The sequence below is a fragment of the Antechinus flavipes genome, chromosome 6 (assembly GCF_016432865.1).
Source record: "Antechinus flavipes isolate AdamAnt ecotype Samford, QLD, Australia chromosome 6, AdamAnt_v2, whole genome shotgun sequence".
Lineage (NCBI taxonomy): Eukaryota > Metazoa > Chordata > Mammalia > Dasyuromorphia > Dasyuridae > Antechinus > Antechinus flavipes.
Window position 1 is genome coordinate 80,518,993 of NC_067403.1, and position 126,384 is coordinate 80,645,376.

General features: G+C 36.3%; 1 protein-coding gene across 6 annotated transcripts; it reads left to right on the forward strand.

Annotated features, from left to right (window-relative positions):
• The first annotated feature begins 11,360 nt into the window (after nt 1-11,360).
• Nucleotides 11,361-120,818, forward strand: TRIM2 (tripartite motif containing 2). 6 transcript variants are annotated; one of them, XM_051967200.1, is made up of 12 exons: nt 11,361-12,077; nt 60,936-61,117; nt 65,764-66,001; nt 81,532-81,683; nt 82,854-83,034; nt 84,778-85,501; nt 96,692-96,795; nt 98,900-99,067; nt 113,840-114,020; nt 115,208-115,278; nt 115,374-115,514; nt 117,028-120,818. In XM_051967200.1, exons 2-12 carry the CDS (start codon nt 60,984-60,986, stop codon nt 117,178-117,180), a joined length of 2,247 nt encoding a protein of 748 aa, XP_051823160.1. In that variant the 5' UTR covers nt 11,361-12,077; nt 60,936-60,983; the 3' UTR covers nt 117,181-120,818. The 6 variants fall into 6 exon arrangements, with proteins under 6 accessions (XP_051823160.1, XP_051823165.1, XP_051823163.1 ...); XM_051967205.1 differs by having other exon boundaries at nt 11,362-12,077; nt 113,840-114,008; XM_051967203.1 differs by lacking the exon at nt 11,361-12,077 and adding an exon at nt 51,626-52,801 and having other exon boundaries at nt 60,933-61,117.
• The last annotated feature ends 5,566 nt before the right edge of the window (nt 120,819-126,384 follow it).

Consider the following 126,384-nt stretch of genomic DNA (forward strand, 5'->3'; position numbering starts at 1 on the left):
AAGCCTATTATTGTTTATTCTTCCTTCTCAAAGAGAACTATGAATTGGATGGAAATGGAGGGGGGCTGTGCAAAGTCACCATCCCCACTTTCTCCTCCAGAGCCATCTGGGCCCAGGGGCAAGATCCAGACCAGGGTTAGAGTTAGTCCTGCACGCAGACAGGGCCCTGGGAAGATCTGATGTGAGCACAGAAGAGTCTGCTCAGCCAGAAGAATGCTATCAGCACGGGACAAGCCACAGGGAGAATATACTCCTGGTCATTGCCCGACTTGGAAGCTCTACCTGCTAAGGACCGGCCTCTCCCTTATCTCTGCCTCAGTCCTTCTCAGTTTTTTATGGGGCCAAGTATTTCCCGATATTGAGGTCTTCAAACTATCAAGTGTATTTGCCAAACAACGGACTGCCTTTTCCGGTACAGTACTAAAGGGAAATTAAGAGAAAATTAAGGGAACAGCAAGCCTGGCATTTGGCTGACCACTGCTGTGTAAATAAACTTCAAATACACCAGAAAACATTAACTCGGGATCTTGCCCTTTCTCCCCACCCCCCAAGGCTACTCATTTTCTGATATCATTCCTTAACTCAACAATCCCTTGGAACCTTTTGGAAAATGATAGCCTAATGAAGAATGTGAAGAAAATAGAATCTTTAATCCAGAGATTTTCTCAAGTCTCTAATCCATCCAAGGTCATAGAGACAGTTTTACATTTTTAAACAAAAAAAAGTGCTTATTCTTAGTTCCTCTAGCAGAAAGAACTCTTTTCTTTTTTTCTTTTTTCCTTTCCCTTTCTTTTCTTTTCTCTTTTTCTCTTTCCTTTCTTTTTTCTTCTTTATATCCTCAGCACTTACCAAAGTGCCTGCACAAAATAAGCACTTGAATTGATTTGAATTATATTTTTGAGAACTAAATCTGGCCTGATGGCATTCCCTCCTATTCAAAATCCAAGTTTCAGCTCCACCTTGTACCTGGAGATATAATCTACCTGCCTCTTTAAGAAGCTTGATTTGATTAGGTTGTTTGTTGTTGTTTTTCCCAGACTCCATTTTATTGGGTGAACCATCTCCCCTTCACTTTAGCTCCTCTCTCAGTCTCCTAAGATTTTTCAAAATGCTTTTGATTGTTGTTTGCTAGATGTCTCTCCAATCAGACTGTAAACTCCAGGGATTGTCTTTTGCCTTTATATGCCCAGCTTTTAGGGAACACTTAATAACTGTTGATTAATTGACATCTGCCAGTTTCTTTAAGATATTTATATACTAATGTAATGGAGGCAATATAGAGTAGAAAGCAGGGACTGGAAGAACTGAGTGCAAGAGTTGCCTTTGATCGATTTTGTACAGGTTACTTCTCACTGCTCTAAGATAGTGGTGTTCAACTTAAACAAAAACAGCCCCAGAGAAGCTAGATGGTGGCGGATAGATTGTCAGGACTGGAGTTAGAAAGACCTGAGTTCAAATATGGCCCTAGACATTTACTAACTGTAGAAGCTTAGACAAGTCCCTTGTCTCCAAAAAAAGAGAAAGCCCCAGATTAATAATAATGGTACCTCTGTTGTATCCTGTTTTAAAATTTATTTTGTTAAATATTTCCCAATTATATTTTAATCTGCTTTGGGAGACAGTGGGAGAAGGTATTGTCACTGAATATGGCCCCTATTTTTGGCACTTATGCTCTAGGCAACTTTCTAACACTCTTGTATAAGTTTCAGAGAAGGTGCCATCCTGCCTTAGCATTGGATGTCTCCTTACCTGGGAGATTATTATAGCAAAGAAATCATAAGTCTAGTCTATTTCTTTATCTCCAATTCATTATTAACTTAGGTTCCTGGCTTTCCTTTTAAAGATTTCTCTCTATCTTTTCCTTCCTTTCTTCCCCTTCTTTATCCTTGACAAATTTTAAGTGTCTTTTTAGAAGTAGGAGCTGTGGATGGGCAGAGAAGGGAGAAAGGAAGGGGAACCCACCATCACACATGGGAGAGAGAGGCAGGAAGAGTATGTAAATTAGGTAGGAGAGAAGGAAAATTGTTCTACATTTTCCCTCTTCACCCTGGTCCTCCAAACTCTTATCCAAACAATCTATTCTGGCTTACTCCTCAAAAACAACTCTTTTCAGTTTCGTCAGTCACTGTGCATAGCATCCCAGCTTAGACTTAAGTCTAATTTTTCTTTTTGTTTTGATAAAATAGGGATTTACTTTTTGTTTCAGATTGACTTTCTTTGCCACTGAGACATGTTTTTTCTCAACCATTAGCCATTGGAGTCTGCCTCCTCTTTATACTTTGCATGCCATAGTGCTAAGCTACAGTGGGGTTGGAGGAAAATAATGACCTCAAACAGGTGTGTCTCCCTTGCTCTTTGAACACAGGAGGCCTCCAGCTTTCTTCCTTTGCATACACTGCTTGCTTTCAAAAACCCCTTTCTTGGGCCACAGCCCATATCATGAGGATACTGTAGCTTGGCTCAGATGCTTTGAAAAAACAAGAATGACTCACTCTTCTTCATGTCTGTCAGGTCTGGAAACGAATATTAAAAAGTTAGCACCATAGGCACAGATTTTTTTTAAAAAAGCTTTTAACGCTCTTTTTAGCTGTTTCAAGGGCAGCCCAAAGTAAAGGTAGTCAAGTGGGAAGAACGCTGAATTTGAAGTCAGAACACGATGATTCAAATTCTGCCTTTGCTTCTTACTAGCTGAGATCTCATTTAGGCAAATAATTTAACCTCATTGGGCCTCAGTTTCCTTATCTGTAAAATGAAGGAATTAATATGATTTCTAAGGTCCTTTCCAGCTCTATCCACTGCACCAAAAGTTTCTTGTTGCTATGTGAGGATCAAGTGAAGAAATTGGGAATATTTAGATAAAGACAATGTGGACATGCTGGCTGTCTTCAAATAGTTTAAAGGGCAGAAATTAGAAAAAGGGATTTGACTTGTTCCACTTGGCTTCCAAGAATCAAAATCACTACTAAAACTATTTGCCATTAAAACAATAATAGTACTGTTATTGTTGTTGTTGTTGATCCATTCAGCCATGTCTGACTCTTCATGATCATACTGTCTGTAAGATTTTCTTGGCAAAGATACTGGAGTGGTTTGCCATTTAGCTAACATAAAAAAATGAACTGCTAAATAGCTAATATTCATAGGGTGGTTTAAGATTTACAACACTCTTTATACATACTACCTCATATTTATCCTTGCAACAATTGTTCAGGGTAGCAGCTCTTAGCCCTATTTTGCCACTGAGGAAACTGAGGTAGACAACAGCTAAGTGACCTTTCCATAGTTACACAGCTAGTAATTGTAGTCTGAGACTACATTTGAACTCAGGTGTTCCTGCCTCTAGATAAAATCCACTGTATTGCTTCACTTCATAAGCTAAATTAATAGAAGGAAAGACTTCCTAACAGAGCTATCTAAAAAAAGAAGGAGCTCTTTTGGGAAGTAGTAGATCCCCCTTCACTGGTGGTATACAGACAGGGACAGGATAAGAGGAGATCTTTATTTATGGGCCTCCACCAAGTTTGAGAATTTGAGGCTCTGTGAAAGCCTGAGGGGAATCAGCTAAAGCAAGGAGAGTTTCTGCTTTAACCGATAATTCAAGAGATTGGAATTCCCACTCCATGTATAGTGGGATCGGCTTTTTTACTCAGATTACTGAGGATAAAGCTTAGAGAGAAATTAGGAATGAGAGCTTGTCTCCACAACAGATAGATGGGCGATAGTAGACAAAAGTATTGGATCTGGGGTAAAGAACACCTGATCTTGAATTCTGCTTCAGGTATTCAATGGCTTTAATTTCTTGCATCTTCAGTTATCTTCTTGGTAAAACTGGTATAATATTAGTGCTTACTTCACTAGGTTATTGTGAAGATTCAATGAGATAATACATGTGATTCATATTTAGCATCTCGTAAAGCTGTAAATGTGTTAGCTATCATCATCTTCTTCATCATCATCATTGGATTTCATCAAGTTAGCCAGAACAGAAATGGGTTTTTCAGATTTTTTTTATGACACCTTTTGAAGAAATCATGCTATGTTAATGCATTATTGGTGAAGCTGAGAGTATCCAGTTATTCTGGAAAACAATTTGGAATCACGAAAGCCACCAATTTGTTCATACCCTTTATCCCAGTAATCTCATGACTGGGCTTAGAGACATATGGCGTTCAATGATAGAAAGGTTCTATATAAAACAAAACCCTCATAGCCTTCTTTATGGTAGCCAACACAGGAAACTGAACAAGTGCTCATCAATTGGGATATGACTAAAAATCAATGATGCACACACACACACACACATATATATATATATAATTTGCAAAAAGAAATGATGAATATGAGCCATTTAGAGAAACGTGGGAAATTTTCTATGAAGTAGTGATAGTGAGGAAAGCAGATAACTCATTAAGTTGTACATACTCTTTGATCCATCAATCCCACTACCAGGTGCATGCCCCTGGGAGATCAAAGACAGAGGGAAAGCTTCCATGTGTACAGAATTATTAATAGCAGGGCTTTTTATGGTAGCAAAAAACTTGGAAAGAAAATAAGTGCCCATCAGTTAGGAAATAACAACTAACTGTGGCATGTGAATGTAATTAAATTGTGTTGTACTATAAGAAATAAGAATGTGAAGAATGCAAAGAAATTTGAAGCTTAGAGTCCTTTCCAGCTCTGTTGTGAGGATGAAATGAGATAGTAATTTAAAGCACTTAAAACAATGCCTGACACTGAGCAAGTGTTACCTAAATGTTGTTATTGTTATTATTATAATTATTATCTTAAGATTTGTATGAAGTTATGAAGAATAAAGTGAGAAATACCAGAAGAACAATTTACACCAGGATCACAAACAAGAAAAACAACCTTGAAAGATTTCAGAACCTTGAGCAATCTTGACAAAACACTGTTGATGAATCTATGACCCTCTTCTCAACAGAGCTGGTGAAAAGTAGATGGAGAAATGAGGTCCACATTGTCAGACATGACCAGGATGTAGATTTGTCTCAATTAATCATATTTATTTGTTCCAAGGAAGAGTTCTCTGGTGTGGGGTATGAAGAAGGTGAGGGGGAGATACCACTGGGACATTTTTTATTTTAAAGCAATTTTTTACAAGTCTCAGGAGAGTTATATACTCGTTTCAGAGCTGTGAAGGCTGCATTCTGTTCTTCAGTGGAAGAGAAACTTGGTAGGAAGAATAGTTAATGTCAGCAAAAAAGGAAATAGGGTGGCCCATGCCTGGAACCCTCCTAAGAAAATAAACTGGGTCTCAGTTTCTTCCTCAACAAAAGTGATAAAGTTAGAGCAGAGAGTAAATAAGGTAGTGAGTTCCCCATCCCTAGAGGACTTCAAGCATGTACTGAGTGACAACTTATAAGAATGTTAGGTATGTTCAGGTCTATGTGGGAGACAGTGATGGTCTCTGAGGTCTTCCTCAGAGGAAAAGGGGATGTCGGGAAGCTGGCTCAGACTAAGAAGCTCAATATAGGATCATTGAGTGATAAACCTGGAAATGGAAGGATCTGTAGGAGCCAAGTATCACAACTGAGGAAACTGAAGAACAGAGGGGATGGCACAGTGAATAGAATGTATAGGTAGAACGACCTGAGTTTAAATACTGCCTCAGACACTGGTTCTGTGATCCCAAGCAAGATATTTAGTCTTTCTCACCTTCAGTTCCCTCATTTGTGAGATGGGGGTACCTGCCCCCCAAAGTTGTTGTAAAGATCAAAGGATATAAAGTGCTTTGGGAATATTAAAGCACGTAGCTATTAATATCTACCTAAAATCCTATGGTTCTTTGATCAATAAGCTGATGGTCATGACACCCGTCCTCCAACACATACAACTTCTAACCTCCCTCTAAACCATAACGGGTCATTTACTTTTCCTGGGGAACTCACCCTGTTGTGTGGCCTCTGGTCCAGACCATGGGAACCACCATGAGTGGTTTGGCTTTGGGGAAACTAGTTTCTGTTTTCACTGCTAAGCAAATGGAATGGGTGGGAAGGAGAGGGAATTCTCTCTTTCAGGGCTAGACTAGGGATAATGTGTTCTGAGCATCCCTAGTCAGACAATGGAAGGCAGTTTTTCCCATAACAATTCGATTATATATGGTGACTGAATTCTGTTGTTTTGGGAAAAGAACACTTGATACATTGATTAGTTTGGCTTTTGTGGGCTGAAGTAGGAATCTAATGACCGTTTACAGTTTTTATTTATGGGAAAGTGCCTTCTGAATGACAGACAACTTACAAATGAGTTTTGGGAGGATAAATAGTTTGTAAATTGGGAAATACCTGTCATGAGGCCCTTATTTAATCATATTAACTGAATAGATGAGACTTTAGCCTTATGATAAACATCCTGACATAATTATTCCTTGCAGATTTAGAACTGGAATGGACTTTAAAGGCTGTCCAATCTGATCCCTTCATTTTATAGCTAAAAAAAAAAAAAAAATGGAGGCCCAGCAAGATAAAGTGGCTTGCCCCAAACATGTGGCAGTTATATGCAGTATCTGAAATAGCTTATTTCCTGGTGCAGGGTACTTTAAATTACATCATACTTGGCACAGTGCCTGTCACAACATAGGTGCTTAATAAATGTTTATTGATTGACTAATCATGCTGCTGAAGATGCAAAAAAACATAGAATTTCAGAGTTTGAGGAATCTCCGAAGTCTCTTGTCTGACTTGTACCTACACAAGAACTCCCTCTATGACATAGTCAAAAAGTGATCACTCCACATCCCCTTATAGAGGGGGGAACCCATAGCCTCTTGGATCAAATCATTCTACTTTTGGTTAAGTCTTAGAAAGTTGTTCCTTACATTGAGCCAGCATCTGCCTCTTATCTCCCCAGAATGGTATTATTTCAGTTGATAGAGAAGGCTGACCTAAGGATTCAAATCCTTATTTTAGACATGTACTAACTGTGAGATTTTGAGCAAATCATTTGACCGTTTTCTGTCAGAGTTTCCCCCATTTTTGGTGTCTAAATCATTCTTGGTAATATGCTCCAAGTTGCATCTTCTATTCACCTATGTGTCTATCACTCACAAATCTTGTTTCTTTCGATGTGATAGGATTCCATGATTCATAGATGCACAATATCATTGGTTGTGTGTTGGTGAAAAGAAAGTACTTTATGTTCAATTTTTATAATTTATTTTTATTTTCCTTTTTTTGTAAAGTTAAATATTTTATCTGAAACTTTAAAAATGCTTCTACTTCAGTGCAAAAAAAAAAAAAAAGATTAATGGAAAAGAAATGTCTCCCATGCAGAGTTTGAAAACTGTAATCAGGAAAAAAAAAAGTTTCCTGACCTTAGGATTTCTTATCTTGGCTTTTGCCCTGGCTTCCTACTTCTTAATGCATTATTGTAAAGGCTGAAGCCTCATGGTGTTATCTCTTAATGCTTGCATAAGCATCCCTAGAGACTCAATACCTTCTCTCTGTATATAATGGACCAGTCTGTGAGGATCAATATATTAGTTATTTTAGGAAATTGTTCTAAGAAAATATACTTTGGAGCTAATTGAATCCTGCAGTTATTTCCTTGTCAGCCTTCCTGTAATTTTGAAATATTGCTTAAATGCTTTTTGCTCCTCCTGAATCCTAATTCAAAATAAAAATCTATCATGGATTCCCTACATTATTACCTTTCATGCATTCACTAGATTACGCTTTTCCACTTGGTGATTTTTTTTTATCAGCTTTCATGATTTCCTTTTAAAGGATTTTAGAGACTTCAAAGTAAATGAAGCAGGACATCTCTATCCACAATGATAAGACAACTAAAAGTCTATTTCTCAATTCCTTTTTTTGCTTGGTGACAAAAGAAATTGTGCTTTGGGATGTCCTGTAGCAAGTACAGACGTTGGATTGGTTGTCCTTTCTTTCCTATTTTCCCCTTTTTCCATCTCTCTCTCTCTTTCTTTATTAAGTGCCTACCTTGTGAAAAACAGTGTGTTGGGCCTTGAAGAGATACAAGGATAAACAAGATATAAACCTACCTTCAAGGAGTTTACAGCCTAGTGGAATAATATGACATGAGCATAAGTAAATATAGTACAAATAATTAGTAGTAATAATGGAAATATATAGACATAGTCTCATATAACATATATGTAATGTGTAGTCTCTTTATCTCTCTCTCTCTCTCTCTCTGTATGTTTATACACAGTCTGCAAAGCATTTTGCTACTTTCAATCTTCACAACAATTGTGAGATAAGTACCATAGATATTCTTAACCTGATTTTACAAATAGGGAAGATAGATTGAAAATGCTGAGTGACTTGCCCATTATCCTATGACTAGTGAGTGTCTAACAAGATATTCCAATCCATTGGTTGCTAGTTCCAAGTCCAATGCTCTACCCATTATGCCTGGATGCCTTTCTGGATTATGGCACAGACATAATTGAACAAAATCTTTTGAAATGAAATAAGGGAAAGATCACTTCTAGTCTGAGGGATTCCTGAATTTATAATAGGAAATGCCATTTGAACTAGATCTTGATGGATGAGAAGGGAGTATTCCAATAGAATGTAAGTTCTCTGAGGGTAGGTACTAGTAGATATTTAATGGTTCTTAGAATGGATGTGGTGATTTAGTTTGCTTAACTATATGTAATAGTTAAAAGGGTTTTCTTTTTCTTTTTATAATCTGAATCAGGGAACAGTGCAAATAAATATGAAGAAATGAGAAAACAGATGATGTACTTCAGTTAATGGTACAACTATTTTCTCCTTGCATTTATTTACTATTTATCCATTCAAAAAATATTTATAAAGCCACAGGCTTTACTAAGCCCAATATTTATTAAGCCACAGTATTAGCAAACTATACATAACGGCACTGTATGCTTGCTATTGTGAAAGTTACAAAGAATAAGATGTATTCCTTGACCTCCTGGAGTATACAGTTAGAAAGGCAGAAATGAGAAAGATACACAAATGACTATAATACTAGCAAGAAGGTGATATGTACCATGAGAAGCACTATAAACATACAAAAGGAGTTCAAAAGAACAGGAGATTACCCAATTTGGGATTACTTCATAGAGAATTTGGCATTTTGACTGAGTCTTAAAAGATGGGTAGGATTTTGATTAGCAGAGAAAGAGCAGGAGGAGTTTAATAGTAGGAAAGGTAAGTCCTAAGGGCAGGAACACAGGATTGCTTAGGGAAAAGTAAAGAGCCCATTTCTGGCTGGAGTATAATGTGCCAAAAGGGGAATATGAACTGAGACTGGAAAGACTGGTAGGAACCAGATTATGGAGGCCTCTCAATGCTGGGTGAAGGAGTTTGACCTTTTCCTATGAAAAGAGTCCAGTTGAAAGTTTTTAATTAAGTGGGTGGGGTGAAGTGACATAATCAGACCTGCCTTTAAGAAGATTAATTTGCCAGAGGTGCTTACAATGGATTAGAAGGGAGGAAGGGAGAAAAAAGTGGATGGCTATAGGGAAATTAGAGATGGGGATCTCTAGAAGGGATTAGGAAGCTTCTGAATCTGTTTAGGCAGGACCTAATTAGGGCCTTCTGGTTAAGGGTAAATTCATTACTAAAGAAGGAGTAGAGAAGATAATTTTTTTTTATTGCATACAATTTAAAGGTCTTAATACCAAAATAAATCACTGCAGATGCAATAAGAAAAAAAATTCAATTGGGAAATATTTTTGTATCAAATTATCTCCTAAAATATTTGCTATTCAATATGCATAAGGAATTGACACAGTTATAAGATCCAGGGCCATTCTCCTAATAAATCAATAGTCAAAGAACGCAGTTTTCAAAAGAGTTACCAAATATCAATGACCTCGTTTGGGATTTTCTTAGCAAAGATACTGGGGTGGTTTGTCATTTTCTTTCTCCAGTTCATTTTACAAATGAAGAAACTGAGACAATTAGGGATGAATGACTTGCAAAGGATCACATGACTACTAAGTACCTGATGCTGGGTTTGAACTGGAGAACTCCAGGTCTAGCATTCTATTCACTGTACTACCTAGCTTCAAAAGAACCAGTGACATAATGTATGTAAATGATTGCAAAACTAAAGTGCTGTATAAATGTCAGTTATTATTATAATGTGGATGCTCTATAAACTGCCTTGGAGCATGGTTATTCATGTACATGTTCTAGCTCCACGTCTAAATATAAGATTCTGAAGGGCAAGGACTATATTATTCTTCTGATTATACCCAAAAGAATATTTTTTTTATTTTTATTAACATTTGTCAACAGTCAGGAAGTCCTGAATTCAAATCCCATCTCACACACTTACTCTGTGTCTCTGGGAAAATCAGTTAACCCCTTGGTTTCAGTTATTTCATTTGTAAAATGAAGAAGCTGGGATTGATGGTCCAATGGAATCACTTCCAGCTCTATATCTATAATCTTATGATTCTAAGAAGTATAAGTAAGGGGGAGGGGGGGACATTCTAAACAAGTGGGAAATAACTTACTTGCTAGGAACTTAGGAGCTGTTGGATGGATGGAAGGTTGGATGGAAGGAGTCAAGAGACAGGATGCCATTGGAGCTGGATCATAAAGTAGATCCCAATGAGAGCCACATGCTGGAAGATTTGAAAGAAATAGGCATGACATGAAGGGCTTTAAATGCCAAGCAGACCACATTATGTTTGATCCTGAATGTAACAGTGAGTCAATGAAATTTATTGAGTAGAGAGGTGACATGGCCAGAGCTATCTTTTAAGAAATGTATTTTGTTGGCTTAGTGGAGAATGGATTTTATGCAGGGATGATGGAGGGAGACCACCCAGAAAAGGCTGTTGCTAGGGGACCTATTGAAGACTTTAGTTTAAAAGGCCAAGGTCTCCCATTGCATCCTGGGCCATCTCCAGTCGTCCTGACCTATATCTGACAGATGGCTCTGGAGGGGAAACTGAGGCAGCCCTCCCTCACTTAAATCCTATTTCCTTGCATGCCTTGGCGTCACCTCCCTGAGGTCATGGTCCTGTGGACAAACAGCGACAGTCCCCTCTGCCATAGTCTAGCCATGGGATGCTGCCCCAGAGCCCAGCGAAGCTGGCACCGGGGTGGGACTGGGGGTGAGAGAGAGAACTGAAGATTGTCTCCATGACAGCAGAGTGTCTCCACTCCTGGTTGAGTCAGTTCTGAGAGACGTGCCATAATCAGGGTACTTCTGATGCCGCCTTAATGCTCAGCTAATTTAGCAGTGAGTCTAGGGGCCAGTCCTCCTCGGCTCTGTTTTAGCCTCCTTCATTTCAGGTTCTTTTCCCTGGAGGGGTAGTGTTTGCTGTGCTTTCATAGTGGGTGGCGTTTTGGGGGGTGGGGGTGGAGCTAAGGACTTGTTTTCTGGGGAAGGAATGAAAATTGAGCCAAATACCTCTTAATAAGCTGGATTGAGATGTGATTGGTCCTTCCTGGAGGCTGGCTATAGGAACACTTAGTCATCGGCGCTCAGGAGATCTCTTTGGGACCGGGCACAAACTTGGCTGTTTATCTCCCAGCTCTTTGTGCCTGGGATTAGCTGGCGTACTTGGGATTTGGGAAGCCCGACGCAGTTTGACAAAACATAATCCCAGATCGGCCGCGGCCTCTCAGTTTATGAAAAACAGATGTTCTCATGTGCTGGAACTTCACTCGGGATGGAAATGACCAACTAGAGAACCTTTTGGACTGAGAACATTGGGTTAAGACAATTCGGAATCCGGCCAGAAGGGGGGTTTTCCCTCCTCTTGTCTATTTTTACTGCGTAACTGATAGCCATCCGAGGACCGACCTTCCTCCCACCTTCAGTCCATCCCTCTGACTCTGAAATGGGAGGGGACAAAGCAGCTTCACCTTGAGATACCATCAGAAGGAGAGATTGCAGCTGCGACCCAAAAGACAGAGGGAGAGAAAGAAGAAAAGAAGACAAGAGGGATGTGTCATGATTGTCTGATTGATTTTTCACAAAATCAGCATACAACACTCCCGTAGCAGACAGAGGGACGAGAAGGAGAGAGAGAGAGAAAGAGAAGAGAGCAACAGCTTTCTCCTGGGGACTTGTGTGTATGTGCTTTCCCCCCCATAAGTGCAGTAAGTCACCATTTCACAATAATTCATTCGTCTGCTTGTGCTATTGAACTCTGAAAAATACTTCCGCGCAAGGTTGAGATGCATCCAGATTGCTGTGGAATTGGAGTGTGTGTGTGTGTGTGTGTGTGTGTGTGTGTGTGTGTGTGTGTGTGTGTGTGGTTTAACTTGTTATTCTGCTCGTGTCAGGCAATGCACAGGGAGCTGCCAATTTCTATTTTAGGTACCTTTTTTTTCGTTCACTCCTGGGTGGATGCTAGCATGTTAAAAAAGTCTGTAAAGTATTCCATTTCCGAAACTGTCACTGCAGTGGTTAGAAGCCAGAGTCGTGCTGGCAGAAGGACAGGAGGAAGGGTTCTTGACAGCCCAGCCCTGCTCGGCTCTAGTGTGCATGTCAGAAACGAGACTGCTGGAAGTGCTAAGACTCCAAAATTAAACAGCTTTGAACGGGAGCCAAGAGGGACGGCAATGAAGGGGAAGCAAGTATACCCTGTGTCTTAAAAAAAAAAATTAACACATGAAAAGGTACATGAAAAGCAAGAAGTAGAGCTCTGAAATGTATTTATTCCAACAGAAAAAAAAAATTACCCTGGAGTCTTAAATAGGCAGATTTTATAACTTTGAAAGTATTTTCCCTCTTTTTTTTTTAACTTCAGTAATTCATCCATTACCAGAAACTGAATTTAATTCCCTCATCATTTACTTCTATTCTTTCTTCACTCCATATCTCCCACTCATTCTGCATCTCTTGTTTGTGAATGGTGGGAAGATGCTTTCTTTGAAGTGTTTAAAACAAAATCCAGCAGAAACACTTATTTTGAAGATAAACACAGAAGTCTAAAACTGTTTGCTGTATAATGAAAAGCCCTGGTCTGAGGAGGGGGTTGAGTGGCGAGAAAAGACTGGGAAAAGGGGGTTGTGAATGTTGGGAAGATGCTTACCTTGAAACATTTGTGGGCTTAAAACAAAACCCAGCAGATACACTTATTTTGAACAAAAACACGGAAGTCTAAAATGATTTGCTGTATAATGAAAAGTCTTGGTCTGAGGAGGGGAGTTGAATGCAGAGAAGAGATTGGGAAAGGGGGGCTGTGGATGTTGGGAAGATGCTTACCTTGAAACGTTTGTGGGCTTAAAACAAAACCCAGCAGATACACTTATTTTGAACAAAAACACAGAAGTCTAAAATGATTTGCTGTATAATGAAAAGTCTTGGTCTGAGGAGGGGAGTTGAATGCAGAGAAGAGATTGGGGAAGGGGGGCTGTGGATGTTGGGAAGATGTTTACCTTGAAATGTTTGTGGGCTTAAAACAAAATCCAGCAGAAACACTTATTTTGAAGATGAACACACAAGTCTAAAATGATTTGCTGTATAATGAAAAGCCTTGGTCTGAGGAGGGTTGAATACAGAGAAGAGATTAGGGAAGGATACTGACTTCTTTAAGTATAGGGCCTACCAGCCTCCAGAGCATTCTCTAACCTTTAAACTCATTCTACCTGTGGCCACTCCATCCTTCCTAAGGCAGTCAACCTTCCTCTTTTCACTCTCCCTTCCAAGAATCCCTACCAGTAGGCAAGGAAATAGAGGCTAATTTAGACTTTCTGATTTTTCCACATTTAACAAAAAAGAGAAAAGCCTGCATTTTCAGAAACCCCAGACAGCCTCATATTTCATTACCATAGAAAGAGTATATGTCCACTTATGTTCTCTCTCTCCCACTCCTCTTCACACACCTATGCAAGCATTATATTTTCCCCCATTAGAAGGAGATTAGGTTGTTGCTAGGTGCTTAATTTTTTAAAAATTGAGAGATAATAGGCTGAAGGTCTACCTCCCTCTCCTTTATGAAACTCTATTTTAATAAGTGATCATAAACAGTCTGACTTGAATTTTCTGTCATTTTATTTCCTGTCATTTACATCAGAGAGTAGGAACAAATCTTCTGCTTTGTTCAGAATCTACTAGAACCTACAAGACAGCTGTGTCATTTTGATTTACATTGGGTTCCATTTAGGGCAAAACTAGACCAAAGGAAAAAAAGGGCTGGAATAATTTTGAAGCCTTTACATCTCTGGGGTCTTTTTTTTTTAAACCTTAGACCATGTTTGATGAATAATTTATAAAGCACAGAGAAAACCTGGATTAAGTATTCTTTTCCTTCTCCACAGTAAATGTGGGATATAAACCAGGTTTATATGTACAAATGCTAAATTTTCATGCTGAAGATGACTGTGAGACTCTAGATGGACAAGAATAAAAGAGGCTAATTATTTATTGAAAGGATATTTTTGTGTATCTTTTTCTTTTAATTTTCTTAATTCTTCCAATTTGGACAAAGCCTTTTTTGTGCTGTCTCAAAATTGCATAGGTAATGGAGTTCAAAAAACAATTATCTCTGACTAAAGTTTTTTCAGATAAAAAAAAACATTCTTTTTTTTTAATTGATATTCTCTGATGTTCTTTTTACTTCCTGTCTTCATTTCTTGGGGGAGTTCTGCCAACAAGATATTTCCTTGCTGCAATGGAAAGGAAATATGGAGCCTCCATCCTGTCTCCCCTGCCCTTCCAGCTCCCACCATTGTCATGCTATGCTCACTTGCTTTTCTGGTTAACCACAAAAGGCAAGTGAGCCATTTTTTCTGTCATATACCAAACTCAAATTGAATGAAAGGCTAATCAATCAAGGAAATCCCAATGGACCATGGCAATCCCATTGAGGAAACTGATTGTTTTTGCCTCAGCCTGTTTCTGGGATCGAAAGTGTGACATAATGGTAAGAATGCTGGACTTGGAAACAGAAAAGATTTCTCTGACACTTATGTGTCCGTGGGTGAATTATAACCTCTCTATGCTAATTTCCTTGTACGTAAACTGAGCATACTAATAGCTTTAGTACTGTTCTGTTCTCATATTGTTATTAGGAGGAGGAAATGAGATAATGAAAAAGAGACTTAGAAGCTTTCATTCATCAGCAAGTATTTATTTATTAAGCACCAACTGTATACCAGGCATGTCATCATTATTATCTATGCTTTTAGTTAATATTAGCACAGACTATATTAGATTACTGAGTATTTGTCTAATTCTTTTGAAGTAATCTTCATTTTTCTAGGATAGGAAGAGAAAGCCACAATGATCAATTTTATCAACTCTGAATAGTATTGTGGCCTATAGAGAATTGATCTGAACTCTTTAATATTCTAGATCTCCCAGAAAATCCAAGCCTGCAATCTTATTGAAACAGGAGAGATTGGAACTCCCTCTTAGTTTCCCAACCCCTTGGTTTACACAGAATATAAATGTTTTTGATTTTTCATTTCTAAAGTAAATCAAGTTAGTTACATGTATGGGGCAAATTAGATTAGACCATAAAACAGTATTCCCAAAAAATAAAAACCATCTATTTTTCTAAAGTATTTATTTTTTTTTTACTAACAATTATTTATTTTTTCTCCCCTCCCACTGAATAAAAGAAAAAGGAAAGACTATTGTAGATATATGTATAATCAAATGAAACAAATTTTCAAGTTGGTCATGGAAAAATGTGTCTTATTCTTTATCTTGTCTGTCAGGAAACAGATCATGTCTTTCATCATTGATCCTTTGAAATTGTGGCCAATTAATTAAATCCATCAGACTTTTGTCAAAGTTGTTTGTCTTTACAATGCTGTTCTTGTATAAATTGTTCTCCGGCTTTCGCCTATTCTACTTTGTATCCATTCATATAAATCTTCCTAAGCTTCTCAGATAACATATTTCCCATATCCACAAATGCTAGACCCTTCCTAAGTTATTTTCTCCATGTCTCCCTCCTTTCCAACTCTTTCTCTGGAAACATTCATAAATTAACACTTTCATCCTAGAAAGGATGCACCAATCAATTGTGTTTTGATGTTACTTCCTATGACATCCTTGGGTTTTTCCAAAACATCCCTCCTTGGCTACCACTTTCCTATATGTGCTTCCTTCCCCTCTTAGAATATAAGCTCCTTGAGGTTGGGAATTGCCTTATCTTTATATCCCAACACTTAACACACAGTGTCCAGCACATAGTAAATGTCTTTTTATTCATTCACTCATTCATTTATTCATTCACCAAATGACATGCCTGAAAAAGGCTCTAGAAAGTACCTCTGATTTGAAATTTTCACAATTGTTCTTGCGCTCGGTGAGAAAAGTAGCAAAGCTTACTTATTGGCTTGAGACAAACCCCATACCTGGGTTGACAGCACTAGCAAGCACCTCTTTAGGATTCAAAGAGGCACAGGGGAAATTAAGGTGGGGGAAAAGGGCAAATTCATAGTGATAGTAAATTCCCTCTAGAGAATGAGAACTTGCTGACTCAGGCCTTCTGTCTTTTCTAAAAGCTCACTTAAAATTCTACGGGAGAACATTTGCTTTCATTTCATTCTTTCATATGCCCAGATCTCAAATGGTAAAAAATGACCATTGTCTCTGCACATCCTGCCTTTGAGTTCCATCTCAATCCTCTCTAAAAGATACATCCTCTCCCTAGGATTTTAAATGTATTTCTGTTTTTCTCAGACATACTCTCTTTTGTCTAGATGGAACTTGTTTATGTGAGAGGTCTGCCCTTGAAGATTAGAATTCGTCCTTGAGACACACACAATCACCACAAAGTCTGTATGTTTGGAAACATAGGATATTTGGGAGTGCATAAATTGAGCCGGAAAGGACAAGATGGCTTCTTTGCTGCACCAAAATGACTCAGCTCAAGCAGGCAGATTTTGGGACCACATCACAGGAAACTGCTGGAGGAAAGTGGAGGTCTAGGAAGTGTTTAAATAATTCTATCTAGGTGGCAATTCCCGTCCCTCGGTTTTATACTACTTGATATTTAGAAGATTATTTCCTTTAATCTAATATGATATCATTTATCTTCATTTGGCATTTTCTTTTCAAATCAAAGTCTTTTGGCCCAGGCAGATCTTTTTGTACCAACTGGGATAAAGTTTTTATTAAGATTTATTTGGAAATATTGAATTTATTTGCTTTATTTTTAATTATTATTTAAATAACTGCTACCAACAATAATGTGTAACGAATAGTATTTATTTAATAATTTTATACTTAAATGTGTTTAATAATATTTATTTATCTTCAAAATTTGCAAAATATTTTGCAAGTCAGTTTGATTGTAGCCATTGTCTCTTCATCAGCCTCACAAAACAGATGTCTCCGTGTACTTTATAGAATTTTCTGGTTTTGTCCACCACTATGAGTAGAGTGCTGTTCTTAGAGTCAGGAGAAATCTGAGCTTGAACCTCTTCTCTAACTGCGACTAGTTGTTGAACTATGGGAAGCCATTTTATGCTTTTTCTTCTATAAAAGGGTAGAAAAAATCATGCTTTTGGTAGTTATCTCATAGATTTACTCTGAAGATCAAATGAGATCATATCTGCAGGCTATTTTTTTAAAACTCTCAAGTACTATATAAATATCAGCTAGGAAGTTTATGTTGATTTCTGATATTAAGCACATGGTGAGCAATATGGATTTGCCTGAGAAGGGAATTCAAAAATATTGTTCTTGAACCCCTGCCTTTTGTATGAAGAAGGGATTTTAACTTTTTTTAGGCAATAGCAGCCCAGAACCTAGCTTTCTACAAAGAGAAGGAGAATTTCTTGAGCAGCCCAGGCTTTGGAAGTTGTCTCATGGATAAAATCAAATTCAAGAGTTTAAAAGTTTCCGAATCAAAGGAATAGGACCAATCAGCTATTTTAGTACTTTATATACTTTTTTTTTTTTTTGCAAATCGTGCAATTCGTGGGCTCCTATGAGGCTTTTGGGTCATTTGCACTTTCAGAAGGGTGAAATAAATTAAAAGCTGTTCTATATTTGATATGCATTTGGAATCCTGAATGCTTATGTAGGAATTAGGGGACCCCTTATTGTAAGGGATCCTAGACATATTTATATATATATATACATATATATATATATGTATATATATATATATATACATATACATATATATGTTAGTCTAGCATAAATTTGTGATATGAAAGATATCAACTAAGAAATTAAAGTAAAAATGGGCTATGGTTTTGTGGTGTGATATTTAGATAATACCTTAATCTTTATTTTGTATATCAAACCCTCTAAGAATAGTAGTTTCTATCTCTCTCTTCATTGCCTTCTGCTTTAGTGGAAATACCCAAGTAGAACAATGACCTTACATTGTAACCCAACTGCCAATACTTCACCAGGGAGTCCAGGTTCAGCTCTACGTTTGGTTCTTCTTTGAAAATGAATATTTGGGGAGCAGTTAGATAGTACAATGGACAGAGCACCAGTCCTGGAGTCAGGAAAATCTGAGTTCAAAGCTGGCCTCAGACACTTAACACTAACTAGATGTCACAACCCCAATTGCCTCTCAGAGAGAAACAGAAAGGGAGGAAGAGAAAGAGAGAATGATCCCTTCCCTATTATCTTTTCCTGGACAAAATGGCATTTGCTTTAGTCTGGGGAAGTATTTATCCATTGTGCTTTTCCTAGCACCTTCTGACTAGGAGGAAGAGTCTCTCCATTTATACTTCTGCTGGTACTCAGTTCAATCATTGCCTTCCTTTTCCTCCCATGTACTAGTATTCCCTTTCCAAACTGCCTTATATTCGTTTTGTTTATTATATATGCATTTAGATATGTTCTGTTGTCTTTTCCATTAGAAACGCAAGCTTCTTGAGGGATGACTGTCCCCTTTTGTCTTTGTACAGTCAGCACCTAATTCAGTGCTTTGTGTATATAGTGAACACTTAAAAGTTGACTGACTTAACAGAGACCCTTCCTACCTTCTCATTGTCTGACAGTGAACCTGAGTGAAACAAGGTGACTTGAAAGACCCCAGGTAAAACATAAGGTCTCTTCTTTCAGGGCAATGATCCAGGAATGGTCAATGAATCTTACTTTCATTTAGGGGCTAAAAATAGATCCTGTTCGGCCATGAACACCTGTTTGTATAAAACAAAGGCAGAATTGTCCTTTGTTGATGACCAGATTGAATTTACTTCAGGCTTACATGTTGAAAAATGAACCAAAGATGAGAGATTACCCAAGAAAGAGATTTTTCTGATCCTAGGGGCCCAGGAACTCCCCATATGCTCTCTATTTTTTTTAATTTTTAAATGCTTTTTATTTACAAGTTCTATGTATGGGTAATTTTACAGCATTGACAATTGCCAAACTATGCTCTCTATTTTTGAGTCTTCTCCCTCTCTTTCCCTCTCTTTCTTTTTCTCTTCCTCTTTCCTTCCCTCTGTCCCTCCTTCTCTCCACGTCTCCTTCCCTCCCTCTCTTTCTCTTTCTCTGTCTCTACCCCACACACACACACGTACACACACCCCTCTTTTCATTGAGAACTAGGAAGAGCTCAGAAACTCCCATCACTATCCTATCCCCTGTACACTTTTTTTTTTTTTTTTCAGATCAGTGTGCAAAACCTAGTTGGAGCTCACTCATCTCTACTTTCTCCAGCATTCTGGACTGAATTGCTTTCATCCTTACACACTCACCGAATTCACTCTCTTCTCACTTTTTCCTGACTCCCTTGATCTCCTCTTGTGCATTCTGTCAAAGTGTCCAAGGATACAGGAGTCACTCAAACCTCTATCACACTTCTTAAATCAAACTAAATGCACTCATACCTAAACACTGTTCACTCCATGCTGCTTCCTTCCTCTACTTCCAGACTAGTCTCTCTCCTTTTTTTTTCTTTTTTTGGCTGACTCCAGTCCCCAAATCACTTCCTGATGCTCTTAAATAAGTACTTCTTACCCCATCATGAGAAAGTAAACCTCTCAAGAACAAAGAAATGCACATTTACCCAGATGGCAGCTGCCTTTTCTTCTTTGCTTCTTGATTCCCCTGGCATTCACAGTATCTGATACTCTGAGCTTCCTTATCTACAGAAGGAGTGCATTAATTAACATCTTAAAGTCCCTTTCTTAGGCAAGTAGGTAGTACAGTGGCCAGGGCACTGGGGCTGGAGTTGAGAAGATGTTGGGTTGCTTTCAGTTATACCCTATGATTCCTGACCCCATTGAGGGTTTTCTAAGCAGAGACATTGGAATGACTCATCATTTCCTTCTCCAACTGATTTTACAAATAAGGAAACTGAGACAAACATATTTGAATTCAAAAGACAAGTCTTCCAGACTCTAGGCCTGGAACTCTATCCACTGGGTCTCCTCACAGATCTAGTCGTTAGAAATCCTGAATTTAAATCCAGCCTGAGACATTCACCAGCTGTGTGGTGTGATGGAGTAAGACACTTAACCTTAGTTTCTTCTACTATAAAATGGGGATAATAACGGCACCTACCTTACAAGGACTGTTGTGAGGATTAAATGAAATAATATCTGCAAAACGCTTAATGCAAAGCCTTCCCTAACTAGGCACTCTAAGTGCTTATCCCGTACCCCTTCTTCCAGCTCTAAATCTTATGTCGTATGAAATGGACAATCTTTTCCCCCTCTCCCTTTTTAGGTGTTTGCAATTGAAGCAAACTCAAGCTTACTTATTAAATAAAAATGGAATATTTCATGGCTAAAGTGATATTATGATATGTAGTGTTTTTCAGGGTGGTTTCCTTTAAAAACCTATTTCTGTGTACCATCAGATAGCTCCTAGAACCCATGGTTTGTTCATCTGGCCACTACAGTGAATCCTCACAAAGCTGGTATTCTCTCTGCTCCTGAAACCTGACTTTAGTGGAGGCTTTTCACATTTCTTTCTTCTATCCTGACAGCTCTTTACTTCCTTTACCAAGGAGCGATTACCCTTTCACTGCTCTTATCTCTTCTAAGATCAAATATCCAAATCAACCAAATAAAACTAAAGACTCAGCAATCCTCCTTCTAATATAAACTACAGCTATGAAAACATGATGCTAAAGGAAATACTCTTACATGGGGTTGTCTAAGAATTGTTAAGACATGTGAAACGGTCTAGAGTGATCAAAAGTCAAACTATAAAAACTTAGATTTTTAAAGCGTTCTGAGACCACAGATAATAATCTTTAGAATGGTTATACTGATTCCCTTCTCTGCATTTATTCCTCTCTACCCTGCTCTAGAGAACTTACCACTTGGTAAATGAGAAGAGCTGTCCCTCTCTAACACATACCCCTTCATGTCTGGGGAAAGTAGAGGGAAGGTTGGTCTGGAGGGTGCCACAGTGCCCAAGAACCAGAAACTAGTGGCTGGCAGCATGGACTTTGGTTCTTCGTTTGGAAAGCAAAGAGGAGAGGTGGGAGGAAAGGAAAGAAGGAAGGAAAGAAGGAAAGAAGGAAGGAAGGAAGGAAGAGAGGTGAGGAAGGAAAAGAAGGGGAAAAGGGGGAGGGAGAGAAGGAAGGAAGGAAAGAAGGAAGGAAGAAAGGGAGGGAGAAAGGAAGAAGAAAGAAACAAAGAGTAAAGTAGATAATCCCTAAGGTCTCTTCTAGTTCTAAATCTGCAACCCTATAATATGGATTTAAATCTCATCTCTATAAATTAGTTAACTTCTGAGCCTAAATTTCATCTTATAAAACTGCCAAAAAATGCATGCAATATCTATCTTGAAGGATTGTTAAGTCCACCTAATGAAAATAATATATATATAAACTGTTATATAAATAGATATATAATGACAAATATTTAATAACCAGCTCTCCAAAAAAAAAAGAACTATGCACATATATACCTTTAAATTTAATTTACATTATTAGCATTTTCTCCATTATCTTTATTAAGTGTAGATATCCACAAAACAGTAAGTCAAATCCTAATCTATAGCATTTACGAATTCTAATTTCCAACTTCTAGATACTTACATGGTAAATGAGCTGATTCAAGCTAGCTCCAGCACACTACTGTATAAAGGTCAGATAACATGATTATCATCTTTATGACTCACTGACTTCTATCAATCAAAGGCTAGAGAGGAGATCTTCTCAGATCTGCAACTTTACAGAGTGTTTGTCTCCGGTATGGTAGGGCTTGGTCATGATATATTAACTACCTTATTTCATAGCAGTATTAGTAAGGCTTATCTGATGAAGGTTTGGTTAATCTATTACAATCAATATACATACATAAAGTGAAATATATTCTCAGTGGTAAAGCCGTCACTGAAACAACATTATACAATAGAAGATCCAGGCAATCAGAGGAGGAAACTGGTAGGAAATGAAGGGAGGAGACAGTGCAGTTGTATGAAAAATGGAGAATTTTGGTTGCACTCTTCATTGTTATTTGTTATTTATATAAGCCTGGGAAAGTTGTTTAAGCCCTCTAGGTCTCCATTTGCTTCCACACCTTTAAAATGAAAACACTGGACTAAATTTCACTCTAGTCTACCTGGACATTGATGATAGATAATGTTGCCTTTTCCTCTCAGTTTTATAAAATGAGAGGACTGGACTCAGTTACTCATTAAGTCCTTGATATCTCTAAGTCAATAATCCTATGCTCCTTTTGTGGTTCTTAGCCCTGCTTTTCACTTGATGGTTTACAATGGAGCAGCCTAGCTATCAGTTCTGCTTCTTCCTAGTTCCTTCATACTGGGTATGTGATTCCTAGTAACATGTTAACAAAAGTCCATTAAGACAAGACAATTATGATCTCCCAGAGAGATTGTTATAAGGGGATTTTCCCTTTAGTTGAAAACTATTTAAACTGTAATTCTTAATAAGGAATGTATATATTTATCCATTGAAGATTATCTCATAATTCCTTCTTAAAATTCTTTTACAATATAAAGAATTGGGCATAATTTTTGAGAATTAACATTTGAATAGTTAAAACAACTTTTCTAATAAAAGAGAGATTGTTGAATTAAATGATTCTAAGCCCCTTCATAAAGCAATAAAGGACATTTGGGCCTTGTTTGGTTTTAGTTATTATGATTAACTTCCTTCTTTTTTTTTAAACTGCTTTAAAATTTATAAATGGGTTTTCCAACATAGTCCAAGTGTTACATTCCCCATTTGACAGACAAAGCAAAATTAGAAAACTTAAATGATTTGCTTACGGTCACATACATTAGAAGTGTCAGAAGTGGGATTCACTTTTTCCATTCTAGAAAGTCTGAACCAATTCACAGCTTTACTAATAATGTATTTGTGTCTATTTTTCTATAACCCTGCCAATGTTGACTAATTTTTGTCATCTTTTCCAATTTAATGGGTGTGAAGTGAAACTTCAGAATTGATTTAATTTGTCTCTCTCTAATTATTCCATATAGTTATTATTATAGCTATTTAGTTATATAATTATGGTTATTTAATTTCTTTTAAATTTAATAATTTCATATAGTTATTTATTATTTGCACTTCACTTTTGAAAACTGTTCACATCTTTTGACCACTTCTTGATTAGGGAATTCTATTTATATCAGATCCTTGTATATGTTGGATATCAGACCTTAATTAGAAATATTTTTACAAGACTTTTTCCTAAAACTTTGTGTCAATTATTACCATCTCATTAAAATTGCCCATTTTTTCCTTTTTTGTTCTATTTCATTTCTTGTTTAGTGTTTGACTCTTCCCCAAACTATAGATCTAAAAGGTACCACTTTTTATTCTTTTCCAGTTTTGTTTTATTTTAATGATATGATTTTTTATATTAAAGTTACTCATCCATTTGGGCTATATTTTATTTTGGGGTGTGTGCTGTTGGTTTAATTTCTGCCAAGAATTATAACAAGATGAAATTATTTTCCTAGATAATTTTTTTTTCCTAAATCATTTCCTCAACAAGCTAGTTGGTTAAGATTCATGTATTTGAAAGTGCTAACTGGTCTTTCTGTGCATTTGTGTGATTAGATTCTGATTTTTCACTCTCCACTTGCCTATCTCATTGTATTATATTTTTCCCTAAATTAATTCTATATATAACCCCTGGCAGAATCCCCTGCCTGACTCAAAGAGCCAGGCAAACTTTAACAACCTCTCTCTTAATCATCTTATTCCCCTTATTCAGAAGCAATTTGAGAGCTTTTATGCCTAGCTCTCAGTCGATAAAGATTTATAAGTGACAATTATATGTCAGGTACTGTACTAAGAGATACAAAGAAAGGGAAAAGACAGTCCCTGCCCTCAAAGAGCTTAGAGTCTAATGGGAGAGAAAACATGCAAACCAAATGTTCAAACAAGCTATGTACAGGACAAATGGGAAATTCTATTTATTCTCAGAGGTAAAATGCTTTCTGCAGAAGATGGGATTTCAACTGGGAATTGAAGGAAGCCAGGGAAGCAGAAGGTAAAGATGAGGAAGGAGAGCATTCCAGGAATGGGGAACAGCCAGAGAAAATGCCTAGAGGGGGGAGATGGAATGTCTTAATCCAGGAAAATCAAGGAGGCCAGTGGTTCTCCCTCCAGGAAAAAACACCAGTTCCATGTATTCCGGCTTTGAAGATTTCAAAACATAGGACTTTTATTCATGCAACAAAAGAGACATAAGGGACTAATGACCAAGGACAAAGAGAGTCAAGAACTCTGTCTCCTTAGTGGCTATTAACCTCATTACAGACCCATACAATTCACAAGACTTTCAGTGCTGTCCCAGATGGGGCCCCAGCAATGAACTGAATTAATATCGGCATTTCACAGCATAGGCAATTATTAACTAACAGGAAGGACAATCCCTTGCTACATGTCCATCTCAGAAACCTAGGTCTATATATCACTTTCATATATTCTCATTATAAAGATTTTTTTTTTTTGCTATAATGCATGCTTTACTATTGTTTATATTTTTCTTTAGCAACTTGAATCAATTTATTGTCAAACTTCCACATTCACATAATATTGTTCACTATAAGGAGATGCCAGAATAAGAAATTGAAACTCCAGGTTGAGTCTTAAAAAAAAAAAAAACAGAAGAAACTTAAACCACTTAAAATAGAAACCAATAAAGGATGTTTTATATATATATATATATATATGTATATGTATATATATACATATATATACATATACATATATATATAATACATTTTAAGAAATTTGATTAAAAAGACTAGTTTAGCAAAAAAAAGTCCAGCTATTAGAATAATTAGGACATACCAAAAGTAAGCATTCTACATCTACTAATGCTCTTCTTCCTGTGAAACTGGCAATAAAGTCCTGCTTCTCTTTCAAGGAATTTGATATAGTAGTAAGGAGATATGCTGAGACTATAAATATACAACAACGTACTTGATTTCTGTGTTAGAGCTACACTTGGTGTTCAATTTTATGGTTTACTTGGGGTTAGCCTTGAAAACCATACACTTTTTAGTATAATTCACAGAAAATAAAACTTTGTACCTGCCCTTTGACTTTTAACATGTAATTTATTGCCTCATGATTTCATTGCAACAGAGATAATAATGTTAGATATTGTGAATCAGGCCTAATGAGTACCTAGGATAACAATATAGACTAGATTTTGATGATGAGGGATTAGCCTTCACATGCAAGATAACCCTCCTGACCCATAAGCCTGTCTTGTGAGTTATTTCTCTGAATTCATCACAAAAGATTTTCATTAATAGAACTCTCTTTTGCTTAGCTGTCCTTATGATTTAGTGACATAAGTTCATAAAGCAGCTGGCTAAAATTAGTCTGGAGACAAGGAATAAGCCCATTGCCATATTAGCATGGCCCTCTAAACCTTAGCTTCTTAAATTTGGGTCCTGCCTCCATATAAGGACTCATAACTGAAAGTGGGGATTGTGAAATTATTATTTATTAACAGTAAATGTTTGGTTTGTATACCTGTTTTACACACCCATATACCTGAGGTCATGTAAAAATTTCTTGGGCACAAAAGGGGTCACAAATGGAAAAAGTTTAAGAAGTCCTGATCTAAACAATTGGGCTAATCACATGCCTTTGGTAAGTATTCAGTAAATACTTTTTGATTGATTTATGACATGTGGAAGGAGCTCTATATGTGGAGGGAAAAAAGCCAGACCTGGATAAGCCAGTTAAGGAGAAATCACTTAACTTCCTCCTCCTCCATAAAATGCCTTGGTTGACTAAGTTTATATCTTAAGATTCTTCCCACCTCTAAATCCTATGAATTTAAAATCATGCATGAAGAATAAGATATTAAAGTTGAAATGAATGTTCTTTCACAAAAATCAGATATTATAGAGACAATTTCTATTTTGGGCAACCTTAGATTATTTCTGATATTCTTTCCTATTCATCAATTATATGATTCCTTGAACTGAAGGCTGAAAAATTAAAGTAATCAAGCTTGACCAAAAGTAGAACCTGCATCTCTCTGTGGAGGAAGGCATTGGTGTGAATACTATATATAACATCAGATTTTTTTTTTTAATATATAGGTTATTTTTGCTGGACTTTCTTCTTTTTTTCCCCCTTGTTTATACAAAAGATAGCTCTCTGGGAAAGGATGGAGAGAATCATAGAGTGTGAAATGTAGGTGATATAAAAATAAAGGATATAAATAACCATTTTTTTAAAAAGATTATATGATTTCATGATTATACAACTGTAATCAATTTATACACATTTATAAATCAGTTGTTTTTAGACAAGGACCAAGCATCCTACAGTCCAATTGGGGAAGTACAGGAATAATACATATGGGAATACAACACAAGGAAGAATACCATCCATTGATGGTGTTCCATTTGAGTTTTAGGTAGCCAAAGAGAAGCTACCTGGTAAAGATCTTAGCTTTAAAAGGTCAAGTTCTCCCACTATATCCAAGACCATCTTTAGTCATCCTGTTTCTGGCCCCTGGATCCAGATGACTCTGGAGGAGAAAGTGAGGCAGGTGAGCTTGCCCAGCCCTCCCTGACTTAAATCCAACTCACTTACATGTCATAACATCATCTCCCTAATGTCATGGTCCTCTTCAAGAACAAAAGACAACAGAAGCATGAGTGGTAAATCATATGATACAGATTGTAAATGACAAAAGGAAGGAAAGAGACCCTTATGCCCTTGAGAAAGATTCATGGGGGAACCCAACCTGGGACAGAGTTAAAAGGATGGATAAGATTTGAATAGATTGGAGGTGGGAAAGAACCATCAAAGCAGAGCAAGCAACATAGGGAAAGGCTTAGAGTTGAAATTTATGTAGCTCAACAAATATAAATCAAGCCCTTACTATTTCTATATATATAGTTCATTCTACCAGGTGCTAGAAGAAACAGAAAGACAAATGAGATATGGTCTGATATATGGAGCATGTTAAATCTACCCTGACCCAAATGACTATTGTTGCTATTTTAAATTTTAGAGAAAAGGCGTTTTGGAGGTTAAAGACAAAAGTAAAAAGGCAATATAAAGTGATAAATTAAAATGACCAGACTTAACATTCATTATTAGAATGAGATTCTGGAAGAAATGGGAAGAAATAGGATCAGGAATATAGGTGGAGGGATTCACACTAGAAAGGGAGAGAAATATGTTTTGTGTGTCTTCATATGTTTAATGGGTTTAATTCTATTTCTATTAATGTTTAATTCTATTTCTTGTCTTTTTAATGGATGAGGGAGTAAGAGGAGGGAAGGAGAGAATTTGGAACTGAAAATTTTCAAAAATAAAATCAGAAAGGAAGAAGAAAGGTTCTTTTTAGTCTGCTTGAAAGGATGGAATATAGTTGTAGGGAAAATGATATATTAAGACAAGTCTATCAAGCAAAATCATATGATCATACAATAAAAGTTATGTGTCTTTAGAGGTCACTTTGAATTGTATAGAATTATAAAGATGAAGGAACTATGACTTAGAGAGAGTCCGAGATATACCCAAAGTCACACAGATAGCTGAGATGGGATATTAACCAGAAGTGTGCTGGTTTTCTGTATTCTGAGAGAAATAAATATATGCAGGTAATCCTTGTTTCCTGCCTTCCTTCTTTCCTTTCTCTTTTCCCTTTTTTTCTTCCTTTCTTCCTTGCTTTCTTTCTCTTTTTTTTTTTTGCAAGACAGTAATAGAATTTATTTTAAAAGGAATTTTATTCATATTCTTTGACAATTTCTCTATAAAGGCTTCAAGAGCCCATATAGGTTTAGTCTTATAGGTATGTATCAATTACATGGTAATACTTTCAAACTTATTTTGTATTATCAACATTTTCTTCATCACTTTCTTAAGTCTAGTCAATCAACAAAATAATAAATCAAGCCTTTATTTGTTATATGTGCCAATTTTTGAATTTGAAATTCACAATTTTGAAGAGCTTGTGAGCTGGCTCCAGCATACGCATTTAACCCAGGCCCTCCACTTCCAACTGCAGAGTTCCTGAGCCATACATGAAGGACCAGGTGCCATAATTTCTTCCCCTGAAGCATTCTTTATTACCTGTTGGCATCATAGTCCATAGGAATTACAGAGAGCAAAGTGCACACCTGGAGATGATATTCTATTAGCTGCTTTATCCAAGTGTTATTGTTACATTACTCCAAATTCTACTTAAGGCAAAGAAAACTGCAATTTGCCTTGTACTATATAGTGGAAAAAACAGATGGAGGAAAATTACTTTAATTCCTATGTGTGCGACATGATAAAATGGTTCAATTTCTGTAGCAACAGTTTTCAGAGGCAGCTTGAGACATAGTAATGCCTCTTCCCCTCCCATAGTGAAAATTGGTTCTGATATAACCAGCCAGATATCTCCCTATCTGTGTAATGGAATAAGGACAGAAATCCAACAGCCTTTGGTGATACCTGAAACCTATTCAGGAGACCCACAAAGTCAAAACTACTTTTATAGTAGTACTAAGATGTTTTAGTTTCTAATAAGGTAACTATTAATAGGTGTGATCTATATAATCAAAAGCTCTTTGAAGGGACCTCAATAATTTTTAAGGATATAAAGGGGTTTTTTCTTTCATTTTTGGAATATTTAAGATAGATTTTTATTTGTTTGGGTACGTTGTCTTGATTTCTCTATCATCCTTCTTTCTTGCCCTTCCCAGAGGTTCTTTTTCAAACCAATAGTATTTTATTTTCCCAAATATATGTGAACATAATTTTCAACATTCATTTTTGCAAAACTTTGGGTTCTAAATTTTCTCCCTCCCTACTTAACCTCCCTCTTCCCCAAGACACCAAGCAATCTAAAGAGGTTTTTTGTTTTTTGTTTTTTTTGGTAAAGATATTAGAATGGTTTGCCATTTCCTCCTCCAACTCATTTTAAAGATGAGGAAACTTGGGAAAATAGGATTAAGTGATTTGCCCAGGATCACACAGCCAGCGCCATCTGTGGCTGGATTTGAACTCAGGAAGATGATTCTTTCTGACTTCAAGCCAGACCATTCTTCCATTGCATTACCTTGCTGCCCTAAAGGAATCCTTAGACCAAAGAGTTTAAAGCAAGTCAATGTATTCTCTGTAATTTTAATCTTAGAGAACTGCCTAGGGCATTGACAGTTTAAAAGAGGTACCCAGTCACCTAAACAGTATGTATCAGAGGCCAGAACTTGAGTTCAGATGGATGACTAGCTATTACCTTAGTCTTTGCAGTTTAAGAGATTACCTTATTACTTTAACATTTGAAAAAAATTGTTTTAATCAGTCAAGATCTATGTTCTCAGTTTCCTCAATTCAAACTGAGAACACAAGAAAAACTAAAATCCATTATAAATATACGTTGTCGATCAAAACAGATTTCCCTATTGGCCATGTCCAAATAAAAATTGTCTCATTCTGTATTCTGAATCCTTTAACTCTCTATCAGGAGGTGAATAGTATATTTCATCATTAGTCCTCTGGAATACTGTCTAAGCATTATACTAATAAAAATTTATGGGGCAGCTAGGTGGCACAGTGGATATCGCACCAGCCCTGAAGTCGGGAAGACCTGAGTTCAAATCTGGCCTCGGACACCTCACACTTCCTAGCTGTGTGACCCTGGGCAAGTCACTTATCCCCAATTGCCTCAGCCAAAAAAAAAAAAATTATCATTAGTCCAACATCACCTAGCTGCCCTTAATCCATTTTTTCTCTAATTCTCTTTCCTCCCCTCTCCTTTTTCTTTCCTATTTTTCCATTGAATAGAATGTATTTCTGTGCTCAGCTGGATAATCTTCCTTCTTTTGATCAGTTCAAATCATAATGAGGTTATTAAGCTCTCCCCACTCCTTATTTGTAAAGATGTGTATTTGTGCACCCTGATAGTGAAAAATATTTTTCCTTTTTCTTTCCTTTTCCCCACCCTGAATATATTCTTCTTTCTCTTTCTTTTTGTTCTTATCTAAGATCATCAAAATAACATAATATTGAGATGTAACTTATAATAAAATATAATAACTACTCCTAGATCTTCTCTAATTGTTCTCCCTCTGTGAAACCTGATGATGGTAGGGTTCAGAAGGAACATATGCCTTATCTCCCCATATTTGAATGTAAACAGCTTATCTTGTTTAGTCCTTCATTATTTTTCATTCATGTTTTCTCTTTTATGCTTCTTTTCATTTGTATTTAAATCTTAACGTTTCTCTCTAGCTCTAATCTTTTTATCTCATTAAAGATCCATTTTTTCTCTTTTAGTATTATATTCGATTTTTCTGGGTAAGTTATTCTTGGCTGTAAGCCATATTCTTTGTCTTCTGGAATATCATATTCCAAACTCTCTATTCCTTTATAGTGATGGCTACTTAATCATGTGTGATCCTGGGTTATGGCTCTTTAATATTTAAATTCTTTCTTTTTGGTTACTTTACAGTATTTTTTCTATGACTTAGAAGCTCTGGATTTTGACTATAATGTTCCAGGGAATTTTTATTTTGGGATTTCTTTCAAGAGGTGACAACTACTTAACTCTTCTGTCTTTTCATTTAATAGCTTGTTCCTTGTATCCTGTAGGAAATGTGGATAAAATGCAGAGACATTAAGTAAATGTGTTGGTTGAATGACTAGTGAAAAGTTCTTTTTTTCTTATTCCTTTTAAGCAAGTGAAAATATTACTTTGTTCTTCAGGGTTTCGAGAAAATAAGCTTTTCTTTAACAATAAAACCTTAATATAAAGGGTATGCTGTGCCCACCTCATAAGGCTCCAGGAGGAACTCACCAATGGAACAAAAGGATCAGACCTTCTTACTGAAGTCAGTAAGACCTGAGTTTGAATTCTGCCTTAGATATTTCCTAGCTGCAGAACTCTGGCAAGGATATACTGAAGTCAGCTTCAACAGAAAGCCAATTGTTAAATTTTCATTTTAAGCATTTATACCTCAGAAATAAATAAATCAGGACTTGATTTATTGTTTCATTGATTGTCTATATTTTTAAAAAGTTATGAAGAAAATATTAATAATGCAGATTAAATCTAAAGTGGTTTGTGAGTCTATTCCTTCGCCCCAGAGAGATGATTGTTACACATTCATCAGCACATCCCTATTTAAAATGCAGATTTCTTATATTGCTAAATTCTTTATACAAGAATAGGCCTGTATAAAGAAATTTCAACACATAGATCAACAAAAGTGTAATAGTAGAATAATTTTTGAAAAATATCATATAAACAAGATATATTTTTAAAAACTGAAATTTGTAAGATCTCCAATTTTGTTTCTTGTCAATATCACTTCTTATGCAAATCACAACTTTTTATGACTAGTTAGATAGTCCTTGAGGCAACTTTGCACTTCTTTTTCAATGCCCGTTATTTCTGTAAAAATAGGATAATAATCATGTTTGCAAACTTCATAGTTTTATTTGAGAGTTAAGTGAGGTTCTAATAAAAGTATAATATAAATGCCATGTATTTGTCTTAATTTACCTGTAGAAAGAAATTTACATCTCATTCCCTTTAAGGAAGAACAGTAAAGGTTGTTATAACTTAGTTATACCTTTCATCCTTCCTATTTCTTGGGATAGAGTGTGATGTTGTGTAGGTGTGTGTGTATGTGTCTATGATACATGTGTGTATACTCAGTAACAAACTAAGGACATGTGTTTTTATTATTCTAAGTTTAGTAATACAACAACAAAAATGAACATTCAAAAACATTAAAATAACCTTGAATAAAATTATAAATTCCAATATTTACATTTTTAAAATTTAATACTATTTTAGAGAAATCTTTAGAATTCATAATTGCTAGAAAACTCCTTTTATGAATTATTTCCTCTGTGGAGAGGAATACTTAGGAGATGTTCTGGTGTACTATATTCCTCCTTTCAGAAGAGATGGACCTCATAAATTTTATTTAAGAGTAGGAGTAGTTTCCATATACTTGCAACATAGCTTTTGGCAGCACAAAGTGCCAGTGCTCACAGGAAGCTTCTATATAATCCCTATCCTCTTTCCTAATCAGTCTGTGTGTGAGAGAGAGTGGCTCTGGTAAAGCAGAGATTCTAGTAAGGAACCCCTCTGTGAGTTCATCCTTCTGTAGTGACTTATGCTGGCTCAAGCTATCACTTTTAAGGAGGACACGACTAGGATAGAATTTAGGATTTTCCCCAAGAGCACTGAAATTTTGATGTGTTAACAATACTTATATAAACAATTGAGTTAAGCATCTGGTTCTCAAGGACAGTTAGCTAAAATCATCTACTCCCACATAGTCTAATTTCCTTTTCTCTGTCTTACCAAAGGTGAGGATTTTCCCAATCCTCAAGGCTCCCCCAAGCCCTTTGTCCTAGGGTATCCATCTTCCCATCTCCAATTCTAATGCAGCTTGCCTTAGCTATAAAAACACTACTTATGTTCTGAGAGATGCGATCTTTATTTATACAATAATTGAAAAAAGAGACTTATGTTGTCATTCCTAATGAAATTCCCATCTGCAGGAATATATTCTAATATCTACTTTATATTTCTCTTAGATATAATGGATTTTCTTTATAACATTATTGGGAGGGAAGGAGACTTCTTTATTTAAAAAAAAGTTTTCTTTCCTCTTCATTTTAATTTTTATACATTTATTTATTCATTCATTTGTTCATTTTATTTATTTAATACTATTCCCTTCTTGTCATCCCAGAAAAAGAAAACCTAGAAAGTATCAGTGACCATCAACAGTAATAGATTTACCAGAAGTATTTCGTTTTGTCTCCCACAGGACTAAACAATGAGTTATAGTACATTATAAGTTCTCAAAAGAAATTTATTGAATGGATAGAGTTTTAAAATCAAAAACAAATAATTTTTTCTTCTGCTTTCCTGTCTTGTCCACGTTCTTCTCTTCATCTCTCCCTCTTTAGCAGACTATAGCACTTTATTTTTTATTAAGCAATCCCATTTGGCTTAGCCACCATCTTCATTGGGGGCCCTGTTTGGAGCTGGACATGTATGACTACAAGCATGATGGTTTGCAGATGTGAAGAATATATCTGAATAACAAGAAAATGAGACCCATAACTCCTGTTCATTGGAAGGCAAATGGCTGTGCCTGCCAAAGCTGTTCATAGGGAGAGCTAAAGTCAATTCTGAAAATATTTTCCTTTAAAGTTGCTATAGATATTTCAAGCCCAGTAACCAAAATGCTATATTGGGATTTTTTTTCTATTTTTAAAATAATATGTCATTTTAGTTTCTAGTTCTTCATTTTGGAGGGATGTTTATGTGTGTCTGTACATGGTTAACTTGAGCATCAAAAAGGTTACCTTATATTGCCTTCAGAATAGGCAACAAGCATGCCTTCCTCAGTTTAAAAAAATTCATTTAAAATATAAATTTAATTTAAATAAACTTAAAATCTAAAAAAAAAGATACTCTCAGTTGTGTTAGTAGATGAAACTTAGGATAAGAGTTTAAAAAAAAAGTTATTTTCTCAGTCCCACCTGTGACTTTGGGAATACCTAGAAGCACAAGAAAGAAAATGCATTTGTTTTCATTTGTATATATATACAGATCAATAAAATTTCACTTATTCAGGTTAATAAAGGTCTATTTCAGGTTCTTATCACCACCTTCGATGGATTCCTGATTGAAGTCTTAGCTTCTGATCTTTTCCATCTCTAATCCATCCTCAAAAATAATCTTCCCAAACAACAAATCTGATAATATTAGTCACTCCCATGCTCAAGAGTAGTCAGTGGCTCCCTATTGCCTCTAGGATAAAATCTAAACTTCTCAGCCTGGCTCTATCCTAGCTTACTGGACATCTTTCATGATATTCTTCTTCACACAGTCTGTGTTCCAACTGAATTGGCTTAACATGTTATTCTCTGAGCTCATCATCTTCTCTCTCCTGATTCCATGTTTTTCTATAGGCTGTCTCTCCATGTTGTGCTCTCTCTTTAGCTCTTAGAATCAGCTTCCTTCGAGGATTATTTAAAGTGGCACCTCCTACTGGGAGCCCTTACAGATCTCCTAGTGCTTTCACAGAATATAGCCTAGGAGCAATGTAAACTCTTTGAAAACAGGGACCATTTGCCATTTTTGCTTTTGTTTCCCCAGCATCTAGCACAGATCTTTAATAAATCTTTGTTCACTGGACTAGAAGGGAATTAACATAGTGATAAAGTTTTCTTTCCTCTTCATTTTAATTTTTATACATTTATTTATTTATTCATTTTATTTATGAATTCATAAAGTCTGAATTATGGAATATTTTTTAAAAATACACTTTCATTTCTCTCTCCCATGAATGGGTAATAATCCCATCTAACTGCTGGCCAAATGTAAGTGGCACTAGGCCTGCTAGGAGTGGATTAGATCGTTTAAGATTATAGTCATGTAAACAGCAAGTTAAAGAGCTTAAAGATATTGTGTTAAGTAGGTTAAACATACCTCCTGTCAGCTTGTTTACATATTAGTTTCTTTAGGAAATTTTCTTGCAAAAAAAAGTAAATTTCATCTCTACTTAAATACTGATGAAGACAGTGGAGTTCAAACTAATTAAGTTTGCTTTTGCAGTGTTCAAAGACAACCCAAGTGAAGGAGATAGATCATATCTCCAGCTCTAATATTCAGTGGCCATGACACAAGGTTTTTCAGAGGTTCCCTTAGTTAATGAGGCTGTGTCCTCAAAGGCAGAACTGCCCAGACTTCAAGTGGTATCCCAAGCAAATGCATTATAGGTGATCCCCTTTAAAACAGAAACCCTTTGCCCCTTCTCCAGTAGAAACTCATTCATTTTGCAATAAATAAAGGCTAAGAGGCCATTTCTCCATTTCTTTCATTCTTTGGTTTGAGTATCAAGATTGTAACCTATGGAAATGGTTCCTTACTTATTGAAAAGTGAGAATAAGCCTGGGATATATGGGAAGAAATGTTGGCAAAGGCCAAGAGACTTTTGGGAGGGTAGTTAAAATCCACCCTAAACACTGCCAGGGAATGACAATAACACTGTCGGATAAGGAGTCTTTATTTTTTTTTTTAAACTATTTTTCAATTAAACTACCTGGTCATGGTTAAATTGGGACTCTATGTCTCCGGTACAGGAGTGGGGTGGGGGTGGGGATGCTGTTGAGAGAGAAAGGGCTATAATATGTCTACATTCAATACACTCCTCAGCTTCTCTTATAACAAATTTTAGAAACTTATCTTAATGTTTAACTGAAGCCTCAGGAAGGGAAACTCCAAATGGAGGACTAGGATAGTTGAACTCTTTGATCCCATATAATTGAGAGAACTTTTGAGGGATCATCTGTTTGTCTTAACTTACCCTATTTCAAAAAAAAACAAAAAACAAAAGCACCTTGCCAACTGGTTGAAGGAATTCGTCTCTTGTTTATTCTCTCCATTTAGGGCACCCCTCGCTTTCTTCCTAATCCTGTGTTTTGTAATGATTCAGGTTCTATTCCTCTGGCTTTTCATGAGGTGATTTTTCCTGGCCAGCTCCTTCTGGGATAAGCTGCCTCTTAACTTCATAAAGTTGGACTCTATTCTCTGTTTTCTCATGAACTGTATCTTCATTCTAATCCCAGAGGGATTGCCTTTGTGGAAAATCCCCTCCTGAAGGATGCAGTAGTTCTTTTTCTCTGCCCTTTGCCATTATAAGTGGTCAGGTTTTCAACCTTTTCATTCAGAAAGCTCTTTTGTCGGGCATTTCCTGTTTCTTTGCTATCTTGGGAACTCCTGCTGTTTGCCTCTGGTGTTTGCTTATTTATAACTGAACTCTTAAGTCACTACTAAGTACAGGAGGTCAGCTATGGAATGAGAGCTCTTTGCTCCCCAACATACTTTTCTGTTTTCACTTGGTCTGACCTTTCGATTCAATTGAATGTTTATTAAGCTCCTATAAAAGTCATGGTAAAGCATAGTGATTAGAGAGGCAGCCTCAGCATTGGGAAAATGTGAGTTCAAATCTCTTTTCTGCTCCAGTCTGGTCTTGTGACACTGAGAGGATCAGGGAAAGAGATGATATCTGAGTTGGGCTATGAAAAGGAAAGGCAAGGTCATCACTGGGTAAAGGTAATGTATTTTTTAGGCATAGAACATTGAGAGAACAAAAGCCCAGAAAGGGAAAGGGAGGAGGAACAAATATTTATTAAGCACTTACTATATACCGAGCATCCTAACCACTTTGCAAATTTATCTCATTTGAACTTCACAATAACCCGGGAAGGTAAGCACTAAACTTGACCAGGGTCACACAGCTAGTGATGTCCGAGGTCACATTTGAACGCAGATCTCCCTTATTCCAAGCCCCATATTCTACCAGGGTTCCTCAAACTTTTTAAATAGGGGGCCAGTTCACTGTCTTTCAGACTGCTGGAGAGCTGGACTATAGTAAAAACAAAAACTTTGTTTTGTGGACCTTTAAATAAAGAAACTTCATAGCCCTGGGTGAGGGGGATAAACGTTCTCAGCTGCCACATCTGGCCCCTCCGTAGTTTGAGGACCCCTGTAACATTATGGCACCACTTAGTTGGGAGACCACTTAGATGGGTGAGAATGAGGAACAGGGGAGCTTTCAGATATGTGAAGGGGATGGAAGGCATGATCATATGCTACAAATCGTTCAGCCATTCCCCAATTGATGGACATCCCTGCATTTCTAATTCTTTGCCACCACAAGAAGAGTAGCTATAAATATCCTTGTACATGTGGGTCCTTTTTCTCTTCCTTTCATCTCTTTGGGATACAGACTCAATGATGATAATCTTGGATCAAAGGTACAGAGAGTTGTATAGCCCTTTGGGCATGGTTCCAAATTGTTCTCCAGAATGCCAATTTAATCATTTTATAGATTAAGAAATCGAGGCCGACAAAGGTAAATGACTTGATTACCCAGGGAGTATAAGGCAGGGCCAGCTAGAATTTGAACCTGAATCCATATCCAGGCTTATCCCACCATTCCAGGCTGCCTCCCAAAACAAATTAGCTCTGATAGCTTGGGAGGAATGTATAAGCTGGCACAAGCAGGAAAAAATTAGAATTTGGAGGTAGGCCAGAGTGTGGACTGCCCCTCAATGCCATCCTGCTGAGTTTCCTAATAGTTATCAAAATGCCCCATTCATTCCTTTTTTTTGTTAAATGACAGAGTTTGAAACACATATTATGGATTGATTTCTGGAAATGAGAGTAAAGTAAAGTTTGGCAGCTTTAGGAGAGTTGTTTTTTTAAGAGATAGTGAATTTAAAAAAAAATCATCATTCATTTATTAATTTCCAGAGCCCCAGTGAAGTAGTTTTATACAGAGAACAGGTTCTGTGGCCTGGCTTATACTTCTTAAAATCCTAGAATGTTAGAACTGAAAAGAGATCACATATTGTACCCACCGCCCTCATTTTACAAGGAGAAAAATAAAGAATCAGAGAAAGGAGATCACTTCCTAAATCACAGGGATTATTTGGTCAATTCCCAGCCAAAGTTGTTTATCCAATTCCCTTTCCCTTTCCTAGGTAGTCTTTGTCCTCAAAAGGCATTTAAAGATAAAGTAGATAAGTATGTAGGGAACCAGTATGTTACCTAGGAACCTACTAGAAAAGCCAGCCTTTTATGCTGTGGGAGAAATCTTACCAAGTGTAATATGATAATTGCCCCAGCTAACACTGAAACCAGCCGATTACTTTTCCTTTCTTCAATGAGCAGAATCTATTTTAGCTATCAGTTTGTGAATAGGTTTTACTGTATTGCTGGGGTGGTTGTTTTTTAAATGATTGCACAGTACTGTGAGTAAGAAGGAACTTTCTAACTGGAACTCTTCAAAAATGGAATGAATTAACAAGGAGGGGAGAGAGAGAGAGAGAGAGAGAGAGAGCATCTCTTTTCTGTAAACAAGAAGTTAAGCGAAAGAACCAAATCCCTCCAAGAAGTATCCATTTATTAACTACCACTTACATAACACTTTAAGGTTTTAAGCAAATTTATCTCATTTGAGACTAGCAATGCTCTCCATTTTGCATTTGAAGAAGCTGAGAGTTGAGGGAGATTAAGTGAATTTCCAGAACCATGCAGTTAGCATCTGAAGAAGTATTCAAACTCAGAATTAGCTGCTATAGTGACAATGGCACAGTACATTGCCCAGAGTAGGGGCCTATGCAAACAGCTTTCATGACAGAGAAAAGAATAGGAAGCTATCTTAGCTTTTGTGCCAGCCCTTTGGGTGGGACATCACACGGGCTATAGCAGGTCTTATGTTTGCTGTTATACTTTTCCAAGCTAACTCTCCTCCCACATTAAGATGTACCTGTGGAGCCCAATCTACCAACTTCCTGCTTTTCTCCCCCTTTCCCCCCATCTCTTACTCACCAACTTCTTCAGGTGGACACTAATTTCCCACCATGATTTACTGACAATTCTTGATCTCAAAACAAAGTAATGACATTTACTGGAAGCTGATAGAGGGAGGATGTACTCATAAGTCTTAAGGCCATTTGTAAGCCATAGAATCACATTATATAGTTTTAAGGGACCACTGGAGCCATCTTGTCCAAGCCATACCTAAATGAGAATATCCTTTCATATATAACATGCAATTTGCTTGAAGATCTCCATGGAGAGAGAATCCACTATCTCCTAAGAGTTTCCATTCTATTTTTGGATTGTTCTAATTAGTAGGACATTTTTTCCTTATATTAAACCTAAAATTATCTCTTAACAATTTTTACTTCTTCCTTCTAATTCTGCTTTTGGGGGCCAAGCAGAACCAGTCTAATTCCTTCAATTTTTTGTTTGTTTAGTCATTTTTTTCAATTATGTCTGACTCTTTGTGACCCCTTTGGGAGTTTTCTTAACAAAGATACAGAAATGGCTTGCTTTCTCCTTCTCTAGCTTATTTTACATGTGAGGAAATTAAGGTAAACATGCATGGTGAAGTGATTTGCCCAGCTAATAAGCATCTGGGTCACTTCTGAACTCAGGGCTGACTCCAGGGCTAGTGTTCTCTATCCCCTGTGCCTCCTAGCTACCCCCATTATGATTATAATAAAAATATTCTGTTTTTGTTCCCCAAGGAGAAAAAAATGAGGCTGTAAGAAGTAATAGATAAAAGCATGTAGCAAATAACAGAATGTTGCCTCTGGAAGAGGCTTCAGAGATCAGCAGGTCCAAACCTCTCATTTGGAGAAGTATCATAAGCAACAAAATAAAATTTCAACTCCCTACATCTACAAAAGTTACAGTAAATGTGAAGTCCTTCCAAGCTACTTATCCAAGCAGAAGGCTAATTCAGAGCTAGGAAATAACCAGGGTTTAATTTATAAACATTAATGTGTTTGCAAGATTCATGTGAATTTTGTTTTGAATTTTTTGCTGATCCTGTGATAATTGTTTTACTTATAAATTGCCTTCACATACATCTTTATGAAAGATATTGTTATTGTTTGTCCTTCCTTCTTGAAGAGGACCCTGACATCAGGGAGGGGATGCCATGACATGCAAGTGAATTGGATTTAAATAAGGAAGGGCTGTGCAAAGTCACCGGCTTTATTTCCCCCTCCAGAGCCATCTGGGTTCAGATATACCTCAGGATGACCGGAGACGACTTTGAATGCATTGGGAAACATTGACCTTTTTAAGCTAAGATCTTTCTCACCCAGGCTGGCCAACCTTTCTTCTGTTTCTGATTCTGATTGTGACTTTCCATGGATTTCAGCATTATATATACCTCTAGGTCGGTACCTTCTTTCTCCACTTTTTTAACTTTTCTGTTCCTTTTTGTATATTGCCTTCCATTATTAGAATGTAAGGTCCTTGAGAGAAAGGGTATTTTTTTGTTCATAAGGTATTTGTATCCCAAGTGCTTAGCACCAAGTAAGTTCCTTGCCTGCCTCTCTCAAAGGATGACCTAAGAAATATCAAAATGATCTCAGTCCTCCAGATTATCTCCCCCTGCCCTGTTCAGTGCCTGACATTCCCACCATTAGACTGAGACCTTTGGATTAAGGTATTGCTTCTCCAGAAAACAAAAGGAAATAATCAAATATGCTCCCTATAGAATTAACATCTTAACTTTTAAATATCCATTATCACAGTTAGACCTTGAAAGAGAAAGGCTCGTAAGATTTTGATCGAGATATTTCTATGAGATAATTGCATGACAATGGAAAGATATGGAGTCTAGTCAAACTTGGGTTGAAACCCAGCCTTATTTGCTTAATAATTATATGACCTTCATCAGGTCAATTCTCTGAGCTCCAGTTTCCCTATCTGTAAATGGGAAACTATAAACCACCATTGGGAAAAAATCCAATGATAGTATATCTTAAAGCATTGTATAAATGTTTTGGAATCTTAGAGACACAAAAATAATAGAACTGGATTCAGAAAATCTAGACTGGAATCTTACCTGATTTCTGACCTGTGTGACTTTGTGCCTTTTTGCCTTTCTCACACAAAGGAGTGACTTTACTCCTTTGAAAAATGGAAGAGAAGAAGTTGGACAGGATGATCTCTAATATTCCTTCTAGGACTCCATCCCATAAGCCCACTCTTTGATCTAACCTTATTTTACAGATAAAGTTGGGCCTGAGTGGAGCTTGACCTTATAGAGGTCCCTAATTAGTCCAGGAAAATTCCTCTAGAATTGAGGAAGGAGATACCAGCCTTCAAAGAGAAATAGTGTGAAGCTTCATGGACATTTACAAGAGACAGCTGACTGGCCATGGCTTTGTTATGTTGGATCTATGTATGAATTAACAGGTGGGAATATTTCCTCTACTAAAGAAAATCACCACTCTTCCTTGTCTCTTTATCCTATGGGATTTTTTTATCCATTTTCCCACAAGTTCTTCAAAAAGATTCTATGCAGGATGGTGAAGATCATTGGTTTTTTGAGGAATACTAGTGTACCATTCAGATGCTCTCCACCATTTTCACTACATCTCCAACCTAACTCCTTTTTACCTTGTATATAGTTTCTGGTTATGCCTTTTTACTCTATTTCTCACATTAGTTAAATCTTTCACTCACCTAATCAAATGAGAAGACTTTCATGGTGATCCAGTTCAAACTATATCTAAACAAGTCCCTCTAATGCTTGAAAGACCTCTACTGAAGTAGTAAATCACTGCCTTCATGACTCTCTCACTTTTGTGGCACAATGGGTCAGTGCTGGACCTGGAATCAGGAATAGCTGAGTTCAAAATATGCCTCAGACACTTAAAAGTCATGCATCCCCAGGTAAATCATTTAACCCCATTCGCCTTGGTTTTCTCATCTGTAAAATAGGCTGGAGAAGGAAATGGCAAACCACTCCAGTATCTTTGCCAAGAAAATCCCAAATGGGATCATTGGATGTGATTGAAAAATGACTGAACAACAATATAGTTTTAATTTAAGAAAACTTCCTACTTGATATCAAGCCTAAATTTGTTTCTTTGCAACTTCTACTCCTCTTTGGGGAAACAAGCAGAATAAGTTTTGAAGGCTTGAAGATAGTTCCCTTGTTTCCCTTTTATTCCCAAGTTTTCTTTTCTCCAGGCTAATCACTGCCAGATCTTTTGAAGCATAATGAAATGGTATGAAATTGAACCATTCATTTCATTCAACATCATAGTTAGCCTTATCTGGATAGTCTCCAATCTTGTGAATGTCCTCTTAAAAATGTGACCCTTCCCCCCTCAAGTGGCCACAATTCTCCAAATGTGACCTGACCAGAGCAGGATACCAAAGGCTATCATCTCACTAATACAGGACACTAAAGCAACCTAAGATTGTATTATCTTTAAAAAAATGTTTTTAATTGCTCTCTAATCCCTCACTGGGATTACAGAGGCAGCTATGTGGTATAGCAGAGAGAACACTGGGCCTAGAATCAGGAAACCCTGAGTTCAAATCTGAACCTGAATAAATCACCTAATCTGTGTCTGCCTGTTTGCTCAGTTGTTAGATGGAAGAAATAATAGCACCTGTATCACAAGGTTGTTGTGAGGAACAAATGAGATAATATATATGTATGTATGTGTGTGTGTATATATATATAATGCACACATATATAGATTGCACAATCTCTCTGTGCCAGCACATAGTAGGTGCCTATAAATGCTTTCTCTTAATCACTCCTACCCCTGATAAGAAAACCTGTATCTTCTAGCTCCAACTTAGCTCTCCAGTTTTATTTCAATTGATTCCCCACCCCCAACTTCAGGAATCATGTTTTAATCAAATAGGACCATTCTCAATCTTATTGTAGTCTTTCTTTACCTTTTCTCATGCCATCCCCCAGGTCTGGACTTTATCTCCCCACCTGCCCCAAATCTCCTGATGAAGTTTTCCCTTTCCTTCCTTAAAGACCCATATCAGGTATGAATGACCTTAATGAAGCTCCCTCTCTTGCTCCTATCTAAAATAGTTCTCTTCCTCCACTTTGCTTGGATCTTCTTTCTACTCCCTCTCAATCTTGCTTGAATCCTAGATATTTGTATTGTAGATATTGTAAGGACTTCCCCCAGTCCTTAAATGTGTTTAGTTTCTTTAAGTACAAAATTAATGTTACTATCATTGTGCTATCAATGACTGATTCAGTACTTTCATTATACCTTGTAAGTACTCTACAAGTATTTGTTGTAATATCCTTTTCTCTTTTTTGGGGTGGATGGGGGAAATATGAGGGAAACTGAACTCTGAATTTATCCATATACACAACTTCCAGAGTGGGCAGTATTTCCACTAATGCAAATTGGCATCTCATCTGTAACTCTGAGTCTCAGAGAACCACCTAGGGGGCACTTTGCAGATCAATGGGTGATGTCTCTTGACCTCTCTCCACAGTGCCTTTTTTCACATTTTCCTTTTTTTAAAAAATCCTTTTCTCTAGTTCCTTAAATGTTCAAATTCAGAAATGGTTGGAAAAATAGCTGGAAAGCCTCATATGGGATAGCTGCCAGGCATTATGTGGTAATCAATGCCAGCTGGTTTATTATATAAGTAGCAAAAGCATTAAGGAACATGGTGGGCAGGAAGAAGAAGGATGGATGATGGTAGTGGAGGAAGAAGAGAGGACAGATGGGATTTTTACATAACAGAAACATCTGTCACCTCTCTGTCCAGCCCAAGATGTACTCCCGAATGCCTTAAGAAGAAGAGGGTTGCCCAGAAATGCTGAGGACCTGCTCTTTGCTGTCCAGTCCTCTCCCAGTAGCAGCTCTCCAGAATCAGCAGGGATTATCCTGTGGGGGCATTCTGGGTCGGCTGCTTTTTATCAAGGGGGATTGGGGTTCACCCACCAATCTGCTTCTTCACTTCTCTTCCCTCCCCCCCTCCCCCGTTTAAATCACTGGTTACATTAACTCTAAGCCTGCTTTCATATTAGTCATGCATACTGGAAAGAGAGCCCTTAGATAAGGAAAAGCACCCCTTAGCCTGAGCTGAGTAGCAGCAGCCCATCCCAAACCATGGTGTAGGGAGACCATAACCAGGCAGATTCCTCCAGTGTGCTGGAGAGCTCCTCTCCCTCCGGAGGCGAGGCTTGTCACCATGGTAACTGCTAACTCTGCTGGGAAAGAGTCACTACAATGGTCCCCATAAAGATCCGGCTGTGACCCTGGGCGGGGATGGTGAGAGGCCAGCTGAAGGATGAGGGAAATGGAAAAGGAGGAAGCCTTTGGGACCAGCCCTGGGCTTCCTGGGAATCATTTCAAAAACCAGAATGACAATGGCCAAGACCTTTAAAGGTCCCTTCAGCTCTAAACCCTGCAAAGTCCAAGAGAAAAAGGTCATTTTCGCTTAGTTTTGATCTTTGCTCACATTATACTCCCAGCCAGACATGCTTGCCCTTCTCCCCTCTGCCTATTCACAGCCTACCCATTCTTCCAGGCCTGGCCGGTCACCCGTTCCCCAGGCCTCTCTAATTTCTCTATCCTCTATGGATTTCTTTTTCTACTAAATTCTTTTAACACTTAAAGTAATTTCCCCTCTCTCCCTCCCTCCTTTTCTCCTCCCTCAGTCCATCCTCTCTCTCTGTTTCTGTCTGTCTGTCTTTCCCACAGACACAAACTGCATGCAGCATTTAATTAGATTCTATTCAGATTATTTGCTGTGCTTCATGATATCATAGAATTAGAAGGATTACTTAAGGGTCTTCTAATCCAAACCACTCATCTTACAGATAAAGAAGCCCCAAAATGTAACCCTAAATTCATTCTGAGATTTGGCTCAGGCCACATAAGTGGTAGAGTCAAAGCAGGGTATTATTTAAACCCCAGCTTCTTAAACTGTGGTTTACGACCCCATATGAAGTCTCATAACAATGTTGAGGTCATGAAATCATGATTTATAATCAATAAATGTTTGATTTATATACTCATTTTCTATACCTATACACCTGGAGTCATTTAAAAATTTCTCAGATGAAAAGAGGTCATGAGTGGAAAAAGTTTAAGAAATCCTAACTTAAACCATTCTTGATTTGCCAAGTGTAACCTATCTTATATCTTTAAAGGATTCCAGGAGAAATGTCACATTGAATAAAATAACATTATAAAGGATAGTTATCTTCTTCATTAGAATGGTTTAAGTGGGAAATCAGTCCTAGGATATTATAGAAAGGTTTCAACAATTTTATGTTTGTGTTTGTTTATTACATATTGATTTTAGGATCATTGATTTGGGTTAGAATAGACGTTAGAGGTGAAAAAACTCTTTCTTTTTTCATAGATGGATCAACTTGCCAAAGTCCATCTAGGTAATAAATTGGACTCCTACAAGTAGAAGCAGCATTTAAAGCTAGATATTCTGATTCCAAATCCAGCCTCAAAGGATGATGGGATGTGATATTTGCTAATAGATTGTAAGTTTTTCAAAGAAAAGTTATAGTTTATACCTCTTCTGTAAAAGATATAGAGTTCAGAACAATACTATGCCCATTGTTACATTCACCATACTTCTTGCTTGAAAAATAATAACAAACATTAGGGAGCAGAGGGGAAATAATATAGAATTGAGTTGGTATGGAGTTTAATTAAACAAATGGCTGTTTGCCCAAAATCTGCTTCTCTTTTCCTGGATTCTCCATCTCAACACTGCCAGGACTTCACATCTGTCCAGATTAGGGAGGTCTGCTGTCGTCAAGACCAGTCACCAGAGGAAACAGGCAATTTAGCACAAGCCACAGAGCCCAGAATCCTTGCTTCCCAGGCTGTAGTCATTTCCACCACACGGATTAATTAAATCAGTGCACAGTTGAGTGGATCAGACATTTAGCATTTCTTGGAAATTAATTTTCAGATCTATTGATATGGTCTTGCACCCCAGTTCTGAGGAAAATAAAATACTTTTTATAAATCTGTGTAGATGAGAGGATATACCTTATACCCTGTATGTTCTAGATAGGTCATGCTTTTAGCAGATATAGTCAGCTCTGAATTATTCAGTCTCAGAGCTACAGATGAAGTTTGTATCATCCAAAGGTTTGGTTTAGCCTTGGACCTTGGCCAACCATCCCAGAATAAATAAATAAAAAGATTTCAAACCTAGGGGGAAAGAATTCAGCAGAGTTCCTGATAACAGGAGATCATGGTAGGGTCTAAGCTTGTTGTATGATACTGAAAGTAAGGAAACTGGCCCCAGGAAAAGGAGAGAGAGAGAGAGAGAGAGAGAGAGAGAGAGAGAGAGAGAGAGAGAGAGACAGACAGACAGAGAGAGAGAGGCAGAAACAGAAAGAGAGAGAGACACAGAGAGAGAAATACCTTTTGATTTGCTGCAGCTATTTCACTGTGGCATATCTAGGTACTTCAGGCAGAAGCAAAGTGGCTCTGTACTTGAATCTTTCTTATCCTTATATTTAAGGAGGGATGCCTCCTCATCACTCCATAAGCTGTTACTTCTTTCTTTGTGAGTTTGATAACTGAAAAACTTGTTTCAACTGAATGAATGGCAACTCAGAATATAAAAGGAAGAACTTGGGGAGAAGCCAAGAAGTGGTTAATAAAAAATGAACTTCCCTGACATCCTTCCTCTATGAAGACTGCCCCACCCTGGGATCAGAATATAAAACCAGAACATTTGGGGATGTTTGCAGTCTGTCTCTCTAGTTATATGACCATGTTCACTTTGACAAATTCATTCTCAGATCATAAAATTACAACAGAATGGCCTGAGCTGAGGCCTTTTTTTCTCATTTCAATAATTAATTAAAAGAAATGGAGTCTATGTTACTTTCTAATGGAATATTAATTTAGGGAAAAGTAAGAATGTGTGTGTGTGTGTGTTGTTGTTGTTGTTGTTAATTAGTTATTTTTCAGTTGTATCCACCTCTTCATGACCCATTTTTTCCTAGCAAAGATCCTGAAGTAGCTTGCCATTTCCTCCTCCAACTCATTTTAAAGATGAGGAAACTGAGGCAAACAAGATTAAATAACTTATCCAGAATTACACAGCTTGTAAATGTCTGAGGCTGGATTTGAATTCATGCAGATGAGTCTTCCACACACCAGGCCTGGTACTCTATCCACTGCACCATCTAGTTGTTCAATATAGTAAAAGATCTAGCTATTGCCATATGTTCAAAAATAATTTTATGATAAATCATTGTTCAAATAACTTTACTTCTCAATAAAAGATGATGATTTTCACACTTTAATTCATCAAGAATCTAAGCACAGGATGGATGACCACTTTGCAGGCTAGTTCTATCAGAGCTTCCTGTTTATGTTTTCGTTGTCCAAGATGGCTGCTGACAAGTCTTCCAACTCTCAAATTCTGTGATTCCATGATCATGTTCCTTTCTCCATGCAGATTGTAACTCTATCTCCATCTTAGCAGGTGGATTTCTAGAGTTCTGGTGGCCTAAAACATTCAATAGCTGGTACTGAGTGTTTCTAAACTTTTTTTCCCCTTTTTTCCAAAACAAAACAAAACAAAACAAAACAAAAAAAAAAAAAAAAAAAAAAAAAAAAAAACAACTAGGCTATCCCTGGCCTGGTGTAGTAGTGGTATAGTATACATATGTCACCAAGCTTGAGTATACTGTTTAATTCATCTAAGCTTGTTTCCTCTCCTATAAAATAGGAATAATAATAGGAGCTAACCAGAGTTATTGTCAAGTATAATGAAGTATTTGTAAAGCATTTTGTAAACCTTAAAGAAAAATGCTATAGAAATATGAGCTATTATTATCATAATAAACAACCTTCTGGAATCCAGGGTCATCTCTACTGAGGGAGGACTTTAGTGGAAGATAAGTTTCAATACCATGCACAAAAAATTGTGACATATAGAGCAATTTCACATGAAAAAAAAATCTGAGCACAACAAAATTTTATATGTGACATGCATATCATTGTTGCTGCTATTGTTGTTCAGTCACTTTTCAGTTCTGGGGTTTTCTTGGCAAAGAGATTAGAGTGGTTTGCCATTTCCTTCTCCAGCTCATTTTACAGATGAGGAAACTGAGGCAAATGGGATTAAGTGACTTGCCAAGAGTCACACAGCTAAGTGTCTGAAACCTAATTGGAACTCAAGAACTTCCTGGCTTCAGATCTGGCATGCTATCTACTTTGCCACGTAGTTACCTTCCTCCATATTATTACTTATACACACATCAACTGATGTTTTTTGTGTTCAGAATTCCTTTTTTTTTTTTCCCCTTTATGAAATTGGAAAAGTTGCAGAGTCAGGCAAGGTTGGGTTATCATAATGCTTGCTCTGGCAGCTACATTCCAGTTCCCATTTCCTCATTTTAAAATGGTCCTTCCCCTCCATCCCAGATGATACTGTGTGTGTGTGTGTGTGTGTGTATATATATATATATATATATATATATAAAAGCTTTCTGGAATTCTCAGAGATAAAGAAAATGAATCACTGGATATATCAGCTGCAGCTTATAGACTTCTACCCTTTGGCTATAAAGTTGTTTCCTCCATCTGTCTTTTTCTTCATTCCCATTTCATCATCATTTCATTGCCTAATCAACTTTCCTGGTTCCATCCAGGAATGCCGGCTTACTCACAGTTTCCTGCCCTTGTAGTAGGGAGGCGGCGTGAGAGAAGGCTGAGGGCAAACACAGAGCTCTCCAGCTGCACCTCAACTTTGCAACATACTGTAATGCAGCAGGATTCAGATTAAAATGTAATTTGGAAATATTTACCAAAATAAAATATAATGGAACAGAAATAAGGTTACTATGTGATTTTTTTTTTAAGTTCTCATGCACAACTACTAGATGGCTCAGGGGATAGAGCACTGAGTCTGGCGTCAGAAATACCTGAGTTCAAATCCAACCTCAGCTAGTTTCTAACTGTGTGACTTTGGGTAAGTTACTTAACTCTGTGTGCCTCAATTTCCTCCTCTGTAAAATAGGCTGAAGAGGAAATTAGAAACATCTTTGTCAAGAAAACCTTGAATGGGGTCCTAAGAGTCAGCTATGACTAAATAATAAAAACGGGGCAGCTAGGTGGCTCAGTGAATAGAGCACCAGCCCTGAAGTCGGAAAGATCTGAGTTCAAATCTGCCCTTAGACACTTAATTGTGTGACCCTGGGCAAGTTACTTAACCCCAACTGCCTCAAGGGAAAAAAAAAGAATGTAAGTTCTTTGAGGGCAGAGACTGGTTTTGCTACTTCTTTTAATCCCCAGAATTTAACACAGTGCATCCTCTATGGCAAATGCCTAATAAATGCTCAATTCATTGACAAGTAGTGTTGTTGCCCTAATGATTATATGTCTATCAGTCAGTACCTTTATGAGAGAGAGAGACAGAGAGACAGAGAGATTCAGACAGTGAGACACAGAGAGAGAGACACACACAGAGATGGAGAGACAGACACACACACACAGAGACAGACAGACAGACAGAGATACACAAAGAGAGACACAGAGACAGTGAGAGACAGAGATAGAGAGAAACACACACAGAGATGGAGAGACAGACAGAGACACACACAGAGAGACAGAGAGACAGACAGACAGAGATACACAGAGATAGTGAGAGACAGAGAAAGACACACAGAGAGAGACAGAGAGACCAAGAGACATACAAGCACACACACACACAGAAAGAAAGAGAGAAACACAGAGACACAGAGAGAGCATGCTTAGAATCTTGTTCTTACTATTTTTTAGGTAGGTAAAAGCTGTTTCAAAATCATCTTCATACAAAGTCCATCATTTTGTGTCATGCTTTGAATACATAAAAAATCTCTATAATTCATATATATCAGAAGTTCCTAGATTTAAAGCTAGAAAGGATATTTGAGATATCTAATCCTAATATCTTTAAAAGCATAAGGAAATTAAACCTCAGAGAGGTTAAATCATTTTTCCAAGGTCACACAGCAATAGCACTTGGAGTCAAGCCCAGGTATCCTGACTTCAAATCTGATGTTCTTTCTAATGCACTATCTTTCCAGAAAGGAAGCAAGGACTTCCCTGTCATCCCTAGTCCTCTTCCTACTCAACCTCATCTTTTCCCCCTGCTTACCTTCTCCCCCCCCCGAAAAAAACTTCCAAAAAGGAAACAGGTACTGCTCTTGGAGAGTCCCACAGCTAAAAGCAAGAATTCTATCAGGCCATAGAAGAACAGAGGCAAACAATCTTGAAAGAGAAAGACAAAGGGACCCGAGTTGAGGGACCAAATAGGGATCCTGGACTTCTTCTAGAAGACAATGAGAATTAGAGACTGTTGTCGCTATAGTGGATGAAGAACAAAAGAGCAGAGCTGGGGTTTTAGAGCATGAAAAACAGTTATTGAAAGTAGCAAGTTTGGATTTTAAGTCAGAAGATCTGGATTTCATTTCCAGCTCTGTGTGATTCTGAGCAAATTACTCAGTTCTCTGGGTCTGTCTCTTTTCATAAAAATGAGAGGCTCAGACCACAAGATTTGCAAGATTTTTTTCTTGCCCTGATCTCTGATTCTATGCTAACAATAGCTGACATGTGCATAGGACTTTAAGATTTGCAAAGAGTTTACATGTGTTAACTCCTTTGATCCTCCCTACAGTCCTATGAGGTGTTATTATCATTTCCACTTCACACTTGCAGAAATGAGGTACAAAATGTTTAAGTGATTTCTCCAGCATCATACAGCTAAGGAGTATCTAAGGGTGGATTGGAACTCAGTTCTTCCTGATGCCAAATCTTTTGTTATTGGGAGAGGGATCATGATGTGATTGGCCCGGGGAAGAGAATGCAAGGAAGAAAAGGACAGTAGGGGAGGGGAGAGAAGAGACAGAAACTCAGATAGGAGAGGGAGCACATAAGGGGGATCCTGGAAACAATCAGAAAATAGTGAGTGAGGGATAAAAAATGTGGACTAGGGAAGGGAATAAGGGGAAAGGGGAAGGGGCACTTGATATAGTTAAAGAGTGGGATGTTCCAAGGTATCCCATGTAAGGGAAGTCACTCTTGGGCATTTATAAGTCAGGAGCTGCCTCTAATTCTGGCACTCAGATTTCCTGTGTCATTTCTCCTTTTTCTAATTCAATATTCATACCTCTATCAAAAATAATTTCATTATAAATGGGAAATGGTCTGATTGTGGCACATCCTCCCTCCCCCCAACCAAAAAAACCTCAAACTCATTAGTGATTTCCTTTTACCTATAGAATAAGTTTGGCATTCAAGGCCATTTGCAATCTGGAGTCAATCTACTTTTCCAATCTTATTTCAGAGTGTTTCAGGTAATTACTGTTACTTTTGTGCTCCCAGCCACACCAGATAGTTCATGGTTCCTGGATCTCATTCTGTCCTCTCCATGCCCTTTTACTTATACCGTTGCTCTTATATTGTTTGGTTTAATACTCTCGTTGGAAATCAGGAAATAGAATTTCTTATTTCTCACCTGTAACTTCATGCTTTTACTTTAATAGGGAAAACAAGCCACAATCCTCTCAAATCTCTTGTCCTGATTATGGTTCTTTGGGTATAGAGGATCTCTAAAAGCAAGGGGTATTTTATTTGGGAAATCTACCTTACGCGACCATCTTGAAGTAATAATATTAAGTGTCATTTTGAAGACCTTCTGACATTACTATGTAGTAATGACTACTTACTTAGGAGAGTCCTACCTGGGTTCAAATTTTGATACACACTGTGTGTAGAAAGTCCCAAATTTCAGTGCAGAAGGCTCCTTTGCAAGTGAGAATTGGAGGCAGAGAACTTAAGCCTTTCTATTTGGTAGAAGTTGTTTGTTTGTTTTTTTTTTTTTTAACCGAGAAACATACCAATAAAATACTATGTCCTGCCTCTCTCACCCCTCCACCTCCCACCTCCAGCAATAAAGCTGACATGGATACTTATGCTTTAGGTTTCAAAGGCATTCTGCATACATCAATCTATTTACTATACAAAGTAATCCTACAAGGTAAATGCTATTATTATCCCTATCTTACCGGTGCAGAAACGGAGACATGGGTAACAGTTAATAAATGTCTGAGGTACCATTTGAACCCAAGCTCTCCTAATTTCAAGGTCTGGGTTGTATCCCTGTGATGCTGCCGAGAAAACAAGATTTAGGGTTTATTCTTTTTTTGGTGGTTGTTGTTGTTGTTTTTTCCTTTCAGATTTTATCAGAAGTTTCAGTAACCGCCTTTTTCCTACTAACTAGTAGTAAGTGCGCCCGCCCGTGTTTTTTACACATGCGCCCTAGCTTCTTTTATATGATAATTCCCAATTTAAATACAGAAGCGAGCTTTGTGTACTTCGCGTCCCACCTAGAATCTGGAGGCTTTCATCTCTTTCCCTTTCCTCTCCCTCTCCCTCAGATCGCTTAAATCCTCCATCCTACTAAGGAGTCACTTAGGCAATGCTTTTCCGAGCTGCGTCACCCCGGGAGAGGAGTACACTAGTTGCTGTCTCCCAATCTTGTATTTTACTAACATTCCAAATTCAGGGGCCCCATCTTCCCGCTCCCCCCACACACACCCAAGCCCCACCCCGCCTTCCCCCCACCCCCTCCGCAGCAAAGCATCGAAACAGCTGATTGCTGACTCAGAAGGGGTGGAGGAGGAGGAGGGAGGGCGAAAAAACCCCCAGCGAATCTCATTGCAGCTCTCTGCTGCATCCCTATCCCACAATGCTTTGCCCTCTTTGCTGCAGTCTTTTCAATACAAGCTGAGTGAGAGAAAGATGTACTCAATAAAGATTGATTGGTCTGAATCCTGAAGGGGGTCTCCCACTTGTTAATGCCCCAGAAAAAAAAAAAATTCATGACGACTTCACTGGGGCTCCTCTTGTTTCCTCCATTTTTCTTTTCATCTGTCCTCTTCATGGATTGGAGCATCACTACATGTAGAGTCCAAGCTAGGCTCTGTCGCTAAGCATGGCTGTGCTGCATGGTAGGGCATTTTAAGCACTGCTTCCAAACTTGAGACATTAGCAGGAATATGCTTTGTTCCTTTGGATTATTGCGGAGCTAACTGCAGCCACAGCCCTTGGGAGGATTTAATACTTTACTTCGTTGATTATTCTATTTATCTACAGCGATGGGTAGGTCTTAAATATTCAGATTTGCTCAATATTATGCCAGGTGGATATCTGATCTCTCCTCCTATTTTATTCTGGCTCTTTTTTTTCCTCTCTCTCTCTCTCATGGTGATGCTGCATGCTCAGTAACTATAGGAAGTAGAGAGAGAGAGGGAGACTTACTCTATGCTTAAACAAAGGCACCAGATTAACAAGAGTGGGGAGAAAAATCGTGCAAGATTGTGCTTATCAAGCCTCTAATGTGAGTTATTAGAATTTTATTATTGTTATTTTTTATTGTGTGTGTGCATTTAATCTTAATTTGTTTTATTCTGCTGGGAGGGATTCTTTTGATTATTTTTTTGTGGGGGGGGCATAAAGAAAGGGATGAAACCTTTCATCTACTGAATTCCACCCTAGCTTTTCAAGGGTGAAAGGGAATATTTAAAGTGCCCATCCCCCACCCCACCTCCTTTCTGGCCTGAGTTCCACTGCTCTCGGTTACCATTAGAAACCCATTCATTCATATAATACTTGACTTGACTCCCTTGGATCCTAAATGTCATTGATAAGTAGCAAAAGAATATGTTGCAGATGGTTTGGGTGTTTGGGTTTTCTTTTTCTTAATGATTCTTTCTGCCATGAAGTAGTGTCTCACATCTGGGTGGAGTTCTGTAGCAGAATTGCATGGAGAAAGAGTCTCTGGGCTGGGCATTGCATCCTGAAACACCAGGCTGAATTTGTTATACTAATGGGATTTCTCGAGTTTTTATTCTTCTTCTTCTTTTTTTTTTTTTTTTTTTTGTGCATTTTAATCATTATTAGTTTGGAAGGAGAAAGGCAGAGACAAATGATTGCAGTTGTTGTTTGAAATGAAGTAAATGCAATAAATGTGATTTAGAACTAAAAGGTAGGAGACAAATTCCCATTTCTCAAAGAGAGAAAGGAAATGGGAAAAAGACTATTTTAGTGTCTAGGATCTAAATGACAGGTGTAGGCTCAAGCCAGGGTATTTTAAAAATTCTTCTTTACCCTTTGGTTTCATTGCATAGATCAGGTTTCTGCAATTCTATTGCTCATGAATAAATTGAAGCCTTTTTCTTAATCCTAAAGAGACTATGTAAGAGCATCCATATAAGCTCCATTAATTTTTTTTTTTTTTTTTACTTTTCCCCATGACATATAGGCTTCTTTTGATTCTGCCCAGTGGATTTAAAAGTTCTCCAAATATGTACCTCTTTTCCCTCATAATTTTTATTAATTTCAGCACAGATTCCTTGAGAGTTCTGTTCCTAACCAACTGTGATGTTAAATAATGCATGCCCCTCCCTAGCACACAATGAGAAGTTTGTGTGTGGTATGAAAGCAGCTTTCTTTCCCAATGAAATGAAAGGCCAAAGGCTTCAGTCCAATTTTCTCCTAGAAAGATACAAATGACTATTTAGTTTGGCGATTTAAAACCCAGTTTAAACCACACTAAAATCTTTCCTCAATCAATGAATTTTTTCCTTCTAACAAAACTGTAAAGAAATGGGATTTTAGTCAGTGCTTGATTTGGCATAGAGCTGAACCTTTTAAGAGTAAAACCAATTCACCTGTTTCCAGTTAAATTTGTAATCCTGTAGTAAAGATTTGACTTATGCAGTGACAGAAACCTGTTGGATTTTGTTATCTAAGAGATAAAACTAAAAAATATTCAATCTTGGTCATTTTGAGAAAAAAAATTACCCTTCACTTTCATTTCTTTTGTTTTTCTTTTTTCCTCAAACAACACCTGACACTTAAAGCTACCATATTCAACCATGAACATATATCATTTTGGTCTGCCCTTCTAAAATTTGTTAAAAATAAATACTTTTGCTTAAAATGATTAATTTCAGGAACTACTTTCTTATAAAAGAAGTGGCAGATTAAATTAATTTTACTATATTTGTGGTAAATTGCAAGCAGATGACCATTAGTTGCTTTATGGTATTAGTTCTGATGTTGAACCCTGTATTCTGATGTAAGTGGCTTTGTACTCACAGAGCATTTTCAATCTGCACTTAGAAAAATAAGATATCTACCATTCAACTATCTGAATTGACTAGATTTGACTTTGAATTTGATTTTTTCTTTTAGAATTTGGATTTTTAGGGTAGGCCAGAAATTGAGTAGCAGGTGGGTCATTGATAATTAGAATGGTCTTGTCATTAAAGGGACTCTCCATGGTTTCTTTCTTTATGCCTAGAAAAAAGATCATCTTTCACCTTATTTTAACATATTCCATTCTATTCTCTCTATTTTCCCCTGTTTCTATGTATTAAACACATTTCTTACTTTCCTCAAAAACATTATTTGGATAGCACAAACCTAATTAACTTCCCAAACAGATTTCAAATGATTAAGACAAAATATTTTCTTCATGACATGGATACCGCAGAGGCTCTGTGCCTTGTGCAATTGCAAATCAAGAATGGTAATCTCCTTTTGCTACAGACAATAAGGGTCCAGTGCTAAGCAATCTGGTTTACTGTGACCCTTTCTGCCTTTTGTAGTCCCATGATGCTTTATTTCTCTGTGTCCTTCCCAATCGTTTTAGGTCAGCAAGGGGAGGAGAAGTAGCAAAGTGATTGATAGAGGGTAGAAGACCCCACTTGTTTTTATTGCTTCATGCTACCAGACTACATTTAAACTGGTCTGCTTTGCTCAAACACTGTCCATCATAGAGAGCCAGACTTAGGAGGGAGATAGAAGCTGAAGGTTAATGTAATAATTTACTTCAGAAATCTGAAGGGTTATTGTGAAACTGACCAGCTGCTCCTCAAATTTCCAGAGGTCAGAGTAGGAAAAAATAGGTATATGTAGCTGAAAGAAAAGTATGGGTTTGGGGTAAGAGAGAAGCTATTAGAGGGAAGTTATGAGATCCCTGGAAACAAGATAGCTCTTCATAGTTTGCAAAGCAATTTCCCAGCACTTAGCACAGTGCCTGGGACATAGTAGGTGCTTAAAAAATATTTATTGTTTGATGACAAGAAAACAGTAAGAGAGTCGAAAATACATCTGTCTCTTCCCCCTCCATTTTATATGAGGAAACAAAAGTTCAGAATGTTAAGTGACTTTATCATAGTCACACAGCTTCACAGAATGAGATGGATCTCTGCCAGATTCTACAGGGTCTCTTCCATCTCTAAGTGCTATAACCGATGTTCCTCTTTCCACTGCACTTCCTCTCCAATGGAACATTTTGGATGGCTTGTGGATCTTCTTTCCTATAGGAGGGAATTGGATTGGACAACCTACTGACCTATTTTCCAGCTTCAGTATTCTATGATTTCCTATATTTTATATAGACATTGTGACACTGCATGGTATGGACAGATGTAGCGTCTGATCTGATCATTTATCAGATAACCCTTCCGAATTAAGTTTTATTTAGCTGAAGTCAGCATAAATGGGCTATTTTATTTTTCTTTTCTATTTGATTTTCCCTTTCTTTCTTACTTTCAGTCCTCATTTATAATCAAAATTAACTGCCTGTGAGTGATAACACACATTCATACATCTCCTCTTTAATGATGACTCGATGTTTTGCAATCATGCTTGTTTAATCCTATGCCATTACTGATTAGACAAATCCTCTTTCCCTTCCCAACCCCATACACCACTAGAATTCCAAAATTCTCGATTCAGCATTTTCTCTGCTTTTTGTCATTAACTCAGTAATAATAGGTCATACATTATTACCATGGAGATATAAATCTTAAATGACAGAAAAAAGAAAAAATTGCAGTCCAGAAATACCAGAAATACGAAATTATAAAAACCAAATCCAATAGCCTAAGGCTTCAGTGTAATCCACAGTATGCTGTCTCAATAACCCGGGAGCCAGATGAAATATGTTGATTTCCCAAAGGAATCCAAACCTTAGAAAACATGTACTTAAGAGTTTGTTCTCATTTTCTCCATTCTTAACAGGGTCTTCTTTATTGCTTCTCCTCAATCCCATACAAGTGTGGGTTATATGTTGGGGCAGCTAAGAGTGGAATGGGTTAGGAAGAATGCCAGAGATGTTATATGATGAAAAAGTGCTGGGGAAGTATTTGTTTTTCCCAAGGTTATGTTTAGTGCATAAATTCTGTTTAGAATTGCAAACACAAGAAAAAAAAAAGAACTTCTGCCTTTTTAATTTGGCACCTTTTCCTAAAGATCTCTCTGATTTTTTTTTTTTTAATCTTACCTCTTTTGGGCATATACTTAAATGTATTTGTCAACATTGGTGTTCAACATCAGGCTAATGTTGAACATTATCTAGTTTTAAGTTCTATGAAGATAAAGACCTTGTCTTAATTATCTCTATATGCCCACAAGTATCTAGTTAATATTTGTACAGTTGATATGAAAACTTTGAATAGTGATGGTAATGAATAAAATGAATGGATGAATGAATGAATAGATGTTATATGAAGAAGCAGGTAAATATTTGTTGCCAAAGAAAAAACAAATTACAAAATTTGGTACAGTATCCTGTTATACAATAGAATTGTAGCAAAGAGCTCTTCTTTCTCTTCCTACTATGACATGTTCCTTTTTCTAGTTCAGCGCTAGAGTGCATTAAGCAGCTCTCTTTATGCATATGACAGTCCTGCAATTAGGGTAAAATACTGTAATAATGCAACATTTGTTTTCCACTGACAATGAACATCAATCTCTCTTCTACATGTGATATATGATCTTAACCTCTTATATTCGGCGTCTTAGACATTAATCTAATATAGTGTCAACATGATATTAAATATTTACCATAGTATTTATCTTTCCTTTTTGGGGAGGGGTGAAGGTGGAAGAGGAAGCATTGTTTCATTGATTCTTCTGTTCTCCAATACTCAATTTCCCTTCCAACTGACCTTATACAGGTCCTACTGATGACAAATTTCCCATGAGACTATAACAAAGACAAAGCTTGTCACACCCATGGTTTTAACTTGCTTCCTCTGACAACTGCAGTCTTGTGTCTCTAGCAGAGCACATTAGTACCATTCCATTTTATTTTCCCAACAATGCCTTATTTTTGCTGACAATGTAAAAGGAAAGAGAATCTAAGATTTCAAAATCCTAGAGAGTAAAGAGACCAGGTGCCCAGTGCCATGTACTTGTTGCCTATTTTAAAAATTCATTGAATCTTGAAAATAGTGGAAGCATCCAATCCTTGACTCAGCAAATGTTAGGACTAAAAAGAAGCTTAGATATCATCTCATCTGACCCTTCTCAGGTTATAACTGCTGCCCAGATAGGTAAACTGATTTGCTCCCGGTCACACAGCTAGTTTCTGGCAGACCTAAGACTATAATCTAGGTTATCTTTCTCCCAGAATCATGAATCTCACTACAACTACATTTTATGGAGACTCCTACACATTCTTTTGCTTAATTTAATGCCAAGTGACATTTCTGTTCAGAAAAGAAGGGGGGATCTTGGAACCAGTGCTTCTTGCTGTGTTACTGTATACTTCTTTGTTGGAAATGAAACTCAGTAATGGAGGAAAGGAAAGGTACCACAAGACTAGAGAGAGGCAAATATCCCATTTATCAAAAAGAAGAAGGTAGATTCTGCAAACTATGAGTCAGTGAACTTGACTTTGATTCCCAGAAGAATTTTAGGAAGCATTAAAAATCATAATTTGTTGGGAATATATATGTGGAATGTTGCAGAATGAAGTAAATAGGGAAGTAACCAAGAAAACAATGAAAGGGGGGAAAGAGGCTGGGGAGAGTCAGAGACACGAGAAGGGAGAGAATGAATACATTGTGAATATTTAATGATCAGATTTGGAGAAAAGAAAAAAGATGAATAATCTCCTTTTGTTGAAGAAGTGAGGTGGGGTCTGCAGTTGTAGAATATTGCACATGCTGTCACTAGTTTTACTGAACGTGGAGAAAATTTACAAGGGGAGGTTCATTTGCTAGGGTGGAGTATATACAGAAATTAAAGTAATTTAAAAATATATTTCATAAGCTTTTGAAAACAAAAGTGATGATCACTAATGAGCTTATTAAAATAAGCCATACACCTTAGAATTATGGAATGTTGAGAACTAAACAGGTCTTCAGGATCAAGTCTTACATGATCTTTTTATAAAGGAGGAAACTGAGATCCAGATTGGTTATTATTTTCTTATGGGCATATACTGTTAATTGGTTGCAGAACCAGGTCTTCCGAGTCCGAATCCCATTCTCTTTTCATTATACAACACATTACACAAACTATTTGTCCTTATTTGATATGAAAACTAGTAAGTCAGGGGAATATCAGGTTTGTTGTGTCCCTGGATTGCACAAAGGCATTTGACAGTCATGATATCCTTTTGGACAAGATACAGAGATGTAAGTTTAATTATAGCACAATTAAGTGGGTTTGGAATTGACCGAAGGATTGAGTAAATCCAAATAGTGATAAATGGATTGGCTATTCACCTGGAAATAGGTCTTCAATAAAGGGCTACATGTCTCTTTTACATTATTAGTGATGACTTGGGCAAAGATATAGATTTAATACTTCTTATATCCATGGCTTACATGAAGTTGGGAGGGATACACTAAAGGACAGAAACCAGATTTCCAAAGGGGAAAAAAAATCTTAATAAGCAGAAACTTTGAACCAAATCTAATGAGATGAAATTTAATACTGAAGTGGATTTTGATCCTCTGTCTTTTGAAGGTCTAAATTGATCTACCCTTCACAATTCTCTGCTCTTACTTTTCTTTGTATCTCCTTTGCACAATGTCTGGCACATAGTAGTGCTTAATAAATGTGTATTGACTGATGATCCCTGTAAGCTCTTGTTTTCCCAGCTTTCTATTTTCTCCAAATTGAGATTAAGTCATTGTGCTTAGGAAATTGATAAGATTTCAATGCCATGGAATGGCCCTCTACATCCACCTGGAGGCCCCCCACCATATACAACTTAATGTACAATGCAATCTGATATCCACTGTAAGCTATGTCCATTCCTATATCTTAAGACTTTGATCATTGTTTAAAGAACTAATTGCAAGCTATCATCTGTCATTTGAATGATGCTATAAATGAATGTCAGAGCCTTTCTTGAAAGCTGATTTGAGAGAGAAAAATGTTTGGAACCAGACATTAAAGAGAGGAAGGAGAATTAGAAAGGTTCCTTCCAGTTTTTAATCCTATTATCAAACTGAATTACTACAGAAGGTACATATGCATCTTCAGGTGCCCCCACAAAATAGTAATTTTGAATTATTTCAAAGATGATGTATGAGCAACATTTTTCCATTCAATTCCACAAACATTTACCAGGCTCTTAATATGAGCCAAACATGAGAGAATGGAAGGTAGGGAAGTATAATGTATTTAAGTGCTTAAGGGAGCTTCGTAAATCAAATTATTTTGAAAACAAATAAAATAACCAGCAATAGAGTGCACCCTCTTTATGCCCTGCAGCAGTAGGCTTCCTGTTTTATGAGGTTTGAATATAGTTTAGCAATTCTGATGTCTCACCAGTCTCCTTAATAAGATTCTACCAGTATCGCTGATATTATGTTCATAATGACTCATTGCCAGGAGCCTGGCAGTGATCAATCTTTTTGGCAGGCAGGTAGTGCAGTGGATAGAGTGCCAGTCCTGCAGTCAGGGAGACCAGAGTTTAAATCCAGCTTCATAGACTCACTGACACTGTGACTACCATCAAGTTATTAACTTCTCTCAGTTTCTCCATCTGTACAATGGTCATAATAATGGCACCTATCTTCTATTGTTGTTGAGAGGATCAAATGAAATGGCATTTGTAAAGCACTTAGCACAGTGCCCGATACATAGTAGATGTTTAATAAATGACTGTTTTCATTCTTTCTTTTGGTAGAGACAGATGAAACAGTAGAGAAAGTAGCAGAATCAAAGATTATGGATTCAAATTCTTGTGATCTTGGACAGATAACTTCTTTGGATTTCAATTCCTGATCTGTATAATAAGGGGGTTGAACTTGAAGACCTTTAGAACTTTAGAATCACAGTTCCAGGTCCATCCTGATCAATTAAAATCAGCGTTGATGAATAGATGTCTAAAATGAGCATGTTAGTGATGGCTCTGCTACTTCCAAGTGGCTAAAAAATGCTTTTCTTTGTCTCTCTTGGTTTTCATCTGTGTTAGCAGCATCGTGCAGGGTAAAAGGAATCAGGACCCTTATGCCAATGGTCTAGGATGGCCAGTGAAGGTTCTAACATCCCCAGTCCTGTGGTGCGGCAGATTGACAAGCAGTTTCTGATTTGCAGTATATGCCTGGAACGTTACAAGAACCCCAAGGTACTTCCCTGTCTGCACACTTTCTGTGAGAGGTAAGTAAGTATTTTGGCTGTGTGACAATGGAAGAGTGTCCATCCTCAACCTACAGCAGCCATGCACTTTCCCAGAATTCTACAGTTACCCAATGAGACAATAAGTCTTTTGTTCTCTTGTTAAGACATCTAGTCACATAATCATAAGTTGCCAATTATTTGCTTTATTCAAACAATTGCAATTAAGAAACACCAACCAAACATCCACTAATTATTCTGACAAGGCAGGGAGGGAGCGGCAAGGAGCTCATCATTTTTACTTTTAACATTTTTATTTCGCTTTTATCTTTGTCCTCTTTGAAACTGCTTTTGCTAACCACCATCACCTTGTGGAGAGTTCTCAGTGAGGATCAATTAAAAACCTGTCACTTCCTCCCACAGGCTGTCAGATTCTATGCAATCTGACAAATCAATGAATTTGTGAAAGACTTAAGGTCAAAAGAACAGACCTTCATTCTTGCAGATACTTCAAAAGATAATTTTTCAGTCGTTAGCATTTATACACTGAGATTTCATTGTCATAGGATCTGTTTCAACACCAAAACCTGTTTGTGAATTCCTCAACTATGCAATTTTCAGGGAAGCTTATTTTATGATACTCACCTCCTTTGTAGGTATTCTACTTAAGTTCTTGCTGCTTGGAGAAGTCCAATTCCAGACGGAAAAATTCCCCTAAATCACTCTATCCATTCTGAAGAATAAGAAAATATGTCTTTCTCTCTTTGGTTAATATCACCATATTGTTAATGCAGGATAAAAATGATAGTAAACATTTACAACTATCAAATAAGGTTTTTGTCTTTTTTTAACATAGATAGTAGCTAGGTATTCATATAATATCGTGGGATTTAAAAAAACATTTATTTAACTATAGTAAAAGTATATTTTCTGTGGTAATTGGATACACATCATTTGAAAATGTCTTACTTCCCCATTATGGAGAAAAAAAAAATTTTTTTTTTTTAAAGTAAATCAGGGGCTGTCAAAGTTTTCCATTCCATCAAAAGATTTAGCTTACTTTGGCCTTTGCCTAAGTGAAATGGTCTAATATTGGTTTATTTTGGAAGGTTTAAAGTACCAAGAGATGATCAGAGAATTTTCTGTTATTGTTATTCTGGTCTGTGGTTTTGCTCTACTCTATTGTGAAACAATTTAATTTTTCAGTCTTTCACAATGAAGTCATGTTAAGAAGAGGCCATCTCTTCCAAACCCCTCACTTTATAGATGTGAAAACTGACTTGCCCAAGCTCACAAAGCATATATAATATTAATATGTTGAGATTTGAAGTCAGGTTTTCTGCTTTCAAAGCCAGTATCCCACATTGTACTACACTGATTCCCCAAATCCACTTATTGCCATTTCCATGTCTACACATGGATCTGGTGGGAAGCTTTGTCCTGAGAGAGTCCTTTCGCCAAGCACACGTGGAAAGCTAGTTTTGTCATTTGTAACTGCTATCTAAATAGACTCACAATGTTTGGGGAGGGAGGTGTCAGAACCCCTCAGAACCCTGTGCTCACATGTGGTTTTCCCATTGACCGTTTGCATTTTGTTATCTTCCAGCTGAATTGTAGGATGTTTCAGGGCATCTTTAGCTTTCTTCTGTTTCCTCTATTTGTAGGTGCCCTGCCTTAGCTTCTGATGCTTGAGGAAGCTCCACTCTAAGTAAACCATTGAACTTTAAGTTTTACTTCCTAGAATACAAGCTTGTTGTAGGCAGGGGCTGTTTTCTCTATTTGTATTTCTCAGTGCCTGGTGCTTAGGAAATATTTGATAAATGTATTGGCTCATTTATTTTTTTCAAAAATTTTACTTATTTAATTTTTAATTTGTGACCTAAAACAAGCATTTCCATAACATAGTATAATAAAAAGATGATTGCATATGAAACTGCAGATCTGCAGATCTATTCCTTTTAAATATATAATAAAGTTATCATTGTTTCCTTTTTTATCCAAATGCAATTTTTTAAAGCATGTTGATTTATTTTAAAATTGATGTCAATTTTATTTATTAAAATAAAAATTATTAAAGTTGTGATTTTACTTGTTTGGAAAGGACATTATGTTCTGTAAAGAATTTGGAGGTGGATGGACAGATTGCTGCCTATGTAGCCATCTCTTCTGTTTCCCACCTCAAGCTCACATTATTCGTTGATCTTGAATTTGGGCTCAAACTTATTCATGTCACTTGAAGAAGGCTGTGTTGGTGAGATATGAGAAGGAGAATCAATTCTCCTCTTAAACCATAAATTATATTGCCCAACCATCAACCAACCCTGTTGCTTTAATTCCTCAGTCATGCTTAATTTATGCAAAGAAGTGTGCTGGACGGTGTGATGGGATATAAAAGAAGTGTAAATCAAATCAACAAGCATTATTAAGTGTCTGCTATATGCCAAGTACAGTCCAATATGTTGGGGATAGAAAATAATAAAATGAAAAGTCTTGGGCATCAAGAGTTTTACATACTACTTAGGGTAGTGTATTTAGCATACTTCTTGCCATTGGGAATTTTAATCTTTCGCCTGCTCAACTGAAATTTGCTGAAAACTTAGGACTTGTGAGGTTCACAATGGGTTAGAGCACTGACCCTGGAGTCAAAAGATTTTGAGTTCAAATCCGGCCTCAAGACACTTGACATTTCCTAGCTGTGTGATCTTGGGCAACTTACCTTCTGATTATTTCTATTTCCTTATTTGTAAAATGGAGACAATAACAGCACCTACTTTCCAAGGTTGTTTTGATGGTCAAATGAAATATTTGTAAAAGCTCTTGGCGAAGTGCCTGGAACACAGCTGTTATTCTTCATTCTTTCACAGAGAGGATCAATGACATCACAAGGGTGATATCTTGACTTGGGCATGAATGAGGCAAAGTTGCGCAAGTCATCAGCCTCACTCTGGTCAGAGGAGCCCAGTGATGAGACAGAAGATAAGACTGGCAATGACCCAGGATGCAGTGGGTGACATTGGCCTGTCTGAATTAAGGTCTTTCCAGCTCTTGGTCTGTTTAAGTCAATGACTATTCAGTGACCAAGGGCAGTTAGAGAAATGCTTATTTGGATTCTTATTATTAATATAGCAAGGTTAATTATTAAAGTATTAAAAGTTAATTATTTAAAGTATCTATAAAGTACTTTTTATATTTTGCTTTATTTTGCTGAGGCAATTGGGGTTAAGTGACTTGCCCAGGGTCACACAGCCAGGAAATATTAAGTGTCTGAGACTAGATTTGAACTCGGATCTTCCTGATTTCAGGGCTGATGCTCTATCCATTGCGCCACCTAGCTGCCCCTACTTTTTTTATCTTTAAAAGCTTTTTGTTTTTTAAATACATGCAAAGATAGTTTTCAAATTTCATTTTTACAAAATCTTGTGTTCTAAATTTTTCTACTTCTCTCCCCCCACAACCCCTTCCCTAGATGGCAAGCAATAGGTTAAACATGTGCAATTCTTCTAAGTATATGTCCACATTCGTCATGCTGCACAAGAAAAAATAGGTCATACTGGATTTATATCCCAAAGAGATCTTAAAGGGGGAGAGGGACCTGTATGTGCAAGAATGTTTGTGGCAGGTCTCTTTGTAGTGGCCAGAAATTGGAAACTGAGTAGATGCTCATCAATTGGAGAATGGCTGAATAAATTGTGGTATATGAACGTTATGGAATATTATTGTTCTGTAAGGAATGACCAGCAGGATGAATACAGAGAAGCCTGGAGAGACTCACATGAACTGATGCTGAGTGAAGTGAGCAGAAGCAGGAGATCATTGTAAACGGCAACAAGATTATATGGGGATCAATTCTAATGGATGTGGCTCTTTCCAACAATGAAATGATTGAGGCTAGTTCCAATGATCTTGTGATGAGAGTCATCTACACCCAGAGAGAGAACTGTGGGAACTGAGTGTGCATCACAACATAGCGTTTTCACTTTTTTTGTTTGCTTGCATTTTGTTTTCCTTTTCATTTTTTTCCTTTTTGATCTGATTTTTCTTCTGCAATAACATAATTATATAAATATATATACATATATTGTAACATGTATAACATATATTGATTGGATTACTTGCTATCTAGGGGAGGGGGTAGGAGGAAGGAGGGGAAAATTTGGAACACAAGATTTTGCAAGGGTCAATGTTGAAAAATTATCCATGCATATGTTTTGAAAATAAAAGGCTTTAATTTTTTTTAAAAAAAGAAAAATTATATCAAAAGGTGAAACAAAAAAAAGTACAAGAAAAAAATCAAGCAAACAACTCAACCACCACAAAAGGTGAAAATACTATGCTTTGATCCACATTCAGTCTCCATAGCTCTCTCTCTGGATGTGGATGGCTCTGTTTATGGGAATTGTTTTGAATCACTTCATTGCTGAAAAGAGCCAAATTCATCATAGTTGATCATTGTATAATCTTGTTGTGACTGTGTACAGAATTCTCCTGATTCTGCTTACTTCACTTAGCAACAGTTCATGTAAGTCTTTCCAGGATTTTCTGAAATCAGCCGGCTATGAAATATTTTTAAAAATTGTTCACATGCAGATATTTATGTATATATGAGTGTGTGTATATTATGTATAATCATGGTTCATTTAGCTCCTTTTGTCACTCTGGCTTTCTCTTGTCATTTTTTTCTTCACTAGGTGTTTGCAGAACTACATCCCAGCACACAGTTTAACCCTGTCGTGCCCCGTGTGCCGCCAGACCTCCATCTTGCCAGAGAAAGGGGTTTCAGCACTCCAGAACAACTTCTTCATCACAAACCTGATGGACGTGCTGCAGCGAACACCAGGCAGCAATACCGAGGAGTCTTCCATCCTGGAGACAGTCACAGCTGTGGCTGCGGGAAAACCTCTTTCTTGTCCCAACCATGATGGAAATGTAAGTGAGATAGAGGACAAGGAAGGGTACTTTCTTTTGGTTGGGATAAAAAAAATGATATAATGCACTTACACATAAAGCAACACACAGTTCAATTCAGCAAATATACATATATATATATATATAAAGGACCTATTATAGACAAAGTTGTTGTCGATGATGTTGTTTGAGACCTGTGTTCTCTTGGGGGTATGGGGCAATATCTATCAGGAGCAGGACTTGATTAGACTTTCTTTACTTTAAGGCAAGTTCTCTATAAATGATACCATGTTGTTTCTCAAAGCACTCTCATATACCAACATAACGATGATGATTATTATTTTAGATAACATTTATATAATGCTTTCAGGTTTCCTTTCCATAAATTATCTCAACTATTTTTTAAAAGGAAACTTTATCAACCTGGCTTGGAAGTTTAGGGTAAAATGGGGAATAAATTGGTCATCCCCTGAAAAATGTTATCAATTCTCCTTTGGAAAGTATTTTATTCAGTAAAATAAAGAAGAATTCACTTAGCACAAATCCAGTTACTCCCTGATGAGGAGACTAGGAATTATTGATAAATTGTATTTTGCCATATCTATGTATTTATAATTTACTTATGTGTATACAAACACATACATATAGAGATACCACTAAGGGGAAGGCAGTATGTGAGAGAGAGACAGAGACAGAGAGAGAGAGAGAGAGGGAGGGAAGGAGGGAGAGACAGAGAGAGAGAGACAGAGACAGAGAGAGGGAGGGAGGGAGGGAGAGACAGAGAGACACAGAGAGAGAGAGAGAAAGAGAAGGAGGGAGGAAGAGGGAGGGAGACAGAGAGAGAGAAATGGAGAGAAGAGTGAGTTGTGGCTAGAGATGAAACAATTATTTTTTCAATTATTATGAACAAGTCACGATCCTTGGTTCTGGGAATACTGAGAAAAAATTATAGTCATTGCACTCATGGAATTTTTAATTTATCTGGGAAAATATGAAATATATATATCACTGCACAAAAAGATAGGGACAAAGAAGAGATCTAAAGTGTTAGAGAAATATTTAGGTAAGGAGAGCTCATTTTCAACTGTAAGGATCAGAGGCAGCTTTACACAGCCAATGGCACCTGTTTTTCTTGAAAGAATATTAAGATTTTTGACAGAGATGAGGAGGAGTACAGTCTAAAGATGAAGGAAAGGGTTATCCAAATGCACTGAGTATGAGATGGTTCATTGAGTTTCAGATTCAGCTCAGATGCCTGACTGAATAGGTGCTAAAATCTACAAATCTGAAAGAACAGTTAGCACATTGATATTCTGCATTTGTGGTGTAAAGGATAATCGTGTGCTTGCTTAAGTGCCCATATGTTTGACTACAAATGTCATTATTGGAAAATATCCAGGCTCTTATTAAGAAATTCAGGATTGAAATTAAAGCACATTGTCTTTTACTGACAGGCATAAATGACTACAAATAAATTAAAGAGATGATAATGCAAAGGATGATACTTCACATTGTATATTTGTGTTAAATAAGTAAATAAATAGATATAGGTATAGATATGCATGTCACCTGCACTATCTGCTTCCTTGAATCTGTCATCCACACAGTTGCCAAATTGATATGCAAGATTTCAGTATAATAGATAAAAATTAGAAAGAGACCACAGTTGGCATTTAATCCAACCTCCCAACTATAAGGAAAAGGAAGCTTGGGATAGTTAAATTTTTTTTGTCCAAGATCACATAGATAGTAAGAAGAGGTAGAATTCGAACCTTGATCTTTTGATTCCAGAGTTCTTTCTAATATGCCTTATTGCCTTTTTAATGTTGGAAGACTTGGCTCATATCCTTCTCATGCTTTAAATTTTTTTTTTTTTTTTTTTTTTTTTTGCTTAATACCTGAGGACACTCACTTAGGCTCCTTCATCATCTCAAAGGTTCCTAAGTCTCCTTTTTCCTTTTAGATATTTCATTAATTTTTTTAAAAAATATTAGTCTGACTTAATCTGGGAAATCAACATTGCTGCCCCACTTTAAAAAGACAAAAAAGACCATTACTTATAGTTACTTAGTTTTTCTCATTCATATCTGACTCTTTGTGACCCCATTTCAGATTATCTTGGAAAAGGTATTGAAATAGTTTGCCATTTTCTCCTCCAGCTCATTTTACAAATGAGGAAACTGAGGCAAACAGAGTTAAGTGACTTGTCCAAAGTCACACAGCTAGTAAGTATCTCAGGCCAGATTTGAATTCAGAAAGATGAATTGTCTTCCTGACTCCAAGCCTAGTATTCTACCTAAAACTTCACCTAGCTCTCCCTGTATTATCATGGTCAGTATGTAAATTGTTCTGGTTCTGTTTACTTCAATCTACATTAATTCATATATAGATATACATATATAGAGATATAGATATATATGTATATGTATAGATATAGATACAGATATGTATATATACATACACATACATATATATGAATAATGTTCCCAAATTTCTCTGAATTCTTTAATCTATCTACTGGGCCATGTTGACTCTGACCAATGAAAAGGTCTCTAATTATTTTAAGCTCTTTATTGCTGTAAAAAAAATGCTTTGTAGTTTATTTACATGTCCTAGGTATACTGCATAGATTGATACCCTACTTCCCAGCTTGATTTTTTTAAAATGAATTTTATAATTATCTTGAAATTATTTTTCTGTTTCCCATGATTAAGGTTTTTTTTTTAACAATATAATGAAAGTCTCATGATTTATGTAGGTTTGTTTTGTGTTAACTTTTTAATTAATTATAATTGTAATCTCAGTAAATCTACTTATCTGCAGAGAGAGAGATACTCTTTGTGTTTTCTTTGTGTTGTATAGGAATACCTACAATTCCTTATTTTATGTTTGTAGGCAGGGATTTTTAGAACTATACAATACAACAATAACAACAAACATCCTAGGTTCCTCTCTAATCTTATTTTTGAAAGATTTCTGTTGTTTCTATATTATAAATAATGATAAAAGACACAGTAAATGTTTGTTGAAATTATCTGAATTGCAAAGTGGATCTCTAGTACCTTTCAGAGAACAGCTCCACTGTAAATATCTTTTAAGTGGGGAAACAGACAACTGCAAAAAACTAGAAAATTTGGATCAGTGAATGCTGATCCCCAGGATATTAGAATATAATATGTCCAGAGTCAAAAAAATAGGTGATATCAGAGTAGTTATTTCTTCTTCTGATGAGATTATAATTCCTCCATCCTTTTGAAGACCATTTTTAATGAACCAACCCCTAACACCCCCCACCCCCCAAAGTCATTACCTAGTGGCTGCCTCTTTTTAAGCATTTAACTAAATCGGTATTTTTGGACAACAAAAGCCATCAATTCCCATTCTTAAACCTTTTTTGGTTGTGGCCACTAGATGGCACAATGGATAGATATTGGATCTGGAGTCAGGCTTGAGTTCAAATTCTGCTTCAAACATCTATTAGCTATGAGACTCTGGACAAATCATGTGACCTCTTTCATGTCCAGTTTCCTCGCGTATTAAGGTTGTTCTGAGGATCTAATGAAATAAAATGCTAGTAATTATGAGGATGATGATCATGTTGATAGAAACTTAATCTTTAAGAACCTATAGTCAATTCCATATTATGAAGAGGGAAAGAAACAATCATTCATCAAATGCCTTCTAATGTGTCAGGTATTGCTAAGAACTTTACAAATATTATCTCATTTGATCTTCACAACAACTCTGGATGTAGGCACTAATTTTATAACAATTTTAAGTTAGAGACTGAGACAGACAGAAGTAGTCAGTCTCTGAGGCTGGATTTGAACTCAGTTCAAACTTCCTGATTTGAGTCCCTGTTTTATTATCTACTATACTACCTCGTCACTATGACAAAGCATTATAAAAGGACTTTCATGGATTTAACAGACTTTAATACTGACTTCTGTAGCCCAGCACTTTCATTGGATTCATACAGTCTCGGTTCAATACTGGGATCTGACCCCAAAATATCATGGTCTCTCCTTGCTTCCCTATTTATTCACTTTTACAAATCCTTGTAGACTATTTTTGAATCACAGATTTAGAGCTAGAAGAGACCAGGTTACAATAATTATTTTGTATCATTGTTATTGTTATTGTTCAGTCATGTCTGACTCTTTGTTTCTCTTTTGGGGGTTTTCTTGGAAAAGATACAAGAGTGTTTTGCCATGTTCTTTTCTGCCCAATTTTTTACAAATAGAGAAACTGAATCACACAAGGTTAAATGACTTGCCCAGAGTAACACAGCTAATAAGTATCTAAGGACAGATTTGAACTCAAGCCCATTGTTCTATGCTCTATAGCAGCACCTAGCTACCCCATTTTACAGATGGATAAATTAAAGCCCAGGGAATTTAGTTGACTTACCCTTGATCACATGGGTAGTAAGAACAGAACTAGGATTCAAAACTAGTACGACACTCTTTCCACTACACCATATTTTTTCTTTACTTTTTATTCATTTTCAAAGTCATACAATTGCATTATTTTGAATTACTGAACAGCATATGGAACTGCCTCAGTCTTCTCATCTGCAAAATGAAGGCATTGGACTCGAAGGTTTCTGGGTTCCTTTTCTGCTCTAAATCTATGATCCTGTGGAAATCCTATGAATGATGGAAGTGTACAGATCCTGAAACCATGTTGACTATAAATTATATCAACTATATATATATATATATGTTTATATATACATACAGATGTAAATAACCTTGATGCAGATTTATACATCTTACTGTTTTAGCCAGTGTAAACTTGGATAATAATAAGCTATAGCTGACCTTACTCTATTTTTCTCTCCACTTTTTAGAATGGGAATAAAAGTACCACCTGCCTCTTAGTGTGGTAAGGAAAGTACTTTGTAAGCCTTGGATGGCTAGATTAATATACACTTCTCTTATCCTACAAGCTGTTGCCAATTTCAAAGACACTGTTGGGATTTCAGTTGAGAGTTTCTGAGTAAGAAGTGCATAAAAGTAGTAGCAATATGTGTCTGACTTACGTAAAAGAAATCTTCAAATGCATCCAATGTCAAGAGAGTCACTTCAGCAGAAGGAGTGATTGATGATAAACATAAACCCAATAATGGAGAGAAGATGGTAAACATTCATAAACTGCGGGTTGATTGAGTTAAAAGAAAACATCAATAAGTTGACAGAATTTATAAGAAATTGAGGTTAAATTGAATCCAGACAGCAAACCAGAGGGCAGAAAAATCTGCGACCTATTCCCACAAATCTTATTCATCTCATTTAGAAGAGAGCTTGCAATTTCTAAGCCAACAGCTTTGATTAATTAGAAGTTACTGCTTTTAAAAAAAATACACACGCATTCCTTTTCCACATACTTCAAAAGTTTCTGACCAAGTTTCTCTCTTCTCTTTCTCTGTGATATTTGACAAATCAATTTGATTTATTCAGTATTTATTCACTATTCCAGAACTGGAAGGATCCCTACAGCTATCTAGGTCAACCCCCATTTTTTTTTTTTAATAGAGAAGAAAACTGAGACCTGGGCTTGTTGATCAAGGTTATATGAATAGTATCAGATGCCAAAGATATCATGTCAGATTTGTGCTAGGAGCTAGGGTGTGAAGACAAAAATGAAAATGTTTGGAACTTACAATCTACTGAATGGATTTACGTATACAGATAAATAAACACATCATATATGACAAAAAGGAAAGAAATTGGGGAGGGAAAGATGTTCCTGAATGGAGCGTGAGATTCTAAGAAGTGAAAAGAGTATTCAGACAGGGAGTCAGAAGATGAAAGGTTGATTACAGGGGGGAAAAATAAGCTAATGTGCCTAGAAAGTAGAGAGTATGTGGGAGGTGGGGTGCGGGGAATGTGAAATAAATCTGGAAGAATAGACTGGGAAAAATCAGACTGGGAAGGTTTTAAGTGCCAAACTGAGAAGTTTTATCCTAAAACTCAGAGGGTACATAAGTGTTCTTTTTTTTCCTTTCCTTTCCTTCCTTCTTCCCTCCCTCCCTCCCTCCCTCCTTTCTTTCCTCTCTCCCTTCCGTTCTTCCTTTCTCCTTCCTTCCCTCCCTCCCTCCTTCCTTCCTTCCCTTCCTCTTTTTCTTTCTTTCTTTTCTTCCTTTCTTCATTCCTTCCTTTCTTTTTCCCTTCTTTCCTTTTTTGTCTTCATATAATATGCACACATGTATACAGACAATATGTATGCATATATATTTACAAAACTAGGCATGTGTATACATGTATTCATTTGCATGTGGGAGTGTATATCAATGCAAATGCATATATATATAATATATAATATTGCATAATAATACATATAATACATATATATTACACCTATGGTTATTTTAATGTCATCACCATAATTTTATAATAGCTATTATAGGTATGCATAAATTCATGTAATGTTAAAATTCAAAGGGACCTTATAATCAAACTCTTGAGTTGGTAAGGCAAGCATTATTGTACCACTTTACAGATGAAAAAAACTGAGGATTAGAGAGATACATGATTTGCATGTAGTCCCACAGCTAGTATGTAATCAGAGCAGGCTCTTATGAAGTGGGCTTCTATAACAGAATTTCTATTAATATAGAAAAGGCTTGTAGAATCTGGTGAGAGTAAAAATTTCTAAAGCCGGAATTTTAGAGTTACCAAAACAATACAGGAATGGCTAAAATTGACAGCCTTCATCTATTTCTCTGATTCTTTAGAAAAGAGAGGGCAGAATTGGAGAGAAAGAGAGGGAGAATTGTAAAGAAATGTTTTGTTGGCTCCTGAAGCCCAGTTAAACGGTGGAGGGAGGATCCTGGAAATGGGACAGCTCCAAGCTTCGAATCCTTCCAGTTTTATGAAGAAGTTAAGAGGTTTCAACTTCAGATGAATTAAACACATCTTTTAAAATGAGCATTTGTTTTTATTATTTTCTTATTTATGCCAGAAATTACATGCCATCATTATCACCATCCTAACTGCCTCAGTCTGAATAGTTCAGACCTTTCTGAGGTGTGGGAGATCTTTCCCAGGAGAAGAATAAACCTATTTTTGTTAAGCCCCATATGTCTTTTCAGTGCTGGGATTCTTCACGTTGTAAAATTTTATATGCCATCAAGAGTCTTTGAAAAATTAGTAGCATATGATTTGAATTCTCCTGTTGTTTCCTTGAAGAGGGCAACTGGGGGCCACTGTGCTTTCTAAATAGCTGGCTTCCTTATATATACCCACATGGAACTAGATCAGTCCTGCTGCATCTCAGATAAATTGATCGCTGTAGCCAATTGCCAGGGTCAATCACTTAAAACAATTCAGGAGTCTGAAAGTTAATAAAACAGATCCTTCGCTGTATACCAGGAAGCTGCTGTCATGATACAGATTAGGACATAGGGACCAGATTCTGTCATCTATTTGAAGTACTCTGATGCTATCTAGCTTCTAATTAAACCGTCTGGCACAGCCTGCATAAAAAGTAGAAAAATGAGAATCCAGTTTTGGCAGGAATATGCAGCCCCCAAAAGGGTTCTCTGTCCACAGGTCAGCCATGTTCTCTCTTAGTTAGCTCCGTGCCTCACAAGCCAACCAAGGGACACGGATAACTTTTTACACACATCTTTGCTTATTTGAGTTTCTGGCCACCAAAGAAGGTAAGTTCCTTGAATCTTTTACCAACAAAGAAATTAAATTGTGTAATCTAGTCCAATCAAATAAGCGTTTATTAAATTGCGTGATATATGTGAAAAACCCAGGACTACAAAGATAAAAGAAAAACGAGGAACTCTCTTTTAAAATGACCCATCACAAACTTCTAGAACTAATTCTAGATGCCTAACTTGGTAGCTTTTGTGGAAGGAGACTGAATTTAAAGTGAGAAAAATTGAGTTTGAAATTCTAAATCCTAGTGGAACTGGATGGGTTAACTTTCAGAAATGCAATTATATTTTTTATCAAAATAAATCTAAGAGACCAGCTTAGGAAAAACAATAGGTGCTGAAATTATATTCAGGAGTTAGATATAAGTAGGGTGGCTTTTTTTCTAACTCCAGTAATTCAGTTCATTAAGCATTTTTTTTTTTAAGGAAGATCTATGAACTCTTTTAAATGATGTTTCATCTTCTGTGCTCAGGAGTTCTGGGCAGTTCTTATAGTACCATGATGCTGTGGCTAGAACACTGGGGCTGAAGTCAGGAAGACCGGAATTCAAATTCATCCTCATATACTTAGTAGCTGCGTAACCTGAACAAGTCACTTAACTTCTGTTTGCTCAGTTTCCTCAATTTTAAAATGGGCATAATTTTAATACCTGGGGTTGTTATGGGAATCAACTAAGATAATAATTGTAGTAAAGTGCCTGAGACATATGTTAGCCATGATTAGTTATTAGTTAGCCATAACTAGTTATTAGTTAAGAGAGTGGTAGGCTTGAAATCATCTTCATGAGTTCAAATCCAGCCTCAGACACTACCTAACTGACCTTGGACAAGCTCCTTGATCCTGTTTGCCTCAGTTTCCTCACCTGTGAAATGAGCTGGAGAAGGAAATGGCAAATCACTCCAGTATCTCTATCAATGAAACCTCAAATGGGGTCATGGAGAGTCAGACAACAACAACAATTATTGGTTTTATTGTTGTTATTTCCTGGGTTACAGTGCTGAGATTCCTGTCGTGTTCTGGGAAATCTATGATTCTTAGGTTATTCTCGATATCTACCATCTTCAAACTCTATCTTGAAAGAGAATTTTTAATATTGTTTATTGCTCCTTCTAGGTTATCCTTTTTGTGTGTATTTGCATTTCCATTCTGTTCTCTTTTTGTGTCTTTGGTGCGGTTTGCCATTACAGAGCCCAGTTTTTTTTTTTTTTTCAGCCCATTATTTCTGCTGTGCAGGCTATAAATTCTATTCTCCTAATTCTCATCTGTCTTTTAAATCATTTAGGAACATTGTGTTGTGGTTCTATGTTCTCCTCCCATTCCGCAGGGTCCTCTGTCTCATTAAGTCCTCTGTTGAATAATTTTCTTTTATTTCACTTTATTCACATTATTCATAGTTGCCTGAATTCATTTTCTAGATCTGGAGGCCATATTTTCTTCAGTGTCAAACAATGCTATAAAGCTAGTGTTGCAAAGATCTGAACAGACAATAGCAAGCAACTCTGTAGCATCAGTGGAAAGCAGTTTGAACAGCCAGTACTGGGTCAGAGAACTGAGAAACAAAGGCAATGGACAGTAAGAAGAATAGGAGAAAATGTGTGTGTGCCTATGTGTGAGGGACTATGCAGCATTCCACTAACCCAAAGAGAAATGTCAGTGTCCAATGGCATTCAGTTCTATCTACCCAACAGTCATTTAGGACAGAAAAACCATAAATTTTCCAAAGTGGGAAGAGGCTGAGAGGATAACCACCAGTATCAGAGGAGAGAAAGTCTGAAACAGACTGAAATTACCAAAGTTTTCAATTACTGGAAAACTTAAAAGTCATTGAACATAAGCAGATGAATTAACAGAAAAAATATTAACCACAGAAGAAAATATGGCCTCCAGATAATGAAGATGAATGAGTAAGGGATCAGCATGATCAGACTTGGATTTCAAAAATATTAATTAGGCAACCATGTGGAGGATGAATTAGAGGAAGAAAAAACTAAAAACTTAGTTTTTGATTCTAAGGTCCCATTTAGATCATTGACTTTTGACCTGTCTTTTATCTTGCCACTGGATCAATGTTTCTGCTTCCTTCCTTCCTTCCTCCCTTCCTCCTTTCTTCCCTCCCTTCCTCTCTTCTTCCCTCCCTCCCTTCCTTCTTTCCTCCCTTCCCTACCTTCTTCATTTCCTCCCTCCCTCCCTCCCTTCCTTCCTTTCTTCCTCCCTTCCTCCCTTCCTTCTCTCCTCCCTTCCTTCCTTATTTCCTCCCTCCCTCCCTCCCTTCTTTTTTTCCTTCCTTCCTTCCTTCCTTCCTTCCTTCCTTCCTTCCTTCCTTCCTTCCTTCCTTCCTTCCTTCCTTCCTTCCTTCCTCTCCTTCCTCTCTCCCTCCGTCCCTCCCTCCCTTCCTCTCTCCCTTCCTTCCTTCCTTCTTTCCTCCCTTCCTTCTTTCTTTCCTTCCTTCCTTCCTTTCTTCCTTATTTCTTTTTCTTTCTTTCTTTCTTACCTAATTTTTTTTGAGCAGTTCAGTTAAGTGATTTGCCCAGCATCACACGCTACTAAGTATCTGAAACTGGATTTGAACTCAGGTCCTCTCAATTCCAGGAATGGTGTTCTATCTGCTACACCACCTAGCTGCCCCCAATTCTTTCTTTATAGTAGGACTTGCTGCCTCTAGGTCTGACCCACAGTCCTGTTGACCATATCACTTTTAGCAACCACAACTTAACCCCCCCCGAAAAGCTTGTAATAACAATGATAACTAGCATTTATATAGCACTTTATAAGAAGTGTAGAAATCAATTATTTCTGAAATACTGTGGAATAGTGGGTACATTCCTTCATCCTCATCCTACAAATGCCCCATTGAATCTGGGCAATAGCCCAGGTACATAGGTGGACATATTCATGTTTCTCCCTCTCTCTCCCCAGTTGCATTAAGGATAAGATAAAAGAATTTGCCCTGCTTTCTCCAACCCCCCTGACACACACACACACACACACACACACACACACACACACACACACACACACAGAATGATGGGCAGAAATCCTATTATGGGAGGTAGGATGCAGAGGAGCAGCTTGCATCACTAGCTCACATGACCAATCCTTGTCAGAGGAGAGCTCTTTAATTCTCTGTGACTTTGACCTCCATCTGCAAACTGGGTCCCCTCATGGTAGTGATAGCACAGGATTATTGTGTGCCAGAACAATTGTGAATGAAGGCATTTTACAATTGCCGGGTATGAGCAAACTGGAAATAATGCATTCATCTTTTGGAAGCAAACCAGTGTTGGCAGGCCCATAGGAACTATGTTGACTAAGGACATGTTCTCAAAAGTCCCCCAAACACAGACAAAGGGACAATTGTATGTGAGGGGAAAATCCTACATTTTTCTAATATTGTTTTTTATGTTTTTCTGCAAAAAAAAACCATGGTTTATGAATATTTTTAGAATAACTAAAATGCTTAAGACAGCATTACGCTTCCTTGTGACTTTTAAATGTATTTAAATTATTTCTGTATAATATTTTCTATAATATCAGATCATCATAATTTACCTTCACAGAGGACCAGAATATGACAATGCAAATGCAAAAGCAGAATTTCTTTTTGCCTCTAACAGACACCAGCAATATTTTTTGAAGTTTTATTTGACTTTTACATACTTCTTTATTTTAAACCTCATACCCATTGAGATGTTCCCTATAACAGAGAAACAGTTAAGTAAAACTAATTGACATGAGGACTATGTCTGACTATGTCTGACAGTGCATATCATATTTTTCAACCACTGTCCCCTGCTGTACTACAGAGATGAGAAAGGTGGGTTCTATTATCAATTTGTTGAGCTCAAGATTGGTTATTAATGTTAATCATTCTGTGATAGCCTTTTAATGTTATTTTTGTATACATTATTCTAATTATTATCTATTCTATTCTGCCTCTTTATTTAACTCTATCAGTTCATCCACATCTTCCATTATTTCAAAGGATTCTTCATATTTATCATTTCTTATAGCACAATCATACTGTATTATGTTCATATACCAAAATTTGTTCAGCATTATAACCCCATTTCTAGTTTTTTGCTACTAAAAACATTGCTAATAAAATAAGAGAGAGACGGGATGACTATCTTTTTTGCTTAAAATCTTTCTCTTATTAATTGATAAGTGCTGATAGTGTGCTGAATTTGACTGGATTATAAAAGAAACAGCACACTTAGGTCTTACTTTTGGAAAGACGCTTTCCATTGTTGCAGAATGCAGAAAATATCTTTGATGTTTGGGCCAGGAATAAATCTTGGGAGTCCGCCAAGTGTATTCATGCTGTAAGCTATTGCCAAGACCTTTGCATGAGACAGTCTCTGGTTTCCCTTGTTTCTAGCCTGCTTTAGATTCCTATATTTTCCACAAGTGAAGGAAATTATTATTTGATTTGGAATAATACCAAATCAATATATCCTGTGAAGATCTAAATTACCTTCTGACCCAAAGACTATATTTGTAACCTCAGCATAGCAATAACAAGGATGGGGTGACTAGAGTTTGGATCTGGGGTACCATAGAACCAGTATCTAGAGAATGTATTTCCTCCCTGAAGTGACATTATCAGCCCCATGTTCTATATAATAGCACCCCCAGCATTTGACCAAGCTTCAAACTGATTTCCATTGTTGGTCTAACCCTTTCCTGGGCTCCTCTCCAATTCTTCTACTTCCTCCCAGGAGGTTGGGATGTCATAGATCTTACCATGAAGGAGGTTCTAAAGGGTAGCACATAAGCAAGACAGTTTTAAAACTAAACATATTGAATTGAATACAATATTTTCCATATTAATTTTTTTCTCAAAAATCTGTACATAATGACTGTTCTTTTTTTGGTTTATAGTATATTTTTATGTTTGTGTTAATAATTTTTAAGCAATCATAAATAGATCTTTCTGGCTCACTTTTTCCTCTCTCATATTCTAAAACTCTTGGAATCTTCTCCAATTAGCTTATTTCTTGGTGACTCATCTGTTAGGAAAACAAAAGCCAACAGTTGGAATTGAAATATAAAACATTTGAGATAGAAATGAACAGCAAAACAATAGAAAGTAATCATAGCCTGTACTCCCCATGACTACAGTTTCCCTTATTCTTTCTCTCCAGAATAATTTGGGGTTCACTTCTGTCAAAGACTCCCAACTCTCATAAGGGAAAACCAGGCAATAAGTCATAGCCAGTGTTTGTCTTAGAAAAAAGAGATGGGAGCAGAGGTTAGATTTCAGTGCAGAGCATCTGTGTTCCAAAAATCTCTGCTCCAAAAAAACTAGAATCAGAAGCTTTTCCAAAGCTAGGATCTCCTTGTTCTGCTTCAACCAAGAAATCTCCATCTTTCACTGATCTTAAACTTCCATGATGCCTTTTTTCATACTCATCTTTCTTCCAACAGTTCCTCTTTCTCAACACTTATCAGAGTCTGAAATGGTAGGTCAGCTCCCCAGAAAAGTAGTTTCCTAATCTCTTTTAATCAGTAATAATTCCCCAAGACCCAGTACTTTATGGAAAAATGTAACATTCTCATATAAGTTGTCATGTTTTATATCTTTCCTGGACCCTCTGTAGATGGATCAGGAAGAAAGGAATATTTGCCATATTAGTCTATTTATTATTTATTATATTATTAAGTCTATTTGCCATATTATCAAATGAAATAATATGGAATGGTAGAAAAAAAAATTTAAACCAGATAAAAATCTCATTTTCAGAAGTACATGAAAGAGAAGAAAAAATTAAGTATCATAAAAATCAGAAATTGTTAATATTGTTGATTCAGTATTTATTTTAAATACTGGGTACAGAGTTTTGTGCTTGATATGGGAGAAATATAAAGTTTAGATTACAAATAGTCCTAGCCCTCATGAAGCTTAAAATGTGGTCAGCAATAATACATATCTAACTAATATACAGTGTAATAAGTACATTAGCAGTCTCTAGGACAAAACTAAATGTGACTTCCAGGAGGGAAAGAATAGCAATTATAAAAAGGAGAAAGGACCATTTAAGACTTCATGGAAGAGAAGCATTTTTGTTGGATCCGAAAGGATTAGTAGGAATTCAGTGAATAGAAAGGAAGAAGTACATAACAGGCAGAGGAAACAGTGAGCAAAGGCACTGACATTTGAGTCAAGAAAATGAAGGTTATGTTTGAAGGGTAATAAACAGTTTAACTAGAGCATAAGCTGCATGAAAGGGACTAATATTAGATAAGGCTGAGAAAATAGAAGGATGCCAGATTATGGGGTTTTGACTGCAAAGCAAGGAAATACAAATATTATTGAGCAGAGATTTGGGGGAAGAGATTTGACATCTTTGCAAAGGGTATATTTAAAAATGAAACAATGTGAAAGATAAATTAGTTCATGTGAGTAACAGTGGCAAGAAATCTGGCTGGAAACTACTGCAGTAGTCTAGGGATGAAATAAAATAGTGACCCTGAAAAGATATGGATAAATATAAGCAATGTCAGGGAGGTCGAATTGACTGGAATTGGTGGTAGCTCAGATATGAGTGATAAGGGATAGGATAATCAAAAATAATAGCAATGTATCAAAGATGAGAAATTGTCAGATTGCTTTCCAGAATGGTTGGATCATTTCACAACTACACCAATAATGTGTTAGTATCCTAATTTTCCCACATCCCTTCCAACATTCATCATTATCTTTTCTTATCATCTTAGCCAATCTAAGAGGTGTGAAGTGATACCTCAGAATTCTTCATTTGAATTTCTCTAATCATTAGTGATTTAAAGCATTTTTCATATGACTAGAAATGGCTTTAATTTCTTCATCTGAAAATTGTCTGTTCATATCCTTTGACCATTTATTTATCAACTGGGGAATGGCCTGTATTCTTATAAATTTGAAATTTTAGAATTTTTTATAGATTTTAGAAATATATATTTAGGAAAATGTTTACATTTATCAGAAACACTAGATATAAAAATTTCCCCCAAAACTTTTACTGTTAAAAAAGATTTCTGAGTTCCTAGAAAATGGATTGGACTTAAGAGCAAAATCCCTTTAACCTAATTAAGATTACTTCTTATCTCCAAACTTAACTAGATTGACTAGTTAAGGAAAATGATTCTCAGGATGTGGTGGCCCTTTTAACTGATTCTTGCTCTATTAGCTAGATTTATGCTGTTTGCTTAACTTTTTCAGGATTGTTGAGAAATTCAAATGAGATAATACTTGTAAAGTGCTTAGCACAGTACCTGGCACATAGTAAGCATTATAGAAGTTATTGTTTACTTACTAGGAGCCATTGAAAGATTAAAAATATAATGTATATAAGTCCTTTGAAACCCCAGAACACTGTATAATATCAATTATTGAAATAGGAAGAACCACAGAAACAATTTGCAGGGTTGGCAATAATGTAAAGGCAAAATCCACTGAAAGACAACAACTCTGAAGCAATTTCTAAATAATAATTTGCATAGCACTCACTATATAAAAGATATAAAATATATATTAACAAATAAAGCAAAAACATCAACTATTATAACACTAATAGCTAATATTTATATGTTTCTTTAAAGTTTACAAAGTGGTTTCAATTTTACAACAATCCTACGAGGTTATTCTTGCTATCATTATTCCCATTTTACCCGATGAGGAAGCAGATTAAATTGGCTGGGATCACTTAGCTAGTAAAAGGGTGAGATGGCTTTTGAACTCAGGTTTTCCTAACTCCAACCTTCTGTTCTTTAAGCCACTTATTAATAATTATTTTTAATATTTTTGTTTTGGGGCAACTATAATGTGTTATTCTAGTGAGAGAAAAAATGCTGTTATCTGTCCTTATGTCAGATGTGGATTGCTCTTGTGTCTCCTAGGTGATGGAATTTTACTGCCAGTCTTGTGAGACTGCCATGTGTCGAGAGTGCACAGAAGGGGAGCACGCCGAACACCCCACTGTCCCACTCAAAGATGTGGTGGAACAGCATAAAGCTTCCCTTCAAGTCCAGCTCGATGCTGTCAACAAGAGGTAAGGAGAAGTATCTCACTTTTCCTTCCTGATTCACAGCCACGAGGGTGATGTTTCACCTCATCATCCATCTTAGTGGGGCTATCACCTAAAATAGGTTAGTGGGGTCACGTTACCTCTCTAAGAACTGGTGTTTTCACATTTATTTTCACTACTATTCATAGGAACAATTATGGACTACTTAACACTGAGGCAGATTCTCTACCGTATGCTCAGACCCAGCTGTGTAATGAACAGGAGGATGACTATTCAACTTACTCAGCTCGTGTAAAAAAGAAAAAATTAAATAAAGTACAATCTAGGGACGTGCTTACAAAGCAACTAAGAGATTTATATCAGGATTCAGTCTCTTTTAAGCTCTGGTCTGACACCCACCATTTACCATCGCTGGTTTTGGGAACTTTAGGCCCATCAGAATGAAATAAAGCTTGTCTTGCTTTGCCTATGTCTATTTAAACCTTTCTCTGCTTCAGTTTCTTTATCTATAATATGGGTACTATAATATTTTTAGTACTTACCTTATAGGTAAAGATAAAAGGAGATTAAGCATGTAAAGGTGCTTTGTAAAAGTCAAAACTCTATATCCCAAACTGTATGTTTGGTGCTGTATTTTGAGTCCATTACCTCTCAGTCATTCTTCATCATGAATCCTTTGCAATTGGACTTGGTTAGAACATTGATCAATGTTCTTAACTCTTTTAAAGATATATATTTTTATAGCATTTTTTAAATAATTTGTTTTTTATATACAGATACTTTTCTTTTAGAACTCAGGACTGATATAGAATGAGTTTCATCACTAATAGGTTCCAAATCAATAAAATCACAGACCCTGACACTCCTCCCTGACCTCCTCAAAATCACAACTCACAAATCTTTAGCTGATGACTTTTCAAAACTATGTACAGTTATGCTGAAAGATGTGGAAATTATTTTCTTATTATGCATCATATTTGGAAAACTAGCAACAGTACAGTTTAGTGCTGTTAACCAATTACCGAGGAACAACTAAATATCTATTGTTCCTACTATTCCAAGGGGTGAAGATACAAGAAGAGACCAGAAAAAAGCTTCTGCCTTCAAGCAGCTCACAATCTAATGTTAGAACTTTGTTTTTAAGGGCAGAAACTTTGAGCTCAAAGAGTAATCTTTTGTGATTTTCTTCCCCAGGCTCCCAGAGATAGACTCTGCGCTTCATTTCATATCTGAAATCATCCACCAGTTAACCAACCAAAAGGCTAGCATTGTAGATGACATCCATTCCACCTTTGATGAGCTCCAGAAGACTCTCAATGTGCGCAAGAGTGTGCTGCTTATGGAGCTGGAGGTGAATTATGGCCTTAAACACAAAGTAAGTGCTCAGGTCTTTGATTTTTAAAAAATCACATCAAAAAATTTTAAAAATCAGATTTGTTTTCTTGTTTTTCAAGTAAATGCATGCTATCTATCTGTGGATCAGGAGTTTACCTTTTTGGGATCCAAAAGTACAGAGAAATTCCCCAATGGGTACTGAAGGTCATTCTGTACTTTTTGTACTTCATAAACTCTTCAGATGGTTGCTCAGAGATATTTTTCCCCCTTCTAGTATCTACTGAGATCTAAGATCTTAAGCACCAATTAATAGTAAATGATTCTTCTCTATTCTCCCTACCCAATACACAAAACACACACACACACACACACACACACACACACACACACACACACACAGAGGGAGAGAGGGAGGGAGAAAGAGAGGCACATGCATGCACACATGTCACTCTATTGTACAAATAATTGCGCTTTTTAAAAATTATTTTAATAAACATTTATTTAACCTCTCCTTCCCACTATCTCCTTATAATGGAGCAATTTAAAAATAAATGAATAAAACCAAAACAATCACAATAAATACACAAAACAAATGTCCACAGTTGTCTTGCTTAAATATACATGTCTCACTCTGGATTTTAAGTCCCTAACCTCTTAGGCAAGAGGTGGGTAGTGTGAATCATCCTTAGTCCTCTGGGCTCCTTGTAAATCATTCCATTAATCAGAGCCCTAAAGCTTGACTACTTCATCTTCATTGTTTGCTCACTAACACCTACACCATTCCCTACAAATAATTTTAGCCTGAACACAGATAAGAAATCTGTATGTGTGCTAGTTATTGTGCTAAGAATAAAAATGGGAATTAAAAAGAATAAAAAGTAGGTGGCAACTCCAGCCCAAAAAGTGTTTTTTGTTCATGTTTTTTATTTGTTTTGATCTCTGTAGTGGGGAAAGGAAAGGTTTAGAATAGTGAATATTTCAGGTAACAAGAGGATCTATTTATCTGACAAGTTCTTTATAGTGAGGCGTCCACCTACTCACATCAAAACCCAGTGCCCTTTGAAATAGGCAATGAACAAGGAAAGGGGAAAAGGAGAAATGTTTTAAGTATTCTGAAGCCCTCAAGATTTTCAGACTTCAAATATACCAAAACAAGCATCTGTTAAAGTATTCATTATGTGTATGGCACTGATTGTACAAAGAAAGATTAAAAACTCATAGAACTGTTCTCAAGTTCTCCCATTCAAATTGGAGAGACAACCGCAAATAATTATGTGTATCCTTTATACAGATGGTATGAAAAGAAGGTAATTTAGGGGGAAAAAACTTAAGTATAAAGAGGTTAGAATATTTCTTTCTATTCAAATCTTGTCTCTACTACTTAGAAGCGTTCCCTTGTGACTTCGGTCAAGCCACTTATTTTCTCCAGGCTCCAGTTTCCTTATCAGTAAGATGAAGGGATTGTACTAAATATCCTTCAAGGTTTCCTCCTGCTCTAGATCTATGATTTTATGATTCCGTGAACAGTTTCTCATTTAAAGTGAAATTTACCCTCAATAGGTTAATCAAACACCATTTATACATTGCAAGAGCCATTCATTGAATAGGTTTGGAATCTTGTCTGCTAAAAGCACCATCACAAAGCACCCCATCTCTTCCCATCTCTTCTCCTTATCCTTACTTGGACCAATCTCATTTTATCTATCTGTTAATGAAATGTCTTTTCTAGTTGTAAGGTCAAATATTATCTTTTCACTAATTGGGTGCCTTAACATTGCTGCAGGTCCTTCAATCACAACTGGATACTCTGCTGGAGGGACAGGAGAACATCAAAAGTTGTAGCAATTTTACTGCTCAGGCCCTCAACCATGGCACTGAAACAGAAGTCTTGCTAGTTAAAAAACAGATGAGTGAGAAGCTCAATGAACTTGCTGATCAAGACTTCCCTTTGCAGCCCCGGGAAAATGATCAGCTTGATTTCATTGTAGAGACTGAAGGACTTAAGAAATCTATTCACAACCTGGGGACTATTTTAACCACCAATGCTGTGGCCTCTGAGACAGTTGCTACAGGTGAAGGCCTGAGGCAGACTGTGATTGGACAGCCCATGTCCGTCACTATAACAACTAAGGACAAAGATGGAGAGCTGTGCAAATCTGGGAATGCTTATATCACTGCTGAACTGAGTACTCCTGATGGCAGTGTGGCCGATGGAGAAATACTTGACAATAAAAATGGTACTTATGAATTCTTATATACTGTACAGAAGGAAGGAGATTTTACTCTCTCCCTGAGACTCTATGACCAGCATATTCGAGGCAGCCCATTTAAGCTTAAAGTGATTCGTTCAGCAGATGTGTCTCCTACAACTGAAGGGGTCAAGAGGCGTGTTAAGTCTCCAGGAAGTGGTCATGTGAAACAAAAAGCCGTGAAAAGACCTGCAAGTATGTACAGCACTGGAAAAAGAAAAGAAAATCCCATTGAAGATGATTTGATCTTTCGAGTAGGTAAGGAAAACATGGAAGCTTACTGATGCAATATTGAGAAAAATTAATTTCTGTCTACTGATAGCTTGAAAAGTTTTATTTTGTGCAAAATTTATTTAAAGTTAGAACTTCCTGCTTAAAAATATTGTGAGATACAAGATTGGCCAATTGATGTGGGAGTATAGTGTCCTTTGAAAGAGGCAACGAACAAGGAAAGGGGAAAAGGAGAAATGTTTGCTTTTAAGTATTCTGAAGCCCTCAAGATTTTCAGACTTCAAATATACCAAAACAAGCATCTGTTAAAGTATTCATTATGTGTATGGCACTGATTGTACAAAGAAAGATTAAAAACTCATAGAACTGTTCTCAAGCTCTCCCATTCAAATTGGAGAGACAACCGCAAATAATTATGTGTATCCTTTATACAGATGGTATGAAAAGAAGGTAATTTAGGGGGAAAAAACTTAAGTATAAAGAGGTTAGAATATTTCTTTCTATTCAAATCTTGTCTCTACTACTTAGAAGCGTTCCCTTGTGACTTCGGTCAAGCCACTTATTTTCTCCAGGCTCCAGTTTCCTTATCAGTAAGATGAAGGGATTGTACTAAATATCCTTCAAGGTTTCCTCCTGCTCTAGATCTATGATTTTATGATTCCGTGAACAGTTTCTCATTTAAAGTGAAATTTACCCTCAATAGGTTAATCAAACACCATTTATACATTGTAAGAGCCATTCATTGAATAGGTTTGGAATCTTCTTGTCTGCTAAAAGCACCATCACAAAGCACCCCATCTCTTCCCATCTCTTCTCCTTATCCTTACTTGGACCAATCTCATTTTATCTATCTGTTAATGGAATGTCTTTTCTAGTTGTAAGGTCAAATATTATCTTTTCACTAATTGGGTGCCTTAACATTGCTGCAGGTCCTTCAATCACAACTGGATACTCTGCTGGAGGGACAGGAGAACATCAAAAGTTGTAGCAATTTTACTGCTCAGGCCCTCAACCATGGCACTGAAACAGAAGTCTTGCTAGTTAAAAAACAGATGAGTGAGAAGCTCAATGAACTTGCTGATCAAGACTTCCCTTTGCAGCCCCGGGAAAATGATCAGCTTGATTTCATTGTAGAGACTGAAGGACTTAAGAAATCTATTCACAACCTGGGGACTATTTTAACCACCAATGCTGTGGCCTCTGAGACAGTTGCTACAGGTGAAGGCCTGAGGCAGACTGTGATTGGACAGCCCATGTCCGTCACTATAACAACTAAGGACAAAGATGGAGAGCTGTGCAAATCTGGGAATGCTTATATCACTGCTGAACTGAGTACTCCTGATGGCAGTGTGGCCGATGGAGAAATACTTGACAATAAAAATGGTACTTATGAATTCTTATATACTGTACAGAAGGAAGGAGATTTTACTCTCTCCCTGAGACTCTATGACCAGCATATTCGAGGCAGCCCATTTAAGCTTAAAGTGATTCGTTCAGCAGATGTGTCTCCTACAACTGAAGGGGTCAAGAGGCGTGTTAAGTCTCCAGGAAGTGGTCATGTGAAACAAAAAGCCGTGAAAAGACCTGCAAGTATGTACAGCACTGGAAAAAGAAAAGAAAATCCCATTGAAGATGATTTGATCTTTCGAGTAGGTAAGGAAAACATGGAAGCTTACTGATGCAATATTGAGAAAAATTAATTTCTGTCTACTGATAGCTTGAAAAGTTTTATTTTGTGCAAAATTTATTTAAAGTTAGAACTTCCTGCTTAAAAATATTGTGAGATACAAGATTGGCCAATTGATGTGGGAGTATAGTGTCCTTTGAAAGAGGCAACGAACAAGGAAAGGGGAAAAGGAGAAATGTTTGCCTTTAAGTATTCTGAAACACTAAAGATTTTCAAAACTTCAAATATACCAAAAGAAGCATCTGTTAATGTATTCATTATGCATATCCTCATTGCCTGACTCATCTTTTATGAGAAATCTCAGAAAGCTAAATTGACTGGCTTGAGTTTCAGGCCCTTCAAACTTTGCAAATAGAGGGCAAAAAGAATTCACTAAAAGGCAGGTTGGAGATAGAGAATAAGCAAAGGATGTGGATAATCAGCTCCCAAATAAATGAGAATTAAGTATACAATTATATCTATCATTGACAACTGAAAAACATTTTATTATTTAGACATCATGGTGGAGTTGAAAGAGAGATGGGTTTAGAGTCAAGACCTAGTTCTGAATTCTGAGTTTGTAACTTAATACATGTGAGTGAATGAATGAATGAGCAATTGAAAATAAAATTATCTTTTTTCAGATACTGTCCTACAAATACAAAAGCAAGATAGTCCCTGCCCTCAGGGTGTTCAGATTAGAATAGTGGAAGACAACAAATACAGAGAAGTAGTATAATACTCCTCTCAAAGAATATTTTGGTCTGAGAAGTCATGATAGAGTAGCCATAGGAGAGTTAATTGACATGCCTTTTATAGGAGCAAGTATTTAATTATATTCTACAATAGAAGATAAAAATTGGAGAGATGAGGGGAAGAGAAAGTTAGCTTGTTATCTTCTTTTTGGTTTTTTTTTTTCTTTTTTTTCCTCCTCCTCCTCCCTCCTCCTTCCTCTTTAAACACAATTAAGCTGTGTTTACTCCGAAATTCCCAATGACATTTCCAGGAGTTTTCTTTGAGAGAACTTGGCTTGCCTGAATGACTCTGGATTTAACCATTCTGAGCCTCAGTTACTTCCTTAGTTAAAAAAAAAGAAGCTGAACTAGACCATTTAATATTAAAAGTCCCATGATTTCATTTGTTGTTTTTTTTTTTCCATTGTTAATCGACTCTTGCGCCTTAATGATTAAAGCTAAATCTTCATTAAGGCTGTGATGACACTAATTGTTTGATCTCTTCAATAATGGAGGTGATGTAACAAATCCATTGGAAAAGCAGCTGTTGGGACTGGAATAGTTAATTGCAGCTTAGATGCACAGGTGGCTGAGATGTGCAATCAATCAATCAACAAGCATTTATTAAGCAGAGTGAAGGATTTTTTTAAAAATTGCATCATGAGCTATATTCTACATCTAGATTTCATCTTCTTCCCCCCTTGCTGTTGCATACTATTAACTGAGACATAGGCACATGCAAAATATTTCTGAACTGAATTCTGAAGAGCTGCAATTGTGTGTTAGCTACCCACACATGCCTGGGAGGGTCTAGCAGACCCTCCAGAATGATAACTGAAAACCTCTGTTCATATTAGTTACAAGCAGGAAAGCCTTTGTCAGTGTTCAGAACCCAGTTGTTTTCAATGAAAAACATACAGAGATACTGGCAGTTAATCACTTCTGTCTTAGAACTCAGTTGATTATCACATTTTTGCTCATGCTGATGATATATTAATAATCTGTGCATAATAATAGGCAGCTCAAAGATTTATACAAGGACACTGTAGCTGTAGTAGTACATAGTACAATTAATAAATGTGTTGACTTGTAGTGTCACGGAAAGAGCACTGGATTTTGCAAAAGAAGATCAAAGTTCAAGCCTCAGCTCTAGCATTTATTAATGGTGCCATCTTGGGCAAATTACTCCACTTCTCAGATCCTCCATTTCTTCATTTATATATTGGGGATATTTGTGCTTTCACCACAGGGCTGTTCTTAGGCACAGATGAGATGATTGTAAAGCCCTATGAACTAGAAAGAACTGTGTAAATAAATGTCACTTACATTACTCTATTTAGAGTAAATATATCATGCTTATTCCAAAGCTTTCCATGACATCACTGGGAGTATTTGGTTTTTCTAGGACACAACTTTGCTACAAAATTTTGGGAGCTTAGAAGATTTGATTACTATCTGAAATTAATTTTTTTCTTTACTACTTTTGCTTTCTAAAGAAGAGATACTTAATATTTTTTCTTCCTTCTCAACCCTGAAAACCTAATTATGTTGCCTTAATGAATGAATGATGATTGGGATCTAACACCATCTCCGAAACTGCCTTGAAATGGAAATGTCTTAGCTAAGTAACCTGAGCATCTGTGTAAGATAATAGGGCCTTGAAATGTCAGGAATTCTTTTTTCCTGTGTCCCAGTTTGCCGACTAGACACCATAAGCTAGCTTTGTCAGCTCTTCAAGGAAGCCCTTGAACAAAGAGAAGAAACCAGAAGCTGTGGGAAGTTGTGAAAGTGCAGTTTAGAGGCAATTTAAATATGTAATTAATATGCTATCATCCTGGCTACAAAAAAAGGCGTTTGAATGGAAATTTCCCTAGTAATAGGCATTTGTACTCTAGTTTGCCTTTCAGTCTAAAATGGAGTTGGTAGAATCATTTAGGTTGTTTAGATTAGATTCAAATGTCTAGAAAGAAGAAATTCTTTTGTCGTTTTTGTGGCTCTCATTCCTAGCCTTATGTGGGTTTTTCCAACCCTGCTATGCATGTGCAGAGAGACAAAGAGACAGAGACAGAGAGAAAGACAGAGATAGAGTGTGAGTGGGAAAGGAGGGAAGGAGAGAGGGAGAGAGAGATGGAGAGAGAAAAAGAGAGAGAAGGAGAGGAAGAGGGAAAGAGAGGGAGAGGAGGAGAGAGAGAAAGGAAGAAAGGGAGAGGGAGAGGAGAGGGAAGGAGAAGAGAGGGAAGGAGAGGAAAAAGGGAGACAGAGACAGAGAGAGAGAGAGAGTCGGGGAGAGAGAGGGAGAGGGAGGGACAAAGACAAATAGAAGGAAAGAGAGAGACAGACACACAGAAAGAAACAAATATACATACTTCAGATGGAAAGTCATGCTTCACTGATAACTAAGGAAAACTATATGAAGCTCCAAATTCCATCTTTTGAACGGACTATCCTTTGTTAGCTCCATTTCCCTTTAGAGATAGGGTACAAGAATAGATATGGTGACTGGCTCATAATAAGTATTTAATAATCACTTTTTCATTCATTTAAGATAATAAAATAATGGCTGAAAATATTCATAGGAAAAATGAAAATTAAGAGGCTCTAACAGTGAACCAAAAGAGTGATTACCTGAATTATAGAAATCAGATGTTTTAAATAAGTCTCAGGTAAATCTATCCTGTGATGAGGTGAAGAGCCCTTCTTAACATTGAATAGGATGTAACAAAAAGTATTTATTAAGCATTTACTATGTGTCAAGCACTGAGCTAAGTGCAAAGAATACAAAGAGAAAAATAAAATAATCCCTACTTTCCAGGAATTCAGATATAAATTACATTTGTGGGAATACAATCCTGGCATCTCAAAACTGGTCATTGGCAAAAGGCTCTTCTCACTGGCAATGAGAATGTTTACTCCTCATTCTGTGCTCTCTGAGAAGGCTGAGGAGAATTTCACACCAGTGACCTGGCTTGAGTTACATTCAGTTCATAGCAGAGGCAAAAGCGAGGCAATACTTGGGTGCATCGAGAACATGGCAAGTCCCAGAGGGCATCTGAGTTCTTGGCCTGGTTCTGTTATTTGCTAGCTCTATAACCTCATATATGATCTCATTTAGCCTCAGTTTTCCCATCTGTATAATGAGGAATAGCCATAGCACCTCTATCACAAGTCTGTTTGGAGGATTAAATGAGATAACATATTAACATGCTTTTAAATGGCAAATCCTTATAGAAACATGGGCTATTATTTTTATCATTACTTTTCTAGTCTATTTTTTCTAAGTTGTTTGAAGTCTAGATTTTTGCCTTTTATCTTCAGAGGTGGGATATAGTTAATTTTTAGTAATGATAGCTAAATTGGTCGTTAGATTCATTTATAAATTCAGAAATTGCTAGAATTGGAAAGCAGCTTAGAGGTTCAACCTCATTATTTTATAAATGAAGCCTGGAAAAGTTAAATTGGTCAAGGTCACATAACTACTTCAAGCTAGAATAGAGATGTGTCCTTAGCTGATGATGAGCATTAGGTCTGCTCACAAGTTCCTCTGCTTGGTAGCCCATTATAATATGATATAGTGTGTTCTCTCTCATACAAGTCTCTCCCCATCCAATCATCCGTTCAGTTGCCAATATGATTTTCCTATAGATTTGCCATATTACCTTTCATCCTCTTCCCCAATCAATTCCATTGCTTCCCTATCTCTAGAACCAGATATAAAGTTCTCTGTTACTTAAAACTCACTACAATCTGGTCCCTTTCACTTCTCCAGTTTTCTTAATTTTCCTTCTTTCTGTGCCCTCTGTGACTCAGCTCCACTGGCCTTTTCATTGTTCCTTGCAACCCAAGTTCAATTTCTTTTCTCTATCTGTCCCCTATACCTGGTTTCCCTCTTTATCTAAACTTAAATTTTTTTCAAAATATTTCAGATCTCACTTTCTGTGAGAGGCCCCTTCAGGTTTCCTGGCTGCTAGTGCCTTCCGCTTTGAGAGTATATCTACTCCACATATATCTTGTTATTTTCATGTTTGTCTCTCCATAAGAATATAAACCCTCAAAGATAGAGACTATTTTGTTTATTTTCTTTGTATTTTAGTGCTTAACAGATTTATCTGGCATATAGCAAGCAATTGGTATCTTGCTAACTTGATTAAGGTAAAATAATTCAGGAAGAGTTGTTTTATAATTTTAAGGGGATTATTCTCATATTCCTTTAAAAATCAACTTTAAAAAACATTTAGCATTGTCAAATCAACATTGGGGTCTTTTAATGAAATCTTCTGAATCAAGTAAAACTTAAAAGATTTCCTGGATAAAGTCTATGGAAAATGCATGTCACATTAACAAGCTTTAGGATAGAACACAGATAAACTTCAGTGTATATTTAGGATTTCAAAAAATGATTTGTCTGAGCTTTTATAATTTTGTAGAGTTAGCTAAAAACATTTAAAGAAGCAGCAGAAGCACAAATTATTCTCTTCTTATGAACATTCATTTTATTTTGTTTTAGCTCCAGGCTGAACTAACTACATTCATTTCCATTTATGTAGCACTCTCTAATTTAGCACATGTTATTTAATCCTTTCAACTCTATGAAGCATAGATAATATATTTGTGGATCTTCCATTTCACAAATAAGATAATTGGGGAACCGTGAGCTCAAAGTAAATTATCTAAGGTCACATAAGCAATAACTAATGAGTCTGGGACTTGAACCCAAAAGTTTAAGAATCCATATACATATGTAGCCATCAGAAGTCATCTAGTTCAGTCTGCTCGTTTTATAAATGAGGAAGCTGAGACCCAGAAAGGTTAAATGCTTTGCTCAAGGTTGCACAGATGATAGATTATAATATATTTTCGTTATTCCCATAGTTTGGACATGCTCCACATGTAATAGTTTGAATCCTGGCCACTGGTACTGCTGTTGCAAAGATTTATAGACTCCCATTGCATCCCAGAGCCATCCCCATCCTGATCTCTATCTTGCCATTGCACCTCAATGGCTCTGAGGGGGAAAGTGAGGCAGGTAAACTTGCTTAGACTAAATAGAGAAGACCTAGAACATAATTAACCTCCATCTCTCAGCCAATCAGGTGTTATCTCCACAGCACACATCATCATATGCTGTTTTTCAGTAGACATTCAAACTTGCATGGGTTTGTCAGTGGGTGTTAGCAAGAATTAAAATCCAGACCCTCTCACTACAAATCCAGTAGTTTTTTTCATTATCCAACACAGACATATGTCCATATGACTGATATGGTCTGTCTGTTGCAGGTATATTTTGGACCCTTTTTGACACTCTGGTGAAACTTGTGGATGCCTCAGAATAATTGTTTTATATATTTGTAATGGAAGGAAATGATAAATTTCAGGTCAAGATGAATAAACAAAGATGTAATTGTTTCCCCATTCATCTTCATAGTCTTTTGAAATCTAGTTGTATTAAAAACCCATAATAGGAAAAGGGAGGGAGAAAAATTTGATCATCACAGATCTATGTACAGTGTTCTCTTGGTTCTGCTCACTTCCCTCAGCATCAGTTCATATAAGTCTTTCCAGGCCTCTCTGAAATCATCCTGCTCATCATTTCTTATAGAATAATAATATTCCACTACATTCATATTCCATAACTTATTCAGCTATTTCCCACCTGATGGGCATCCTCTCAGTTTCCACTTCCTTGCCACTACAAAAAGGGCTGCCACAAACAGCACATGTGGGTCCTTTTTTTTTTTTTTTAATCTCTTTGGAATACAGACCCAATAGAGACACTGATGGATATATTTAAAAGGTATGCACAGTTTAATAGCTCTTTGAGTATAGTTCCATATTGTTTTTCAGAATGGTTGGATGAGTTCACAACTCCACCAACAATGCATTAGTGTCCCAGTTTTCCCACATCCCCTCCAATATTTATCATTATCTTATCCTGTTATCTTAACCAACCTCATCAGGCATTTATTAAGCACGCTTCAGATATGTGTCTTTCTGAATTCAGGTCTTTCTGACTCTTAGCCCAACATTGGATAAAGTGCCCAACCTAGAGTCAGAAATTCCTCAATTCAACTCCAGCTTCAGACACTAACTATGGGACCCTGGACAACTCTTTAACCCTCTTTTGCCTCAGTTTCCTCATCTGTCAAATGAGCTAAAGAAAGAAATAACTAACTATTCCAATATCTTTGCCAAGAAAACCCTAAATGGGGACAAGAAGAATTGGATATGACTAAACTGAATAACAACAACATCATGCTGCCTCCCAATTAAATTAAAATGAGTTCTAAATATTTCTGAAATACAGCAAACATCTACTCTCCTTTAAGGCTCCTTGACATTTTTTTCTCCTTGCCTCATTTTGTTTTCTGGTAGTCTTTGGAGGAGTCCTTTGGTGGAAAAAATTCCCTTATACTTTGCTTATTAACTTGGAATGGACATTGTCAGAGTAGCATTTATGTATGTAGGAAGAAAATGCACTATGTGGATAACTATATCATTCCTTTAGAAATAATGCTCATAAATAAATTTACTTCAAAAAAAGCCCATCTGGGGCTTTCATCTCTTGCTTTCTGTAGCCTCACATTTTGATAAATGGAGTTCAAGTCAGGTGTCCTGTTTTTCTCCTAAGTGCTGCTAACAGCCCAGCTTCTCTCTCTGCTAAATTCGGAAAAATACCGCCACTTATCTATCACTAAGAGGTCAGTGAAGATCAAGAAATTGGTATTGACTGATTGCTTTGTGTTCTTCAGATGGGAAATAGGATTTTTTTGGTTATAAAATAGCTCTTGGTTTCTGCACCTCACCAGTAAATGAAAAAAAAAAAGTCATTGTGAGTTTAGCATCTTGTAAAGCGAAACCTACACCATAGAGAACAATCTAACTCCTAAAAGGCAGGAAAAGAGAAGAAGTGTTGTCCTCCGGCATTCAGGCAGAACCAATATTTGTGGATGCCAGTCGGATTTTCTTACAACCCTCCAAAAATGCCCTTTTCTTCAAACAGACCACATAGTGCAATGGATAGAGAGCAGATTATGGGGTAAAAAAAATACACAAAACAAAACCCGCCTTGATTCAAATCTGTCCTCGATATTTATCAGCTGTGTGATGCTGAACAAATTATTTAAACCCTTTATATTTTAGGCAACTTTCTAGGATTTAGTCATATAAATGAACTGTAATCGGCATGGGTGAAGGAAATTCCCACACCCAGAATGATTTTCTGGTTCTCACACACACATATAGACATAATATATGCATGTACAAAACTATTGATAATTGGATTTTTGTTGAAATATTTGTGGAACTAAATCCTGTTGAAATCATGGTAATGTGTAAATCCTACCATGCAGAAGGAAGGAAGGAAAGAAAGAAAGAAAGAAAGAAATGAGATTTTGTTAAGTGCCATTTAGAATTATTTGCAAGGTTCCATTTGATCCTTACAACAATCCTGGAAGATAGATACTGTTTTGTAGTGGAGAAAACTAGGTCAGACAGAAGTTAAACCACTTGCCCATATGGTCATATTTGAACTTAGGTCTTCTCAACTCTATATCCAATATTCTTTTCTCTGCTCTACCTGGCTTCCTCTGTCAAAAGAGTGAAAGAATAACAGGATGATGCTAGTGCAGAATAAGGTAGAGGGAAAACCACCAAGGCAGGAAAGCAAACAAATTGCCAGCACTGGTATACAAGAACATCCCAGTAGTAGAATCCAGAGAAATAACTGTTACAAGACAAGGAATCAAATTCTACTTTTTTTTTAAAGATATTTTATTTTTCCAAATACGTGCAAAGATAGTTTTCAACATTTACCCTTGTAAAATCTTGTGTTCCAGATTTTCCTCCCTCTCTCTGCCTGCTCCCCTCCCCTAGACAGCAAGTCATATGATATAGGTTAAACATGTGCAATTCTTCTAAACATATTTCCACATTTGTCATGCAAGACAAAATCAGATCAAAAAGGAAAAAAAATGAGAAAGGGAAAAAAAAAAAAACAAGAAAGCAACAACAACAACAAAAGGTGAAAATACTATGTTGTGATCCACATTCAGTCTCCATAGTCCCCTTGCTGAATACAGATGGCTCTTTCCATCACAAGTCTATTGAAATTGGCTTGAGTCACCTCATTGTTGAGAAGAGCTATGTCCATCAGAATCGATCATTGTATGATCTTGCTGTTGCTGTGTATAATGTTCTCCTGGTTCTACTCACTTCACTTAACATCAGTTCATGTAAGTCTCTTTAGGACTTTCTGAAATCATCCTGTTGATTGTTTCTTATGTAATAGTAATATCCTATTACGTTCATAAACCATAATTTATTTAGCCTTTCTCCGACTGATGAGCATTCATTCAGCTTTCAGTTCCTTGCCATTACAAAATGGGTTGCTACAAATATGTTTTGCACATGTAGGACCTTTTCCCTATTTTTTCATCTTTCAAATTCTACTTCTGATGTTTATAACTTATGTGACCATGATTAAGTCGATGTCACTTTCCTCATTTGTAGCCCAAAAGAATTAGACTAGATGACTTTTGACGTTTCTTCCAATTCTAGGTCAAGAATTACAATGCAGATTTGGTCCTAAACCATCTAATTGTAGTAAAAGAAGTTTATTTTTTTTAGAAAAGTGTTGTTATATATGACTTAGATTTATTTTATTCTGTTTGATTCTTAATTATCAAAGGTTGGTAAGAAACAAAAATCATTATGAAGTAAACAAAGACCATCTATGGAAAGAAACCTAATTATTTTCTCTTTGGGAACTTAGAGACCTAATTATGAAGCTTTTAACATCTACTATTTTGTGGTTGTTTTCAGGTACCAAAGGAAGAAATAAAGGAGAATTTACAAATCTTCAGGGGGTAGCTGCATCTACAACAGGAAAGATATTAATTGCAGACAGCAACAATCAATGTGTGCAGGTATGATTTGAAAATTAATAATAACAGCTAGCATTCTTATGGTCCTTTTAAGATTTGCAAAGTGCAATCCTCACAACCAGCCTGAAAGTTAGGTGCTATTATTATTAATCTTCATTTTATGATTTAAGTGACTTGCCCAGAATCATACATTGAATAACGTTGGCTGAGACTAGATATAAACTCGGAGCTTTCTAATTCTATGTGTAATGCTCTATTTCATTCATGACCATCTCCAATCATGCTGATCTATCTCTCGCCACTGGATCCAGATGGCTTTGTTTTTTTTTGTTTTTTTTGTTTTTTTTTAAATTTTATTTAATAATAACTTTGTATTGACAGAATCCATGCCAGGATAATTTTTACACGACATTATCCCTTGCAATCACTTATGTTTCGTTTTTTCCCTCCCTCCCTCCTCCCCCCCCCAAGATGGCAAGCAGTCCTATATATGTTAAATATGTTGCAGTATATCCTAGATACAATACATATTTGCAGAACCGAACAGTTCTCCCGCTGCACAGGGAGAATTGGATTCAGAAGGTAAAAATAACTCGGGAAGAAAATCAAAAATCAAATAGTTCACATTCATTTCCCAGTGTTCCTTCTTTGGGTGTAGCTGTTTCTGTCCATCATTTATCCAATGAAACTCAGTTAAGTCTCTTTGTCAGAGAAATCCACTTCCATCAGAATACATCCTCATACAATATCGTTGTCGAAGTGTATAATGATCTCCTGGTTCTGCTCATCTCACTTAGCATCAGTCCATGTAGGTCTCTCCAAGCCTCTCTGTATTCATCCTGCTGGTCATTCCTTACAGAGCAATAATATTCCATAACATTCATATACCACAATTTACCTAGCCATTCTCCAATTGATGGGCATCCATTCATTTTCCAGTTTCTAGCCACTACAAACAGGGCTGCTACAAACATTTTGGCACATACAGGTCCCTTTCCCTTTTTTAGTATCTCTTTGGGGTATAAGCCCAATAGAAACACTGCTGGATCAAAGGTATGCACAGTTTGATAACTTTTTGGGCATAATTCCAGATTGCTCTCCAGAATGGCTGGATTCGTTCACAGCTCCACCAACAATGCATCAGTGTCCCCGTTTTCCCGCATCCCCTCCAACATTCATCATTATTTTTTCCTGTCATCTTAGCCAATCTGACAGGTGTGTAGTGATATCTCAGAGTTGTCTTAATTTGCATTTCTCTGATCAATAGTGATTTGGAACACTCTTTCATGTGAGTGGTAATAGTTTCAATTTCTTCATCTGAAAATTGTCTGTTCATATCCTTTGACCATTTATCAATTGGAGAATGGCTTGATTTTTTATAAATTTGAGTCAGTTCTCTATATATTTTGGAAATGAGGCCTTTATCAGAACCTTTAATTGTAAAGATGTTTTCCCAGTTTGTTGCTTCCCTTCTAATCTTGTTTGCATTCGTTCTGTTTGTACAAAGGCTTTTTAATTTGATATAATCAAAACTTTCTATTTTGTGATCAGTAATGGTCTCTAGTTCATCTTTGGTCACAAATTTCTTTCTCCTCCACAAGTCTGAGAGATAAACTATCCTATGTTCCTCTAATTTATTTATAATCTCATTCTTTATGCCTAGGTCATGGACCCATTTTGATCTTACCTTGGTATGTGGTGTTAAGTGTGGGTCCTGGATGCAGATGGCTTTGAAGGAGAAAGTGATCCTGGTGATTTTTCAGAGCCCATCCTCACTTAAATACAACCCACTTACACATCATGGCATCTCCCCTGATGTTATGGTCCTCTTCCAGAATGAATAACAAACAACAACAATGTTCTATCCACTGGGTCATATAGAAAATGGAATTAAAAATTGAAACGATTTTTTTGAGAGAATGCATATGATTCCAATGTTTATTATTTAAGGAGCTAAAACACTTAGGCAATATGGTCGGTGTGTAAGAAATTAGCTTAGATAATTAGTTAACAGGATGTTTCTCAAGGGATAGAAACATGTTCCTGTTCTGTGTAATTGAATGTATTCATTGTAACAGATGGTCTCTCTTGTGTCGCTCTCAAGTAATTCTCGTGCTACTTCTCATGTCTTTTTTTTTTTTAACAGATATTTTCTAATGATGGCCAATTCAAAAGTCGTTTTGGTATAAGAGGACGGTCTCCTGGCCAACTACAGCGGCCAACAGGGGTAGCTGTTCATCCTTGTGGGGATATAATCATTGCAGATTATGATAATAAATGGGTTAGCATTTTCTCTTCTGATGGAAAGTTTAAGGTAAGTTTAATAATATACAATTTGACCTTGGACAGGAAATAAAAGAACAAGGAAAGGAGCATGTCTCCCCCCCCCCCCAAAAAAAAGATAAGAATTATTATTTCAGTAACAATCACCCTCAAAATTGCTTTTTATCAAGAGCAATAATATGACATTATTATAAGGTTGATGAAGAAACACACTGATTAAATATGGATGGCTAGGTTTTAAAAGATAAATATTTGGAGGCTGAATGCAGATTTGAAGCAATTTTTTTTTACTTTATTTTTCTTAGGATTTTTTCTTTTTTTAGTCTGTTTTCTTTCACACCATGGCTAATATGGAAATATGTTTTGCATAACTCCATATGGATAATCTATATCAAATTGCTTGCTTTCTCAATGAGGAGAAAGAGAAATAGATAGAAAATTTACAACTCCAAATCTTAAAAAGTATGTGAAATTTTTTCTTACATATAATTGAGAAAAAATATTTTAAAACTTTTAAGTAAAAAAAATAAAAGTTTTATAGTAGTAGAAAGGCCAAAAAATTAGGAGAACCTAGGTTCAAATAATTCTTCTTCATTTCTCATGAACATGGAAAATTTGCAAGAGAATTTCTCCTTTCTCCTCAGCACATGCTATTGTTTTTATTGTTATTAGTGAGATGTTGTCTCAATTTCTAGATCAATAAATTTATTCTAGGAAAGCCAATTAGTATAATATTGCACAAAATGGGATGAGGAACTCTTTCTTCAATTAATTATAAGGAAATAGATCCATCAGTTTCCATGTTAAGTGGCAGTACAATTTGTGTTTTAGGGGTATGGGTGGTGATCTGTATTTACTCGCTTGTTGATGGTTTCAGTCATAGATGTAGCATTCTCAAAGAGGAGCCTATTTGTTCTTCATAGAAATTGAATAAAGAGCAATAAGTCTGAATAGAAGATGAGTTTTCTTTGTTTTTCCAGAAAAAGAATTTAGGAAAATTAATTTTATAATTTCTGACTTAACTTGTTAATTTCCCAAACCTCAAATTTAAGATCTAGGCTAGTGTAACCATGTGAAAATGTGGATTAAAATATAATGGATCTCAATGCCATCAGTTTGTGTTCATTTTTTCACTGCCTCCAAACTTTTGTTCCTACAGAAACTTGGACAATTGTGGCAGCATAAGCCATTGAAAGCTCCTCTCTTTCTCCTGAATTTCTTCCTCCTTTCTTTCATTCATGTCTTTTTGTTGAACCATTTGGAATAAGCCATAACCAAATCGACCACTTTAATATATACAGAATTTTAAAAATCTAATAACTTATGCTTAAAACATGAGTGCTAGATTTGAGTTCAAATTCTGGTTCTGCTGCTTTGCTATCTGCATAATTTTTACAAATCCTTTCAACTCTCTAGGTCTCAGTTTCCTCATCTGTAAAATAAGTGAGAGGAGGAAGAAGAGCAAATAGATAACCTTTAAAGTCCTTTCCAGCTCTAAGTCTATTATCCTTAAGATCTATGACTATGTTTTATTTTCCTTCCTTCCTTCCATGATTTTAAGATATCTTATTTTCCCACTATAAAAAAGCTTTGATGCATGACTGATATATTTTGCTGTTTATTTTTTCAGTAAAAAAAATAAAAGTTTTATAGTAGTAGAAAGGCCAAAAAATTAGGAGAACCTAGGTTCAAATAATTCTTCTTCATTTCTCATGAACATGGAAAATTTGCAAGAGAATTTCTCCTTTCTCCTCAGCACATGCTATTGTTTTTATTGTTATTAGTGAGATGTTGTCTCAATTTCTAGATCAATAAATTTATTCTAGGAAAGCCAATTAGTATAATATTGCACAAAATGGGATGAGGAACTCTTTCTTCAATTAATTATAAGGAAATAGATCCATCAGTTTCCATGTTAAGTGGCAGTACAATTTGTGTTTTAGGGGTATGGGTGGTGATCTGTATTTACTCACTTGTTGATGGTTTCAGTCATACATGTAGCATTCTCAAAGAGGAGCCTATTTGTTCTTCATAGAAATTGAATAAAGAGCAATAAGTCTGAATAGAAGATGAGTTTTCTTTGTTTTTCCAGAAAAAGAATTTAGGAAAATTAATTTAATAATTTCTGACTTAACTTGTTAATTTCCCAAACCTCAAATTTAAGATCTAGGCTAGTGTAACCATGTGAAAATATGGATTAAAATATAATGGATCTCAATGCCATCAGTTTGTGTTCATTTTTTCACTGCCTCCAAACTTTTGTTCCTACAGAAATTTGGACAATTGTGGCAGCATAAGCCATTGAAAGCTCCTCTCTTTCTCCTGAATTTCTTCCTCCTTTCTTTCATTCATGTCTTTTTGTTGAACCATTTGGAATAAGCCATAACCAAATCGACCACTTTAACATATACAGAATTTTAAAAATCTAATAACTTATGCTTAAAACATGAGTGCTAGATTTGAGTTCAAATTCTGGTTCTGCTGCTTTGCTATCTGCATAATTTTTACAAATCCTTTCAACTCTTTAGGTCTCAGTTTCCTCATCTGTAAAATAAGTGAGAGGAGGAAGAAGAGCAAATAGATAACCTTTAAAGTCCTTTCCAGCTCTAAGTCTATTATCCTTAAGATCTATGACTATGTTTTATTTTCCTTCCTTCCTTCCATGATTTTAAGATATCTTATTTTCCCACTATAAAAAAGCTTTGATGCATGACTGATATATTTTGCTGTTTATTTTTTCAGTAAATTAAATAAAATTTTATGATGTCAATGAATGAAGAGAAGATATATCACAATATATCCCAACTTCCATCCCTTTGTAGAGCTAGAGGGGCCACAAGTATTGTATATTGCACATATTTCAGCCTTTCCCCAGTTTATTGATTAGCTATGATTTTTTTTCCCCTTTGAGACTTTTTTTTTCTTTAAAATGCTATTTATTTTGCAAGATAGCTCTTTGGAAGGGAGGACTAGAAAGATACAGAGGAAAAAATGTGGTAATATTAAAAAATATCTATTGAATACTAATTTTTAAAAGTGTTGAAATGGGATAAACTTACTAAGGAAGAGGATTTTTTTATCTACAACTTCCTAAATTAAAGCTTTTTCATTCAGATGCTCTAGATAAAATGGAGATTGGAGTAGCAGGTTAAAGCACATGTTAAATAAGATGATCGTTCATTCAGTAATATTGTATAGTAAAAAAAAAAATTCACTAAAGAACACTTTCACCCCCTAGAGGATTGAAAACTGCTGTACATCATATTTTCAACATTATCTTTTGATGAAAAGTATGGATTATAAATCCAAGATCTAAAAGGAAAGGGAAAAGTTTTGCTTACTGAAATATTCAAGTTCAGGATGTGGAAATTATATCTATATACTACTAGAAAACCTCTTTTTTCTTCATTTATGGTTTTTGAACTAATGAAGTGAATGTTACATGTGAGACTTCAGAAAATCAGACCTTGTGTCCATGTTTTGGTACCCCATGTTATAAAGTCCTATGCTTGAAAGGATTCTCCTTTTAAAACATATCTTACCTACCTCAGCTTGTCACAACCCTCAGCTATTGCTAATTCCTTCATTACCTTGTATGAGGATTCTCAATTTAAGATCTATGAGCTTTTTTTAGGAAAATATTTTGACAATTGTAATTCAATAGAGTCAATTTCTTTCATTATCTTATGTATTTTATTTTAAGTATTTATCAGACTTGGGATTAAGTGTCCTGGGTCATACAGCTAGTAATTGTTCATTGTCTGAGACCAAATTTGTAATCAAGTCCTCCTGAATACAGGGATGGTACTCTATTCACTGCACAAATACTAAGGGTTTTTTCTTGCAAATATTATCTCATTTAATGTTCACAACAACTCTGAAACTAAGTGCTATTATTATCCCCATTTTATAGTTGAGAAAATTGATGGGTTCAGTGACTTAGCCAGGAGGATACAGTTAGTTAAGTGTCTGAGGCTAGATTTAAACTCAGGTATTCCTGCATCCAGACCCAGTACTCCATCTATTGTGTCTCTTAGAAAAGGAATAAAGCATCACTGGCTCCAGACTCAGAAATCCTTAGCAGTTACAGCAACAAAACATCTCACCTGTGTTCTAGGAATGATTTGATCCTGCAGTTGTGTTCTATAAACCATGATGGATGGCCACATGTCATTTCTTGCCTCTCCTTTCCTACCTTCTTCTCTGGTCCACACACTCTGGTGGCTGCCCTGCCCCACAAACCCTTAACATGGGGAGGGGCTAGTTTGTAGGTCAAAGTCAACTTATTCTCTACCCCTTAATCCCAGAACTATGGAACATTACTTTCCTCTGGGACTAGGAAGGAATTCTGGGAAGATTTTAGCCTGTTCAGCAGACCTTATCTCCAGCATCCTGATCTCTTTGATAGCACCACCCAAAGAACCCCCCAAAATCATTTTCTTGCTTTTTTGGAACTCAGATGCTAAAAGAGAACCTTCAGCTACTGTGAGGTCAGTTGGTATAATGTTGGCAAATGACAAAGAAAACTTCTTGCCCTCTCTGCGAGACCCCATAGATTAAAAGAAAAATTATGGTGGGAAGAAAACATTGGAGAACATTTTGTCAAAACTTCTTGTTAAAAAATCTTAAATCCTAGAGAGGTAAATTAGTTCCAGAGTCAGAACTAGAAATCCCAAATCAGCAGGATTTATTTCCATTACACCATGTTCCCTACTTCTTTTGAACAAGCAATTCCCTCCCACTGATATATCACAGTCAACTCTATTTCATACTTGCTCAGCTCAGATATCATATCCTAATGGAAGCTTAAAGACATATATTAACTCCTTGCCTCCCCCTAAATTGCAATAATGAGGGTCTAAAATATTTTTTCATTAATTTTCTGCATTTACAAAGTTCTTTACAAGTATTTTCTCTTTTGATTCTCACAACAGCCAATTAATTGTAGGTACTATTTTTCTCATTTTACAGATGAGGAAACTGAAGCAGATGACTTGATGTTAAAGTGACTTGCCCAGAGTCAGACAGTTAGTATACTTCAAGGCTAAGACTAGAACTTATTTTGTTTTGGAAAATCTTTGTGCAAAAGGAAAAAATGCTCAATTAAATGAATGCAGCTTAGCACCTGCAATCTCTACAATTTGACCACTGTAATTAGCCGACTGCAATGTCACATACTTGCCAATTCTAATTTCTTTTTCTGGGTGGCAAAATGATAGATCACTTCGGACAAACTCACTTAAGAGTGTTCTCTTAATTCAAGCTTGTGGGAAAGGATTTAAACCTTGTCTCCTAATCCTGCTTCTGCTTTTTAAGTTTCAATTCTTCATGCAAGAGTAATATAGATCGATTTTATTGAATGCACTTATTACATATGGAAATGATGTGCTAATGGTTGTTTGTTTTAATATCATTCTGCCCTTGCTCAGTCTTCTGGCCTTGCAATCATTCCTATATCTGGCAATTATAAAGTCCATTATTCATAATTTTTCCGTAATTGACAATTCTATAATTTTCAATTATTTCTATTTATTTTTTATATTTGTAGAAATCTGTTGTAAGTTCTTTAAGGACTAGTTATAGTATCAAAAGGTGAGACAGTCACCTTCAGTATACATCTGAAAGTGTTAAGCCATCTAATTAAAATAGATCTTCCCATCATGCATGTCCATTAAGGGATAGGAGCAAGACTTAGTATAAAGGGACTACTGGGTAAAAAAAACCCACCACCAACAACAAAACAAACCCTCTAATCAATTAGTTAGTACCTTCTCTGTGATTTGTAATTTTTAAAAGTAACCTAGAGCAGTGAGAGATTATGTGACTTGCCCAGTCATTTTGCTCAAGTCAGCCATTCAGTGTCAAAGGAAGGAATTGAAGGCTTGTGTTCCTGGTTCTGGGAACAGTTATCCATCCCCATGACAGTCTCTTCCTTTAATTTAGAACTTTTAAAAATGCACTAATATTCCATAGAAGGCTACATTTCTTTCTCTTTTTTGCTGAGGCAATTGGGCTTAAGTGACTTGCCCAGGATCACACAGCTAGGAAGTGTTAAGTGTCTGAGATCAGATTTGAACATTGGTCCTCCTGACTTTAGGGCTGGTGCTTTCTTCACTGTGTCACCTAACTGCCTCTGCATTTCTTTCTTTCTTTTTTTTTAATTTAATTTTATTTAATAATAATTTTATATTGACAGAACCCATGCCAGGATAATTTTTTTTTACAACATTATCCCTTGCACTCGCTTCTGTTCCGAATTTTCTCCTCCCTCCCTCCACCCCCTCCCCTAGATGGCAAGCAGTCCTATATGTTAGATATGTTCCTGCATTTATTTCTAAACTAGCTATAAGTTAAACTTTTTAGCAGTAAAATGCCTTTTTTAGAGAACTTGAGCAAAATTTTCTCTAAGCCAGGAATTTTAACATAATGTCCCTGAACTTCAAAAAAAAAAAAAAGCCTATTTAACTATTTTAATATAATCTGTTTCCTTTTTTAATCTTATGTATTTTATGCATTTTTAAAATGTTATTCTGAGAAAGGTTCCATGGACTTCACCAAACTGCTGAAGGAATACATGACACAAAGAAGGTTGAGAAGCCTTCCTCTAAACTGTGTCTTGAAATAATTATTTTAAATGTATTGACTTTACCTAGATACAATCTAAGCACAATCTATGATGCTTTGGTATAATCTCAGCACTCAAGAACTGTGGTCCCTGGCCAGATTATGGCTATACAGTACACAGATTGATGGATCCTGAACAACTTCACTCGTGATGGTTTATTTTCATTCTTTTTTTCCATTTGTAATAGAGCTTGGTCTCCTCAATTCATAGACAAATGTGTCATCTTGCTAATTATGATTTAAAAGGCCAGCCTATGGGTCATCCAAAAATGGGGATGCCATCCTCGATGGAGGAAAATAATGATGTGGTCTTTTTTAATAGTATTTTATTTTTTCCAATTATGTATAGAGACAATTTTAAATATTCATTATTTGAAAGATTTTGAATTCCCAATTTTTCTCCTTCTGTCCCCCTCAAGACTACAAGCAATCTGATATAGGTTATACATATGCAATCATGTATAGCATATTTTCACATTACTAAAATTGTGAAAGAACAAAAAAATAAAGCTACAGGGAAAAAAAGCAAAGAGCAAAAATACTATGCTACATTCAGTTCTTTCTCTGGATGTAGATAGCATTTTCCATCATGGGTCTTTTGAAATTGTTTTGGATCATTGTATTTCTAAGGAAAGCTAAGTCTATCATAGTTGATTATCACCTAATGTTGCTGTTACTGTGTACAGTGTTCTCCTAGTTCTGCTCAATTCACTTAGCAACAATTCATATGTTTCTCTAGGTTTTTCTGAAATCAGCCTCCTCGTTAGCCATTCCTCAATAGAGGGACAGCCCCTCAATTTCCAATTCTTTGCTGACACAAAAATGGCTGCTATAAGTATTTTTGTACATGTAGGTCCTTTCCCCTTTTTAATAGACCTATTTGTGGTATTATTGCTGGATCAAAGGGTATGTATAGTTTAATTGTCATTTTGGTATAGTTCCAAATTGTTTTCCAGAATGGTTGGATCGGTTCACAGCTCCACCAACAATGTAATGACATGATCTTTAAGTAACCTTTGCCATCACTTTCCTACATTTTCTGTCATTTCCATTTTTATCTAGATACAAGTTTATTGTTAGGTTCCCTTCAGGACCATTATTATGACTTCATTATGTGAGAAATCTAATAAACAGTGAAATATATGATGGAAGAAGACTCTTCATTCTTTCTTTTTCCAAGTAGTTTGTACTCGGGCCCATACCTGACTTGGAAAAAAGGACATTATGGAACTGTCACAGAAGGACTTTCCCTTGGAATCTATTTTGCATGTTTTGAGAAACACCAAGATAGCTTGAGTATTGAATTTCAGGGAATGTCTAGATTAGGCGCCCATGGCCATCTTCTTCTTTAGCTAAAATGGCTATTTCAGACATATAGGATCAGGAGAGGAAATCATTTCTCCAATAATTCCACCAGCTAGCTGTGGCAGATTTTGTTGGTTTACAGGCACCTGAACCAATTGGAAGCACAAACCCCAGCGGTTTGTATTTTTCACTACTACACTCACTAAAAGCTGTTACCAGGTTTCCCAGTGTCCAATTTACTACTTATTATTCTTTCAAGCTACTTCACTAACACAGTGTATGATCATTATAACATGCTAAGTTACTCCTTACTGTAGACAGAAAGAGTTAATGTTCCTTCCCAGATGTCTAATTTACTAATGGAGAATTATATACAGCTAGCTAATTAATTGCATACAACTCATTTGGGACTTAGCGCAAGCCCTTAAACATGCCAGATGCCCAATAAATTTGTTTTAATTGGACCAAATGATGAGCAAATTGACTTTTGAACAATTTATCTATCATTATTTTAATGATATTTGAAGATATTAATCTTTTAATATAAATATTTCATGTTAAATAAAATGAGATTACTTTTTTTCAGAAATAGTAAAATCTTTTAATTCCAATATTTGAGTTGGGAGGAAATATTTACAAAATTTCAGTTGTCAGTGGAACAAGTCCACTATGCATTTTTTGTTTGTCCTTTATATCACCAGTATCATATTGTTTTGACTATAATCTCCTTCTGAACATACTACTGAATTGAGTTCTCTTTGAAGAAAAAACAAATAGAAGTATATTCTGAAAACTACACAGAATCATCATATTAAAATCATAATGTGAATGCTTTAAAAAAGTTTATTTAAAAATTTTCTTCAATATAATTAAAGGTGTTTTTTATTCATTTTCATCTTATTGGTACCTTCATCTTCTACTTAGAGTACAATTATATCTGGTCTCAATTTTTTTGTAAACCAAGTTTTGAGTGGTGATGTGAGAGTGGGGTTAGAATCTAGATAGAGAGAGCTATAATTAGGATGGGGTTACAATGCCTTTGCCAGGTCACAAAAATTTTATTCAAGTAAGCTTTTGGTTTTTGGTTTTGTCTGCTCTTTCCAAAGTGATGAACGCTAGTGTCTCTCCACATCGTATTTGATCTCCTGTGGTCTCTTTCTACATATATACATATATATACACACATAGATCTATATAAAACTTGTGTATATATGTGTGTGTGTGTGTATATGTATATATATAATATATATATATAATATGTATGTATGTGTGTAAATATATATATATAATATGTGTGTATGTAAATATATATAATATGTGTGTATGTAAATATATATAATATGTGTGTATGTGTGTGTAAATATATATAACATGTGTGTATTATGTAAATATATATAACATGTGTGTATGTGTGTGTAAATATATATATAACATGTGTGTGTAAATATATAATATTTGTGTATGTATGTGTGTAAATATATATAATATTTGTGTATGTGTGTATAAATATATATAATATTTGTATATGTATGTGTATACATACACACACACACACACACACACACACACACACATATATATCCAATTTTGGAGTTTACAAAACACTTTGTTCCTACCAGTTCTATAGCTTAGGTGATCATTATCAACCTCCATTGAATGGGAAGCCAAGAAAGATATATTACATATTGCCAGTGTTGGGGACAGGTGCTGTTTTGTCGTACTTTAAACTTAATGTAGAATTATTTCAGTCCAGAAATGATGCTGCCTGATATCTTTGTTACTGGGGAAGGCTGAAACTAGTGGATTGCTTGAGCTCAGGAGTTCTGAGCTACAGTATTATGAAAACCAATCAAGTCCAACACTAACATGGTGAATCACTGGGAATGAGAACCAGTATGCTATCCCCATTGAAAAACAGATCAAATCAAAGCTTCTATCACCAAACACATCAGGATAGGGCACAGAAGTGGCCGCTGTACTTCTAGCCTGGGAAAAATAGCCTAATCTCAGACAAAGAAAGAAAAAAAAACACCCTTTTATTATTTTGTCCTGACCCAAACACCAAACTAAATCATGTCCTATGATTTGTTGTGATTCAGTCAGTTCACTCATAGCTGATTCTCCATAGCCCCATTTTGAGGGTTTTCTTGCCAAGATATTAGAATGCTTTGCCATTTCCTTTTCCAGATCATTTGACAAATGAGGATCAGAGGCAGAGTTAAGTGATTTTCCCACACAGCTCGTAAGTGTCTGAGGCTGAATTTGAACACAGGAAAATGTGTCTTCCCAATTCTAAGCCCAATGCCCTATTTATTATACTAATTAGCTGCCCCTATTATTTATTAATTGTTACTTAAACTAAGAGTAATAGAATCATTTAACTTTTTTTTTTTTAAGTTTCATTTTTTCAGGTGAAACCTAGAGAAGACAACTAGGAAAAAATGATCAAGAATCTGTTAAGAACCTACTCTGGATTCACACCATGCTAAGCACTAGAATATAAATATAAAAAATTCAGGTGATTAACACAGATAGTCTGCTGGGCTACCAAAGATAGTGCTTAATGGCAGGAGAGAGAGTCATGGGACTTGTGTCCTATTTGCAGCTGTGTGATATAGCTCAGGCCATTCTTAACTTAGGATGGGGTTGTATTCCAAAAAGTTTGTTTATAACTTGGTTATTTAGAATTTAGAATGCCTTTTCTTTTCCCACTTAAAAAAGTGTTATAAATGGCTATGAATTCCCAGACCATCCTTTAGAAGCTCATTTAACCTGTTACTGGACTTCACTATTTTAAAAATGAAAAAAAAAATCTGAAGTCAGAGGACCTGGCTTTGAATACTAGCCCTGACAATTACTAGGTATATGATACTGAGTGGACCAGTCTCCAAGACGCATAATGAGACAAACATTTTTGAACAATCCAATGAGGAAATTTGCTTTCTTTGACTGCATACTTATTATGAGTTTTTTTTTTTTCTTTTCTAGATGGCAGTGGGAGAAGGGTTAGTAGAGGGAGATAACAAATACTTGTTAATTAAAAAGTACCCTAAAAAGAAAGATTGGGCCATTTACTTAGTTTCCCCGTACCTCAGTATCCTCATCTATGAAATATGGCAATTAAGCTAAGGTACCTTTCATCTGTCTCTGATTCAATGATTCTAGTGCTAATGGAATTACTGGAACTACAGATGTAAACATATCACTTTGACATCATTAACTTGTTCTTTTAAAAATCCATCATCTTCTAATTGGATGTTTGGCAAAGCAAAAAGTACATTCACTTTGTTTCATTTTTTTCTACCTCAGCAGAAACTAATTGTCAGCTCTCCCCTATATTTGAGTCTTCTGTAGGATTGGTAGGTGGTGTAGTGGGAAAGCCCCAGTCTTGCTGTCAAAAGACATTGATTGATATCCTGATGCCAAATTTACTGTTTGACCAATACAATTTATCCAAACTTCTTCACATGTAAAATGGAGGCTGGTAATTGTCACCTAAGCTATAGAATTGGTAGGATCAAAGTGTTTTGTAAACTCCAAAGTGGGATATTTATATATATGTATGTATATATATATATATATATACACATACATATATATATGTGTATGTATATATATATATACACACACACATATACATACATACATATTTATGTATATATGTATGAAACCCATTTCTGTTCTTGAGAAACTTTCCATTTTGTAGAATAAGTTTGTTTAACTAGATGCAAATATACACACACACAATTATAAGGAAGTAAATAATGAATAAATTATGAATAAAACACATTGTAGGCATTCAGAAGGAAGTAATACTTTTAGCTGAAGTAGTCTAGAAATACATCATGGAGAAGGATTTGTTCAAGTTAAGACAAAGAATTGAAACACCTTGATGACATAATAAATAGAGCATCAGTCCTGGAGTCAGGAAGACCTGAATTCAAATTCCATCTCAGACACTTACTAACTGTGTGACTCTGGGCAAATCCCCTAATCCCAATTGCTTCTCACCTATATCCTCCTCAAAAAAAAAATTGAGTAAGGCATCCAAAGTCAGGAGGGATAGAAAAGCACTGGAAGCAAAGAAGCACCAATTGTGTTTAGGGAAAATCAAATCATTTCTTTTATCCATATTTTGCCAGAGTTTGGAGAGAGAGGAGGGGGATGTAAGGGAGAGAAAGAAATAAACTGTTCAGGGCCTTAAAACTCAGGCTCAAGAATTTAGATTTTATTTACTTAGACAATAATCAAAATGCACTGAATAGAAATCATATTCATGGAAATCAATGAAAATCACAATCCTAGAAATGCTTTTGAAATTTGATAATAATGTGTAGAATGGATCAAGAAAGGTAGGATCTGCAGTCAGAAAGACTAGTTAGGAAATTTGCAGTAGACGGGGGAGGTGACAAGAGCCTGGACTATATTTGTAACATAAATGGAAAGAAAAGGACTGAGACAAAATCCTTTTTGTGAAGAACCATGCAAGTGGCAACAGATTGATTATGAAAGGTAAGGATAGGGAAGAGTCAGATGATTTGAGATTCCAAACTTGAGAGGCAGAGAGAACAAAGGCATCATGAACTGAGATTAGGATATTTGGGGGAGGAAGAGGTATTTGCAGGAATCTTTGTTAAAGGTGGTATTTTATAGAGGAATATAATCCATTTGCCACATTGAATTTGAGATTTCAGCAGTACGTTTATATGGTAATGTCTAGTAGGCAGTAGAAAATGAGGAATTGAGGCTTTCAAAAGAGATAGAAAATAGAAATATAGATTTGTCAGTTGTTTGCCGTAAGATGATGGCTGAAATTCTGAAAATGAATAACATAGCAAGGGAAATGGGAAGAGATGAAAGCCAAAGGCTAGAATTTAAGACTGTGAATGTGAGTCACTTTTCATGAGTTCTGAATTAGGGAACAGAAGTATGGCATAGTGGATAAAGTGATGGATAGGAGCTTGAAGTTTTCACCAGATACTTACTGGTTGTATTTTACCTGTTTCGGCCTCAGTTTCCTCATTATATGTACAATAATATCATCTGCTTCATAGCGTTGTTGTAAAGATCAGATGAGATAATTATGCATTTTTGTGCCTTGCCAGCCTTAAAGCCTAATATCAAATAAAAACAAGCATTTATTAAGCACCTACTGTGTAATCGTTGATATTCTAAGCACTTTATAAATATTAGCTTGTTTTTATCCTTATTAACAACCTAGAATGCTTTTATTATCCTTATTTTATAGATGAGGCAAATAGGTTAAGTGACTTGTCCAGGATCACACAGCTATTAATTAGAGTGAGGCAGGACTTTAAACTGAGGTTTTCCTGACTCCAAGCCCAGCACTCCATCCACTATACCACCTAGCTCAGTATTCTCCACATAGATAGCAAATGGGAATTTCTAAAGCAATAGCTGACCATCCCATTCCCCTGCTCCCCATTACCTCTAAGATGATAGGGTTATACATTAAGAACTGGAAAAGACCTTAGAATACGATTTGTCCAACCCATTCACTTTATAGAATAAAAAATTGAAATCCAAGGCAAGTAACTTGCCCAATGTAAATGGGCATTAAAAAATCAAGATTAAAGTCCAGGTGTCCTGACTCTAAAGCCAGTATATTTTTCTATCATACCATGCTTGCTTCCCTGAAATGCAAATTCTTCTATTTGACCTTTGAAGAAACCTTTCTAACCTGATTTCTAACCATTTTGTACCCTATTGGCTCTTCCCCATTAAATCACATCTTATCTCCTACCTCCAGGTCTTTGCAAAGATGATTCTATATCTCTCCTCCCCCTCCCCATGATCAGATATTGTTCTTCACTTCTGACATTTGACCCCTCAGTTTGATTTGTCTTAGTTCAATTATCCCCAATGAGAGGCCAATCTGATTCTTCAGTATATAAAATTTGTATTTGCTCATTTGTGGATAGGTTTCTTTCTTCCCTGTAAAATGGATTTTACTGGGATGGAGCCATATTTTTTTTTAACCCTTAGCACTTTTGTATTCTTGTGTACAGTGTACTAAGTGTTCAATAAATAAAGTTGTTCAAATTTAGTTGGACAAATGTCTTTTTAAAACAAAAAGGGAAAAAAAAGGAAGTTGCTCCCTTGGAGGACAGAGACAAGTGTTCAGTTATAGGAGTTGTTTACAATGAGAGGCCATCATAATTTCTCTGTATTCCAAGGATAAAATATTTGAGAGATATAAATGGCCTCTGTCATGTGCCCAGTGCTAGCTCTTAAGGGATGGTGAAATGGGGAGGGGAAAAGTATGTATGTTGTATGTGTCTATCATTTTGTTTCTATTATTATTTAATGGTATGTGAACTCAAATCCATTGAATACAAAAAGTGATGATGGAATCCATCCTTGGTAAGGATTCCTGAACTATTGCTTGAGCTTCCCAGTTTTAGCTTATAAAAGTATTACATCAGATCCAGCTTATTCAGAAAAGGGAAAATATTTTATCCTTAAGTTTAGAGAAATTGGATGCTTTTCTTTTGCTATGATATGGTAAAATACTTTCATTATTTAACTATTGTAGTGACCTTCCAATAGCTGTAGACTCTGGATGAAATTCAGTGCATTTCTCCAACTTGCTCTCCAGTGTTTCAGAAATATCAAGTAATAGCACTTTCTATAGAAAGGCAACTATGACTTCTGGAAAAGAAAACAACAATTTCATCAGGGGCTTTTATTTATTTATTTACTTACTTATTTAAACAAAAGAATGATACCTTGGGGTATTCAGAACTGTATCTTTTCATTTTCTAGGAATGTTTCTTTTCCCCACTATTTCCATATACTAGAATATTTAAAACTCTACCTTCAACCTAATCACTATCCACTTTGTACCTTTCAGACAAAAATTGGATCAGGAAAGCTGATGGGACCAAAAGGTGTGTCTGTGGACCGCAACGGACACATCATAGTGGTGGACAACAAAGCATGCTGTGTGTTCATCTTCCAGCCCAATGGGAAAATCGTGACCAGGTTTGGTAGCCGAGGAAATGGGGACAGGCAGTTTGCAGGTACACTCGATGGTAATATGTAAATCCCCTTTTTTATGCTTCTTCTGCTCACATATGCATGATGATGGAGCATGTTGAAGAGGCCACATCCCTAACATGTTTCTTTGAGACTGGAAAGATGCTGGGGATTGAGGCCATGCTAAGGCATGTAAAGTGCTTCTCGGTTAACCACAAGGGCAGAAGGAAGGATGTAAGTTGGACCCATTCTATTGTTTTTAGCAGAGTTCTACTTCATAGAACCCTAATCCATGAGTATGATGTTGAAAAACAAAAAGAATAAATACCCAGCACAAGTATGGAGCATTTAAAGAACCCCAAGGCAAATAACCTAAAAACTCTTTGTAGGTGACTGATTTTTTAACAGAACATCAGTTTAGGAGCACTTCCCAAGAATGAGAACAGCATCTTGTATCATTTCTTCTGATAACTCCATGTTAGGTCCTCCACTTCATTTAAGTGTCCATATCTGCACTAAGTGGCTGAAAGTATTTTCATAAGTTTTCTTTAATGACTTTTTCATACATTTTAACACTTTGTGCCTGACCTTAGTTTGTGCTTTATCTCCAGTTCTGCCAAGTTCTGATTGTCACCCCAAATTTTCAATTGTGGGTTTTCTGACACATTTAAAGATATTATTGACATAAAACCTTTTACTCAGCCTGAAGAGATACTGTCTTTCCTCAAAAGAAAAGATGCTCTTGTAAATAATCCCTAGGAACTCAGGGAAGCCAATAGATGTGACTTTCAGATGATGGCATGAAGGATGGATTCTCACTGCTTATTGCTTGTTCCACTTCACTAGAACTACTAGAAATCTTAATCTTGACCTGTAGAAGGCAGAATAGGTAAAGAAAACTGGGTTTGGAATACAAAAACTTAAGTTCAAATCCTGGTGACTAGAATATGGATGATGTTGGACAAGTCATTTAACTTCTCAAGGCTATGACTGTGAAATGGAAGGACTGAATTAGATGATTTTTTCAGAACCCTAAGTCTAGAATATCATAGGGACTCTTCGACTTGAGTCAAAACAATGACTAAGTGACCTCTCAAGTCCCTTCTGGATCTGATTTTTTGATTTTTTTCATTATTGAATTAATATAATGAGTTGGTTTTTTATAAGTAGCATGATTACTTTATTATTGTTGCTAACAATATTGATTTTATCATCACAGATTGTTCTTTTTCATCTTTTATAGGCCCTCATTTTGCAGCTGTTAACAGCAACAACGAAATTATTGTTACAGATTTTCATAATCATTCAGTCAAGGTACTGTCAACTGCTACCACTTTTATTACATCCCTTTACCCCAGCTCCAGCTCCTTTTATCATTAATTTAATTTTTAAAAAAATATTCCATACAGGTATTTAATCAAGAAGGAGAATTCATGTTAAAATTTGGTTCTAATGGAGAAGGCAATGGACAATTCAATGCCCCAACAGGGGTAGCAGTGGATTCAAATGGAAATATCATTGTAGCAGACTGGGGAAACAGTAGAATCCAGGTAACTTAAAATGTTGACTTATGGATATATTTGTTGAAGATAGCTAGTACTGGTAAAAAGCCAAAGATTAGAGGGTCATGAATAATGGATTCCTCTGCATTCTTAATGGGTCAGTTTAGATATATATAAGGCAATAATAATATATATATATATATATTAGACATATATATAAGGCAACTATTATGCCAACAGGGCATATAAGTCAAGATGATGGGGAAATATAGAAATCACAGTGATGGATAAGTGATTATAGAGAATCCTCTTAAATCCATATCCTAACAATGGAAAAACTGTTTTGTTGTCCTTGCACATCAGGTACCCACATGTTCTTTGAATGACATGAGTCATATCAATGAGAATGGTTGTATAGAGCTAGGGTCCTTGTCCACTAGTACAAATTTTGTTCAGATTAGCTTTACTCTAGAATCTAGAAAGCACCAAATCAGTCTTCTTATCCCAAATCAAAGTGATCCTTGACATATCACAATGAAATGATCACTAAAAATAGCATTCTTCAACGTCAAGATTTCTAAACCAGGGTCCATGGATGGCTAAAGAATACATAGACACAAAATTCAAAATTTTTGAACTCAGATAAGGAAAAAAAGTAAATTTTTTTCAATAACCTCTAATTGAAATTTAACATTTCCTTTAATTATGAATGTAGGTAACAAACCATTTTTCTAAAAGAGGGATCCATAGATTTCACCAAAATGCTGAAGGGGTCCATGATATAAAAATTTTAACAATCCCTGTTGTAGGTCATTTACCTGAAAGAAACCAAGTTGAAATCCTAAAAACATGTTAGATACCATATTTGGAAGACTGCTTAATTTCCCCATAGGCATTTACATACAAAGAAAGCAATTATCTAATAAAAATTATATTAGACCTTTGTGAAGGAAATAAAGAAGACCCAAATTCTGTTTCTTGTAGAAGAAATAATTATCCTTGAGAGTTATTACAGCAGAAAATAATGGGAAAATGAAAGAAAGCTAAGTCACTGAAATGTACAGATCAGAAAATCATTTTACATTTTGCTTAAAAATACTGTTCCCACTTACATAGGGAAACTAGGATAATAGAATTGTCAATGCTATTTTTTTTACATAAATGTATAGAGTGATTTATCAAACATATACCCAACCCTTTCGATGCCTGAATCTTAATTTTGTACTTTTTTTCATTCATTCCCAATTGTCTAGAAAGTAGAGATTGAAGGAGAGTCAGGGAGAGTAAGTACAGATGTAGCCATTTTTCATTCTCTCTTCTTTTCATGCCTTATTCTTTCTCCCACCCAAAGTAAGCTTTTTCTTAATCAGGATTCATTCATCAGGTGACAACTGTGGAGGGAGAAGGTAAAAACCAAGGTGTTTTAAGGTGAGATCTGTGTGGGCAATCTAAACTTTAAAAAAAGGAGTGAATTTAATAAAGTTAAGAGAAAGTCTTATTATTCTTATTAGCAACTTTGCTATTTCTCTCAGACATAACAAATAATTTTATTTTTCTTAAGGTTTTCGATGGGAGTGGATCATTTTTATCCTACATTAATACGTCTGCTGATCCACTTTATGGTCCTCAAGGCTTGGCTTTAACTTCGGATGGTCATGTTGTAGTGGCAGACTCTGGAAATCACTGTTTCAAGGTCTATCGATACTTGCAATAACATCAGGCATCTGAATAACCCTACGCCACCGTCCTGTACTATAACCTGGATTGGATTTCTCCATGCAGAAGCTAATTACAGCTAGATTGAGTTCATTTTCATGTCTGAAAGAATCTCCATCGGATTTGTTCACGGTTGTTTTCAAATGTAACTGTTTACTTAAGACTATAAGACTGCTCCTCTGATTTCCATAATTCATCTTTAGTGTTTAAAAAAAGAAAACTCTTTCCCCAAATCCTTTAAAATAGCAGAATCTCAAACCTGCGAACTTTGGCTGGTAGAACAGAAATTTATGTCGCTGATGACTCGTTTTGCGAATCAAACAAACCAACATTTTGGAAAAGCTAAAATATTGAAGACGTTTATTCAACCTGTGAATGGTAGCTTTTGCTCAGAGCTTCCACATACAAAACTTACTGTAGGTATATGTTATTTAACTCAGATGTAAAATCTGGGAGTGTTTTAGACCTCAGCTTTCATGGTATGTATTACTCGTGGCATTCTTCAGTCATCGTCATCGGCAACTATAACTAAATAGGTTCCTTTTACAAAATAAGGCTGCCTTGCAAAATCCTTATTGCTCTGATTGTCGGGATCAAGATGCCTTGATATTAGCACTATAAGAATCAATGCAAATTTCCCATTTATTTGGGAACAGATCAAAGACCTTTTCTGTGTGTTCTTTTCACCTTCTTTTGCTCACCTGGTAGCAGAACACAAAGTATGCTTGCAGGAGGGGCACCTGATATTCCTAAGGCTTTGAAATCATTGTCACACTATAGTAGTTAATGCTACCTTTCAATAAACAAATAATCCCATTAATACAAAATGAACATATTGGGTTGTAATAAGAAAAAAAAGCCAGTTCTTCCATGTGTGCCATGCTCCCAACTTTATCCTTTGGTCACTCCACAAAAATATTATCTCTGCCTTCCTCAACCCATCAGCACAAATGGTAGAACACATAGTAGCGCCTAGGACAGAGAGCCATACAAGTAGCCCTTGAAGGACATGGGGTGGTCAGCCAAAGGTATGTAAGTGATCGATGAATGGTTTCAGCATTCAAAGCAAGTGTTACCAAAGTTGTGTTACCTTGAGAACATTACAGGTAAGAGCATATTATGGTTATTTATCGCTGTCTGATGAATAGAAAGGTTAAGGGATTCTGTATACATGGTTATAGGATAAGGTAGAGTGTATTATATATATATACATATATACATATATATATATAGCCAAGTATTTGATGATGTATTGAAGTAGGCAGCACCCTGAAAGAGGAGACCATCCTCATATTAGTCTTTTGGGTACATTCCTTTATTTCCCAACTTAATTCAATCATGGTAAACAATCCCTTTTTTGGAAACTTCTAAAGAAGACCAATTTGGGCCATTTTTCCCTAATGGTGGCAATAGCCACCTTTTCGTTAAAAAGAAAACTTTTGCAATTTTTGAAACATAGGAAACAGTTCAACTCAAGGTTAATCCATCTTAAGCAATACTTTCAGCATAATTAGCTCAATGGTTAGAAGTATCACCATTATTTTTTAAAATAATACTGTTATCCTCTCTTAATTTTCTATTCAGTTACAGTCAAGATGGTATCTATATGAAAGAATATTTGGGAGGGTTTTTTTAAGCACCTTAGATTTTTTTATTTTTTAAAATCTCCCATCTGTACAACTATTTGAAAATTATGTTTATGGCTTTTTGTTTTAAGAACTAATCAGTTATCTTACAGAAAATTTTTCTTTTCTTTCTTCTTCCTTCTTCTTTTTATCTTTCTTTAACCATTTTACTCCAACCACTGAGCTTAGTAAAAGAGTAATTTTTTTTTTTAAAGGGAGATGTACTTTGAGGTTTGGTACCTCTTATTTAGGTGGAATTTCTAAACTTTGTCTTTGTTTTGAGCCTACAAGATAGTTGTAAAATTCAATAAAAACTTTTCAGAATGTTCAACCACAATACTTTTTTCCAGAATATGGGCAGCAAGCCTACAACTTTGACTTTGGTTTGTCCTAATACTCTGCAGGTCAGGGAGGACAGACTCACCACAGTTATCACATTGTTTTTATGCCTCAAAATGGGTACAATTAAATTAACTTTAGTTTATCCCAGAATATAAGAGAAAAACAAAGCCTTTATATTAAGCATTTTTCACAGGCTTTCAGTCTTAGGAATATTTTGCTTAAAGAGAATTTTCTATTTGTATAAGATTTGAATTATGTTCATGAACTAAGAAAACATTAAATCCAACTATTCATTTCACTTCTGATATGGAGTACTAATCCTGGATCTAAGCAATGCTTTTTACCTGGCTTAATACTACCTGGAAGAACCTAAATGCTTGTTTAGGCCCCTTGGCTTTGTTTATATTCAATTGCAATAATAGTACAAACTGGAATGGAATTTACTAGAAACTAATTCTGATCTGTCCCACAATCTAAATGTTGCTTAAAAAAAACATATCTTTTGGGCACTCCAGGAAACACTTAAGTTTTAAATATATATATATTTATACTTGTATGTTGAAATATAGATATCATTTCCTCCTTGATGTACATGTGTGCATTTACTGTATCCCTTTTCCCTGAAACATATTCTAAAAGTGCTTCTAATCAAATACTAATGAGCAAGATTTAAATGTATAACTGTCACATCCTACACAAAGTCAAACTATTTTTGGTATGCTATGCGAAAGATTTGGAGAGATGTTAGGACCCTAGGGTTCTTTGTTTTTTTCATTGTCAAGTATACAGAACCTGTCATGTGATAATGATGAGGTTACTTAAAGAGCCACAAATTTAGATCTTTCCCCCTTTCTCTCCCCCAACCCCCCACTTAGAATAAAACCTTGCCAGTAACTAATAAGAAGTCAATGAATAAAGCAATCTACCATAGTCATCCTACAGAACAACCCTGCTTGACACAGGGAGACCAAGCTGTCACTTGGTTAATCAGAAACTCTTGGATTACAAAGCTTCCAAAAACAAATGTTTGAAGACCAAAGTGTGAAAAATCTGCATTTTTTTCTTTTAAGAAACTTGGTATTTTTGTCCAAATGTTTTCCAGTAATTGAACAACTCCCCCCCTACCCCAGTTGCTCATCTTTAGTTGACTCCTTTTGTTAACCACTAGTCGGTTGTCAAAAGTTCCTGTTCTAAGTGCTATTGACTTTACAGGGTATGTATAATCTAGTTGACTAGAATACCAGCTGAGAAGTTGGTCTGGTGGAGCACCAGCAATGCAAGGCTTTAATATGGAGGCTTTAAAGGGCTTAGCAGGCTGTACTGGGGAGACTCTAACTAGGAGAAATGGTTAGGATCCTGTCCCATCCATTCTGATCCCTAGTTCCTAAAAGAATGAAGAAGAAAATGAAGGGAAAATGCACATTTATTTCAATCATACACAGGTATTCATGAATTTTTACATAGGTTAAAATTTCAGCAATTTTGCTGCAAATGTTTCATGGTAAACATTTGTTGCAAATTTCTGATATTTCTTCAAAACATGATGCTGTCAATACCATTTGCAGGGCTTTAAATTTTATATTTTTGTTAATATTTTTTATAACAAAGGATCTAGTGTTGCCATAATGGAAATGAAGTGCCCATTAAAGATGTGTTTATTATAAAGAAATGAATTTTTTTTTTGCTTTGCTTTTGAATGACAGCAAACTACCCATTACAATAATGTAACTAACTCCCAATGCATTCTGAAGATAAATAGTGTGCACTGCTCGTGAGGTCTGCATGTGAAGATGATATGGACGAAATTAGCACCCTAGAGTAGATGGATCAATGGGCTATGTTGTTCAAATGAATGTAAAGCACTCAATGTTTGTAAAAAGCAACACGGCCTTACTCTCAGTGCTTCTGCTCTTGCTTTATGACGTGGGAATGTTCTCTCATCAGCATCGGTAGCGGAAACCTGTGCCAGAGTGCTAGCTCATTCTCCACTTGGGACCCTTCTCCTACTCCTGGGAACGAGGATATGAAGGGATTGTGTGAGCGCGCGTGTGTGTACGTGTGTGCAAGTATGGATGGATGCGTGTGCAAGTATTTGGGGGGGAGGGTGGGTGTTTGTACATTCCATCATTACTTCATGTTTTATGTACAGAACATATAATGTCTTGCACTCTCTGAAGTTGATATTGAAATATTCTCATTGATTCTCTTACAAAACAAAATACCGACTGCTTGTTTGGGGTTGAGAATGGAAACTTGTATCAAAAGTGTGTGTGTGTGTGTGTGTGTGTGTGTGTGTGTGTGTGTGTGTGCAGGATTATGTGTGCCACGGTACTTTGGATGCTTTAGTCTACAAATAAAAACTTTAAATTTATTCTGTCATGAAATATAGAAGAAATAAAGTTCAAATGTGTATATTGACCGTGCACAAACTCTCAAAATGTTATAATAAAGCTTGTTTCCTCTCGGTTTCAGGGTGATGGGTCATATTTCTTTGTACCTAAAGCTGTGTATTTTGACTTTGTTTCTACCTGGCACAGTGCACTAGACACAATTAGGGGCTTCATAAATGTTTATTATTGCAACGTGATTCATTTTAACTTATAGTCTTGTTCCATTGAATAAAAGAAAGGAGAACTTAAAATAGCATTGATATAGTACTTTAGAAATATTTGGTTTGATCCAACAACCCTGGGAAGAAGGTGCTGTTGTTATCCCCATTTCACAAATGAGGAAATTAGAAAGACAAAATTCAAGATATTTGTGTAGAGTCACATAGCTCCTTCTTGTGACAGGATTTGAATTCAAGTCTTCTTGACTGCAAGTCAAATGATCTAGCAGGGGTCCTCAAACTTTTTAAATAGGGGGCCAGTTCACTGTCCCTCAGACTGTTGGAGGGCCGGACTATATAAAAACAAAAAGTTTGTTTTGTGGGCTTTTAAATAAAGAAACTTCATAACCCTGGGTAAGGGGGATGAACGTCCTCAGCTGCCGCATCTGGCCCGTGGGCCGTAGTTTGAGGACCCCTGATAGAGTTTGTGGTGGGTGGTACTCAATAGAGATGTCAGTAAGAATTCCTAATAGCTTATAAAAGCACTAAGCTATTTAGCATTTAGAATACATCTATGAGAGGGGATCAACGGAATCACAAGCTCCAGATAGCTGAGGAACACAAATCATTGACTGGGGCTTATACTGGCAGGACTTAGAAAATTGAGAACCTGACTGCTACCCAATTCAAGCAGTATTTTTAGTGGCCCAAGAATACACATATAATTGAAGATGAAGCATAACAATGTCTAGAACACAGGGCTCCAGCAGCATTTGTACCAAGTATATACATATTTTTAATTTAAAATTTTATTTTTCCCCATTTGCATGTGAAAATGTTTTTAATATTTGGTTTAAAAATTTTTGAGTTTTAAATTCTGTCCCTCCATCCCTCCCTCTCGTTGAGAGAGCAAGCTATTTGATATAGGTTATACGTGTTCAGGCATGCAAAATAGATTTCCATGTTAGCCATGTTGTAATAAATGAAAAATAAAGAAAAAGTATACTTCGATCTGAAGTCAAACTTCATTTGAAAATGAGTAGGATTTTTCATGAGTCCTTTGGAATTGTCTTGCCTTGTATTTATTGCTGAGAAGCAATTTTGCTATTACTGTATACAGTGCTCTCCTGGTCCTGCTCATTTCATTTGTGGCAAATATATTTTAAGGGGGTGATGGGCCATCTGAGTTATAAGTGGGACGGACCACTCAGGATCTCGTCCCCAAAGCACCGAATTTTAGAGAGCATTAAAATCACTTATAGTACTTAAGAAGCCTGAAGTCTTAGTACCTAGTTAGCAAGAATAAGTAATTAAAATAGGAAACTACCAGATGAACTCTTTCTACCCCCAACCTCCAATCCCCATTACCACAAAGCACCTCCCAGTATTAATCCAAAAACAATTTCCTGGGGTCTCTGTTGGCTCCCTATTGGATGTTAATAGTATCCCTTCCTTTCCTGTGTTAAAAGTCTCCTTCATACCACTTCCATGGGCAAAAATTGTGATATTTACCCTAGAAGTGAAATTTCCTAGTTGTGACCCCTTTCCTAAGTGCAGAGGAATGTAATTAAAAATATTTCTCATACCCCGAATTTAAAGCTAGGCTACCAGTTGGAGACCATAGCACTTGACAGAACAGTAACATTACAACCCATGCAGCATGTGCACTTTCAGGGGAAGGGATTGGAAGTGAATCAGAGGATTTAAGTTACTAATAGTAACATAGTTAACATGTTATAGGGCTTTAAGGTTAGCAAAGAACTTTCACCAAAAATGCCTCATTGAATCCTCACAATAATATGAAGTGGGCAATACTAGCATCCTCAGTTTATAGGTGACTTAGTCTGAAAGAAGTCAAGTAACTTACTCACATTCACACAGCTAGTGAGTCCCTCTAAGGTCCTGAATTCTTCCTGATTCCAGGTCTAGAGCTCCATCCATTACCCTACAGGTGTCAAACAGCAGTCAAAGCAGATTAAAATGTACTTGGGAAATACAAGAACAAGATAAATAAAAATATAACAGAACACAGATAATGTTAATATTCGGCTTAAGTAAATGTGTAACCTATTGAGATTTTTATGTATAGTTTAATGGTCTCATTCTATTTGAGATTGACACCACTGTCCTACAACCTAAACTGTATAATCTTAGGGGAGTCACCTTCAAGCCTCTGCTTTCATATATGTCAATAAGGGTTTAATAAAATGAGCTCTTTTTTTTAAGCTCAGTCTATGGGAATTCTGGAGCTGATGGTAAGCACTCTAGAAATTATCTGGTCTCTCCTTTCACATAAAGTTAAAGGGTGGAGTCAGGTATAATTAATAAGGCACTGAATTTGCAGTCAGAAGACAAGGGTTTCAATTGAATTTCTTTACAGGTCTAAATCTTATGATTCCCCATTTGTTTCAAGGTATCTTCCATACTTCAAAATAATTTTCAGTATTCTGGCATCATTCTAGTGGACTTTAACCTCATCCACACAAACTCAATTGTTTGTAATTGTTATTATCTAGGATTTTTTTTAAGTTCTCTTAAATTAGGATGCAATTTTTTTCAAACATAAATCTATTTCCAGTTTTCATTTTGTGTGGTTTCTCACTAGGAGAGTGAACTTGCAAAGGTTCCCCTGGGTTGTGACCAATGAGGGGGAAAGCATACTCTGAGTAATCCAAGGTTTCTTTCTTGCTGAAAATGAAGCTTCTGAGGGAAGAAGGCTGCTGATGAAAAAGACTGGTCCCTCTGCCACCTGGAGAGGGTGGGAAAGAAGATGAAGAATTCCCATTGAAGGTATGATCCTGCCCTTTTGGTTTCTCACCCTAAGAAAAAGCTACAGCTGCTTTACCCTAGTGAATTTAAGGCTATAAGATGTGATGAAATAAAAAAAAAAAACAGACAAAACAGTCTGATTAAAAACAGTGCCTGCTGTGGGGCATCTTCTTTAGTTCTGCTTTATTAGCTGCATTTCCACACTTAATTTATAAAAGATTATCAAAAAATGTGTTCCTCTAGCAGCCTGCCTTTTCCCCAAGACTCTGTACCCACTCCATCCTCAGTCAAGCAGCAAAGACCACTGCCAGCTGGGCCTCCTTTAACTTCTAAGAGCATCCATCACTTTCCCAGCAGGAAGTAGAGATAAGAGATGACTTCAAAAGCTTTCCTACTGTTTCAATACAACTCAAAATTTCCATCAGGAAACACTTCTCACATAAAACTAAATGAGCTTGTCCATTTGTTAATGCTGCAAAATGCATTGGATTCTTTTATTTATTTGTTTGTTTCTCAATAGAATTTTATTTTTCTAATACATGTAAAGATAGTTTTCAACATTCATTTTTGTAAGATTTTGAGTTCTAAATTTTTATTCTTCCTCACATGCCCCTTTCCCAAGACAGCAAGCAATCTGAGGTAGGTTATACATGTACAATAAAATACATTGATTATATGAAATAACCTCATACTGTCGTTCTAAAAATATGATTAATCAAAAGTTAAGAATCAATAAAACAAATTTAACCTTTTTGTAGATGAATTCAATACATTTCCTTTTAGGTGTTAAATGATTCATGACTATGTAGTTAAAGACTATGAATTTGAATCTTAACTTCTAGAGATTCTTGAGCAGGGCACTCCCACTTTTCTCATCTATCAACTGAGTAATAGTTATAGCTAGCATATCTATATATCTATATTTACATATACATATATAGAGAGACAAAGAGCACTTTAACATTTACAAAACATTTTACAAACAACTCATTTTATCCTTTCAACAACCCTGTGATATGGGATCTATTATTGTGTCCATTTTAAAGATGAAGAAACTGAGCAGTTAAATGAGTTGCCCAAGGTCATATAACTAGAAAGTGTCTGAAGTCATATTTGAAATCAGATCTTGAAGACTCCAAATGCAAGTGATCTCTCCATTGTACCTTTTAGGTTTGATGTTCACAAAAGTCCCATCTAGTACTAAATCTATGATTTTATGGTTTTGTTCTCCTTACTTTAGACTGGGGTGGAATAGCTTTGGTTTCTTATAGCCATTAGATTAACTAGAAATATGACTATTGTCCAAACTTTTGGAAATTGGCAACTTGCAATGGGGACTACACACACACATACACATATATGAAGAAATGGTAAGCCACTCAGATTTTTTTCTCTATTCCCAAAAGGTCTCTGATCAAGTTCCCTCCTAATCAGGACCCTTAGAAATTAAGCTTTTAAAATAGGGCATTACAACCAGTAGGATGAACACAGAGAGGACTGGCGAGACTTACATGAACTGATGCTAAGTGAAATGAGCAGAACCAGGAGATCATTATATACCTCAACAATGATACTGTTTGAGGATGTATTCTGATGGAAGTGGATCTCTTCGACAAAGAGAAGATCTAACTCAGTTTCAATTGATCAAGGATGGACAGAAGTAGCTACACCCAAAGAAAGGACACTGGGAAATGAATATAAACTGCTTGCATTTTTGTTTTTCTTCTCGGGTTATTTATACCTTCTGAATCCAATTCTCCCTGTACAACAAAAGAACTGTTCGGTTCTGCACACATATATTGTATCTAGGATATACTGAAACCTATTTAATATGTATAGGACTGCTTGCTATCTGGGGGAGGGAGTGGAGGGAGAGAGGGGAAAAATTGGAACAAAAGAGAGTGCAAGGGATTATGCT

Coding starts and splice junctions, on each gene's coding strand:
- TRIM2 (XM_051967200.1), top strand. CDS start 60,984: ATGGCCAGTGAAGGTTCTAACATCCCCAGTCCTGTGGTGCGGCAGATT. Junction 99,068..113,839: donor CTTCTGATGGAAAGTTTAAG/GTAAGTTTAATA, acceptor TGTACCTTTCAG/ACAAAAATTGGATCAGGAAA. Junction 115,279..115,373: donor TTCATAATCATTCAGTCAAG/GTACTGTCAACT, acceptor TATTCCATACAG/GTATTTAATCAAGAAGGAGA.